At 35.4% G+C, this 144,179-nt stretch overlaps 1 protein-coding gene and 1 pseudogene across 2 annotated transcripts; one reads left to right on the top strand and one right to left on the bottom strand.

Annotated features, from left to right (window-relative positions):
* The first annotated feature begins 44,455 nt into the window (after window positions 1-44,455).
* On the top strand, window positions 44,456-117,308 carry LOC149546290 (uncharacterized). Of its 2 annotated transcripts, none has more exons than XM_089791138.1 (3): window positions 44,456-44,647; window positions 44,731-45,066; window positions 115,999-117,308. In XM_089791138.1, exons 2-3 carry the CDS (start codon window positions 44,899-44,901, stop codon window positions 116,839-116,841), a joined length of 1,011 nt encoding a protein of 336 aa, XP_089647264.1. In that variant the 5' UTR covers window positions 44,456-44,647; window positions 44,731-44,898; the 3' UTR covers window positions 116,842-117,308. The 2 variants fall into 2 exon arrangements, with proteins under 2 accessions (XP_089647264.1, XP_089647265.1); XM_089791139.1 differs by having other exon boundaries at window positions 44,473-44,632.
* On the bottom strand, window positions 98,881-99,366 carry LOC149546291 (histone H3.3-like; annotated as a pseudogene).
* Window positions 117,309-144,179: the final 26,871 nt, after the last annotated feature.

Below are 144,179 nucleotides of genomic sequence, written 5' to 3'. Positions count from 1 at the left end.
CAAGCTTCCTCAAGCAATCTCTAAAGGCAAGAGAAAGATAGAAAAGCTGAAAGCTGATACTGGATCTCTTATGCTTACCGAGGGCAATGGTGAGGATGAAGAAAAGGAAGAAGAAGAAGAGGAGCTAGAAAAGGAAGAAGAGCCAGCAAAGAAAAAGGGTAGGGTAATCATTACCAAACCTCAGGCGGTGTTCACAAGGAGAACCAGGAGAGGCAAGAAAGAAGTTGTGTTCAGCAAACCTCCTCTAACATTTGAAGAAAGGATGAAACAACTAAGGATTGGTGCAGGAATCAACAATTTCAAGGCATTGAAATATGAAACCAGAACTCGTGCTGAGCAAAAAGAAATTGAAGATCTGATAATGGAGAAGTTGGGAACCTGGAAATTCTCCCCAGACCAATTTGTTTCCCAAATTCCTGCTGAACAGTTTGATAAAATAAAGGTGAGATGGGAGAACACCGAGCAAACAGTTAAAGACATTTTTGAGCAAAGATTAAGAGAACTGATCCCCAGCCTAACAGATGCAGAAATCAAAAGGGCATTGAAGGATCATGAAGGCAGAATGAATATGAGATTTAATACATGTCTCATATTGCTAAAAAGCATTGAGCCAGTTGTTAAAAACGCAACTGATGTATGGAGTGATTCATATAAACTACATAAGACAATTGAGGAACCCATAGAGATCAAGGATGATGATGACAATGGTGATGATGAAGAGGATATGGATGGTGGCAACACCATTTCCATGGAAGTAACTGATGAAGACCTTGAACAGGTAATGAAAAAGAAGGAAGAAGAAGAAAAGGAGGAAGAAAATGTTAAGGAAGAGGATGATGCAGTCAAAATTGCAGCAGTTGTCATTGCCTCCCTTCCTCACTCTCCACCAAAGACTGTAAAATCTACTATGGAGATAGGATCTTCAAGAAAGATTGTGAGCACAACAGAGACATCCATTGCTCAATTTCCTCCAGTCTCCTCTCAGCTCCAGGTTTCTGCAATGCAAGTGCCAAGCACTTCATCTACCGAGCTAGCAGTCACTTCTTCAGTTACTGAGCTTCAAAGCACATCATCAGCCACCGAGTCATCCACTACAGCAGTTACTTCACCGAGTATATCTCTTCCACCTGCAGCTTGTACAGTAAGTCTTCCAAGTTTCTTATCAATTTTGTCTTCCTCAGCCACATTGGCCCCAATTTTTGCTCCAGTCAGTTCTCCAATTGAAAATATACTAGTATGTACATCATTTTTGAGTAGTACATCACTTTTGGGAATTATATCAAGTTTTGATACAACCAGCACTTCTCTTAGTTTACCTTTAGTTGGTCCCATTCCAGTCTTGACAACTAGTCCTGCATCATCAACCATTGTATCTACTTCAAAAGGAAAAGAGGTAAGTACTACAGATAAACCAAAGACACCATTGAAACTGCTACTTATAGGAAAATTATTAGATGGAGATATAGATTTGGATGAAGAAATTGTCATTCCAAAGATAAATCTAGAAACTGCTATAGTTAATGAACTAAGATTGGCTAGTCAGCGTCTAGAGAAAAAGGCACAGCAAATGCAGCTAAGGAATGAAAGGGATAGAGAATTCAACATAATTGAGAGTGCTAAAAACATAATAACTGAGGCTATAAGTGTTGATGTGGATTCATCTCAACACATTTTGTTGCAGCTAGAAGAAGTGGTGAATAAATTTAATGAGGATATCTTAGGACAAGAAAAGTTAATGGAGAAAGCAGAAAGGAAATTTGAAAATAAGATGCTTGAGCACATTGCTCAGCACTTAGCAATAAAACAGGATGAATTAACCTCAATTTTTTCTAACATTGAAAATTCTTTTAATAACGTAACCTCACTTTTTGCAAAACTTTGTGATGTTACCGAGTATACAAAGGAAATAAGAGAAAAGTTAAATAAGATAGAGAAGGATCTGAAGATAAGTGCCCAATCGATGAAGCTTGACCCCAGCTCAAGCTCATCTCATCACCTCAGGATCAAATTTTTGGCAGAGAAGCAAGCAGAGCTACTCAAAGAGGAAGGAAGGATAAGGTCTACACTGCTGGAAATCCAGAACATGATCCTTCCCATCATGAACACAATGAAGAAACACATTGCATATTCAAAAACATTGATCCATGACAATAACTTCTCTGTTGCAGACCATGTGATTGAACTTTCTGCAAAAGTTCAAGTAGCTCTCTCCACATGTAAAATCCTACAAGACAATTGGGATAAAACTCTGCAACTAATTCTTCAGGTACATTCTGAGTTTATCACACATTTTGGTGTCTCCGTGTAAATACATTCTTTATTCTTTGGCATTATTGTCAAAAAGGGGGAGAAAGTAATATATAGAGGAGAATCAGACACGGAAGGGGAGAAGGTAATAAAGTAATAAATAAATAATGATAGTGGTGATAATATGATTAAAGACATATAACTCATGTAAAAACCTTGTGTATAATGTATGGGGGAGTTATATGTAAGGTAGCCCATGTATATTCAGTACAGCAAAATCAACTCAGTTTTGTCAGATCTTGTATATAAATTTTGGCTCATAAGTGTTTTTGTCACTAATGCCAAAGGGGGAGATTGTTGGAATAATGATACATTTGTCATTAGTTACAACACTTATTCAATTCTGAATGCTTACCGAGTTCATCACTCAGTTTACAGTTCATACCGAGCATTCATTGGTTACCAAGTATGTTCAGTAGTGTTTACCGAGTCAAGAAGGTAAACAAAGGATTTAGTGTTTACCGAGTCAGGAAGGTAAACGAAGGATTTAGTGTTTACCGAGTCAGGAAGGTAAATGAAGGATTTAGTATTTACCGAGTCAGGAAGGTAAACGAAGGATCTAGTGTTTACCGAGTCAGGAAGGTAAATGAAGGTTTCAGTGATTACCAAGACAAAAAGGTAAAAGAAGTACTTAGTGCTTACCAAGTGAATCGAAGGAGTTACTTTCTACCGAGTGACACAATGTTTACTGAGTCACCAGTGCTTACCAAGTTCCAAGCTACTCAGAGTGATTAGTATGGACCAAGTCCCTATCTCTACCGAGTGCATGACGATGTCGTGTAATATAGTGGATGCCGAGTGTCAGAAGGTCACCGAGTGAGTTTGAGGAACCTAAGTTTTCTACTATTTGGCTGACTCAGTAATGTTTTGTCCACTTGTGTTCAGCCGACCTTATTGCTGTAAATATTGGAATGGTATATATGTAATGTATTGTGCCATTTGCAATAGAGAGAAGTAAGAATGTAATTGAGCGAATTGAAAGAGAATCAGCAGCAGAGTATTCACCAAGGTTATCAAGGACTAGAAAAGATATATCCATCACATCAAGTGATCAGTACATAAGATCTAATCAGCAAACTAGTTGCAAGCAGATCCACTGCTTCATCTTAACAGGTGAATCAGTTTGTAAATCCTTTAACAAGGTAGACTTAAAAGTCTTTTGTAAATCTCCTAACAGAGTGCATACTTCATTGTATGTTTGTAAATCCTCTAACAAGGTGGATCTAGCAATCCTACTTGCTCCTAACAGGGCAGATCACCAAAAGTGATCATTGTAAGCCTTAACCGGCCAACTTTACACTGCAATATTGAAGTTTCGTGGGCATCATCCCCACCCCAATTTTACTTTCAAATTGAAAGGTTTCTGGGTCACCAAATCAGTGTGTTAATCTTTTCATGCATATAGTAAAGTAGATGAATGAATGGTGAATTTGTTATTATGTTGAATTGGTTTAAATTTTTTAAAGTTTACTGATTCACCCCTCCCCTCTCAGTAACCTTATTAGTCCTGAATATTTCCAACACTCCCTAATTTTGGGAATTATAAATTTATGCCCTCTCTCCATGTGGTAGAGAGATATGTATTCTCCTCCTCTTTGGGAGTAATATCATCATTTAATGACAATTTTGATGTCACATCATACTCCTCTCTCCTATGATGATTTGTATATCCCACATATTTTGGGAATTATAAATTTATGCCCTCTCTCCATGTGGTAGAGAGATATGTATTCTCCTCCTCTTTGGGAGTAATATCATCATTTAATGACAAATTTGATGTCACATCATACTCCTCTCTCCTATGATGATTTGTATATCCCACCTATTTTGTGGGTCATTTTTTCTTTATATAGCCCTTCTTTGACCATTATACACTCATTGAACATCATGGACACCAACAATAGAAAAAAATGGGTAATCAGTTGTTGTAATGTTGTGGAAGGATCTCAGAAAGGAGACTAAGGTTGACGTCATATGACTACTCTTCCCATAGCTTGGTAGTGTATGTTGTGAGGAAAATTATGGGTAATGACCTCTCTACTAGAAAAGAAGCCTAAATCCAACATAGAGATCATTGCAACATTCGTATCCACCATCTTGCATGCTAGTGGGGACAAATGGGTGATACTTGAATTGTGTCACAACCTCTTTAAGGCATATTTGGTGGTCAAGCCTGGTGTAATCCTAGATAACATTTATGCGAACCTTTTCATTTTGAATCATAGTAATTTTGGTGTGGTGGATAAGATAGTAGAAGTTAAATGTATCCTTATTATCAATAATGAAGCAAAAATTAACTTGAGGATTCCCTCCATCTATTTAAACTGGTGGTTTCTCTTGGATACAATGAACATTTGTAACCCTCTAGAGTGGCATGGTATTTTGTGCTTCCTACTTAAGGACCATGTGGATGATCTAGTGAATTTGAGCTAGACTCTTCTTCTATCAAAGAGTAATGGGGATTGGTCAGTAGTTTTAAGCTCTTTTGGTTTCTTACTCTTGTTATATTAGTAAAATCTCATTTATTTTGTGGTGCTCTAATACTTTTTACAAGCCTATATATATGGGATCCTAAAAACTATTTTTACTTTTGATAGTTGCTCTAGTTCAACATCTCATGTCTTATTTATTTTGAGAAATTATTATGATGGATTATCTATTTAATTCTAACGGTAATGACTATTTCTAGCTACTATCTGGTTTTAGAACCTTAGTATTAACAAGGGTTGAAGAACTTGCACTAACTATTTGGTTACACTATGTGGGGAAAAGTAATTTGTTGTTTTGTTTATTTCATTCTAGTGATAATTGGAAACCCATTTTATCTCATCCCTACCCTTGTTAGAATAATTTGTATATGCTCAATGTTTATCCACCTACAGGTTGGCCTTATAGAAGAGGACTTTTGGAAGTTTTATAGAAGTCTTGGAGAGGTTGGGTTTATCTTACTATTTTACTATTATTTTTACTCTCACAAAGGACACCCAGATGCCCCATTAATGCAAGATTAAATGGGAAGAGGTTGGTTACATATATTCATGGTTCTAGATACCAATGGACATGTTTAAACTATCTGATATTTTGATGGTTTCTTTAGATTAGCATGAAGATTTTCTTTGAATATCATGTGGCTTACTTTTCCTGAAAGCATGTTTTAAATGGTTTTATAGGTTATTTGCTTTAAGCTATTAAGGTTAGTATGACCCCTCTAGGAAGGTTGGTTTCCTCTCAAGTTATATGATAAACTTGGTATCTTGAGTTGGACTTATTTATTTACTCAAATGATTATGCCCACCTATGGATGCACCTAATGTGATTTGATCATTTAGCTCTATATGTGGGTTGATTTTATTTTAAAGGTTACAATCTACTTCATGTTGGATCTCTTCTTACCTCAGATGGAAAAACATTATCTTGAAATGGAATTGTTTAGCTTTAGTGGGTTTACTTAAAATATAAGTTCAAGATTATAATTTTTTTTGTTCTTAGTTTACATCTCTTTAGGTTATTTGAGTGGCCTTTGTAACACTACATGAATATCTCTAGGTGGATCTTCACTCCTACTATCTATAACTTTTATGCATGAGGACTTCTTCCCATATCCTACCCCACTCCCTTACCATTGTATTGTACCTGCATGCTTCTAACTCTCAGCTACCTTCAGGATGTAGCTCTTTCCCAACCAAATATAAGAGGATATTAAGCATGTGTGGGGTGATGTTAATGTAGCTGTCAAAAGTTGACTACAAAGGAAAAGGATGGAACTTCAAGTGCCCTTCCTTGCATTGGACAATGAGCAACACTAAATGTACCTACCCAATTCTTATTGACTATAAAAAAAGCAATAAAATTTATCTACTTGAGGAACTCTGGTGGAGACATTTATTATATTCATGTATGAGGGCTATGATATCACATCAATGTATCATACCCCCATGTTTCTAGTGATTATATAGAGAAAAAGTTGTAATAATGGATAGGTGTGAATTAACAAAGAGCTTACAACCCCATATAAACTCAAATTCAATATGGTAAAGCTCCTCAATATATATAATAAAATCTTACCTTCGTATAGCCCACCTAGAATAATCACATACTTTTGATTCTTTTGGGATTTTTTCTAGTGTTAGGCCCCATTTTCATTATATAAGGCAATAATTCAATGATCATCCTATAGTTGATTATCTCTCTATCTTCACATGGTTACTTGATCCTTTTTGTTTAGTCAATTTTCTCCCTTCAACATGTTTTAATGTATCCTCAATTGAGTGGGTGAATGTTGGAAAGCGTGGTAAATCTTATCCCAGTTTGGCACTAACATGGTATTAATGGCACTTAATGGATTTCTGAATGTTTTAAAATTTACTACTATTTTCTTGCAATTATATTATAGAAATCTCATTTTAGCTTCGGTTGGTGACTCCTAATATCACCACCCAATAATTGACTCTTTTATATGGTTTTCTTCTAATTTTATGTCCTTTCCTAGTAGAGTTGTTTTTTAATAACAAGGTCTCCTTCATGTCCCCTACATCTTTTCTAAGCTCAGCTATTGTAAACTCTTGCTTTCGCAACTTTCCCTTTGTAGACGTGGGTATGCCTACCCAAAGCCCTCCATGGAGGCAAATATAACAAGTGGAGTGATACCTTAGCCACATGTTGTGGCTCTTGTAAATTGAGGGTACGCCCTCTTGATTATGTATTGGAGGCTTTTCTTCCTCCCCCCTCCTTATATGTAGGACTTCAGTCCAAGGCTACACCAAGGGTTTTCTTTCCCTATTCTTTTTTCCTTGTGCATGCACTTTAAACGAGGTAAAAAATGTAAAAAATTATAAATATTTATATAAATTAATAAAAAAAGGCTTATACATTTTACTGATAAAAAAATATAAAAATAGATAATCTATCATTAGTATCCTATAAGTTGTTATTAAAATAATTTATAAGACATATAGATGTTAAGAATGTATACTTGTTGTTCCCCAATCCATCCATATATGAATTAATACAAAACTTAAACAAAATGAAAGTTGTGATCATTGGAAGGGTTCCTTTGAAAACTATGTATTATTTTAATATTGAAAATAAATGGGATATATTAGGAGAATGACATGGAATAAAATACTTTATATTGGAGATCCAAATCAATATCATACATATAGTAATCTAAATGGGAAAATATATCCATCAATTCATGAAAAGAATAAATGTTAATGTAGTGTTGGAAATGTAAATCAAGGATATAGAACTTACGTTTATCACATAACCACACTCACATAACATAAAATAGGGATGGAAGTCAAGGATATGAGTCCTTTCAATCTCAATTCTAAATAACTAGGTCTAGAGAGATTGGTGCTAACCAAACAAGTAAGGAGCACTAATGCAAATTGAAATAACAAATAAGGTACAGAATACACCTTTAGAGTATATTTGTATGCTTATTGTATTGATCGAAATGGATAGAAATTGTTAGATGTAGGCCTAAAACAGTGCAATGGACAAACCCCCAAAATCATTTAGCGATCTATTAGGGGTGAACTAGATGATCAGGAGCGATGTGGTTAGCCCTAATGAAATGTGTGCAATGCTGATTTGGATGTCATAGTTCCAAAGAAAGTTAAGGGGTACTCAAATCTACTACCTATTTGTCAATTTGATATTCACACCCTATAATAAAAAAAGGTTTTTTTTGTTGATGGAGGTTTGCCTTGGTCAAACCCCATTTTTTGAATTAACCTTGAATTGAATCAATTTAAATGTCATGAATGTAAAGTAAATGTATGAGTTCATCTTATAATAGTCATATCTATCAAATAGAATGCAATTTTCTAACTTTACCAATTGATTTGGATCAAGAAGATGAAGATGAATGAATGTAGAAGATGAAACAAAGGACTTCAAATAGATTGAAGAATATCTTTAAGATAAACTCCTTTAATTTCTTGAATTCTTTACCTTCAATAGAGGAATTCTTGAATGAATGCTTGAAGACTTGAAAACTTGAGTGCTTGAACTTGTGTGTAATCTTGGATTGCTTGATATGATATGAGATGATATATGAAATGGAGAAAATAAAAGGGTTTATATAAAGTTCAAAAATAACTAACTCCCGTAGGTTGACTTTCCTAGAAATTAACACCATGAAGACATTTGGACACGAGACCCAAATAGAGGGCCCAAATAGGGACATACTACAAATCTAATTAGACCATCAATGATGCACTAAAACCCTAACAACTAGGAGATGTAACCTCCAAGATCCCTTTGGGATCCCAAAATAGGTTCTAGATCCTAGAAATCAAATACAAAGTTTGAGATATAGCCATTTCGATTTAGAGAACGAATTTCAAGTGGATAGATGTGTTGGTGTCTGAAAATGTTACCTATTTCCAAATACCCTGATGAAAACAAAACGTATCTAGGGGCAGCTAACTCCCATTATTAACACATCCATTCAGACACCAGGCCAACTATAAGGCATGACCATTCTTCTTCTTCAGGCTCTGCAAAACCTAGGCGAGTGAACCTCTTTAGATCTGACCATGTGACCAGTGTAATAACCATATTCAAGATCTATAAAAGCAGATGAAACCCCTAATTCTTTTATTCTTAACTAGGAGATCACAAGCATGAAATAGCTAAGGACGTGACTAATGAAATTGGAAAGCTAAGTGCGGGTTATACTTTGAATCTCTTTCAACATAAAAGGGAAAATTGACTTAATTATTGAGGAAAGATAGCATATTCAATATGCAGCAAAACTTTAATGATCCTACAAGCGACCAGTGCCTTATCTATTAGGGCAACCCTACACTCCAGAATTATGCATCCTTGAACATCAATCAACATATTACATATGTTAATACATTCATTTTCAGTCTATTCACCTTATGAATTAGACAACAATATCCAATATAACCCATACTTTCTCGCATTCTTTTTAATTGAATCTGCAACCTTGTCTAAAATCACAAGCACTTATATGACTCCTTGAGTCAAAGGCAAGCAAACGTCAAACATACAATCGGGCAATTGCAAATAGGTTCAAGATCTTTGTTCTTGAACATATAATATTACAAACTCAATAAGAAAGGAAATGGAATTATATTGAAATTCAAAAGAACTTCTGCACATTGTATTTATCTCCTTGGAATAAGTACATTAGGAATGCATAAAACAAGATACAAGATCACACTAGTGTATCAGAACTATCTATGAAATCCATATGATGTTCATACAAGACATGCTAGGTACGTGGTTTTCATAGCCTGAGCAGAGCTCCAAGAGCTAAAAAACTTTGGAAAACCAACCAATAACCCCCCTCCTCCTCCTCTAGCCTTGGGATCTCACTTAAATACTGTGAGATGCAACAAGCTTCAGGCATAGAGAACTGACAAGTGTCCCTTACAAAAGATATCTTAAGTTTGTAACGGCAGAAAGAAGAAAAAATGATTAACAAAACATTATGTAGATCAAATATTCTCCTGTAAGCTCCTTTTCTGTTACCACCTTTTGTTGATTCGGCTTTACCACTGATTTGTTGTATGCGCAAATGCTAAGACCGCCCTATTAATGACAAAATCAACTTTGAAGAATATGCACCAACCTAGGCCCGTGGGTTTTGTCACGATGACTACTGAATGAGAGTCATCTTTACTTCCCACTCTTTACTGATCATGCCAGGCTTCAGAAATAACAGAATCATTGCTTAGCATGTTGTACAGAAGCTGGAAAACAATGTGGTTATAAAAAATAACAAAATAGGGATGCTCTGATCCCCAGCCACGTTTGTTTCCTTAACCAATTTTTTGCCAAAATCTGCCATCTACTGACACAAAAAGGGGAAACAAGCACAAAGAATGAAGAAGACTATACCCAAAGGTATAAATTCTTCCTCACCCTCTTCCAAAACTATGCACAGGGTCCCAAATATTTCTGCTACCCTGGCATCAAACTAAGATACTTTGAAAATTTGTTTAAAAGATGATGTTTCTACTGAAAAGGTTGTTAGCTTACAAAGTCTATTCATTTTTCTTCTTACCACCTTGGTGTCTTGACTACGACACCTGATTACTGGCTTTCCTCTATCAAAAAACCATACACAGGCATATGAAGCTAACCGTTTTCCTTTTCTGAACCATCCTCTAAAAATAAATAAATCATTTGTCAAAGTATCAGTGTCCCAAAACCAACTGCTCCCAACGAACAATCCTTCCACTATCCATACCCTCAGACTTAGTGAAATCTTTAGAAACATCTTTTGAAAAACAAACAATAGGACTGAGAAATGTAGAGACTATGGTATACAATTTTACCTGAAGCCTTTCCTTTTATCTCTGTAACTTCTGCATTTTATCCTTGAGCCAACTACTTGACACTCGTGCCAAATCTACCTCAATCTCAGCAGTAACCTTTTTTGTTCAGAGATGACTCACGAATTTCTACTCGCACAAGTTGATATTGGGCAAATCTCACTTGTTACACCCTGTCCTTTACTTTCACACGTGAAGGTTTTCATGTCTCATTAATATGCATGATAATACCACCTCCAATAGTAAAATATGCACCGTCGATCTTGAAAATCGTATTAGTTGATACTGTGAGCATGACGGCTTCGAAATCCACTAGCCAAGTTGGTCCAGAAAAAACCCAATCAAAATTAGCCATGTGTGCAACTTATCTTTTAGTGGGCACTTCACACGAGAATCATAGATCTGAATTGAATCAACGACCTAAGTCCGCCCCACATGTCACTTATGCGCTTGCCCGCATTTTGTAAGCTCCTCGCATTTTGAAAATGCGGGCCAGCACCCTCTGTTGATCTAAAGAAGATCAATGGTTGATGAAGAAAATCCTGAACAACCATTGCATTGTGTCTTTTTCACAAAACACGTGATATTTCAAAAATGGCATGATTTGGTTAATTGCGATACGGTCCACAATCCTTTCACCCGCATTATAAAATCATACGAAAATAAAACAATGCGGGCAAACGCTAGCCATTGATGCTGGCTTAAATCGACGGTGATTCAGAATTTCAATAATAGGCGGCCCATCACAATGATCTTGACCAATGAGAAAATACCTTTTATTGCACATGTTCTGACAAAACTGACCGCGGCACTCAAAACTTCGGCGCCTATGAGATCGTTACTTCTTCGCACTTTGGTCCTACTGTGCCACACGTCACAAAGTGGCATGCCTGCAATATTTATCTGCCTCTCATCTTGAAAAGGCGGGTATGCCTCATTCGTCGATCTCACATAGATCGACGATGTTCATAACTTGTCCTCTTTGCTCGTACGAAAACTCCTTGCATCTTCATAAGGGACAGACGTCGCTTATGCGCTTGCTCGCATTTTGTAAGTTCCTCGCATTTTGAAAATGCGGGAATGCATGGTCTGTCGATCTGAACAAGATCTACGATCACCGAGACTTGCATGGTAAGTTTGAACAACAACCTTTTGGATTTAAAAAGGTGTAGACCCTGATTACCTTAAACTTAAAGCAGATTTAATCTAAACATTATTTCAAGTTTGCCTAAGGTTTAAAAGGCATGCCCTGAGCAAGAAAATGAGAAAGGGCTAAAGGATTTTGAAGGATGTGGTGGATTTGTATACTGTAATAGGTTCTTGACTGAGTTCTCATATTAAATGGGGTAGAAAGCAGATTTAGGATCTTAAGGATCCTAAAAGGATAGCCGAGTGCACATTCAATTATGGGCATTCATAGGGCTTAACTTTCTCAAAATTTCAAATGGATGCTCAAAATGGGAATGCAATTTTGAGTGCCAACAGTGGCTCTGTCTGGGGAAACATGTCCCTTGCAGGCATGGTAAGGTTTCAGATCTCTGGGAGAAGTAGACCACATACCTGAAACAACAAAACTTCTCTCGAACAACTTATTGAAAGCAAGGAAACAACTACTTCTACTATTTACAAATGATGACCCTGGGTCACCGAACTTCGACAAAATTGTTTACCTCTATCATAAACATGATTCTCATCTGAACTTTCATGAGGTAAACTGAAATTTCTTCTCCTATCAGCTTCATCAATCATATTATCATTATATAACAGATCACTTGGCAAAACAAAATCATCACTCTTATTTTCATAATGCATGTAAAAACTTATTTCATCTTCAACCGTTAACTCATTATGAAGATACTGATTAGCATGCTTAAACATATCAAATTGAAACTGAAAACTTTCTTCATTTAAAGGCTCATGCATGCTATCATTCTTGAATATGAAGGCTTCATATTCAACTTGGGGAAAAAGACCACTCATACCTTCAAAATGTGTATCCCTTTGCATAACCGGATAGGAATCAAATGAACATTCTGACTGATATTCACATATGTCATCCACGTCATAATCTAAAACTAATCCATAATCTTCAAATGGTTCTTCACAATCAGCAAATAGATTAGTCTTCACATCAGGGAGTTCCTCATAAATCTCATTGCAAGGTGCACACTGATTTTCAAAAACAACTTCATCAAACATCTTGTCATTTATCTCCTCAGATGTAACATAATCATTAGCTTCACTATCAAACTTAGAAGCAGAACATTCTAATTTCCTATAGCAGTAAGACAAGGTATCATCATCAAACTCATTCTCAACTAAATCTGAATTTTCCATGTGTTCTTCAAAAAGAGGATTGATAATTCCATGCAAAGCGCCTTTGTAGACATTAGGACAAGTGATGTGCTGATCAACATCAAACTCCTCACCATATAACGGATTAGTGAAAACTTTAAAACCATTTCTAACATTACTGTCATGGACACTTTCAGCATATGAAGAAGAAAGATCAGAATCATATGAAGACTCAACATCAACTCCATCAACGAAGCAAGTAGAATACAGATCAAAGTTACTTTCATTGTCTCTATATAGGTGATTCAAATGTCTTGCAAGAAAATCATCATTTATCTTACCAAAAGGTGATGATACATTAATCTCAGGATCAATCACGTACTGATCATCACTGAACTCATCCTCAAGACACTCTTCTACACAATTAGGTAATATGTCTTTATGGATAACCTCTTTGTCTTCATATTGTGTAGACACATTTTCTTCATAACTTTTAATCTCAAACTGATTTACACAATTCTGAAATGGAAATTCACTTTCAGATTTAAGAAAAGAATTCATACCTTTACTGACATAGGAGCACTCACTTTCATCATTACTTTCTTCTTCTCAATCAGCATCTAATTCACATGAAGACAAACACACACTAGCACTATCCTCTTCTTGACTTGAGTAATGACTCTCATCATCAGCTTCATATGACACCTCTTGATAATATATTGGATCAGCAACTTCATTATCACTTGAAAGACGACTTTCATCTTTATCATACTCACATTGATATGACTGTCTTTCAACTTCAGGTTTAATAACATTCTCAACATGATGCAATCTCTCAATGAGATAATTCATTTCTAGCCTATCCTGTTGGCCAAGAGAATGTGTCTCAACCGCTAAAATATTATCAACATATGAGCTTAGTTCTTCTAAATGTGACTAAGATACATATGATTTACATTCTTTATATTGTGTCATCTTGCCATGGCATGTCGGATCAGCAATTTCACCTCTATCACTTGATATATCACTTTTGGTTTCTTCCTCCTCATACTGAGATGAATATCCTTCAACTTCAAAGTTTACAACATTCTCAACCAAAGGCATATTATCAATAGGAGGAGAAACAATTGAATTTATTTCTCGCATGTACAATTCGTCAAGTGAACTATCTTTATGTTCTAATTTTGTAATACCACAAACATGTGCATTTAATTCAGCAATAATGGAATCATTTCTTCTTTGCAACAGAGAGATTTCATGTTCACATGTTTTTATTTCTGAATCTTCAAACAAAACTATTTATAATAGTAGGAATTCTTATTTGCTGATCTGAAATTAAAGATTCTATATGACATTGATTTGTTCTTTGCACCTCATCTTGCTGGCAAACATTTCTAGAGAATTAACTCCGAGTTAGGCCATATTTTATGTTATTCTCAATCTCTATAGCTGTCATGAATGCCTGATGCAAAGTCTTGGGTTCTTTATCTCTCAACAGATAGTTCATCTTCCTATCAAATGCACCGAGATAAACCACTAAGCACATTTTATCATCCGGCTTGTAACTTTCAGGAAATTCACTCAAAATCTTTGCAAATCTGATATTAAATTCAGGAACTAACTCACCATTCCTGATTTCAATTTTCAAAAACTTATCAAAATATTCAGACATGCTTACTCTTTCCCCGAACTGCATCATGAAGGCTGATATTAATTCATCACAGGATGAAATTGAACATGCTGGTAAAAATGAAAACCAGTCCCTAGCATCATCCTCTAAAGTCTGAACAAACAATTTCATCTGAATGTCTTCATGAGCAATTTCAAAATCACCAACCAAGTCACTAAACAACTGAACATGATGACTGGTTGAATTTTCATGGTTTCCACCAAAATTAGGCAAATACTATCTGAGGTTACAAGGCACAGTATTCAGGAAACCATGGATACCATTAAAATTCAATGGCATATACCTCTTGGTAGAGATGGATCTAGGAATTTCACTAACAGGCTGCATACTAGATGAGATAAAACTCGACATTCTTCAACTCAAGACTCATTCATCATTAAATACTTTCAGAATTCATAATTTGCAGCAGATCTTCACTACCCTTTACCAAACGAATGCTTCAAATACACTTCACAACTTTAAAACAACAATTGAAACCAAATCCAACGAAATGTATAAAACATAAAACTATTCTCCTCTTCTTAGTGCTTGAACTTCACTTGATGGAGAATACATATGTAGAACTAACTTTCATGGGAAAGAACATTGCATGAAAGTATAAAAAACCTCAAGTGTTGCTGTATGAAACCACTGATCTGCTGATTGGCCTGGTGCTAACATGAATTCCTCACACCACTGATCATAACCTTACAGAGTCGCAATCTTATTGAAGAGAGAAATGAAATCACAGTTGTGATTCATCTTTATCATTAAAATTCTTGTGACAATAGATCAAACAACACTTCCAGACTTATTTTTCAGAAACTTATACTAGATCTCTCTTCTTGCTTGCTAATTCATCTAACTTTCAGATCTGCTTGATTCCCATGAAAACTCTTGAAAACAATTTATACATCACTGATCTACAATGATTCAGAGATCCTTTAGATAGAGTTGCCACTCACTATTGTGAGAAAGATTTTTAAAATGATTCATAACACTACAGATCTGAATCGAAAATTCAACTTGAAAACTTTGCAAAACTTTTAACAACATTTAAAAGAGAGAAAACATCTTTCACCAATTCTGACTCTGAATTACAACAGTATTCTGAAAACAACAATCGGTTGACATGACTGAAGATGAATGCTCTTAGCAACACAATCTGTATTCAACCTTGAAAAATACTGCTGCAAATGGATAAAAAATTACTGAGGTGCATTATTTGGAGTAAGAAAATTTGAAAAGAACATCAGAGAACTTACTACTGAAACCTTTTAATGCACTTCTCCTGCTGTATTGAATCTCTTCTTTTCAAATTATACAGGTTTGTCTTAAATCTGATTCAATACAGTCCCTAGCAGAGTCGCCATTTTGTTGGTGTCTAAAAATGTTACCTATTTCCAAATACCCTGATGAAAACAAAACGTATCTAGGGGCAGCTAACTCCCATTATTAACACATCCATTCAGACACCAGCCAACTATAAGGCATGACCCTTCTTCTTCTTCAGGCTCTGCAAAACCTAGGCAGGTGAACCTCTTTAGATCTGACCATGTGACCAGTGTAATAACCATATTCAAGATCTATAAAAGCAAATGAAACCCCTAATTCTTCTATGCTTAACCAGGAGATCACAAGCATGAAATAGCTAAGGACGTGACTAATGAAATTGGAAAGCTAAGTGCGGGTTATACTTTGAATATCTTTCAACATAAAAGGGAAAATTGACTTAATTATTGAGGAAAGACAGCATATTCAATATGCAACAAAACTTTAATGATCCTACAAGCGACTAGTGCCTTATCCATTAGGGCAACCCTATACTCCAGAATTATGCATCCTTGAACATCAATCAACATATAACATATGTTAAGACATTCATGTTCAGTCTATTCACCTTATGAATTAGACAACAATATCCAATATAACCCATACTTTCTCACATTCTTTTTAATTGAATCTGCAACCTTGTCTAAAATCACAAGCACTTATATGACTCCTTGAGTCAAAGGCAAGCAAACGTCAAACATACAATCGGGCAATTGCAAATAGGTTCAAGATCTTTGTTCTTGAACATATAACATTACAAACTCAATAAGAAAGGAAACAGAATTATATTGAAATTCAAAAGAACTTCTGCACATTGTATTTATCTCCTTGAAATAAGTACATTAGGAATGCATAAAATAAGATACAAGATCACACTAGTGTATTAGAACTATCTATGAAATCCATATGCCGTTCATACAAGACATGCTAGGTACGTGGTTTTCACAGCCTAAGCAGAGCTCCAAGAGCTAAAAAACTTTGGAAAACCAACCAATAACCCCCCTCCTCCTCCTCTAGCCTTGGGATCTCACTTAAATACTATGAGATGCAACAAGCTTCAGGCATAGAGAACTGACAAGTGTCCCTTACAAAAGATATCTTAAGTTTGTAACGGCAGAAAGAAGAAAAAATGATTGACAGAACATTATGTAGATCAAATATTCTCCTGTAAGCTCCTTTTCTATTACCACCTTTTGCTGATTCGACTTTACCACTGATTTGTTGTATGCGCAAATGCTAAGACCGCCCTATTAATGACAAAATCAACTTTGAAGAATATGCACCAACCTAGGCCCGTGGGTTTTGTCATGATGACTACTGAATGAGAGTCATCTTTACTTCCCACTCTTTACTGATCATGCCAGGCTTCAGAAATAACAGAATCATTGCTTAGCATGCAGTACAAAAGCTGGAAAATAATGTGGTTATAAAAAATAACAAAATAGGGATGCTCTGATCCCCAGCCACATCTGTTTCCTTAACCAACTTTTTTCCAAAATCTGCCATCTACCGACACAAAAAGGGGAAACAAGCACAAAGAATGAAGAAGACTATACCCAAAGGTATAAAATCTTCCTCACCCTCTTCCAAAACTATGCACAAGGTCCCAAATATTTCTGCTACCCTGGCATCAAACTAAGATACTTTGAAAATTTGTTTAAAAGATGATGTTTCTGCTGAAAAGGTTGTTAGCTTACAAAGTCTATTCCTTTTTCTTCTTACCACCTTGGTGTCTTGACTACGACACCTGATTACTGGCTTTCCTCTATCAAAAAACCATATACAGGCATATGAAGCTAACCATTTTCCTTTTCTGAACCATCCTCTAAAAATAAATAAATCATTTGTCAAAGTATCAGTGTCCCAAAACCAACTGCTCCCAATGAACAATCCTTCCACTATCCATACCCTCAGACTTAGTGAAATCTTTAGAAACATCTTTTGAAAAACAAACAACAGGACTGAGAAATGTAGAGACTATGGTATACAATTTTACCTGAAGCCTTTCCTTTTATCTCTGTAACTTTTGCATTTTATCCTTGAGCCAACTACTTGACACTCGTGCCAAATCTACCTCAATCTCAGCAGTAACTTTTTTCGTTCAGAGATGACTCACGAATTTCTACTTGCACAAGTTGATATTGGGAAAATCTCACTTGTTACACCCTGTTCTTTACTTTCACACGTGAAGGTTTTCATGTCTCATTAATATGCATGATAATACCACCTTCAATAGTAAAATATGCACCGTCGATCTTGAAAATCGTATTAGTTGATACTGTGAGCATGACGGCTTCGAAATCCACTAGGCAAGCTGGTCCAGAAAAAACCCAATCAAAATTAGCCATGTGTGCAATTTATCTATTAGTGGGCACTTCACACGAGAACCGCAGATCTGAATTGAATCAACAACCTAAGTCCGCCCCACATGTCACTTATGCACTTGCCCGCATTTTGTAAGCTCCTCGCATTTTGAAAATGTGGGCCAACGCCCTCCGTTGATCTAAAGAAGATCAACGGTTGATGAAGAAAATCTTGAACAACCATTGCACTGTGTCTTTTTCACAAAACACGTGATATTTCAAAAATGGCATGATTTGGTTAATTGCGATACGGTCCACAATCCTTTCACCCGCATTATAAAATCATACGAAAATAAAACAATGCGGGCAAATGCTAGCCATTGATGTTGGCTTAGATCGACGGTAATTTAGAATTTCAATAATAGGCGGCCCATCACAATGATCCTGACCAATGAGAAAATATCTTTTATTGCACATGTTCTGACAAAACTGACTGCGGCACTCAAAACTTCGGTGCCTATGAGATCGTTACTTCTTCGCAATATATCATCAATGTCTTTATTGGTCTTAGTGTTCCTTTAATACACCTAATAACTCAACCTTTCTATAGATTCTCTTATTATCCTTTATTCTCAAATTCTCTTCATCAATCAAACAAATGATAGCATTCAAACCAAAGTAAGTAATTGTCTCACCAAAAAGTAGTAGGTTTGATGAAGCTACATCTAGGAGGTCTTGGAGATTATGTACAGTCAACTATCACCACTGAGCATGTTGATGCTAGTGGAGCCCCAACTATTGATCAATTGAAACAGAAGAAAGAACACAATCAGGCAATGTAAAAGATTGCATCTATCCTAAGCTACTCAGTGTTTGATGACATCAAAGAATGTGATTCTGCAAAGAAGATGTGGGATGCCCTAAAAAAGATCTATGGAGGAGACAAGAATGTGATGAGAGCTTAATCTAAAAGCTTTAGAGTAAAGTTTGATGAAATGAGAATGCAAGATGGTCATGCTATAGTCCAATATTATGCAAGAATCAGAGATATTGTTAATGTTATTCAAGGATCTGATGGACAGATTGAAGATGAGACTGTGATCAAAAAAGTAATGAGAACCCTATTGCCTATCTATGCTATTAGAGTCTCTATTATAAAAGAATTGATGTATTACCCTGGTAGAAATATGACCCTTGAAGGACTGGTTGGTAGACTCACTGCTTTTGAACTTTCAAATTTTGATAATTTCATGTCTAAAAATGTTGAATCTACTTTCAAAGCTAACTTGACACTTAAAGAGCCTAAAGATAAGAAAAAGAAAAAGGTCAAACCTACTGCTAGTGATAGTGATACAAATAATGAAGAGCTAGAAGAACTATAAGCACTGCTAGCTAAGAATTTTCATAGAGGCAAAGGAGAATACAAAGGTAAGTTACCTATCATATTCTTTAATCATCATGAGGTTGGTCATATTGCAGCAAGATGTCCTGACAAGTCAAATAACAAGAATGAAGACAAATTCAGAGGTAGAAAAGATGACAATAAAAAAGGCTACAAGGACAAGGGAAAGAAAGCTTGTTACATTGTTGAAGAAGAACCCAATGATGAATCTGAAGATCATAATGATGAAGTTTTCTATGTTGCTATGAAGGATGATTCTGATGAAGATGAGGCAATTGCATTGATATCTTATGTGAATAAAAGTGACAGATGGATCATTGATAGTAGATGTTCACATCACATGACGGGAGACAAAAGTAAGCTCAATACCCTTGACTATTACAATGGAAATAGTGTTAGATTTAGTAATGATGCTCCATTTCTGATTAAAGGAAAAGGATCAATAAGATTGATAGATAAGATCATGTTTGACAATGCTTACTATGTGGAAGGATTTAACTATAATCTATTGAGTGTTTCACAATTGAATAGTTTAGGTTGCAAAGTTGAACTTGATAACAGAAAAGCTAAGATCTATGAAACTGATAGAAAACTAATTAGAAGTGGAGATCAGACTAGAGGTAATCTATTTTATGTTTATATGAATGATGCTACTTGTCTTGTTGTACAATTTTATGATGTGTGGCTATGGCACCAGAGGTTATGTCATGTAAATATTGACAATTTGGTCAGTATCAATAAGATGAAAAGAGTTAGAGGTTTGCCAAAACTGAAGAAACCTGATAATGTGATTTGCAAACAATGTCAGTTAGGCAAGATGACAAAGTCTAGTTTTAAAAGTAAGACTCATACTTCAAAAGAAATTCTTGAATTAGTTCATATTATTTTATGTGGACCAATTTATGTGCAAAGCTACAAAAGTGACAAGTACATTATCCTATTTGTTGATGATTACTCAGAATGATGACGGTAATATTTTTAAAAGAAAATCCTAATGCTTTTCAAATGTTGAAGTGGTATGTGGCAAGAGTTGAAAAGGAAATTGGCAAGAGCTTGAAATGTCTAATATCTAACAGAGGTGGAGAGTTTACATCAAATGAGTTTGAAAACTTATGTAATGATAGAGCAATCAAGAGACAAACTTATGCACCTAGTACCCCTCCACAAAATGGTATTGTTGAAAGGAGGAACATGTCTGAAATGGATTGTACTAGAACACTAATGATGGAGAAGAATTTTTCTTTGAAATACTAGAGAGAAGTTGTTAGTACAACTGCCTATACCTTAAACTGAGTGCAAGTCAAGAAAGGTACAAATTCCACACCTTTTGAATTATGGTATGGATACTCACCCAATGTCAAATATTTAAAGGTATTTGGAAGCAAGTGTTACACTCTTAAGGACAATAGAAATGGTAAACTTGATGCTAAAATTGGAGAAAGTATATTCCTAGGCTATTCCACAAGAAGCAAAGATTATAAGTGTTTAAGTGCTAACACTAAAAAAGTTGTGGAAAGTGAAAATGTAAAGTTCGATGAATATAAAGAAGTGCATGAAGATGAACCAAAGAAGGAACCTAAAAACTAGATAACCTTTATCTACTACTATGAAGACATGTCTATCAATTATGATAATTTTGCAAATCAAGTTGTTAATTAATAGGAATTAGTGACTATTGAGTCACATACAATGGATGTCGAGTTACATTCAAGAACTAAGTTGCATTCAAAAGCCAAGTTGAAATCAGAAGATGAGGTACATTCTAATACTAAGATCACTATATATGAAAGGAATGTCGAGTTACCTAATAGAGAAGTGCACAGTGAATCTAAAATTGAAAGACCCATTGTAGAAAGAAGAGCTAAACGAAGGTTGTCAAAGTATGTCAAAAGACATCACCCTGTTGGACAAATTATTAGAGATAAAGAAGATAGACCAATGACAAGGAATAGGTTGAGAAATGACACATGTTTGTTAAGCATGCATGAACCTAAGTTAGTGAAGGGTGCATTAGAGAATGAAGACTGGAGTAAAGCCATGAAATAAGATATTGATCAAATTAAGAAGAACAAAACATGGACTCTAGTACCCAGACCAGAGAACAAGAATGTGATTGAAACCAAATGGGTGTACAGAAACAAATTGGATGAGAATGGTGAAGTCATAAGGAATAAGGAAAGATTAGTTTGAAAAGGGTATGCACAAGAAGAAGGAATTGACTATGGAAGAGAAATTTTCCCTAGTTGCAAGATTGGAAGGAGTAAGAACTCTACTTGCTTACTGTACATACAAAGGTTTTAAAGTTTATCAAATGGATGTAAAGTTAGCATTTTTGAATGGTATACCACAAGAGGAGGTTTACATAGAACAACCAAAATGATTTGTTGATCCAAACAACAAGAACATGGTGTGTAGATTACACAAAGATTTATATGGTTTCAATCAAGCTCCCAGAGAATAGTATGAAAGGCTTCATGACTATCTTGCAAAGATTGGTTTTGAGAAGATTGACAACAACATCAATCTGTACTTGAAGAAAAGGGAGGTAAAGGAATTTTACTAGCTGAAATGTTTGTTGATGATATCATATTTGGAAGACAAAATGCATTATGTAAGACATTTGCAAATGAAATGAAGAAAGAGTTTGAGATGTCTATGTTTGGAGAGATAAATTTCTTTATTGGACTGCAAGTATATCAGATGAAATATGGTATTTACATCACTCAATCCAAATATGTGAAGGAAATATTGAAATTTTTTGGTATGGATGATTCAAAACCTATTAGTACTCTTATGGTGACATGACACAAACTATCCAAAATTGATGATTCTTCTGAAGTAAATCAAATATTGTACAAGTCTATGATTGGCAAATTTAAATATATAGTTCATAGAAGACCTAACACTGCATTAGTTGTTGGGATTTTTGCAAGGTTTTTTGCAAATCCTAAGGAGAATATTTAAATGGTTGTTAAAAGGATCATGAGATGTTTGAAAGGAACAAAATACTATGTTCTATACTACAAGAAAAATGACAAGTTTGAATTGAGAACCTATACAGATGTTGATTGGGCTGGAAATATTGATGACATAAAGAGTACAAGTGGAGGAGCATTTTTCTTAGGAAAGAGATTGGTCACTTGGACCAGCAAGAAACCAAATTGTATATCACAATCTACTATTGAAGCTAAATATGTGGCTATTGTAGTGAATTGCATCAATGTGGTATGGATCAAAAAGTTACTCAAAGGAATGAAGGAGGAAATTATTGATCCTGTGGTACTCTACTATGACAATACAAGTGCTATAAACATATTAAAGAACCTTGTGATGCATACAAAGACAAAACACATTGCAATCAAGTATCATTACTTGAGAGAGTTAGTTCAAGACAAAGAAGTGGGAATAGAATATGTGAATATAAAAGAGAAAATAGCTGATATATTCACAAAGGATTTACCTAAGGATGCACATGAATATCTTATAGGTAAACTAGGGGATAACCCTATCCAAAGATAATTAGGAAGCAAGAGTAGTGCCCTGTATCAACTAAGTTGAATGACATATTTTACAAATTGATGCAGTGGATCTTACTTTAGGACTTGCCTAAAGTAAGGAATGAGCTGAAATAGAAGATTTATAGTCACATACAAGGTGACAGAGGGAGAACCTAAATTGATTATATCTGCATGTATAGATGACAAGTCTTTGGCATTGTTGTCAAAGAGGGAGATATAAGGCAAAGGGAGATATAAGAGAAAGAGGGAGGGAGAATATAACAGAGAGCTTACTGAGAATATATTGATATCAGAGGGACAAGATTAGAGGAAGGCACTCATATTGATAGAGGGAGAGATTTCAACACAAGGTATAAAGTTTCTTTTTGGTATTATTGTTGGTATTGGTTTGCCATCAATGCGAAAGAGGAAATTGTTGAAATGAGATTGTTTAAGTGAAGAAGATTGATGAAACCTATCATGGAATAATTTTTATTTTGTCACTGATGTCAAACCTACTACTTGTTGGTGAGACAATTCTTTATTTTGGTCTAAATGTTATCATTTGTTTGATTGATGAAGTGGATTTGGAAAGAAAGGATAACAAGAGAATCTAGAGAAAGGTTGAGTTATTTGGTGTATTAAAGGAGCACTAAGACCAAGAAAGAAATTGATAATATAGTGTATTGTTTATCTACTTAAGGCTATAATGAAAGTATACTTGAGCAAAAAGTAGAAAAAGGCTAAGTAAAGAAAAGAGTCTACCAAGCCTAACTGAGCAAACAGTGCAAGCCGAGAAAATTTAGTATAGGCTTAGCAGAAAATAGTTGAAGTTGAGTGAAGAAAATTAGTATGAGTCAAGAAAATTAGTATGAGTCGAGCAAGTGAAATCTAGTTGGTGCTGAGTGAAAAAAGTCCAGTATGTGCCAAACACCAGTAAAGACCTAGTGGATGTCGAGAAACTCGGTGTTGGCTGAGCATCAGAACACAATGTTTGTCAAGCAAACAAAGTTATTGCCAGGTGCCAGTCAAATATGTTAGATCCAAGATTCAATGAATCTAAGTCAACTAAGATGATTTCTTGAATTGTGTGAAGCATGTGGAAGATTTCTATGATGAGCTTGTGGCATAGAGTTCAAGATAAATCATTTTGAGGAAAACTCAAAGAGGATTGTAGAGGAAGTTTCTATAAGGAAATAAAATGAAAAAGTGGGTAGACTCATTGAATCTTACCTAACCCTAGAATGGACAATTGTGGTTAAGTGGTGAAAGACCTAAATTATCTATTTATAGAGATAGTAGGTAAAATGTGCAAGAACCTAAGGAAGACAAGAATTCTAGGTATTGCTTCATATGGTGGCCAAATAGAAGAGTTTGTAATTGGCATGCAAAGAATGAAGACTTAAGAGGATGGATGCTTGAAGGTTGAACAAGCTGTCAGAGATGAAGAGGATCAATGCCAAACAGAATGGAGGATTGAATGTGAGATCTATAATCTGTATGTGAGTTATTATTGTTATCATATCAAGTCCTATTGTTACTCTCTAGCAATTGTATCAATTTGGATAAATCCTTTGGATTAAGATTGACCTAATAGTCATTGGTAAATCATTTAATAGGGTGACATTCAAATGGAATGTTCTATTGTCTTCTAACAAGGCTCACTCCTAATAGGGTGATTGAAATTGTAATGCCCCGCTTGAAGATCCTTGGAACACAAGGATAAAATAAGTATTGAATTTTTTTATTTTTTTAAGATAAGTTACTTAGAAACAACAAAAGTAACCAAATGCAATAATGAAACACCTGTAGACACTTAGAATTGTCCTAAACATTTTATTAATTCATTTCATATTTCCTTTGACATTATAATTATTTATTAATTAATTAATTATAATTGTCATATTCTTCTACTTATTTAATTAAATAGGTTCACTTTCCTAATGTATTTAAATTTAGTTTGAATACTACCCACCTAATGTGTTAAATTTATTTAATGAATAGTGTTCCATAAATCCTCTTTTAAATAAATTTCATTTATTTAATTCCCTCCATTTCATTAAATTTTTTAATCCTATGATTAAGTTAAAACTTATTTAATTTAATCCTAAACCTTTCCTAGAACTTACTCTACACCCATCACTCTCATCCTTCTAAGCCTACCCACTACTTAATCTCACTTATTTATCCTAAACACCTTGCTAAAACCTCTTTTAGCTCCTAAGTGTGTGCTCACACATGTGTGAGAAACCCTTCACACTTCTCACACCTCTCACACCTTCCACACTTCTTACACTTTTGTCCCCGCACTCCTTCCTTTAAGTTTGCTCACACATGTGTGAGCAAACTTTGAATGTTGACCTTTGCATGGCTTGTCTCCTTAGCCCATGTGACACCTATGTAAATTTCACATGGATGCCACCTCCCCAAGGCCTCTTTCAAACCTATAAATATAGCTCTTGTCTCAAGCATTGGACCATCTCCCTCATTTGCATTGTTATCATGCTAGTGTGATTCTAGAGCTTTTTAGAGATTTGTATTCTTAGAACTAACCTTTGGTAGTTGTTTGCATTACTTAGATTTCTAGTTTGCATTAGCTTTCATGGTAGTATGATGTTGTAGGTTTCTTTCTTGCATTGCGTTTCCATCTCACTTCTATAATTCTTTGAGAATTGGCTCACTCATAGTCATTTCTTGAAGGTATTCTCCATTCATTTAATCTTAGATTCATTCATCTCATTTTGTATATCATTTATCATTCAAGGGATTCAATAGTTGTGTTTGGGAGAGCACATCTACATCCCTCACACTTGAGCACACCAACAATGCCTCTTATGGGCACCCTTGTTGAGCTGCTTTGAGGTTATGTGAGGACTTTTATTTTTGGTTGCATAAGTTGTTAAACTCAAGTAGATTTTAGTTGTATTTCCTTTGGTTTCTAATCTTCTATATGCACATGTTACAACTAACATTTGTTTGTTTACACGTGCTCCCGATAGGTTAGGTTTTCCCATATACATTTTAGCACGGCCGGTGGGACCCACATCCCTTTTCTCATTTTAAAAATCAGTCAAAAAATGCAAATTTTTGGGTTAAAAACTGTGCACTGTCATCTCTGTTAAGACATAGTGTCGTCTGTGCAAACGTTTTGTCATCTCTGCAGACTGTCGTCTCTTTAGATTGGCATCGTTGCCTGTTTTAAAATTGTAAAAAAAAAAATTGTTCAGTCATCTCCATAGTTTAGCTGTATTCGAGTTGTAATCAGTCATCTCCCTAGTTTTTAGACTTTGTTGTTTGCATTGTAGGCAGCCCAAAATCAGTCTTTTTTATAAACTATCATCTCTATTGTTGAACTAGCATCTGTGCTAATAAACTGGCATCTTTGCCTCTAAACTAACATCTTCGTTCTAGACTGTTGTCTGCATTTTCCTGACAACCCATTGTTTTGGCATCTACAATTTTTTGGCGACTCTTAATTTTATCATCTGCAAATTTTGTCATCTTTGAGTTCTATTGTTTGTGTGTTTTGGCATCTCTGCTTTGCTATTGTTGTCTGTGATCAACCAGAGTAAGTATAAGGTATTAACTATTTCATCTTTTATCATCTCTAAAGTTCTGTCATCTCTAAAGTTTGTCATCTGCGCTTGCATTCTGTCGTGTGCATTTTATTTATTTTTAAATATAAAACAAAATTTGACTTTTTATGGTTCCGTGGAATTAGAGTCACTCTAAGCTTATTTATGTATAGAAAAAACAACAAAAAAAGTTTTTTAAAAAAATTCCCATACTTTACTTTCATTTTTTTTATTTGTTGGAGCTAATCAAGTGGGTTATTGCAGCATTGCAGATGACAGCATTTTAAACACCTAACCATGTTTTCTTGCAGGTTTTTCTTAAAGTTTTATTGCTCTTGGGAATGAACTTGAATGCTTAAACACTTATCTTTTAATGAATGTTGCACTTAATGGGATAAATCAAACACACTCTTCAATGACTAAAACTTAAAACAAGCAAATCCAATCTTGAATGCATAATCAATTGAACAAAATTTTTCATTTGGATGAATGTTGTTAAAACACAGCCTTGAATGCCTTAAGAAAATTCACAAACATTTTTTGGAATGAATTCTTAGAAGTCAAATACACTCTTGAATGCATAAAGGTCAAAGAACAATGCTATGATACATATTTCAATTTGGATTTAAAATGGATCTCATCAAATCTTGAATGCTTAAGGATCAAAGAACATTGTAATGAACATTTGGATTTGGTGGTTAAAACAAACACTCACTCAATCTTGAATGCATAAAGGAATTGACTCTTTCCTTATCAAATTTCTTATGTTGATGACACTCTATTTTCTTATGTTGGTAAACTCTTAATTTTTATTATGTTGATGATTTTGTCAAGTTGGAAAGAACATTGTATGCTATAAACACGAGTGTCTTCAAGAATAGCTTACAAAACCTAAAGCTCAATCGAAAAAGAACAAGTGTCTTTTAAACCCAAGACCACTTGCATATTCACTCCTCTCACGCCTTCGGGTGATCTTGAGTGCACAAGAAATAAGTGGCCTTGTTTTACACTTTTTAGGAGGTCTACTTGGGGATTTCATCACCCCTTGGGACAACCTCAACTCTAGCATTCTGGAAAAGTATAAATATTAGGAGGTGAATTGAAAGACACCTCTCTTAGAAGTAAAATCTTGTCACTCTTGGCTAAGCCCCAAAGAACTTTATACCTTTGGGAAGTGAAGGTGGAGATTTGGGTTACCGTCTCCTCCGAGTTGTGTGGCATTATTTTCTTTCATCTATAGATTTGGGCCTCACATACCTTGTGTATATTGAGGACACCCCTAGCTGAGCTTGTATATCCTAGTCAAAACCTTATAGGATTGTTGGCATATTTGAAGTGCTAAGTGTTCAAAAACCTCCCCATTTGAAGGGGACACACCGTCTAATATTTTTCTTGTATATATATTTCATTGTATGCTTTGCATGTTATGTTTCAAAAAAATCCAAAAACATCATAAAAGTTCAAAATCCCAAAACATTTCAAAAACAACAAAAAGAATCTCCAGTTTTCCACACCACTTCTTCTATCCATCAAATTCATCACCATCGTGCTTCTCTTGTCTTAATCATTCAAATCATTCCTCAAAATCTTAATCTTCTCTAATCATCTGAATCATTTCCTCATATTTTTAATCATTCAATCAAATTCCTAATCATCATCCTAATCATAATTCATAATCCACATCAAGATCTAATTCCCTCATTCAATGATTCATCCTCGTGATTCTTAATCCAATCCCTTGTCAAATTCATTTCTTTTCTAATCAATTCCTAAGTCAATCCATTTGCATTTCCATCCAAAATCAATCACTCTTTCTTCATCTATTCAAATCTTCTTCTAATTCAATTTTTCATAAAATATTCTACTTTGGACTTAGGAGCACCATCATAATCCTTGGACTTTAATCTTAGTTATCTTGAATGACCTAGATCTTATCAAGGTTATCTCAAACCTTCATCCAAATATAAAATCAAATCAAATCAAATCAAATCCAATCAATATCAAGTCAAATCCAATTCAAATCAAGTCAAAAAAAATTCTAAAATTGCTCCTAGTCCCAAGTTCATATTCCATCCATCATCAAATCTTTTAGTGCTCTTCATCTAAGATCCATGGATAAGAATTGGCTTAATCAAATGGTTGAAGATCTTCAAAGGCAATCTGGAGTTATACCTCCCTTTCAACCTACGTATCAAATCAATCCTCAAAACTTCATATCTAATTCTAATCTATCTTATGTTCATTATTATTCTACCTCTGACAAGGGAAATCTACCTCATTATCCTTCAAACACATACTATTTTGTTCATAGCCCACACAATTCATCAAACAGAAATATCATTGCCAAAGAAATTGAGGAACTGAAGAATTCTATCTTGAGCCTAGCTAATCAAAAGCAAAAATCCACCTTCCATGACATATGTCCTCTTCCCCTATGTTTTGCAGACCATAGTCCTCATGTCCCATCCAACCCAAATCCTCCATGTAATTCCCCATACTTTGACCTTAATGTCAAAAACCATCATCCCAATCCCCTACCCATACCTCTACCTTCACACAATCCTAATCCTCCAAAATCAACATCATCCCCACTGTGTAATAGGTTTATCTCACTAGAAACCTTTTCTAAGTACAAAAATAAAAATAAAGTGATCATGTCACCCAAAGTCATACACCCAATTCCATCTCAAGACCTTCCTCCAAAGCATGTCATTATAGATTCCTCTTCTCCTCTAGATCTGAGCATTTCTCCATCCCATCATTCCCTTATCCTTCAAGATCCATTTATTCCTCTTAGTCCATCTCATGATCCCCTTCCTAATCAAGATCAAGACATTCCATGTATCGCGCACATTACTAATTTCATTCCATCTCAAGAGTTAGCATCCATAGATCCTCCACTTCATGAAGAGGTTCCTTCCACTCCATCCACTAATATTCGTCCATGTCAAGATCAAATCACTCCATCTCATGGTTCCATTCCCTCCACTCCATTATATGATTCTATTCCATCTCATGATCCACTCATTCCACTACATGATCCTCTTTTAAGTCAAGATCAAAGTACCCCTTTATTTGCCTTTCATGATCCCACTCCATCTTGAGATCCTATTATCCCTCATAATCCCCCTTATGATCCTAATCCTCCACATGATCCTATCACACCTATCCAATCCACTCATGAACCCCATATACATGGACTCACATCTTGTATTGAAAATGATAAGTATCCCATTGAAGAAATAATGTCTCAAGATGTTGGTACACCTTCCACTCCTTTCAAATCCAAAATTCCTCCATCCAAACCCAAATGTTCCCAACATCCATATTCCAAGTCCATTTTGGGACCTTATATCCATCATTTTCTTCCTTCCTCACTTCCATCCATTTTGGGTCCTTATGTTCCAAAACCGAACCCTTCATCCCTTCCATCCATTTTGGGTCCTTACATACATCCATACACCATATCCAATTCTTCCACATCATCTTGTCATGCTCCTAGTAAAGATCAACAAAGGCACACATACTTGAAATTGTTCACATGTTCACCATCCATAATTTCACCAATAAGCTCTCCATACCATTTATCCTCATACACTCATACCATGGCCAATGGAAGCAAGTTGGATGCTAAAGATAAAGTGAATCAAGCCACAAATCTGCAAAAGTCCAAGGATCAACATGTCCCCTCTAAAAGACATGTCCAAGAAAAGAAAAATATGATCCAAAACAAAACTAGAAGGCCACAAAGGCTAAAAATGAAAAATGCAAAAATTCTGTGGATTCCAAAGCTACTTGATGAAGCAATGAATCTCAAGAAAGATTTAAAATGATATCCAATTTTGCTAATCCAAAGGCTTCCCTCATTCATAAATCACCCAAGCTTCCATTTTCCAAATCCATTTTGGGTTCTTATATACCCAAATCCACCATCCTAAATCCATCATCTCCTTCATCCATTTTGGGTCCCTATATCCCAAAAATCAAAATTTCTCCTACATATCCTCCGAAATTTCCTCCTTTCCATCACCCTTCAAGGTGTGTGTCAATGAAGATCTTTCCACCTCCTTCATCCACCCATTCACAAGTCTTCCAACCTAGCATCCATCAACCATGTCTTCCTCCCAACCACTCCTCCTCCTTAATCCAAACTTTTTCATAAGTCATTGTCCTTCATTCACTATCCTACAAACATCTATGAGAAAATAGTCAAAATAACAAAGAAAAAAGAAAAAGATATCAAGGGATCCCATCCATGTGACTAGATGTTTGAGTCCTTTATTTTTTTCCTTATCATGTATCTATTATCTTCCAATTCCACTTATACATCCATACACTTTTCCTCTTCCACTTGCACTCTACAATGGGGGCAAGCTCCAACCATACCACGCTATCTTGCATATCGTCCATACTTCCATCTTTTGGCCATCATCCTTTTCCATCTTTGATCTTGACTATCATTTTCCTTTCATCCACTTCATATGCCACATTTCATCCATACTCTTCATATCATTATCCCTTTTTCATACCCTCCCTCTCATATCCCTTATTCATTCTACTTTCATGCCCATGCTCATGATCAATACTAGACAATAACAAAATGTTCATAAATGCTTTGGAAGAACACATGCCTTCCCGTCCTCCATACAATACCCTTAACACCATTTTTCATCCATTATTTCTCATAACATGTCCTTCCATTTTCATATCCTTGGAATGGGACATTGTTGGTCACTCCTTTGAAACATGGTCCTCAACTCCACATTGTCCTATACCAAATCCTTCGATCCCCCATATTATTCCTCCATTTAGATATCCCCAACCTTCTCATCCATTTTCCATTCCTTGGTTCTCCCTTGTCATTGGTCTCCATCTATTATATCATGCCTCCTTTCATATCAAATTCAATCCAAGTCTTCCAATCCATTCAATCAATTAATTTATCCTCTCTAATCAAATTCCCTTCTTCTGATCATTTCCTACAAATCAATTTACATCTTATCTAAGTCTCTTTTTTCTTCTCATCAACATCATTCATCTCATTCAATTAAGTTCTTCAATTATCTTATCATATCTTATCCAAATTTTGCTATTTATCTCATGACACTGAGCTTCAACCCATCAAATTGAGCTTATCAAATAGTGATTGCAAACAAACTTACACAAATTTACATTGAGACTATATGATTTGAGAACATCATTCCTTTCTCTGTCATTTCTAGCAAACAATCACAAATATTTCAATATAATTCAATCAAACGATCAATTTTTGCCTTACAGGATGAATCCTTCCCATATGGGCTTTACAAATTCACCATCTAAATAAAGTTCATGGCAAGAATTGTCAACTGAATAACTACTTGGTCATAAGGTCTTTTTGTTGATTTTATCTTTGTGTGTCAGCGATCGCCTTCCTAAGTGTGCCTCGATCTTTAATATCTTGGTATCATTTGAATGGTTTAACCTGATTACACGTGTCATTTTGTGATATGATCTATTTTCATGATTCTTTAGCACATCTCTACCAATTTTTGAGTTATGGTTATGCATTTCTCACTGGAGGCAATAGGTTAGCATACTTTCCACCAAGATCCCTAACAAGACTTTAGGTGTGCCTAGACGTCTCTAGTATGTATATGTCATTTGTTCCATCATGAATTTGAAACCTACATCTATTGTGTTGAGAGTCTAGTCCATGCAAAGGAATCTTGTCATCTATGCTACTATAGCATTTGATGCATAACTCCTCTTGCAATATCAAACTAGGATGTGCACTCCCATATGAACACAACTGAATCCCTTGCATTCATGTAGTTAAGATGCATTTAGATTAATCATTATCCAATTCACCCTACTTCATTCCACTCTTACCAACAAGTCATGCAAAGCCTTTCTTTAAGCCTTTTTCCTCCCCTTTTCCTTCCTGTGTCTATTTTTGAGAAAATGGAAAAAATTATATTCATTTTTCACCCCATTTCCTCAAGGGGGCACCCTTCTCCCCTGTTGTCACTTTGACACAACTCTTAGGACTCCTATCCTCTCTGGGGCAACCTATATTTTCTTTTCTTTGATATAATGTTGTTTCGACATCACATCAAAGAGGGGCAAAATGTAGACACTTAAAATTGTCCTAAGCACTATATTAATTCATTTAATATTTTCTTTGAAATTATAAATTTTTATTTAATTAATTAATTATATTTATCATACTCTTCTAATTATTTAATTAAATTTATTTAATTAAATAGGTTCACTTTCCTAATGTATTTAAATTTACTTTAAATACTACCCCCCTAATGTGTTAAATTTATTTAATGCATAGTGTTCCATAAATCCCCTTTTAAATAAATTTCATTTATTTAAATCCCTCCATTCCATTAAATTCTTTAATCTATGATTAAGTTAAAACTTATTTAATTTAATCTTAAACCTTTCCTAAAACCTAGTTTACACCCATCACTCTCATCCTTCTAAGCCTACCCACTACTTAATCCCATTTATTTATCCTAAACACCTTGCTAAACCCCTTTTAGTTCCTAAGTGTGTGCTCACACATGTGTGAGAAACCTTCACACTTCTCACACCTCTCACACCTTCCACACTTCTTACACCTTTGTCCCCCCACTCCTTCCTTTAAGTTTGCTCACACATGTGTGAGCAAACTTTGAATGTTGACCTTTGCATGGCTTGTCTCCTTAGCCCATGTGGCACCTATGTGGATGCCACATGGATGCCACCTCCTGAAGGCCTCTCTCAAACCTATAAATAGAGCCCTTGTCTCAAGCATTGGACCATCTCCCTCATTTGCATTGTTATCATGCTAGTGTGTTTCTAGAGCTTTTTAGAGATTTGTATTCTTAGAACTAACCTTTGGTAGTTTTTTGCATTACTTAGATTTCTAGTTTGCATTAGCTTTCATGGTAGTATGATGTTGTAGGTTTCTTTCTTGCATTGCATTTCCATCTCACTTCTAGAATTGTTTGAGGATTGGCTCACTCATAGCCATTTCTTGAAGGTATTCTCCATTAATTTAGTCTTAGATTCATTCATCTCATTTTGCATATCATTTATTATTCAAGGGATTCAATAGTTGTGTTTGGGAGAGCACATCTACATCCCTCAACTTGAGCACACCAACAAGGCCTCTTATGGGCGCCCTTGTTGAGTTGCTTTGAGGTCATGTGAGGACTTTTATTTATGGTTGCATAAGTTGTTAAACTCAAGTAGATTTTAGTTTTATTTCCTTTGGTTTCTAATCTTCTATATGCACATGTTACAACTAACATTTGCTTATTTATGCGTGCTCTCGACAGGTTAGGTTTTCCCATATACAACACCAAGACAAGGTGATGAGAACAAGGAACATGGAAAGACTCACACATTCACCTACACCAATGGAAGTCTTACAACTACTTCCAAAAATCTTCAAGCTCAAAACCACAATTCCCAAACCAAAGATCACACAAATCACAAGAATGTACTAAGGGGACATTCTCTTTCAAACCCAAAGTAGAAGCTCCTAGCATGGTAAGACATACAAGTCCATATCTACAAAATGTATCATAATCATGACTCTTAAGTAGAGACCAAAAACAAGAATGCATAAGACAAGGGCTCAAAGTTATAACCACTCATCTCCTAAACACCATGCCAAAAGTTAAATGTTGACTCCTATAATTTGGCTAAGTTTGAAATCTTGAAGCCTTGAAATTTGGCTAAGTTTAAATTATTGAAGCCCTAAAATATCTTAGAATATTTATCTTAACTCAGAGAGGTTTGGAACCTATCTCAAATAAATCATCACATATATTAAAATATATCAACTCATATTATATATAAGGAATTAAATATACGTCAACTTATACTTAAATGATATATTTTAAACCCCATAGAAAAATATATTGAACTAGGAAGGAGTGCAACCCTAAAGGGTACCCAAAACACCAATCAACTCTTAACCAATAAGTCTAGAGATACTTGTTGTTTTCCCAAGTAGGTTTTTGTAAGAAACTAAGTGACACTTTACAATAGCCAGGCGATATTTCTCACTATAGTCAGGCAATAATTTTTGCCTAGACAATACTTTTCACTATATCCAGGAGATACTTCTCAGTATAGCCATGTGATAATTCTTAGTATGGCTAGGTGATACTTTACTAGTGTTGTACAATATTTCACACAAATATGGCGTGATACTTTCCCGTATCGTACGATCTTTCTCCTTAAGGTATGTGATACTCTTTCAGTATCGCCCAATGCTGAACCACTATCACCCAAGATTGAAAAGAAACAACTCGACGAACAATCAAAAGGGAAAAAGAGTCAAGATCTCCACACCGAGGAGTACCGAATCCACAATAATTGAGGCTTGGACACTCAAACACATTAAGTACAAAAAACCATGCAACAAGGAGTAGAAAACAACTATCCATCTAATCCATAACAACATATGAAGGAATGCATGGGAAGAAACATCACAATGTACATGCATGGTTCATAAACCAAACATCATTTAAAGTAAAACATAAACATCTAAGCACCAACATAACTAAAACTTGTGCGTTATTCCTCCCAACCATAATAGCATCATGAAACCTCAAAGGCCCTAGCCATCCCCTGCGCGTAACATCCAAAACTTCCAACTAGATAGTCAGAGCTGTCTTATGAGGGAGTTACTACTACAAATGTAACTAACATCATAAGAATGCTAATCCATCAAAGCATAGACACTCCAACTAGTAGTGAAGCAAATCATCTATCCATATGCCATAAAATCATAATAAAGTAATGCATCAAATGAAGCTAACATCATCTAAACATGATATCCATACATTCCAATGAAAGCATAATTCACAAGGAAACATACTTCAAAAACCTAGATAAACCAAGTGAACATCAAGCAACAGTCACACAGGAATAAATGGATTGTCTCTTTACTCTGATCCCCAGTAGTGGTATAGGTAGCTATGCCTCCCAACCACATGGAACTCGTAGGTCCACTCCCACCATGCTGATGGAGATAAGGATCCAACCACAAAAACACATAAAGAAAACTTCCATGGCTAACACTCATGCTAACTAGTAAAGAGGACTACAACCAAGATCATGAGACAATGCAAATGGATCAGGTCCTAGTCAGACACTCAATGGGTCAACTATGTAGGGACTCGTTGGAGGATACATTGCTTGGCATCGGGTAGCCCAAGTTAGTATCATGCAGCATCAACTTCCCAATAGAAGGCACACACATTGTGTCCTTGGACTAACACAGGGTGCTCACATATCCTTTTATTATCTTAAATTGATTACCTAGTAATTTATTTAGTTATCACTTAATTGAGCCTTCTTCATGCCAACCTAGGAAATAGTCACCAAGGTTGTAGTAGAAGCCCCTCCGTAGTGCTACCCTACCCTACCCACACTCATCCAACGATGAGTGCCCATAGGCATGCATATTCCTAACCCAACCCCAAATGAACATAACTCCACCAAAATGCAACCGTGAGTTTAGGCCTCACAAGTCACTCGAAAAATGCATGCACACGTACTCATGTGTGGGTGCACCACCATCATGAAGATCATAAAACATGGGTTGGATGACAACACAAGCAAAATAACACTCAACTAAATACAAGATCGGGAGTATAGATTCCACTTGAATCCTAATGAACAATAAAACCAAACATCATGAACTCACTCTACTGACCTCAATCCGAGAGTATGGATTCTACACAAATCCAGTAATTCAACCAAACCAAACATCATGAACTCACTAGACCGGTCTTAAACCAAGAGTATGGATTCTACATGAATCCTAGCATCCATGAAATAACAATAAGGGTTTGACTATAAACAAAAAAATTAGGTATAAAATAACTCAACCAAATAAAAAATTGGGAGTACAGATGTGACACACATCCCAATGAAAACATAAAGATGCAAAAATGGTCGGATTGACATCACCCACTCACTTTAACATAAAACATCAAAAAGAAAGAATGAAGTAAATAACCATAGCATTAAATCCAACATATAAACGTACTCAGAGGATATGTCCAAATACTAGATCACCATATATCATCATAAAACATATTGTCATCTCAAAAAAGGCATTATCATGCAGATATGATCAACTGAACATCATAGTAATCTAACATGGACAATTCACTTTTAATTATTTAAGCATTTAATAATAGTTGTTTAAACAACATTAAAAGACACTTAAAACACATAAGTGAACATAGTCAAATGCATGACTAGGCACTACTACAGGAACCTAGTCCAGTGTACCAAGATAATAATACATATTGCAATCACTACACACATCCCAAGGTAATCATGAAACAACCTCATGATACCACATCAATCCTAGTAGCCATTGGCACAAACCTCAACAAAACCATCTAACACATCATATTCTCATAAATTAGTCATAAGCATAATCAAAGAAACTGATATAGTAACATAAATCAAATTGCCTCAAGGGTGTAGACCACTCGTGGTCCCAATCACAATCACTTCACAACAAAAGATCAATAAGGTCGCATCCATTGAGATGACTTACAAAAATCAAATGGGAGAGACACTACATTAAGTAACTTATCTTAAGAAAAAAAGTTATGTGCATGTTTTATCCTTGTGTTCCAAGGATCTCCGGGTGGGGCATTACATAATTCTTTTAACCAAGTCACATTTAATAGTGTGCATTGGAACCTTTAACATGGTTGGCTCCTCACATAGCTCACTTTAGAAGAGTGAAAATTGGTAGCATGTTGCTAGTGGTTTTTTCCAAATTGGATTTTCAGGTAAAATCCTTGTGTCAAAATGTGCGATTGATTTTGTGATTTTGCAAATTTATTTTGACATAAGACAACAATATGCATATGTTTAAGATATTGAATGTTCAATGTATGCATAAGGATAAGTTGCAGTACTGAAAATTTGTATTTATACATTTGGACCTTGGATAACTAATTCACCCCCCTCTCAGTTATTCTAAAGTATTCCAATAGTCACAAGAGGAGGAGCAATAAGAGGCTAAGAGGTAGGAGGAGGAACCACACTAGGAAGAGGGTCCTCACTAGGAGAAGGATCCACACTAGAAGAAGAAACCACACTAGGGGGAAAACCATACTAGGAGGATTAGTAGGTGCAAGAGGTGGTTGACCATTAGAGATAGAAGAATCGAAAGAAATAGGAGTAGAAGGTGTAGGTAAAACACCATGGGAAATATCCCTAGGCACACTTAACTCAAAAATATTTCAATACTTATGAGCTTGATAAGTGCAAATAATATAGTTTGGACGAGTAGGGGGTGTAGTAGGAATAGAAGGCCAGAATAAATCAATAGTAGTACAATGTTAAGGTTTAGAAGGGTGATAACTTAGACTACGATTGATTGTCTTAATCTCACCATCATAAGGAAATCTAATTCACTAATGAATAGGGGAAGCAATGACTTGTATAGAAGTCAACCAAGGTAAACCATGCTTCACTTGGTACTGATCTAAAGTACAAACCTCTGAGGAATGAAATAAGCTCACATTGGTTTCCATTCTAAGACTGAAGCTAAAAGAGGTTAAACAAAGTCAGGGCAACATAAGCAACAAGTACTAAGACATCAATAAATAGAAAACTAATAGACTTCGAGGAAGGATCCAAAAGAGCCTAGATTGCTTGATGTCATTTGTTGATGCCAGCTAAATGAAACTGAATAAATCTGATATAAGATGAAACCTAGTGTCATGCAATGATGAGAAGTTTAGGGAAATAATAAAGTAGTAAAACATAATTGAAGTAACAAAATAAAATTCCAAAAACACAGCCAAGAAAAAGATTAGAACTAGGAGTACAAACTAATAGGATTCAATAATATGTACCCAAATAGACTTACTAATTTTCTAATTCTTACACTGATTTCCTTTCATATATGGAAGTACTATTGTCTAACTATTTTTATTTTTAAATTAAAAACCTTTTATTATTATTATTTTTTAAAATTGCATTTTTGAATCTTTCAAAGTCTTGATTATTAACTATAAATTCTTCTCCCACTACCCTTTTGTTTGCTACAAGGGGCAAATGCTCCAAAGTTCATATATACTGACATTCACATAGATATATAGATTTTTATGTGTGTGTGTGTGTGTGTGTGTGTGTACAAGAATGTTTGCATATATATACATAGATATCTAAAACTTATGAAGAATACACACACACACACACACACACACACACACACACACACACACACACACACACACACACACAAGAATGTTTACATATATATACATAGATATCTAAAAGTTATGAAGATGTTATATTTGTTAGTGTCCTTATTCTCTGACTTATCCATCAGAGCTAATTTTACTAGTAAGAATGAGAGTTACATTATCCAGTTTTGGTTAAGACAACTGTTCAATTTCTGATTAAATTACTTATAATTATAGATTAAGATATTTTCACTATCAGCACCCTTATTTGCTAGTTGATCTACCTCTTTATTACCTTCCCAAAAAAATGTAGAATCTGAATATCTTTGAAGAGATCCAGGAGATTTAGAACTTCTTCTAGTTTAGAATTTAAAACCCAATTTGGTGTCTCCCTTTTTCTAATGACATTTAGGACAATCTGTGAATCTCCTTTAATAATAAGTTTTGAGATACCTAGATTCAAGAAAATTTGGAGACCTTCTTGAAGGGCTTCTAGTTCAGCGAGGTTGTTAGTAGTTGATCCTAAAGATTTAGCCCTTTTAGTGATCCAATTGTCAGAGTCATTATTAATGATGCATCCTATTCCACTAGTACCAGAATTACCTCTTGAGGCTCCATCAAAATTTAATTTGGTCCAACCACTAGGTGGTGGAATCCATCTACATTTATCCCTTGCCTCTTTATTATTTTTTTTATACATAAGTGAGGGACTATTTAGGTTTTTCCACTTTTTCACTAGACCATCTCACTCTAAAAACGATCTATCCTCTTTCTGGATTTTCCTAAGGTGAGAGTTTAAGGTTTCAACAATACATGCCTCAATTTTATTAGTAATCTCACTTGTAATCATAGCTTGATCATGAAATATTCTTTTGTTCCTTTCTTTCCATACTTCCCAAACAAGGATAGATGGGCAAATATTCTATAGTTTGCTATATATATAGCTTCTACTATCAGTTGACCAACCCCTAAGAAGATCATGCAAAGATTCTGGCAAAGGAGCAGTCTGGCCCAACATATGTCAGAGCCAATCCCAACAATATTGTGTATATGGACATTTATATAAGAGATGATCAATATTTTCACTATCATGCTTAAACACACATCTTGATGGTCCCTCAATGTCCATCTTTCTAAGTCTATTAGTAGTTAAAATCCTATTATGGGAGGCAATCCACAGAAAGAAGCCTGCCTTTGGTAGATAGGAAGAGTCCCAACAAAGTTCAAGGAGGGTATTCACTTCTTCCCAGCTTTGGGAATGAGTGATTACTTTATATCCATTTTTAATGTTATACCTACCATCTTTTGATGTTGCCCATATGAGTTTGTCATTTCTCTCTAACTACTTTTTTTCCTCTTATGAATGATTTTTTTGTAAACCTTTTTTACTACTGGTTCCAAGTCAATATTATCCAAAGATTTCCATTCCTAGCTTATACTGCCATTAATATACTTTTTAGTTTTATAATTGCTGACCTTGCACCCCCAAAGTTTGACTAATTACTCTTTAAGGATAGTTGGGATACCCATGCTATCTACTGGGGGATGACCATCCCACGAATCCTCCTAGAAGAGAGATTCATCACCATTACCAACATCCCACATGAGATATTTGCTAATCAAGGCTCTTCTTTTTACCATAAAATTCCAACTTTCAGATCCTTTAGGAAGGGTCTTCATTCTAAACAAGGAGTAGGGATCGACTGCATTTAGGTACTTTTAATATAGAATTTTAGCCCATTTTTGTTCTCTTTCTAAAAAAAGTCACCATGTCAGTTTAGCCCCTAATGATTCATTTTTCCAACTTAAGTTTTTGATATCTAGGCCTCCTACTTCCTTTGGTTTACATACGTTTTCCCATTTTATAAGAGCCAGTTTTTTCTATTCATCAGTGTCATTCCAAAGGAAGCTTCTGAGTTTTGCCTCAAGCTTCTTATTGATACTTTTAGATAGAGGTAAGAAGGAAAGGGGGTATGTTGGGAGGGTAGATAAAACTACTTTGATCTTAGTAACTTTACCCACTTTTGTAAGCCATTTATCTTTCCAACCTCCTGTCCTTTTATCCATTCTATCAAGGATACTATGCCATCCTTTGTTAGTTTTACTGCCTTTTTCTAACTCTATTCCTAAGTATTTACATAGAAATGTGCCTCTTTTATATCCCATAATATTACATATCTAATTTTCTATTTTAGGTTTTGTGTTAATGAATTATTTTTTCTGATTTTTTAGTATTCACTCTTTGACCTGGAGCTTCCATATATTGTTAAATGATCATCTTGAGGTTTAGGGACTCATTTATTGTACTTTCTCCTAGTAAAATGGTATCATCTGCATATTGTTGGTGGGTTATATTAGAGACATTCTCGGTTACAGTAATTCCCCTTATTTTGTCATCAGAGTGCGCTTTGGTAATTGCTCTACTGAAGGCTTCTACCATGATAATGTATAGAAAATGAGATAGGGGATCTCCTTGTCTTATACCTCTTGATGTGTCAAAGAAGCCTTCAGGGGTCCCATTAATAAGAATTGAAATTTTAGTTGTTGAAATGCATTGATAGATAAGATTAATCCATTGGTGAAGGAATCCAAATGCTTCTAAGGTTTTGCATAAAAACCTCCAATCAATAATATCATATGCTTTCCGAATATCCAATTTCATGAACATGCTTGCCATTTTATTTTTGGTGGCAAAGTGTAATGTTTCTTGTATAATGAGTATCCCATCTAGAATCGATCTTCTTGGTACAAAACCTATTTGTTCCTTTGATATAAGTATGGAAGAAACACTTTCTTTAGGTTAGCTAAATTTTTTGAAATGATTTTATAAATGGTGTTGCAAAGAGCTATAGGTCTAAAATCCCCTAGGTTTTTAGGATCATCTTTTTTGGGTATTAAAGTAAGAAAGGTATTATTAATTTTTGATAGTAATGACCCACCCTTTCTGGATGCTTCAATGGCTTTCCAAAGATCAATTTTGATAATATCCCAACATTTTTGGGAGAAGAAAGTTTGGAATCCATCTAGACCTAGAGAACTATCAGGGTTCATGTTGAATAACATAGATCTAACTTCTTCCAGGGATATGAGTGAATTTAATGCTTTATTATCTTCTATAGAAACCACTTTTGGAACAGCTGCAAGCATTTTTGCTTGAGCTATCATATTCAAACTCTCAAAATTATTTAATAAATTATTGAAATGACCTACAAAAATCTTCGATATATTATGAGGGATCTCAGTGATAGAGCTTGACGAGTCTTTAATTTTAATACTTTTGCTTTTAGCTTTGTTATATAAAGTGCTATTATGAATTTTTTTTGTATTATAGTCTCCCTCTTCTAGCCATTTTTCTCTTGATTTTTGCCTCCAAAAGACTTCTTCCTTTGCTAGAATGTTTTCCTATCTGGCAAGGAGTTCTTTTTTCTAGAAAGAAGTTCTCATTATTCATACCTTCTTTAATTACTTCTATGTTTAATTTTTTAAAGCTTTCTTCGATGTCTTTTTTTTCTTTAAATATATTGTTGAAATGCTCTTTATTCCACTTCAATATATTTTCTTTATTTTCTTTAATCTTTTTCATGTTAGAGACAAATATATTTTGGAGCCTTTAAAATTGCCTTGATTCCACCATTCTCTAATGAGCTCCATAATTTTTTTTGTCTAAAAACCACATTTTTTCACATTTAAAAGGACTTCTGATAGGTTTTGTAGGTTCAAAAAATTCAATCCTAACATGATAGTGGTTTGATCCTTCTATATGTAGGATTGAGGCTTGAATATCTAAATCTAGACCACTTAGTTCTCTTTTGAGCAAGAACCTGTCCAATTTCTTAGCAATAAAGGAAAAGTTTTTCCTTCTATTATTCCAAGTGAACTTACCATTATTAATAGGAATATCAAATAGGTTGTTAAGGTCTATCCATTTTTTTAATTCCAAAGATGCTTGAGAAATTTGCTAGATGCCTCCAAAATTTTCATCTATATTCATGATAGTATTAAAATCTCCACCTACAAGAATGAGTTCATTGCTATGATTTTTAATAAATAGACTTATTTCTTCCCATAATAGTTTTTTATCTATGTTATGGATCGGGCCATAGATGTTTATTAGAATTAGCTGTAAGTTAGTCTTTATACTTTTAATTTTGCTACTCATCCATGAATTATTTGATTTTAGTATATTTAGAGTTACTTTCCTAGGATTCTTAATCATTCCTAATCCCCCTAAGGCTCCTCTAGATTCATGTAAGTTAATGTTCCAGCTACCTAATTTCTTTTCTAGCTTAATTCCTTCTTCCTTATTCAGTTTTGTTTCTAGTAACATAATAATTTCAGAATCAAATTGTTTTAAATTATGTTTTAGTAAGCGTTTCTTGCTAGGTGCTTTTAAGCCCCTAGCATTCCAAGTATTGATCTTGATGCTGCTATGGGAAGGTTCTTCCCCTTCCCAGGATTAAATAATTGACTTATCTTTTGTTGTTCTTTTGCATGTCCATCTGCTTCTCTGAGTTTTTTAAGAGACTTCCTTCCTCTCTTAGCTTTCCATCTGCCATATTTGGGAGTACTCATTCCTTCTTGATTCATCAGAATACCTAATTGCTCTATGTTCTCCTATACATTTACTGCAGTTTCAGATTGCTTACCTTCTTTCACCTCTTTTTCTTCGTTTTCTAATTCTTTCATTATCTAATTTGCAAGAGTTATCTAAGCACCTATATGTATATTATCTGCTAAATCTGGTGTACTCCATGTTCTGCCCAAATCAGTAACATCTCCTTGTCCTGTAATTGTTTTATCTTCGATTGTCTATACAACTTTACTTCTTTTATCTTCATCCTCAATGATTAACAAATCTCTTCTTAAATCTTCAAAGGTGTATTTATCTCCACCTAGTTTCAGAACTTGTTGCATTAGTTCCTCTTTTTGTAATTCATTACTTTTATCAATATTGTCGAGGTTCAAAATTTGGATCAGTTCATCTGTTAGAAGTTCCAGGTTCTCTTTCTCAGCCTCATTTGAAATTAACATTTCCAGATCAAAGTATAATTAAGTTATTATACATATGTTTTAAGTATGATCATGAAATGTCTTTCACAAAAAAATAGATATAATTAATTAAAATATAATTATTTATTATTTAAAGTTGCTATACACATGTTTTAAATATATGTATCTATATATTGTTTACATTAAAATTGTATTAAAACTATACTTTTTTAAAAAACTAATGCATGAAGACATTTATTTTAAATAAGTAAAATATTAAAAATATTAAATAAATAATTTTTAAATAGACAAATACATAAACTAAGAAAACAATTTTTAGATTACCTAAAATTTAAGAATTTTTTTAATTACATAGATACAATACTTTAATAATAATAGATCACCATATTTTTCTTCAAGCTCATTCCCAACAAATTAATTTTAATCCAAATAATAACCCCAAAAAATAAAACAAAACAATGAAATATTTGAAAATAACATTCCATTGTTTTTATTTTTAAAAACATAAAACTTAATATGCCCATAAAACTATGTCCACAAGGCGTCGAGGAATGTAGATATGAACTAGGTTTTGGCGTATGTATCAAGGATATGCATAGCTCACCTCGCGAGCTTAACTTATTAGATGTCGTCGCTTGATGATATTTCAGAACATTACAAGCTTAGTACCCACTAAAATACATGGTAGCGTTTCGCTAAGTTGGTGGCTTGATTGGTATGGGTGGGCGAGGTGGGAGTTTTCGAGGACTGCTATATTCATTTTCATTTTGAAAGGTTACCCATTCTTTAAACTATTATTTTTCCTCAATGCAGGGCGAAGAATACGAGTCTTACCGCCACCAGAATGAATATCGGCGTCATGACCTCCACCAGAATGAATATCGGCGTTCTGTGCACATTGTAATGACATTCAACAAAGTGGATGGTGTAAACAGTATGATGAAGAATTACTAGTGATTGATTGATTGCAGGAACAGAGCAATGGCCGTCTACAAGACAAGAACTCCATCATACTTACTTATTCTCATGCTTTTGGCGTTTGCTCTGGTCAGCTTTGTAAGCTTTCAGAAGATGAGGGATTTGCGCCTGGCGAATGATTTGATAGGAAATAAAGAAGCAAAAATTGAGAGCCTACGGGAAGATTTACAGGTACCTATATCTTGTCTTTTTTAGGTCTAGCTTGTTAATGGAAGGCACGGTAGCTGTGGGAAGAAATGCTGGTAGATCATGACCGTACAGTGAATCGTGCATCAATGTATTTTTGGAGATTTCAAGAAACAGGGAAGCCACCTTCAAAATTTATTCTTGATACCTTAGGGCTGATTACTTTTTTGAAATATAGTGAAACATACTTAATCCAGTTTTCATTGAGTTTGGCTAAATATAGCCCACCTTCAAAATCCAACCTTGAAATCTGCGGGTTGTATTTTTTTTAAATTTCAGATGTCTCAGTACGTTTCTAGGCATATACAAGGTGTTTTTTTTTCTCGGATAACTCACGGTATTACCGTCAAGCGAGAGCTGTCAGAGAACGGAACCCTTTTTCTTGAATTTAATCTTTTCTCGGGAGGGGTCTAGATGGTGTCTTCAGGGATTACAAGAATCCTCTCAACGTCTATCTTCATATAATTCATTTGATCTACCATTTCAAGATGGTAGATTGTTTAAATGTAAACTGTTAAAGAATCACACCGTCTAGGTAGGGCACCATCAAGCTCAGGATACTTCTAAGATGACAATCCTTGTCTTAGGGTTATTCATTTCTATTCCATCAAAAATCTGTCAGGAACTCACTCAGGTTAAGTGGTTTTTGATTAGTAAAATGGTAAAGGCTCCAATCTTCTAGGGAGGGTTTTATCAAGTTTGGGTACTCTTTGGATGATAATCTTTGTGCTATTCATATCATTTCTCCTAAAATATGACCGGGGCATATACCAAGTTCAGTCTCATTTGGTTTTTTGCCCCTTGTTAATAGTGGTGGCATATACCGAGTGGAGCTCCAGCCGTGGTCATGATCATGACATTCTTCATTTTACCACTCGACCATGGCTGCTCGACTTCAAAGTGTTAATTTACCCTGCTTAGGATCTGATACCCGAGACATCAGTTCCGTCTTATTGTTATTGGGTGGTGACTGTACTTTAGATTGAATAGTTACAGCTTACAACATACAGTTGCACCCCCTTTTGATATATACCACAATCTTCAAAACATGTTCTGAAGATTATGGGCCGCTGTTCTTGTCGAATGGGGATTCAAAACTTACTAGTCTTATTTTTTTTCTTATGTGTGCCATGTGGAGCAATTATAAAGCATTGCACATTTCTAGTTACAAACTTTCACAAGGTGTTGTGAATCAAAAAGCTAACTACACACTGTCAAGCGATTTGCAAAATGCAATGCAATATTGCCACAATTATGTGTATTTCCAAGATTTTAATACATAATCACAAAGTATGTGACTTTGCATAAAAGTTGACAATGCAGTAAATTGAAAAGAAATGCTTGCTGCAACCTTCCGATGGGTCAAATGTGTTCATAGATCAATCGTTTGATACTTATGCTAAATTTTCTTATTTAAAAGTAATGTTCCTGTTTTTGCATTATTGTGCTTCCACTTTCTCCCACAAAATGGGTCTTCATGGAATATTCTTCTAAAGAAGCAGGCCAGCTTGTGCAGTGATGTTCTTTTTTTTTTTTGGAGGGTTCAGACCTGCGAGCTACCAAGCAGTGAAGACCACCACATAAATGTTTTAGCAATCCAATACAGGCACACTTGTGCCAGAAACCTCTTCTGCTAAGAGCCAAGAACTGTGGGGTATCTCATCGCTTATGATGGCGGAGCCTTGCACTCAACAAGACCTGATCCCTGGTGGGCTCATTGAGAACCATTCAACTTCACTAGTAGACCATAGGCCCATTGACGAAATTCAAATTGTGAAGGAGTGTCATGTCCCTTATTGGAACTATACTTGATTTATCCTAAATTTCCCATCTTATTTAATGTCAATCATGAGTCACTATACTTGATTATCCTAAATTTCCTATCTTATTTAATGTTTAATCATGAGTTAATAAAGTTATAATTTACCTTGCTTTTGCATCTAGGTTGTACTAAGTACGTCTAATGTAAATTTAAAAAAAATAAAATATTTTTTTTTATTGTATTGACTTTATATCCAACCGTGTTACTTTCTTGTACAATCCTAGTCAGGATGTTACAAGGAATGCTGCCAATTCCCATTAATTAACATATGTCACTTTGCATTTAACTCAGATTAAATGAAGAAACATTTAATAGTTGATAATAATTTTGGCAGTTAACATACTAAAGCCCTAATTCTTTACTTCTCTCCTAATCATCAACCTTAAGGAAGATGGTAGAATTATTGTGCTAGGGCACATGAAACAGCCTACAAGAGGGCTCCTTCAGGGTTCTTATGCATCTTGGAACCTACCCATCATGTGACCCAATTGCTTAGCCTCTCCGTACCACAAAGCCCCTATTCGCTTAGTGGTCTTTGCTGTTTAAGAAATTGGCTAAGTACATAATAAAATATAACACGATATTATGAATCTATGTAAGTACATAATAAAATATAATGCAATAGACACACACACATAAATTTAATAACTTATATAATCTCTAATCAACCTATTGCTGCTTGATCCGTCCTAGAAATATTTTAGAGAGATCAGTAATAGACTCAACCTATGTTGTGAAGAGAAGTATATAGACTAATGCTTGAAGCATACATGATTCACTATTCCCTATGTTATTGCATGAATTAACTACATAAAATTCATGATCAATAATTAAAGGTATAATCATAAAATACTTGTGGGTATGCCAAAGACTTGTCAAAGGTCAATTATGAGTGGGTTTAACTATGGAGGAAACTTTGTAGTTAACTGTGCTCAAGCTGGAGTAGTACTGGGTTGGGTGACCTTTTGGGAAGTCCCAATGCTTCATCTCTGCGAGCATCAGCTAGATCTATGAGTGTTAAGTGTTGATTCATTTTCATGAAAGATGGGTTCTGTGAACCACTACTCATGAAACATGGATTAATTAGTTTGACTCGAAAGACTACATAGTTGAATTCTAATAGCAATATCACAATTTGACTTGCTGATAAAGCGATCTCCTACGTATCAAATCCTTAAAAATGGGCAATTGAATATCTAGAAGAGATTGATTTTATAAGATTGCCAATGAAATCAAACGCATACGAATTAAATATCAGGGGTGCAAGTTAAGCATTCATAGCCACAAATTTGATTAGAGGCTTCAAGCTCAATGAAAACAGGTGGTTTAAATTTAAATTTTTAACTCCCCAAGCCAAGTCGGCCCTATTTGGAGACATGTGACCCTTAGCATCAACAGACATATTAGTTGGTTGTTGAATCCAGTTCAACACTTAAAATAATTATTCCTAAGTACAGATGAATATTAGGAGTGCAAGTTCCCCCTATATTAGAATCTTGTTCAAATCTTCACTACTATTCTTGTAATTTTGTCAATTTTGTCAAACATTTAATAGCAATGAGGGTTTCTTGAATGTAGAGATGTGTTTCAGACTTGTAAGGACTTGAGGTTGTTTTGCCGGTTATCATACAAGTTAACCACTTACGAAACAGCAATGGACAATTGATAGATTCATTCAAATTGGGATTAAGGCTGAAATAAAATGAATGATACGGCAAACAATAAAATTCTAACTTGACTGCAGTGCTCAGTTACAATAGAAGTAGCTCATTCTTATGGACAGCAACAGAACATTGCACATCTCTGAATTCATTTGTAATCCTACTCCCTTGAACTTATATCAGATTCCCTTTTCAACATTCACCTGTTTGATAGCACTGTTGTGGAAATACCCAGAACCTGTAACATTCCGTAGACTGGCACATGTTAGTTGAAAGCTCAAAACTCCAGCAAAAACTTGGAAACTCAGGATTTACTGCACCAGGAACGATGAAGAAATTATCGTTACAAAAATAACGCACTCGTTTGCAAACTGAGCATTTGCCAGAAATGAAAAGTAATATTTTTATTGTTCCATCGAACCACCTATATTCCATTGCATATACAAGGGATGCTAACAGAGGTGCTTAATAGAATGTAAGCAGTTCAATGCCGAGTTGTGACCGGATTAGGAAAGCTTTGCCTAGATAAGTAATATGGTAGAAAAAGTGTCCACATTTTCCAACATTGTATTCCCCCAAACAGGTCCCGAATGATTAATGGACTCAAATGAATTGTCTGTCAGCTCAGCAAGAGAAAAGCTTCAAACATTGTTCGCCCTCTTAGTCGCAGAACTTCCAGCTTGCCAGCTTGATAGGTTATGAAGCTCCATAAGATTCAATTCATTCTCTCTATGATCAAATCTGTGCAAATTAATGTATCCATGACAGTCCTCAGTTTGGCATCTTCATTCACAAGCTCCTTGCTATATCAGTTCCAAGTATTGATGGCTCCTAAATGTTTAATGCTTGTGGCACAAAATCATTTATGACACTTCAATACCAAATATAATCTTCAGCAAATATGTATAGGCCTGATAAAATAATTAATTTAATCAAACTTTGCCTATGCACATTAGAAGCCTAAAAATTTATAATTCCCATGACTCCAAACGTAATAGAGACGTCTTTCGTTTATACGCGGCCAATATTCAATGAAACATATAAATATTAATCCTTCAAGCAATTTTGATATTGCCGCTTAGTTTTCCCTTAATTTTTGGACTACAGTGTGAACAAATGTTGATGTTTGGTAGCATTTGTCAGATAAACCTATATATAATTATATGAGATATAATTTATATATATAAAAGATTATTGTTATATATATATATATATCATTGATTAAATTTTATTATATTAACTATCTAATTGATGAATAGACATGTCCCATTCATGGGACATGCCTCTTCATGGCTTATTCTCAATTTAAATAAGAGGTCGCTGCCATTTGGAAACCACATACTGGATACAATGGCAGTGCTTAGTACATCTGCGGTGATCCTCAAAAAACACGGTATCAGAGCCGACTGCAAATGTAAGAAGAAGTTTATAACATCGGCCGATGAATGAAAGGTGTGAGAAGACAGTATTAAATAATGTGCATCCCTTATGAATGCTTGCTAAGTGGAACACACAGGAGACTTAACAATCTGCCAAATTCACAGATGTTTTTATTTGATAATGAGACCAGATTCAACTAGACAAGCGAACAAACTAATCCACTGTTTCAGACATCTGATAATTAATAGAGATAAAATAAAAAAATGAAAGAATAGGAGGAAGATTAGAAGACAATGATCTTGACACGATGATCTTTGGAGGATTCTAATTAGAAGCTAATATGATCCAATCAACATCGAGTCTGAAACATGTTTTAACTCAGTCAGTGATAAATGGAGGAAATATAATCACTTTGTATAGAATATTGGTCGGCAGATACTGAGTGATAATAAGTGCATAGATAGACAAAGAGAACCACTGGAATCTGCAGAATATAGAGGAAAATTGAATCAGAGAGCACCAGCAATAGAGGGTGGTTAATACAGAGGACATGTAGTAAGAGTATTGTTTCAGACTAGAATACATCCACCCTACATAGAAGCATTGTTCTTTGATATAGAAAGCATATTCTACATACACACAACACATAGCTCTTACTTTCCACAGAGTGTCACATGATTGAAAGAAGAAACTATGAATCTTATGAAGGTTCATACTACTCACTATCACTGTTGTTCGGTGGATCACAAGCACGTAGAAAACTATAATTTGGACCATATCTCGAGAATAAGCCTTTCATATATCTCTAAAAGATATTAACCAATACTAACCAAGGAGTGACTTGAATGCATCATAAACTTTGAGTATCTCAATATATCCCGCAATCTGCAAAGAGAATGAAAATGTTTAATCAAGGATCTCTAAAAGAAGAGGGATAAGCTTGTGAAATGGTGGCTTTACAAAGATAAATGGTGAAGAAGCATTTAGATGCATATCATCAAATTTGCATCCTATGCATAAGACAGGACAAAAATTTGGTATTTTTAAATTATTTTTTGTCTTGGCACAAAATAAATATCGTGACACATCCATTGACATTTGTTACCAATGAATGACGATATTGAGGACCCATTGAAACTATTAGTGTCATTATTAATGTCGTCACAAGACTCTCCTTGACTAGTTCATGTCTCACGTGGGCAATAGTGTACCCACCACTAATGCAAATGAAATAGGAAAGGGAGTGTCAACATTATTACCCTATGACAAGTAATGTAAATGGGTTATCCTGTTAGCGTATTGTTCACCCTATACAAGGAGGAAGGTTAAAGCCTTGTTGCCACTCATCAAAATGTATCAGGGACTGAACCTTATAAGGAGGGGTCCGTCGCCTTAGAAAATAATATAAAGACAATAAGGGGTAATAATAAATGAGAATTCTTGTTGTAGACCTTAGTTTGAAAATGCATTGTCAGCGATGACTATGAGGGACGAAATAATATAAAAATGACAATGACCCATCATTAAGGGTAAGTATACATACTTCATTCTTATGATCTCATTTGAATATGTTGACTATGAAATATTTTGAGGTGAATATATATCTAAGATTCTTTTATATTAATAAATCAATATATATATATATATATATATATATATATATATATATATATATATATAGTTGTTAGTGAACAGATTGTCCTTCAAGAGAACGTGTGGAAATCCGACCTTGAATGCCCAAATGAAAGGACAAACTAGCACCAACAGTTGGATAGGTTATTATCAGATTAATAACCTTCCTCTGAATTTTATCGAGTACAGCTCCCTGTGCAAGATTTACAATGAATTAATCATAGGTACTTTTAACCGGAAAGCACGAAAGGATACCAAGCATCTATCCGTAAACACAGAGTAGACGCGAAACCTAAGAATTGAAAAGAAAGGAAACAGAATGCAACAGATTACACAAAGTTAATTTGTTGTATAGGATAAAGGTCAAAAGAACAATTTCCATTCTCCTGAGAAAAGATGAATCAAAGCTTCCAGAAGATCCTGATATCAAATGCGTTTATAAAATAGCACATCTGATGCACTTAAAGAAAACTGGAAGTTACAGCAACATAACCATCAGTGGAAAGAAAACTACATAGACTCAAAGTTCTAATTTGCAGATATCTTTCAAACCTCCCTTCTTTAAGATGTAAAAGACTACACAGATCCTATTACACATGCATCAGAAAATGAAAACCATCTCTCCTACATTACATTTCAAAATCAAAATCCTCTTTAATCACTAACACAAAGTCTAGCAAATAAAGCTCTGTTCTGCTACAGCTCCAAAGTCTGTATTCTTTCCCTCGGAACTAAAAAATCTCCCCCTGCTGACAGCACACAGTCTGTAGCTACCGGAAGAAAAAGTGGAACCCTTTTTTTCACTTGTTGTTGCTTATTTATTCCTTCTCTGTCAATTGTGAAAGTTGTTTCCTTCCCCCCCCTCCCGTTATGAAAACTGATTCTTTTATTTACCATTCTTTCCTCATAAATTCCTTAGGAAATAAGCAAATGTAACTGATAACACTCGCCCCCCCTTCCGTTATGAAAACTGATTCTTTTATTTACCATTCTTTCCTCATAAATTCCTTAGGAAATAAGTAAATGTAACTGATAACACTTGCCACATGGCAATTCTTTATGACTTCCCGCAGATATACGTTATCTTTATTTCCCCATATTACATGCACAACATATTACATTATGAGCCCGGGTATCCTTATGACATGCTGCGGACAGGTGGCATCTAACTGTCGTGTTTGCAAGGTTCTCATAACTGATATTGAGTATCAATATCCATTAATCTTATATATGTTTAAGATACTCAAATTTTGGCCTAAGAGAAATCAATGCGGGTTCCACACTATAACATGCCTCTATCTTTCCCGGATAATCAACATTGTTGATTGCAGATATCACAGTCAATAACTTGATATGGTTTAAGGTAGAGTCTCCATTCTGTCATGTTCAAAACCGCCGGTCATGATTCAATACATTTTTCGTTTGGAGGATCGAATATATCATTTGAAGCAATTCAGAAGATGAGGGACCGAAGGCCTGCACAAGGGTAGGAATATGTTAATGGACTGCCTATCTCACAGCCATTTGGTGCATGTTCGTATATAATAAAAATCATATGGAGAAATCCATGCTTCTTTGAATCAAGGAGAAGAGTACAGTAGCATGCAACATTGCGCTTCTGCCATAGATACTGTAGATGTTTGTCAAGAAACCTGTTGGGAATTGTTTTCGGCGATGCCTTATACACTAAAACTTTATGCTTCTGTTATGAGAGAGAGAGTGTGGGTTTCATGATCAGAACACATTTGAGACCATGTCAGTATCTTTTAATCAGCCTTTTGGGTTATCTATCACGGGTCCAATACATATTTCCACGTTGATTTCCCTCATATGAATTGCTATGATAACTATCTTCAGTACTTGAGCATAAACTTGGCTTATTTGAAATCAAATGTTATTTTCCTTCCTTTCCCTCCTTTTGCCCGTAGCAACACTAGTAGTGCATCTGTGGTAAAGAAGAGCAGTCCTGGCATATCGAATATAACACGTTTCAAAATCTTATTTTCATTGTTTTGCACACTATGATGGAATACAAAGACCACATAGTGAACTCCATTCACTCTCAGCTTCAATATAAATAAGTCAGTTCTGATAAGAGCATTTCATCCCCTCTTAGAATTCGGGGTTTGATCTCTCATTCTATTTCATAGTCGTATCATAGAAACTGATCTTTGCATTCACGATTGCTGTCTGGCCTATCTTAGTATTCCTACTCAAATACTTTATATGTATCCTTAACAACACATATGCTGTTGATTCTTCACTCTGGGATTATGCCCAAGTTTTATCCGAATTCTGCTATGTATTGAATTTGAACGATGCATATTGTCATTAATATCAGTTAGCTCGAATAGGGAATGATATAAATTCCGCCCGAAGCACCTGCCAAGTCAAAATCCCATCATCTCTTCGACTTGAAGGTCTTCTTCACATCCGACACTATATCCAATGGCTGCCAACTGTCTGCGAGGAATAACTCGTGTGTCATTTTCATAGCTCACTGCTAACTGCTTACATCTGCACCATATCAGTTGCTATCTGCATGTCTAGCACAATTTGTATCAATGTTTCAACCACATGTTTGCATTTCCCAAATGTGTAATCATGCTTCATGGCATTTAAAACCGAATCACTCCCTCATTGCACTGGCACATGAAGGAAAAAAAAAAAAAAAAAAGATGGGTGCCATAATATTTCGGCAATTCTTCCAAGTGTTCAAGAATAGGAGGGGGATTTGTCATGCCAATTCAAAGTATTGTACCCCTATCAGAAAGAAGCTCGGTCACCGATCATATCAAAATGATTATTTCTTTCATTTGTGATTCTCCTCGTAATCGGACACTCCTTTGTGGCCATCTTCAATTGTTTTGCCAAACTATTAAAATGTGTATTTAAATATGAATGCCACGACCTTCATTCTAGACTATGCTATATAGAATGAATTATATTATTGTCGCTCTCAATTTCGGATGCTGCGAGTTCTAAATCCCTTCTCAAATTATTCTTGTAGACTAGAACTAGATCACTAGTTGAATTCAAGATTTCTGGCTGCCTCATATTTGTGATTCTCTGTACCAGAGGAACCCGAGTCTGCACATAAAGAGTGTTTCTTGGGTTTTCAAATTGGACAAATTCAAGCCCGAGCTTGTATATTGGTAAGGAGAGGGATTGGAAACACCATTATGTATGCATTGACGCCTTGCCTCTTACTTATCTCGATCCATTTATGACTGGAATGCCGAGTCCCATGTTTGATTCTTCGAACATTGAAATTTGAATTGAAGCGCTCAAAATGAACTTGCTAAATTTGGCAAAGCTTCCAGTGAAGTCTACACTTGAACTCTCTATACCTCTGCACTAGATCACCAAACTTGAAGATATTGAGCCCGAATCTTGTCTCTAAATCTGCATGTCAAAACACTGAACCACTTCAAACTTTTGAATTGAGGAACCTTGAAGATTTACCATGATGACATTCTGTCCTTTGACTAGGATGCCTCCCCAAGCTGATTCATATCTTCAAATTCTAGCTTGAACATTTGGATGGTGAAGACTCTGAAGTCCGAACTTGAACTTGTGACTTCAAATAAACTAAACCATTTTAAACCACTGAGAAGAATTCTGAGGATCCACTATGTTGGCATTTTATTCTCTGGTTGAGGAGTGCCTTTGAACCATGACCTTTGAACTCTTGCACTGAATCATTTGGGCTATTGGACCATTTGAACTGCTTTGAACTGTCGAACTACTTTGAACTACTTCGAACTTCAGTTCGAAGTGGTTCAAAGAGGTTCAAGCTCTGAGACTGAAAGTTTTAAAACTGTGACCACCTTGGGTACTAACAATAGTGTGATTATACATGAAGTCAAATTTTTTTTTATAAAGAATATAAGTGAAACTTGTCACTATAGATTATAATATGTGGCATTAATAAGAAAACAATATGCTGAAAACATAGATTTAAGTTAGATCTATATTATTGAAATGATCTTATTATGCAGATCTATTATCCTTGGGTATTACAATAGTATCTTTCTTATTTCTATACGAGCTATATACCTTGATCTTTTCCTCCGAGAATGTTCTTGTAGAAAAAAGAGGGAGATTGAGATTCAAAGGGAGGCTGACATTTCAGACAACCTTGAATAAGAGGGAGCAAATAGAGGATATGATTTAGTCATCATTCGGTAATCTCAACCATATTGATTCAGAGGGAGTAAACCATGTTGAGATGGATTCTTTGGTAATCAATAAATTGTAGCAGACAATAGGATCATGATTCATGAATATACCTCACGACTGTGATTTTAATGGGTCTATCCCCCATGTACATCATGAGGAAGTGACAACTTCCAAATGATGTCACTTGTATTTGTAGAAGTTATTGAAAGGTGAGGATCTTACAATAACTTATTTTTCTATTATGATGGATATCTTACGATGTCTATGCAAATCATAATAGATTATACTTTGCGTGGTGGATGTTTATATGGTAATCATTTTGAGAATGTCTGTGCACATACCTTATAAATGTTTTTTGAGTACATGGGAAATGTTATGCATATTGATATTCTGGAAGGCCATTGCATAGAGTACTTGGTGAATATCACGTGACTTGATCTTTTGGAAGGCCATTACTCACAGTTGTTGGTGAATATCTTTCATCTCAACATTCTGGAAGGCCATTGCTCAAAGAGTATTTGGTGAATATTATTAATATTTTGGAAGGCCAATACTTATGATATCAGATGTGATATCAAACATTTTTGAGTACTTGGTGAATATCATGTATTCTGGGAGACCAATACTCATGATATCAGATGTGATATCAAACCTTATTGAGTATTTGGTGAATATCATATGTTGATATTCTAGGAGACCGATACTCTTGATAGCAAATGTGATATAAAAATGATGGACTTCTTTTAATCAAATATCTTTAATCTTGCTAATTTGATATTACTTGTTGAATTTGTAGCATCTGTCGAATATGTAATATCAAATTGTTTCTCAGAAAAAAATTCACATACATGTGTATACACACACATATTTGTGTATATTGAAATCTTATAGTTGACTATACAAATGATTCGATCTGGTTGAATCTCCATTATAATGCAACGATCCTATTGTGATAACATCACAATCTATATGAATCAAAAGAGATGATTTTGTTCTCACAAATCGTGAGTCATCATATTGTCACTGTTTCATATTGCAGATTAAGTGTAAAAGAAATTGCAAGTGCCTATCATAATCGGGCTCCTCAAATGCATTATCACTGTTTGTAATTAACAACAATGAAACATAACTAATGATGATTACAGGTTGTGTCTTGTGTAGAGACGTAGGGTCACATCACTACACAAGACACAACTGTCCATACTCATATATTTGGAATGTCATGATTGCTTGGAAACACATTCAACAACTCATGTTATTATCTTCGGTCTGATATATCTGCATTCACTTGCTACAAAGAATAGCAATCAGTATTATTTACTTGAAGTTTCAGAACAATACTATTTGATTGAAAATTCAGAATCAAAGCCAACCTTGAGATCAAGAAGACATATATATATATATTTCAGGATTGATAATAAAAGAAGATTTCATTGCTCTACCTCAGATCTAATTTCCTTTGACATGGTATCAGAGCCTTGTAGGGAGAACAAGCCTTTGAACCAACTATGATTTTATTTGCTTCAAAATATTGAAATACCTCTTTACTAAGTCAATCAAGGTGAACAATATCAGAGTTGAGGATAGACTAGAATGTGCCTCCAACTTCATTTCATGGAAAATTCAAATCACAACAATACACCAAGAACTTGAATTGGAGTCATTTATAGAAGAAAACAAGGAATTACCCAAAGATGAAACATAATTAATAAATTGGAAAAGACCGAATAATAAGGCCAAGAAAATTATCATTGATGGAGTTAAAGATCATATTCTTTGATCAATAGCAAAACTTACAAATGCTTATCATGTGTCAAAAACTATTCAAGACACATTTGAGATAAACAATGCAAGTAGATTGTTTACATTAAAACAACAACTTCTATACATCATGATGGACAAAGGAGATACAATCACCTCCTACTTCTCCAAAATCTCTGAATTAAGGGATCAACTCTGTACCATTGGAAACAATGTTGAAGATGTCGGATTATCTCTAATAGCGCTTAGAGGATTACCAATATCATGGGAATCATTTATTTAGTGCATCAGCCGACCGTCTATATCCAAATTTGATATACTCAAAAATGAATGTACCCAAGAAGAGGCTCGATTAATCTCAAGATGTATCATCTCTAACAAAGAGGAAGAGATTCAAGCGTTGCATATAAATTCAAGCAATAAAAAGGGAAAATTAAAAAGGAAGAGAGGGAAGAAAACCTATAAGAAAAGAGACATGTCAAAAGTTCAATGTTATAAATGTGACAAATTTGGACATACTCAAATGTATTGTCTAGAAAGGAAGAAAAACCTTGTCAACATGGCCGAAGTCAAGGACGTAGAAGACAAGAATGAAAAATACTCATTATTCTACCTTGCTGTATTTAGTGAGATAAACTCCAATTAAAACACCTGGATAGTTGACATTGGAGCTTCTAGACATATAACTGAATTCAGAGATAAATTTGGGACTCTTGAAGAATATTCCATTGGAGAAGTGACAATAGGTGACAACTCCACTTATCTTGTGAAAGGAATTGGGACTTGTTCAATACTTCTAAGTACCAGAGTTAACTTACACCTAAGGGTTCTTTTGGCAGCGGGAATATGAGTGGAATAGGCATATGTAAATTCTTAAAATTTCAAATTCTCCGTTTGGGTGCACCAAATCAGAATTGTGAATAGGACTACGTATTCCAGTTTTGGCCCAAAAATGAACATTTGCAATTCTACCTAAATAGGTGGATTGGAATACGTATTCCTATTCCAGTTTTATTTATTTTAGAAAACAATTTTTTTTGTGTCCATGAATTCCCCATCAAATTCCGACTGAACTAAACAAGAATAGGAATGCATATTCTTATTTTTTATTCTAGAATAACAATTGCAAAATATGTATTCCTATTCTCATATTCTTATTCCCGTAGGCAAATGGACCCTAAAAGTTGTCCTATTTGTTCCAGAAATCAAAAGAAACCTTATCCCTATATCAAGTCTAGCAAATCAAGGATATTGAATTGCTTTTCAAGAAAATAAAGTATTGTGCTGGGTGAAGAATTCAAACTTTAAAAATGCTATTTCTATTGGAATTAGAGAAGGAAGTTTATACAAACTTTGTAATTCCACAATCCTGGCACTAAATCATGAAACTCAAAAGACAAATAAAATTTGGTATAGGAGACTAGGACATCTAAACTTTAGAGCATTACCTTCTGTAGAGAAAATTGTAAAAGGTGTACCCAACCTCAAATCTGAACATGAAGGGATATGTAAAGGATGTGCATTAGGAAAGAATCCTAAAACTCCATTCCTTTCTAGTGGACATAAATCTAAAAGCATTCTTGAACTCATTCATACTGACCTGTGTGGACCCATGTCATTACCTTCATTTGGAGGATTTTCATACTACATCATCTTTGTAGATGACTATTCTAGGGAAACTTGGATATACTTTCTTAAATTAAAAGACTTGAATGAAGTCCTACTCGAATTTAAAGAATTCAAAGCTTTAGTTGAAAACAAAATTGGGAAGAAGATAAAAATCTTAAGAGCTGATAATGGAGGAGAATATATGTCCGAGAATTTCAAAGATTTTTGTATATCTGTTGGGATTAAGAGGGAGTATATTGTATCATATAACCTTCAATAGAATAGAGTAGCAGAAAGAAAAAATAGAACTATCATTGAAGCAACTAAAGCAATGATATACGATCAAAATCTACATGCATCATTCTGGGCCGAAGCATCTAATACTGCTATATATATTCAAAACAGATGTCCTCATGCAATTCTAGAAAACATAACTCTTGAAGAAGTTTTCTCAAGAAACAAACTTGACCTAAGCCATCTTCGAATTTTTGGTTGTCTAGTACATATTCATATTCTTAAGGAGAAAAGAACTAAACTGGAGCCATCAGAGAAGAAAGGCATATTTGTTGGCTATAGTGATTCTTATAAAGCCTATAGGGTATATGTGCGAAGATCAAGAACAATTGAAATCATTAGAGATGTCAAGTTTGACAAAGATGTTGCATTCAAAACTTCTAAAGATATAGAAAAACCTAATGATGATTCCATTCTTGAAAATGATGAAAGTTCTATGATTGAGAGGGAGAGTGACATAGAAGATAATGGACCCATTGCATCAAATCCTGAAGAAAATTCAAATCCACTCAACAAGAAAAGGACTTTATGGGTAAGAAAAATGATTGAAGAAAACAATGTGGTACCTGATGAAGTGCTTAGAGAAACCAAGAGGAAAAGGAATCATTCATGCTATGTTAGTCATACAAACGAATTCACTAAGTTTGAACCTTCTGATGTTGAAGAAGCTCTAAAATCTCAAGCCTAGAGAGATGCCATGATTGAGGAATATCAATTTATAATAAAAAACAATGTTTGGGATGTGTTGCCAAGACCCAAAGACAAATCTGCTGTCTTGTCAAGATGGCTATTCAAAATCAAGTAGGCACTTGATGGAAGTATTGAGAAACACAAAGCCAGATTTGTGGCCAGAGGACTCTCACAGAAGGAAGGGATTGATTATGATGAAACTTTTGCTCCAGTTGCTCGGTACACATATGTCAGAACTATACTAGCGATAGCTACATAAAGAGGTTGGAAGGTACATCAAATGGATGTAAAAATGACATTTCTAAATGGAGTAATCAACGAAGAAGTATACATGGAGCAACCAAAAGGGTTTATTATCCACAAGAAAGAGTCACATATATGCAAATTGAAGAAAACTCTTTACGGTCTTAAACAAGCTCCTAGGGCATGGTATGAGAGAATAGATAGCTACCTTACCAAATTAGGGTACTCAAGAAATGAAGCAGATCCTAACATATACTTCAAGAAATCAGAGGGAGATATTTTAATACTAGTTCTCTATGTTGATGATCTTCTGATTACAAGTGAAGACCATCTTATTATTAAATGTAAGAAATACCTCATAGCTGAATTTGAAACGAAAGACTTAGGGCTTCTACACTACTTCTTGGGATTAGAAGTAAGAGAAAAAGGAGAATACATTTTCCTAAATCAAGGAAAATATACCATAGACATATTGAATAGATTTGGCATGATGGACTACAAACCACTATCCATACCTATCGAGACAAATCTCCATAAACTCAAAACTGAGGTATATGAGTCTGAGGACATTGATCCTACATATTATAGACAGATAATTAGATCATTAATGTACTTAGTGAACACTCGTCCTGATATTTGTTATGCCACAAATGCACTAAGTCAGTTTATGTGTGAACCCAAAAAGATTCACCTCGTGGTAGCAAAACACATTTTGAGGTACTTACGAGGCACTATTGGACTTGGGTTAAAATACAAAAAAATTGAGTTACAGCTTCATGGATATTCTAATTCTGATTGGGCCGGATGTTCTACTGATCGAAAAAGCACTACAGGATGTTGTTCTAGTCTTGAATTTGCGATGATATCCTGGTTTAGTAAGAAGCAATCCTCTGTTTCTCTAAGTTCCACCGAAGCATCTATACATAGTTGCATCCATGGGAGCACGGGAAGCAGTATGGTTAAGGAAGTTGCTGGTTGGGCTGTTTGGGAAACCTCTAAAACTTACAGTTATTTATTGTGATAATCAGAGTTGTATCAAATTCTCTGTGAATCTAGTCTTCCATAACAGGTCAAAGCATATAGAGATACCTGTTCACTACATCAGAGATATGGTAGATAGACGTGTCATCAAGTTAGAATACATCAACACTGAAGAGCAGTCTGCTGACATATTCACCAAACCTTTTGCAAAGTTAAATGTTGAATACTTCAGAGGAAAACTTGGTATGACAAAACTATAATTGTAACTCTTGAGATAAACTCTCAGTCTTGTGTATATATATATTTGTTTTTTTAAAGAGTTACTTTTGTGCACGTGTTTTTTATGAAAGATAAAGATCTTTCACTCTATGAGATGTTAGGTCTCTATTGTGAGGGTGACGATCTTAGCAATAGATTAACCTGTTATCATAGACTTCATTAAATTGTTGTCCTCGGATGTGCGAGATAGTATGATAACAAAAGTATCATGATTGGCTTCTAGTATTATCTCGGAATGAGCTGGAAGTCATGATACTACTTGTGTTGATTTTTGAGTTTCTTGATCCATTGTTCTTATGGTCCATGCCAAATTTCTTGACAATGAAATGAATAATGATAGAGTACTCTAGTCTTGGAATGAAACGAAGATCATAATTCTATGTTATCGTAAGATCAAGATGGACATCTGATAAGACTCTACCCAGTAATTGTCCCAGAATGTGCGGGAGATCAGATATCTACTATCCTTCTAGGATATATGTGTTGATGAGCATTTTTAATCTAAGATTGATAAAGCTGGATCATCATTTTGTGAGATAGTCATATCTTGGTTGAATTTGTAGCATCTGTTGGATATGTAATATTAGATTGTTGCTCAAAAATAAATTCACATACATGTGTGTACACACACACATATTTGTGTATATTGAAAACTCATAGTTGACTATTGAAATCTCATAGTTGACTATTCAAATGATTCGATCTAGTTGAATCTCTATTATAATGCAGCCATCCTACTGTGATAACATCACAGTCTATATGAATCAAAGGAGATGATTCTGTTCTCACAAATCGTGAGTCATCATACTGTCACTGTTTCATATTGCAGATTAAGTGTAAACGAAATAGCATGCGCCAATCATGATTGGGCTCCTCAAATGCATTATCACCAGGTGTAATTAGCAATAATAGAACATAATCAATGATGATTACGGGTTGCATCTTGTGTACAGAGATGACCCTATGGGCCCAAAGGGCATGTAGGGTTACATCTCTACACAAGACACAACCGTACATACTCATATATATTTAGAATGTCATGATTGCTTGGAAACACATTCAGCAACTCATGTAATTACCCTCGGTCTGATATATCTGCATTCACCTGCTACAAAGAATAGCAATCAATATTATTTACTTGAAGTTTCAAAAACAATACTATTTGGTTGAAAACTCAGAATCAAAGCCAACCTTGAGATCAAGAATATATATATACACACACATATCTCAGCATCGATAAAAAAAAGATTTCATTGCTCTACCTCAGATCTAATTTCTTATAACATTACTTTGAGGTAATATGTATGTGTTTATCCTCCCTAGCTAAGAGGGAGTGTTGGTGTTTGGTAGCTTTTGTCAGATAAACCTATATATATATATATATATAAGTTTATTATTATTTATATATATATATTTATTGTAATATGAGAGAAATTTATATATATATATATATATATATTATTATAAACAATGATTAAATATTTATTATATTAATTATCTAATTAACGAATAGACATGTGAATGGGACATGCCTCTTCATTGCTTATTCTCAATTTGAATAAGAGGTTGCTGCCATTTGGAAAACACATACCAGATACAATGGCAGTGCTTAGTACATCTGCAGTGATCCTCAGAAGACAACAACAAATATATGCATTCCAAAATAAGAAAAACTATAATATGAAAGGAAAGTTTTTTAAACACTTTCAACATCATGTAATATAAAATTCTTTTGGAACTATGTATATATTTTATTTCAGCATTTCCTTGAAATATCTTTATACGGCAAATTCAATCAAATACCTCTGCAATCTTCGAAATAGATTACTGTAAGTAACCCAGTGACTGCATCCAAAGTTTTCACCTCATTGCACTGCATTTCACAAACTCCATTAATTCTTTATCTGAAGAATCTGAGATAATTCTTCCAGGACCAGTTAGGGTAGATCTTTGACCATTGAAAGCAGTATTTCCTAGGCATCAATTCCCTAGAACAATTTGAGAGATCTTCTCAAATCAATAAAATAAATTCTCCAAGTCATATGCTGCACTCTTCTCGAGACTGTTATATAACCAATGCTTTCGGTTACATTCTCGTAATTAACCTCCAAAGTTTTAAAGGATTTTATAATATTTATCATTTATTTGATAAAAATATTAAGTAATCAAATATAGTGTATTTAAATTTTCGAAATTAATTAACCTTTCCAGCCTTTTCAAATAGGGAGATTACAAGGAGCAGACCAAGCATTACAAGTAGGTCCATTTCATTTTACAGCAACGACATGAACTTGGATAAGACTTTTGCAGGTCATTCGAATTGTGTAAGAGATCTTCTGGAAGCCGATTCAAACAGTGCAGATTGAAATTACAGAAGTGGATCAAATTTACCTTCAGAAGTTTGAACCTGCTTTAGCAGCCAACGAATTCCATTTGCTATGTGAATATTGGAGTATATGTCATTGATGTTTGGAAGCAAATTTGAAATCTGGCCGATTTGAAGACATCTACATTAGATCCAGCCAAGAATCAGGCTTGTAAAACTTCGAGTTACTTAAGAGATCTGAGTCTTTTAGATCCAGAGTTTTTTTATCAGCAACAAGGAATATCGATTTGTTATGATGTTTTCACAGGATTTCCAACTAAAAATCAAAGGGGCAATGGAATGATCTGAATTTGAACATTACTATCACTTGATCACAATAGGACCCTCGGAAGTTGAAATTCATTAACACATCTCAGACTGTGGAAGTTTGTTTAAGCTGTGGTTCACAAGAGATGTTGCTATCAACCATTTCATTGATTTGAAATCTTTTCAAAATACAATGTTTAATGGATGGTATTATGTGGCAGGTTAGATATGGCAAGGGCTAGGGATGGCAAAATTCAAGGTCTAAGGCCAGAGGAGCTAAGGATGGAGAACAAGGAACCAAGAATGGATAAGGACGAAATCATTACAAAATTGAATTCCCTTCGAGAATCCAACTTCAATCGGATTGATCTAGCTTCGCCACTCCTGTAAGTGCCAGTTTAAGGTCTAGACATCAAGATGACACTGAGAATTCAAGAGCATGCAAATTCAAGCTATGTCAATAAGGAGATTTCAAGGTGAAGGATTTCAAAGGATATAAAAGAATGCACGGAGATGAAACAATTTGACATTATGAGCCATCACAACTGTAGGCTTGATAATTTTGATTTTCAAGAGATATGTTCTCATCATCAAAAGGTATTTATAAAGTCTATAAGATAAAGCATGCTAAGGCGGTGCATCCTTATTTTCAACCACTCATAAAGCTCTAGTTGCACATATCCAAACATTTTTAATTAGATCATGCCAAGCGTATATATGGAGTTCACATAAGTTTTCATATTGGTCAATCAATGCAATGTAGTTTTCCTACTAGGCCATGGATTGGTACGTTTTTCTCTAAGATGCTCCTTAACCTATGCTCTTGGCAACCCATAAATGCACTGTGATTTTTGTTACACAGGTAAATGGTACTTATCAATTTTATTACACGATTAATTCCCCGAGAGAAGATCAAGCTATGAAGTAAGTCTTTAATAAGTAAAAGGGAGATATTGATATTATAATCCCTTGGTTTAAAGAAATAATAATAAAGGACATAAATGAAAAAACTTTCTTAAAATAGAGTTATAATCATAGTTATGAAAGGATAGATAAAGATGACCTTTTCGAAAGGGTGTAATGGTTTGGAAACCACCCATTAAGAGGAGATATAATTCCTTGATGTGAGACTTGTAAGAGGGGATATCACTCATGGAAGGAAAAGAAGAGAAAGAATAAGACAAGGAAGAAGGTAAGAAGAAGGTGGTGACTTGGTGGGCTATGAGGCATTTGGAGAACTAACACATAGTGCATGTCCAACTTGGGGTACGATGTACATCCGAGAGTATCCTAGCCAGGACTGTGTTATTTATGTTGTTAAGACAGGTTTTATTCTATTTGAGAACCGATTTGTTTTGTTTAAGAATTGGTTTCCTCTTGGGGTACTATGACCATAAAAGACCCAAGGCCACTAAAATCTTTTGAGAGTGAGAATCGACCATTCCAAATGTTCTAGATTAAGATAAGTATTGAAAACCCTTGTGATATTAATATATTTTGGTGTGATGTGATTGAGTTATGTGGTTGTAGTTTATTTAGTTAGAAAATGACCTTATAATTCTTGTTAGGTTATTATGTCTTAGTTAATTTGATTATTTACATCTGATTTAATCTTACCATGTAGTATAATTGATCTCAACATTAATATTAAATCTCTTAATTCTTCTATTAAATACTTAATTAACTCTAGAGAAAAGTGTCATTAGACTCATTACAAATTTTCATGTACCATGCCCAAGGAGCTTGTTTGAGGTCATAATGTGCTTTCACCTGTTTGAGTACTTGTTGTTCTTTATTGACAACCTTGAATTGAGAAGGCCTATAAATCACCATTTGTGAAGGCACTTTTGACATCCATTTGATGGACCTTTTAGTGGTATTGAACTGCCATGGTAGGACTAATCTAATGGTGCTTATCTTTGCTTTCGAAGCAAAGGTTCACTCATAATCAATCCCTTTATGCTGAGAGAAGCCTTTGGCAATGAGACAAGCTTTGTACTTATGCAAAGTACTATCAACCTTGTAGTTGACTTTGTAGACCTATTTGCATCCAATGGGTTTCTTTCCTGAAGGAAGGTCTAACATTACCCATTTGTTATTTTTCAAGAGACTATGATGCTTAATTTTCATATTTTCTTCCCACTCAAGTATCCCTTTCACCATTGCATATGTTTGAGGCTCATACACACTATGGATGTTGGCCATGAGATCAAAAATTACAAAATTAGAAGGTTTGCTCTTCTTTCAAGTAGTGTCTACCCTCAATGAGCTCATCATCATGAAGATCGCCAATCATCTTAGCCCGCCCTTTAGGCCGAAGAGTAGAAGTGTCAACATTAGAAGTAGGAGGTGCAATGGGATCATCATCATCATTATCAAATTGAAGATCTATTGAATCTTGAGGAAAATCAGGTGGTGTAGCTGCATGTCTGGGTAAGCTTACAGGAGAAGGAATCAGGGGAGTGGTAGTTTCAGGAATAGTTGGAACCTTCTCAATTGAAGCCCTTCATGACTGAAGATGAGATGGTTAGTCTTAATGTCAACCAGTCAGTAGGCTTTGTGATTATCCCTATAGTTGGTTAGCATGAGGTTTTGGCCTTGGGCATCTAACTTAGTGCATTTAGCATCAACAATCTAGACAAAAGTAGTGGAGCCAAAATCTTTGAGATTATTGATTTTGGGCTTATAGTTTGACCAGGCCTTTGTGGAGTTTGCTTCTTGGCAACCATTGTAGGAGAGTGGTTGAGAAGATAGACAATAGTGTGGATTGCTTCAATCCAAAATTTATTTGGAATGGCTCAATGACATTGTTTTGTTGAGGGTTGTAGGATTGTGTTAATTGGCGCTTTATGCCATGTTCACAAGAATGGGAGAAATAAGAGGAACACAATGCTCCCCCATTGTTAGTTCTAAGTGAGGATGTCGTTTCGGGTTCGGGTTTGAAGAATTGGTTGTCCGGTACAACAAATTTTTGAAAAGGTGTTTGGGTTCGCTAATACAAATAAATAAATAAATAAATAAATAAATACATACATACATACATACATAAGCATGTGTCAAGGTTAGAATGTCACAGTGTCATAAAAACATTAAAACAATAAAACTCCATAAACTTTTAACCATAGTATCATGAATCATGATCATACCATCATAGCATCATATATCTCAAGTTCAACATCAAAGATTCAAAATATTAAAGTGTCAAGTGATAAATCATAACATCAAGTTCAAGTATCATTGTTTCAAGTTCAACTAATGGGTTAAGAATTTATTAATATTCTTCTTCTTCTACATCGGCATTAGTTGACTCACAGACAAAGCTAAGGCCAATGAGATCAGCTGCACCAATAACATTATTGGTGTCAAAATCTTCCAATTCATCAAGTGCAAGCTGAGAAGTGGAGAATCCAATTCCACAAGCTCTGCATTTATATCCCACCTCTTTGTATTCTTAATTCTTGCGTGAGTTGAGACACAAGTTGTAATGCGCATTTACCAAGTTCGCTACTCTTTTTTATCACAACCTATTGCGCATTTACTGAATGGATGAAATAATATATGCTCTAATTTTTTCTTGATGTAGATGAAGTATGAAGACAAGAAAGTAAACAATACAAAATAAAAATTAATAGCTGGTACCTTGATCATCGTCAAGAAAGAGTGTTTCAAATGCTGCCTTGTACCCATCAGTCACTTCTAAATCTCTATATGGTGATGACCTTCCTTGTAGATCAGTATATTGGGTGCCAATGTATAGACAAACAGATGTCATGCTTGCAGTTGTTTGATGAAGAAGGTCTCCTTGGGATCGTTCTTTTTTCATTTACTATTTGCTTCATCTTCTCAAGCATTGAGACTATGGGCAATCATAGATCTCTCCAAGGCAAGGCCTTTCCATGTCATTGTAGTCATAATGGGCTTGGTGAACAAAATGAGATTCTCCACACATTGCCACCATGAGTCATCTAATATCCTTTGCTTTATTTTGGTTTTCCTCTTAGTAATGTTTTGTCTTCATATAGATTTTGCCTTCATATAGATCAATTATTTCTGATTACCATATTGCAAAGTGCCACGTTCGCTTGCACAAGTTGTCTCAAGACAACTAAGTTTGATGCAAAACGGCTCTCAACAACCTGTAACATAAATTAGAGCAAAAAGACAATTATTAGAGAGTTAAAAAAAATACACATTACACAATCAAATTATGAAAATCGGAAATTGTAAAATACTAATTTTATTTTTTAAAATTAAATTGAGTTCAAGTTCACTTACCTTCATAAGCTCCAAATGTGTGAATAATCTGAATAGTCCTTGAGTCATGTGGTGGTTTGTGGCAAACATTTGGATGTCTTTAACCTCTTCATACACCTCTTTGGTCTACCTAATTTGTTCCTAATCTTTTGTAGCATAAGATTGAGTGAATGGACCACACAAGGTGTCCAAAAGACATGCTGATATCACTCTTCAACTAAGTTACCAGGGTTCACCCCTGGACCCCCCGGACCAGCCAAGGTTTGAACTGGTCCGTGGTTTTGGTTCAGTTTGCTGGGTGGTCTGGGCAAGGTTCAATTTTTTCCCTGCTGGTTCAAACTGCTTGGAACCCAGTTTGAACCTGGGCAGACCAATGCAAAAACCAGAGAACCAAGTTAGAACTGCATGAATTTTGGGCCCTGCGGGTGGCAATGTTTTTTTTTTTCACCAAACTTAATAACTTTTTGGCATCCAATACCATTGTTACTGCTGCTGATCCCATTGTCGTTAGCTCTATTTCTGAGTCAACTAATGCCGAAGAAGAAGATGATGATGAAGAATAAGAAGATGAATATGAAGAAGAAGATGAAGGTTGAAGAACTTAGAATATTAGTAGATTTTTATTCCATTGGTTGAACAATGAATGCGAGACAATGATACTTGAACTTGATGCTATGATTTATTTCTAATGTTTTGAATTCTTGATGTTGAAGTTGCTACTTGAACTATATGATGACATGATCACTATGATTTACAAGTTTATGGTGTTTTTGTTGTTTAAATGTGTTTATGCTACTATGCTACATTCTAATTTTAACTCATGCTTATATATATAATTATAATTATAATTTTTACATGTTTTTGCACAAACAAACCCAAACAAACCCAAACCCCTTTCCAAAATTTTGACAAACTTGCAAACTGGTTCTCGAACTTCAAACTTGGAATTGAACTCGAACCGGTAACACAAATCAACAACTCTACAATTCTTTGCATTGTTCATTATGTCTTGGACAATGTTTCTAGCTCCCGCTTGTTCAATGACAACAATAAATGACCCATCTTTTACTTGCCCCTCACAATCCACAGATTTTAAAAATATTGTCTCTTTAGGTGACACCTCCATGACATTGATCAAGAGATGATTTTTTGCATCATTCCATCCATCTGAAACTATTGATACCTCTGTCTCAACCCATGAATCCCTTATGGTTTTGCATGCATCATCAATCCCCTTGACCTCCCTATCCAACAAGGCAGTTTGTATTCTGTCATAACCGAGGCCCTTATACCATCTTGGAGCTTCATTGGCACTTTTTAACATCTTTCAATATGGAGAGTGAACAACACTAAAGGCAACCCATTTGCATATAAGAATCCTACCACATCAATCTCAGCAATTTCTCGACTCTCATTTTGAAATGCAGTTTCCAATGGTCCCTTCTTTTGTGTGTAATGAGTGCTTCAGTTTCAGTATCAGGGCCAGTTGAGGTAGTGTAAAAGGGGTGACCTTCTATCAGCATTTATAGAGCGGGGTTACATTCCCTTTTCTTTTTTTAAGTTTTATTGCTAATGGTTGTATTTTGTCTATGTACTTTTCTCTTTCTTCTGCCACTTCCTGATCCACAATATATCTTAATATCATTTCATTGGTATAAGTGAATTATTTTTCCTAGGCATTTCGTGACTCCTCTTCTAGGGATTCCACGCAAAAGACCTACCATTTGATAATATGAACTATTCCTTTCTACATCACAACCCCAACATTTCCAATGGAAAGCACCATCTCTTGGAAGGGCTCTTACAATATCGACATACTTCCTCAAAAGAGAATCAGAATGGGGTTCTATTCTTTGTTCACTATTGTAGTGGAAGAGGTAGATGCCATTGTAATTCCTTTTCCTATGACAAAGAATTTTATATATATCCAATATAAAAACAAGAGAATGAAAAAATCTTTAAAAAAATAGGGAGATCTTATGGACAATGAAAGAAAAATGGAAAAATATTTAAAAACAAAATCGAATGGAAAAATAAGTTAACTTTTTCACTCATTATAAGCTTGCAAAGGTGTAGGAATGAGGAACAAACACTTGACGAAGATCTACAAATCAATCCTATAACTCCTTGTACAATCAAACCCTTTTTTAATCACCTATTTGCTTCACCTCAAGGGAGAATAACCAATTTGCACACCACAAATGAGAGTTAGAAACCAACATATGCCTTTAGAATCTACTTTTATGGGTTGTGGATGTCAAAAAAAATCAGATTTGCAACAAAAATCAACTTGGACTCTTAACTTTGACCATCCGTGGGGCCAAGTTTGCCAGCTGTTCAATCATGGTTCACTATTTTTCCTCTTTGCTCCCCTGGGTCTAAACTGGGTGCAGTCTGGTTTCAACCACCCCCTGTTGGTCGTACCCAGTTTGATTCCATAGGGAGACTAGACCAGAACCACATATCAGTTTGTACTGTGGCTGGTGCTTGTCAAATTGATCTAATCAGTAACTAGGATAATATAACTATTACTTATTGATTGGACACCCACAAAGCAGCTACTAATTTGACCCATAGGCTAATTTATCTTGTCAACCTAGGGATGTGGACTTGAAATGGTGTACCAAAGTGTTTGCACTAAGTTAAAACAATTGTTACCACTATTCTACGAAAAGCAAACATTGCATTATTGAAAGAAGATTATGGAAAGCAACTTGTCTAAACAAGACTGAAAAGCTTCAATTGATCTACTCAACAAAATTCAGTAATCAAACAGATTTGTGCTCTGTCTGCCTTTGCTGCAGGAACAATCACAGGTTCTTCTACCCAGTGGCTGCAAAAACAACAAAGAACTAAATCATCTCTAAAAAGGTAAGAAGTGGGAAAGTTTCACTTACCAAGTGGGCCCCATTGAGTGAGTGAATGAAAACAACTCAATACAGGCTAGTTGAATGAAAACATTTCCACTATATCCATAACTGAAAACTGATTATAAACTGTATAACTATGCTTGCCTGCAAATTATAGTAAGGACGTCTCTTCTTATTCTTACTGTAACTAACTTGAGAAGTCTGCATGCAACTTATTTATAACAAAAGACTTCCTTAACTAATCCCTAAACTGTTCACCATCTCACTATCAACCATCTCAGTCGTATAGACTACAACAATTCTACTTCATTACAAACAGGTTTGTGATATCCTCTCAACTGACAAAATAACTTTTCTTCACTAAATGACCAGCAGAAATATAGGTACCTCTTTCTAGATTTGCTCCTTAGTGTAATGGTCCTTAGTTGACTTGCTCAATGTTAGCCTGTTGCATTTCTAGCGATTGATAATCCACTCTTGGTAGTTGTTGAACTGGTCTGAAATCCTTTGTGGTGGCAGGTACCTTTATGCTTTGAATGACTGAGTCCTGCAGACAAAGGTTAGTAGCATACACCACATTTATAACACATGATTAGGAAATTCTAGTCCCACATGTTTCAATTATGATATGCGAAGTGTATAATTTTTGCATTGGCTATCAAAATCATTATAATTTCTCCTTGGCATAGTGTCTTCATGTAATTGTTTGAGCAGGTGGCAACCCTGATTAGGGTTTATAGGGAATAAATCTTGGCCCTCAATCTTGAATTATTCTTGTCCCTTCATTGTAATTGAATACTATAAAAGGCTAGGGCCTTATCATTTGTAAGTGGTTAGACACTAGAGATTGGGAGACTAGAGGGAAGTTAGCTAGCTAGTAGTAGAGTAGAGTAGGAGACTTGATCAAATTGTTGCTATAATGCTATATAAGCAATTGTTGTCGGTAAAGTTATAAAATAGCCGACGGGTAGATTAGCATGTAGTTGGTAATTATTATGTGGCTGACGAGTAGAATTAATTATTTCTGAATGGGCATGACGGTTGAGTCACCCCTTTGGAATGGTATATGTACACCGTTTGAAATGGACTTTAGAGGATTGTTGTAATCATCATTGGAAGCACTATGTAATCTCTTCGGCATATATGCGAATAATGAAAAGGAGTACTGCTGTTCTTGTCTATTCCCTGTATGCATTAAACTATTTGCCCCATATGGTAAACATTTGGCACCGTTGCCCAATGGACTTGGAACGAAGGCAGAGGAATGAAGACTAATGCCGAATCAGCTTAACAAGGATAAAAATAAGATATAGGGAAAAGATGAAATACGCACCGCACAAGGGAATTTAATTTTGGCACAACAGGCCGAATGTAGATGGAGGTTTTAGTAGATTGCCGATGGACACCGAAGCACCGAGGAATTGTTGGAAGAGACTCGACAGTGGTCGAATTTGGTGGAAGAAACAAGGGAGGAATTTCTTAACCTGTATACGCCAAGGGAAGAGAATCCAGACGGAAGGGAATTAACTCGCACAACTTGGAGTGCCGAGGGAGCATGAGCGTGAAGTGAACTCTTCGTCCGTGATACACTTCTGGAATGGACAACTTCGCTTGAGGAAAACTTTTTTCACCAAGTAAAGCGGTTGTTGGAAATAAGATGATTGTTTGAAACAGCGCGAGTGTTCAGAACAACGCGGGTGTTTAGAACAATGCAGGTGTGCAGGATAACGTGGGCATACAGAATAGTGTGGGTGTACAAAACATCGCGGGTGCGCAAAACAGTGTGGGTGTGCAAAACAGCGTGGGTACACAAGAAGTACCTCCAATTCGAATAGTAATGGTTGGACCAAGGGAAAAATTGCCAAAGTTTGATAGTGATGGAATGATCGATCCAATTAGACATTGGAGGATTGTTGTAATAATTATTGGAAGCACTATGTAATCTCTTCGACATATATGCGAATAATAAAAATGAGTACTGTTGTTCTTGTCTATTGTTTGTATGCATTAAACTATTTACCCCATATGATAAACATTTGGCGCTGTTGCCCAGTGTACCTGGAATGAAGGCAGAGGAATGAAGACTAATGCCAAATTAGCTTAACAAAGATAGAAATAAGATAAAGGAAAAAGATGAAATACGCACCGCACAAGGGAATTTAATTTTGGCACAACAGGCCGAACGCAGATAGGGGTTTCAGCAAATTGCTGATGGACATCGAAGCATCGAGGAATTGTTGAAAGAGACTGGACAGCAGTTGAATTTGGTGGAAGAAACGAGGGAGGAATTTCTTAACTTGTATACGTCGAAGGAAGAGAATCTAGATGGAAGGGAATTAACTCGCATGGCTTAGAGTATCGAGGGAGCACGAGCGTGGAGTGAACTCTTCGTCCATGATACACTTCCGGAACGGACAACTTCGCTTGAAGAAAACCCTTTTTCAGCAAGTAACATAGCTGTTAGAAATAAGACGACTGTCCGAAATAGCGTGGGTGTGCAGGATAGCGCGAGCGTACAGAACAGTGCGGGTGTGTGGAACAACGCGGGTGTACAGAACAACACGGGTGTGCAGAACAGTGCGGGTGTGCAAAATAGCGTGGGTAGACAAGTACCTCCAACTCGAATAGTAATGGCTGGACCAAAGAAAAAATTGCCAAAGTTTGATGGTGATGGAACGGCCGATCCAATTAGACATTGTAAGACATGCGAAACAATTTGGATGGCGAATGGCGTAATCGACACAGATGAGTGGGTCCAACAATTTACAACAACCCTAAGGGGTATAACAGTTGATTGGTTTGCCGACATCGATCCCCAAAAATTAACTACATGGGCGAGAGTTAAAAAGGAGTTTATCACCGAATTCCAATTGTTGCGAGATGACAATGAGATTGTAGTAGAAATTTACACCACGAATCAAGGGAAAAATGAAACAGTCCATGTAAATGCCAGAAAACTAAAAGAATTAATAAATAAAATGGAAAGTAAGCTGACAGATGGGCTGAAAAAGCGATGGTTCTTTGAAAGACTACGCCTAGAGTTAAGGAAGAAAATGAAGATTGTGCCGCCATCATCATACACCGAAGCATACAATCGGGCGATGGACTTAGAGAGTGAACAAAAAATGAAAAAGAAGAAGAAAAGTAGCTCATTTGACTCAGATGACTCGTCTTTGGAAGGAGATAGCAGTGGTAATGAAAAGGACAGTAAGAAGGTCCGAGCCGTCCAGAAGGATATGATTAGAATGATGAAGGAATTTAAGAATATGTAGAAAGAGACAAAGGGAAATGAGCTATGGTGCACAGAATGTAAGATAGAAAGTCACACAAAAGGATCCTGTTCGAAAAACCAGTTCTGCGATATCTGTCAAATTATGGAACATTCCACAAAAAAATGCCCCTTCAATATGAAAACAAAAGGGCATCAACAAGTGCTCCTAACACAAGAGACTTCCATGTCGGGAGGAAGTGGAAACACCAGCAATGATGGTGCCACTTCGGGTGGGTACATAAATAATAGAAGAGGGCAAAACAACAATACCAAGAACAATACCAACAACAATAATGAGGGCCGCAGTCAAATTCAGTACGATGCGAATGACTACCTGATGGTTCAATGTCGAGCATGCAATTTGTGGGGCCACTTTGCACGGAATTGTACATCAACAAACGCACCAAAGTTGTTATGCAGATGGTGTAGTCCTGGAGATCATGAAGATGCCAAGTGCTTGAAATTACGAGTGAATTTGATCAGCATATGTACAGATGAAGAAGTCTTGGCAATCACTCGCAAACGAGCAAAATTGTACCCCGACCCGACGGAAGAAAAGAAGAGATTGGAAGAGGTGCAGGTGGAAATTGCGAAAGCAACGCAGGCAGAGAAATCACAATTGAAGGACACTACCGATACCTCAACAAGGAACTGCGCAGAACAAAACATCATAAGGCAGATATTACAAACTGAAATACCAATCAAGTTAAATGATCTGATCCTCACAATGCCTCAACTACGGACAACACATACGAACATAGCCCCGACTGTTAAACTACCAGGAGAACATGGAAGGGAAAAGGAAAGTGGAGCAAGTGCAACGGACCCAATGCTGCTAGCCCTCACATCCGGACGGCATTCGGCGGTTGCAAAGATGGGTATATTAGAAACGGTCCTTTTAGACACTATTGTGGATAGAGGTTCAAGGGTAAACATCCTACCAGAAGATACTTGGAAGAAGTTGGGACAGCCGACGTTGTGGCCACCTACGTTCCAATTACTAACGATGGACCAACACGGCATTAAATCTCTTTGGGTCCTAATGGCAGAATCAGTGACTATTGGAACACAACCGTTTCTACTCGATTTCGTTGTCATCCCGTTGAAGAGGAGAGGATATGACGCTATTCTGGGCTGAGGATGGCTTGTACAAGCAAGGGTTAAGCATGATTGGAAGAAGAATACCCTATCAATGGAGCGCGGAGGAAGAAAATTCATAATTGACCTGCACACACAAATGGTAGGTGAGGAGGCAGCATCGTCGGATTCTGAAGGTGAAAGTGGAGGGGATGACAAGGGGAAGAAGAGAATGGAACTTGATGAACAGGGAGTATTGAGATTGGAAGAAGGGTCGAATGAGGACGACCTAGACTCGTTGAATGGCCTTTTCCATTGGCAGATGGAGGATTACGAGCTCTTTCCGAGTTGTAATATGTTAAGGGTTGCCGAAAAGGGAGAGGAAAATGACTATTCGAAGGAATATAGAGAAGTGGAAGAAGTAAAGGCGATTATGGTTGAAGCTAAAGGCGGCAAAAGGAAAGATTCCACCGTATGGTACATGGGGAACGGACCGCGTGGAAAGAAAAGGTTACACCACACCACGAAATTAGTAGAAAGGTGCCGAAAGCAAGGAAAACACATCGTACAATTTGCACAGGAAATAAAGAGGAAGGGCTTAATAAAAACTTTAGCAGTACAGAGTGAAGGTTCTAAAATCAAAAATACAGTTATTGACAGCACGGAGTGGCAACCGACGAAATTCATGATACTGAGTTTTGGGAACAAATTGGGCGATATGGAAAACCTGAGGGAGAGATCGTGTAACTTAAATAAACTTGATGAGCGACGATTGTAGGCACAATGGGCCACGGAGGTGACACAGAATAGGCGCAGAGCATGGCATGATAAACACCTAAAATTAAATAAGTTTCAACCGGGCCAGTTAGTGTTGAAGTATAACGAGTGAAATGAAATCAAACCTGGAAAGTTCAGAGTCAAATGGGTAGGACTATACAAGATACCGAAAGTTGGTGATAATGGGGTGATGAAGTTATGGATGTTTGACAGGAAGGAAGTACCGGACACAGTGAATGGGTCAAAGTTAAAAATCTATCATGAAGGGAATAGTCCCCCGTCGATGAACAATTGATTAAAAAAAGAAAAGAAAAAAAAAAGAAAGAAAGAGTAAAAAAATAAATTAAAAATAAAAATAAAAATAAAAAATAAAGAAGTTATAACCATCGTATGGTCCTTGTACTACCCTCATTGTATGGCAACTTCAACGAGTTGATCACTGTACAACATCAAGCAAAGGACCACCATACAACAACCCTCAGACACAAGGCCGTACGACTCAGGCACCATTCTGTGACCACCGTACGAACCTCTCAGCACTCTGGCAAATCCTTACGGGCACCTGGCAAATCCGCATTGGCATCTGGCAAACCAAATGGGCACTTAGCTAATTGTATGAACTTTCACCTCCTCGTACGATGCACAAGTAAGGGGAAATTTATGATTTGTTTTACCGTACACAATGTCGGAGGCAGGGAAAGGGCAAACCGTACGGACATTCAAACTGTATCATAAGACCATACAGCAACATAGAAGACCATATGCTGCGTGAGCAATTTGTAGATAGGAGATCGTACGGAAGGATAGAAAGCAGATAGGCATGTTAAAAATATAGTACGACTAGGACCAGCCAGTGACCGTACGGACATCAAGCAAATTAAAAGGTGACATTTCAAGCAGTGTGGTTAATACCTAGGAACTGATACCGTACGACAAGTTTAGGAGAGACTAGGCGGCAATAAGTCACAGATGAGACCTGGAGCTGTTGTACGCATGGAGTGTCTGTGTACTAGAGGTGGAGAGAACAACAGAGCAAGCCTTTTGAGAGGGATGATATGCTTTGAGGCACTTGGAGTAGGTGTTGGACATGAAGCTATCTTGGTGGATGCATGTAGAGCTCAGGAGGAGCTGATCATCCAGTTGAAGGCAGTACAGTGACATTGGCTCAGTGTACCCAGGAGTTGGAAGCAGAGAAAGCGGCACAAGTGGATATTTTGTAATTGTTGTCCGCAGACGACTTTTCTTTTTGGGGGGATGATGTTGTCGGTAAAGTTATAAAATAGCCGATGAGTAGATTAGCATGTAGTTGGTAATTATTATGTAGTTGACAAGTAGAATTAATTATTTCCGAATGGCGTGATGGTTGAGTCACCCCTTTGGAATGGTATATGTATACCGTCCGAAATGGACTTTGGAGGATTGTTGTAATCATCATCGGAAGCACTATGTAATCTCTTTGACATATATGCGAATAATAAAAAGGAGTATTGCTGTTCTTGTCTATTGTTTGTATGCATTAAACTATTTACCCCATACGGTAAACAACAATTGATGATCCATTGTTGGTCATCATGGTGGATTACTTAATGTTGCTTTCAAGTGTTGCATGGTTTCTTCAAATCCTCATTTTGGATTTTATTTCATGTTAAGTAGAATTTGATTGGATGGAAGATATTGTTGAATGGTGGTCAATGGTAAAGCTAGCGCCCATACTTTTTCTTACTTGTTGATTGTAAGTAAAGGTGTAAGGCTAATGTGGGCCTAAATTTGAAGTGTTTAATTATATTGGAGATTGTGATCACCTAGATCCAATGAGTGCTAAGTGTTCCACTTATTCTCATGAGATGGATTCATGTTGAATCTCTACTCATGAAACATGGGTCAATGAGTTTGACTCAAAATCATACAGCTAAATCCTGATAGCAATATCACAATTTGACTTGCTGTGGAAATTATCTCCTACTTATATATTGGAGATGTTCATTTAGATTGTGCCTTCATAGGGTATTTCGATCAGCATTGACAATGTGAAAATCATTCATGCATGCATAGAAGATAACACACTCATATGCCTAGTTGATTTGGCAAAACAAGGATGGGTTAGAGCCTCACCCCATCATCAACATTATCTTTCATTCTTAGACTTAGATTAGATTCCCTCTCCTTGTAGTTATTTGGTTGGAAGTGGTTTGAAGTTGTAAAAGACAAGTTGATATCCATTGAATGAATAACGTAAGTCCCTTTGTGATAAACGATATATCACATCATTAACACTGAGTGAAAGTTCACAATTAAGAAGGAACCTTGAAGTCATTCCATAATCTTACTTTGCAAGCTTAGCATGAGAAGTGATCTTATTCAAGAGATGATTGAGTATTTCATGTTTTACTTCGAAACTTTGAGTGTTTGATTCTATGTGTTGTAGCGGAATAAAACTCACATCAACACTACCACAATTCAAGATATTACTAGGAATGGAGAGATTGTTTGTGATTTGAGATAGGCTTGGGAAGAAAAAATCAAATGATCCCAAGCAAGATACATGTGTTCAATAGCAAGGAAAGGATTAGCCGACTCTGTTTCTTCTCTCTGTGAGCATATTTGGGGAATTCTTATACAACTTCTTGGTAGATTTGGGAGCAACAAAAAATGTGATGCCATTGAATAAATGCAAGAGATCAGGTTTGATCCTCAGTAGCAAAACAAGGAAGTCACTCAATTGGACAAGACCGAGCTCTTCATAATTGGAGAGTTGAATAATATTAACATGTAGTTGGTGGCTGAAGCAAGAAATGAACAATTCATTGACATTTTTGTGGTGGACATCCTAGATGTTATGCTTCTGGGAAGGGATTGGATGAGAAAATTGAATGGATACATGACTACAAACTTCTCACACATGTGGTTGCCTTGAACAAGACTTCTAAATCATATCAGAGTAAATAGCACGCCAAGATTAAAATTGATGATTACAGAATATGGTAAAAACAATAACATTTTATTCGTAGAAACAGATCTTGGTCTGTATTGGGTAAAGATAGAAGAGTTTTGATGTTGCATTGCCCATTTCTGGAGTGAGCAAGACTACATTTGAAGTCTTCAAGATTTTTTTTCCGTCAATGGATTAAAGCAGGGAATTGAATTGGGAGATTGCACCTTGGTTCAAAATTTGTTTCTCAGCTAGTGCAAAGATGCAAAGTGAAAGTTCAAAGAACATAAGGATTCAAAGATTGTCAGGGACTTGAGGATAGCTAATGTGATTCCAAATGATATGCAAAAAGAAGAACAAGATGAAAATGATGAACTTGAGTCACATCAAGATCCAATTTCACAAGAAGGATATAGTGATCAAGGACAACTTCAAATGATTCAAGAGGGTGAACAAACATGTGTTACTAGCTAAGATATTTGTAACAGAACAAAGAAAAAATGAAACTATGCATGCTCAATTAAAAGAAAAACTAAGAGTACCTTCCACAAAGATATTGGTCGATGCACTGCAAACAAGAGATTACATGTTTAAGGACATAAAAAGGCTTCAATAAGAAAAGGAGTTGTCACTAGTTCGACACTCAAAGTGGGTTGGTAGTTAGGATGCTCATCAAGAGAATCGTGCCTTACTACTTGACTTGGTGATTGAGATAGAACTCCTAGCTAAGGATGAATGAGACTATACTAGTATGATCAATCCATTTACTTTGGTGCGACACAAGTACCTTCTAAGAAAGCTTTTGGAAGAAGATGTTATCACCATCTTTAAGTATCCTTGTGTGTTGATGAATGATGGTGATCCTTTTCTTTGCGATATCCTCGTCAATATTAGCAACATATAATATAGATTATATTATTATTCATTGATGATATAATTATGATTTATTATTATCATGCTATAATGTTGCATAATATATTACTACCAAAATATGAGAATTAAATATAACATAATATTTAGATTAATAATATATATAGTAATTTCTACTAATATAATTTTTATATTTATTAAAAATAATAGTATTAAAATTAACAAGAAATATAACAGATATAATCTATATTAGTAATATAATATATTTTATTATTGATATAATTACATAATCAATATAATAGAAATAATGAAAAGACATGACTTTTAGAATATATATATATATATATATATATATATATATATATATATATATATAGAGGGAGAGAGAGAGAGAGAGAGAGAGAGAGAGAGAGAATCCTACAGGAAGCAAATAGAGAGAAATATTAAGTCCCAGCAGGGAATATTACAATTGGTATTAGAGCTGACTTTCTTACGAGCTTGTGAAATTTTATCAGAAATAAATTGTAAAAGATTTATCGGTAGAGGTTAAATATTGATAGCTGTCCCAAATATTTCAATCAGGAATGAAGATTATTTAATTTTGGGAACGTAGTGCATTCAGACCTAAAGAAAGGGGAATAATTTATACCATCTCATATTTTAAAATGACAAGAATCTAATTTATATCGTGCCTTTGGACTATTATATTTGCGAGAATTTATTTACTTTTGAAGCCCAAGTTATTGCTAAAAAAGAATATGATGTGACATGTATAATGTTTGATTGGGCCATTTAATTTATTTGTGTTTGGAATAGACTATATTGGGATGTATTTTTTTCATTCCTATAGTTTGAACCAAATTCCATTTTTGTGAGCCTTTCTATTGATTGACCCCTTGTGCATCTCATCCTTGCCAGTTCAGAACTATTCTACAGGACTTCCTTGGTATGAAGGGGATATGTTTGAAAAACATTTGAAGACATCAGGGTCCAATATGTTTTAAACAGAGTTGAAGTTTGAAGTTCTCAGTTCTCAAAGAAAGAAAATGGATGACATGAAGACAATATCATGAGTGGAATAAACAACTTGAAGTCAAACAGAATGACACTATAATACTGTGCGGTGACAGTTACAGGAAGGAACAGTTCATCTTGAGAAAAAAATACAAGGCCTCTACTTGAAAGGACTGAAACATAGTAAATACAATCAGAAAGATCCGAAGCAGCTTCCGATAGTTTATAACAGACAAACTAGAAATGAAAAGAACATCAACTAGTACTCAATTTGTTATGCAATTTAAATAGAAGCAAATGATGGTCAAATGATGTTGGTGATTAAGAAAAATATTACCTTTGAATGCATGCATATAGATTCGTTAGTAATACACATGAAGACAACAATATGTGTAGAACCCAAATCAACGATTATATACAATTACTTAAATTATGGGCTCCAACACATTCTCTTGATCAACAATGGAGTATAGATATATATTAAAATACCAAAGTGCATGGCAAATATATACATGGTATTTTTGTGCTGGAAGCCATTCCACCTCAGCATGGACCTTGTGTTGAGAAGAATCTTGAATTTGCCATTTGATGTCTTCTTGATTGGGAACAATTAGAACGTGATTTTGCAATTCTAAGAGTGGCATACACAAATTGAGAATTGTTTGAGGATTGGAGGAAATATATGATGGAGCTTGGTCATAAAGCGCTAACTGTTCTCTACATAGAAACGATTGATAAGGCAACAAGAACTATACCTCTTGAATTTATTTGAAGCGCTACATATAACATTTGATTAGAGAATATCATTAATATTATAGGATATAAGGGAATAGAAGACTATAAAATACAATTAAGCCTATGAGTTTGGTATATAAATAATCATATATATATATATATATATATATATATATATATATATATATATATATATATATATATATATATATATATATTCTATTCAATAAGGTAGGATGGATATAATATAGAAAGAATGAACAGTTGATACATCATTGGGTACATTGACAGATAAGAAAGAAGATTACTGAAGAAGGGAAAGCCGACATGTATGTGCAATAGAAATAAATTTGATGAAACAATACAAGCATATTAGCACCATTATCTGGGTACTAGGAACATACTAGAATAATCTTTCATAGGCTGACAAAGAAAATTGGAGTCGGCGTTTTTGAGAATAAGTTTGAGGATTTAAATACTCTCTGCAAAACAATTCATCAAGACAATGAGTAGAGTAGAGAAATAATTGTTGAAAGAGAATAATAAGTTCCAGTCAGAGCAATTGTTCATGATATACTTCTCAAAAGGTTATACAACAGTTTGCTTTCAGTGGATCATCTCTCCTTCAGAATTTATATATTGCAGTACAAAAGACTATCTGGCTAAAGACTCTTGTATAATTTGACATCAGTTTCTCAAATTCATACCTATGGAATTTGTGTGAGAAAAGTTTAGATTTGTTGAAGTTGATGAAGATCAACCCCACAACTCCCAAGAATCACCTGCATGCAGGCACCTGTCACAGAAAGAGAGAAGCAAAAAGCTATGGAGGTTGGAATTCCCAGATCCACAGATGAGACATTTTTGATGAACATAAAGAGAAATTGCTGTAATCAACAGTGAATGAATTAGTTACAAAAAAAATAATTTATAAAAGGAGATCAAGACCCTAAAAGGAATCTAATTAGGTTGAATGATAATAATTAATAAAAGAATTAATTAATATATGACTTTACGTAAACTAGAGATAGGAATTGACTTAATAATTAAATCAATATGATTTAGCAAATAAGAAAATACTTTATTACTCTAACAACCGCCCTTAAGATAAACTTAAGGAGTAGCTAAAAACCTAGAAACTACTACTAAAAGTAAATTTGGGTCCCGAGAACAAGGTGTGATGAGGGACCCAAGCACAACCAAATCTTTGAAAAAGAGGAGAAATAGAGAAAACCACATGGGAGAAACCGTACTTCAAAAAGAGATGAAAAAAATGTTCTAGAAGATAGGAACAAAAAGATGATTATGAAGAACACCACTCAAGCATGAAGCTGCAAACATTGCCAAAATGTTGATTTGAAGAACATCCACTGTATAGAAGATGACCAGGTAGAGAAGACTAAGTTTGAAGAGTTGATCAATCGAAGATGGAAGGTATCTTCATGGCCTCCAAAAAAAGGAATGAAAGAATGTCTATATGGTAAATGATCCATCTTATTGAAATGCATAGGTATCCAGCCACTGCAATTTCCTAGTACATAGGATCAAATACTGAATGCATAGCTCACTTCATCGAACCAAGAAAGAAATAGAACCAACATAACCTCCCTATAATGTTGAGAGGTAAGACATGAACATTGAAACTGAATGCAATATCTCCTGCAGAAAAAAGAACCAAGAACATCGAGAGTGCAAAAGAAGTACAAACACCTAAAATGGCACGTGTCATTGACACATCATGAGGCTAATGTCATGGAAGAAACATTCACTTGACAAAGGAAGATGGTGATACGGCCAACATGAAACCCCCCAAGGCACTTTATAATGTAGTGCGAGTACAACAAAACACAATGCTTCACCCCTGTGAGCATCACCTAGATCCAATGAGTGCTAACTGTTCCATTTATTCTCATGAGAGATGGATTCATGTTGAATCACTACTCATATAACATGGGTCAATGAGTTTGACTCAAAAATCACACAGTTAAATCCTGATAGCAATATCATAAAACACAAAGATGTTCGAGATTCGGAAATGCAATTGAGTGGCACTTTATCTCAGTGCGTTTGCAAAAATACTACAAAAGGGTGTCAACAAAAATCAAAAGAGACATAAGATTGATACAATAGATAGAACAACCCATGAAAAATCATCTGAAGCAACAAAATTGATCACCGGACCTGAAACAACCAAGCTATCCACTAGGATGCAAAAAAAAAAAAAAAAAAAAAAAAAAAATTAAATGAGATGCGCTTGGAGCAGAATTTGGAAAATAGAATGTCTCAAGATATGTCTCCCGGAATGCCAAATAGAACCTTTGACTGTAACTGCATAAGTTGGCAACCAAACAACATTAGAAGTCCAAATAAATTGCACCATCATGACAGGCTTGGAATCAGCTTTTTGACGGTATCTCATTTGCGAAAAATGGAGTCCAGATGAGCATGTTATGATAAAAAACCATAGGTAGGTCAAAAAACTGCTAGAAAGGCAAAAAAATCATTGTCTTGGGATCTGTGCCAGATACTTCGAGGAGCGTACTTGAGAACACCAACATTTTCCTTAGGATTGATGCCAAATGTATTAATTTCCATACCAAAGAGCCTCAATTTGTGTGCCAAAATTCTCGATGTTCGTGCCAAAAACTCTTGATTTGCATGTCAAAAATATTGATTTTCATGTCAAAATATCAATTTTTGTGCAAAAAATTTGAAAAATCGTTGGCTCGAGAAACATGCCAAATTTGGGAGCAATATTTTTTGCCTCAAATTCCAACTGTGTCCAAATTGTACAAATTTTATATGAAAGTAGGGGTTTGTTGGGCACTTGAGTTCAATGGTGAGGTCCGTTTGGGCTCAAAGTGACCCAAAAATCAGTGACGCCCCAAAACCAAAAAAATCGTTTTGAAAAATGAAACCCTTTGAAAGAAAAAACACAGGTTTGAAAGCCAAGCTAAAGATCATAAATAGAACAGGGGCATGAAGATTTGGAGCTTTGGTACCATGTTGAAGTTGATGAAAGATGAACCCCATAGCTCCCAAGAATCACCTGCATACAAACACTTGTCACAGAAAGAGAAAAGCAAAAATGTAGGCTGGAATCCCTAGATCCACATATGAGACATTCTTGATGAGCAAAAAGAGAAATTGCTATAATCAAAATTGAATGAATTAGTTACAAAGAGATCAATCTTTATAAAAAGAGATCAAAACCCTAAAAAGAATCTAACCTAGGTTGCATTATAATAATTAGTAAAATAATTAATCATTGTATGTCCAAAGTTTAGCTTAAGTAATCTAGGGATAATAAGTGAATAATTAAATCAATATGATTTAATTAATAAGAAAATATTTTATTGCTCTAACAAGATTGAGATTGAGCTACTTTTATTGTAGTAGGGTTGTACCTCTTTTCGTTAAGTTGGTACTTGAAGTTTGAAAGAGTTGCTGCTCTTAAGAAGTGGTTGAAGATTTACATTGTTATTTATGACTTTATATTATTGAAACATAAAACTAGTCATTGCATCCATATCTCAAAAGTTAGTAAATATAAATGAAAATCTCAATAAAAAATATTGTCAGTGAAAATACAAAACAATGACTGTTTATAAAAATGGATTAAGAGGAACCAAAGTACGTATGACACATATAAGCCTAAACATCATATATAACCGGCATACATCTTATTGCACACCATACTTGGGGGAGGGTAAAAACAAATAAGGATTGTTCCACAATTTACCTCTGATACAGTCAGGCTTAAAATACATAAACAACAGAGAAGGAAGGATTCTGTTAAGACATATGCATCTTGAGGTAAGCATGTTATTTATCAATTTATTTAAATAATATCCATACTCAGTCCCATTATAAAATCTAGGCTAGAAGGGACAGATAGGGATACAATATGGTGAAAGGTTGAATAAATTTAGCCAACATATCATTCTGAGATGGGTAAGGACCAACATCCTTGTAAAATGCCTTGACAATTAACCGAGAGGGGATCAAGTTTCCTTGAGGCTATTCCAAGATGGTATTACGGGCTCAGATCCACGAAAACCTTGAAGAATTTGGTGTCAAAGCAACCTATTGCATCTTAGCATTCCTTCTAGACCAGAGTTATAATTAGAATAATATGACCTTTTTAATTCACTTGTAGTTTATTACTTACCTATAAAGGTAGCTTCAGGAGAGAGAACAAAGGTGTATTTAGGCTACTCCAACCATTTGGTTATTCCGAGATGGGTAGATCAACGTCCCTATAGTTGGAGGTTTGACCAAGATGGGATCAAGTTGCGTTGAGGTCATTCCAAGATGGGATCATGGGCTTGTATCCACAAAAACCTTGAGGAAGACCATTGAGTTTGGTGCCTAGGAAATCTGTCTACATCCTAAGTGTTCTTCTCAACTAAAGAACGATAATAAGTGCAATACAAAACAAGAAGCACCCTAAGTAAGCCACCTCATGTGGAAGTATGGGATTGGCTTGGAATAAACTATCTTGACTCTTTTCTCAAAACTTATACATACACATATATACTAATGATTACTTGTGGTTAAAGATTCTATTGAAGAAGAAAAATTTATCATCTTTTTGACTCTAGTGAATTGTAAGGCATTAATCAAGAATGCTTGTACTATTTGTCGACATCGTTTTTGCTTAATGTTTTCATGCATTCGTATGTCTACTTCGTGTATGCATTGTGTTTTCATGCATTATGACGTATACTAAAATCCTCTTCCATCTAACTATAATGTCGTATGATGGTTCTACAAGAAATGTTATGTTTAAATGATTTTCTTGATGACAAGCAAAATCTAAGAGGGGAGGACTGTGAAATCCCGTCAATATTAGAGTACCATATAATGTAGATAAATAATAAATCAATAAAATAATAATAATATAATTATGATTTATTGTAATCTTGCTATAATGTTGCATAATATATTAGTACTAATATATGAGAATTAGATATAACCTAATATTTAGATTAATAATATATAAAGTAAATATATTATCTAATAAAAATATTGTTAATATTAAAAATAATATTATTAATACTAATAAGAAATATAACTGATATAATCTATATTATTATTATATTATAATATATGTAATTATTAATATAATTATATAGTCAATATAATATAATTACTATGAAAAGACTTGCATTTTAGAATGGATATATATATATATATATAGAGAGAGAGAGAGAGAGAGAGAGAGAGAGAGAGAGAGAGAGAGAGATTTTTGAGAAAACATCATATTAAGAGAAGGAGAAATACAAAGAATAGAGGAAATAATCCTACAAGAAGCAAATAGAGAAGTATTAAATTTTAAGTCCTAGCACGGGAAATTATATGCTTTCTCTTGACTTTTCTAATTTGGGCAAGTGAAATTGGCATATCTTTGAAATTGCTAAATGTCATAAAAGATTAAGAAACATTTCAAAGGTATAAGGCAATGATCAAGACACAAAAATCCCTCCTTTGGACTTAGCGGTCATCCTATTGTAGAAGGTGTATGACATGCTTGGAAGGGTATGAAGGATTGTTGCCAAAGTAGACCATAACTGGAGGCAAAGCACGATCTTGATCAAGGCAAAGAAACGATGTGTTATTGACCTAAGGAACTAGGTGGTAAGAAAAGAGTTGACATGTCTGAGTCAAAGTTGGAAGATGTAGAGTTAGGAATGGATGAAAAATGAGGATGCATGAAACCAAATGATAAGGTGGTGCTTGATTTGGAGAGTTCTTCTAAAGATGAGGTTAGTTCTTTGAATGGGCTGTTTCATTTGTAGATGGAAGATTGTGAATTCTTTCACCACAAATGCAAAATGCTACAAATTGGGAAAACAAAGAAAAGGTGACCAAGTAATGACGAGTAACACATTTCCTTTAGAGTACAAGGAGAGAGTAGCATGGGTAGGTGATAGACCATCTTATCACTTCAGAAGAGGCACGATAATAAAATACAAAGAGTTGAGTGTGAAGAAGGTAAGTGATGAAGACAACTTAAAAGTCATCTTGGTTGGTGACAAATGAGACCCCACACCAAAGGCAACTACATTCAAGATATTTGTGGAGTGCAAAGACACCTTGACCTAAACATATAAAGACCTAAAGAGTATACCATTGAACTATGTGCGCAAAAAATCCTCCTCGTACCTAGTATGGCAAGTAATACATTTCCTTCAGAGTACAAGGAGAGAGTAGCATGGGTGGGTGATAGACCATCTTATCATTTCAGAAGAGGCATGATAATAAAATACAAAGAGTTGAGTGTGAAGAAGGTAAGTGACGAAGACAACTTAAAAATCATTTTGGTTGGTGACTAATGAGACCCCACATTGAGGGCAACTGCATTCAAGATATTTGTGGAGTGTAAAGACACCTTGACCAAGACATACATGAAGCTTAAGAGTATACCATTGAACTATGTGTACATAATATCCCCCTCGTACCTAGTGCACAAACATTACAAAACCCTATAGGATGAATAAGAATTATGTTGCTAAGGTACACAAAGAAATTGAGAAGATGTTGGATACATGCATAATTTTTCAAGTAGAAATAGGTGAGTTCATTTCACCAATTATGACTTCATTAAAAGAGGAGGCAAACTAGATTAGAATGTGTGGACAACTGTTAAAGACCCATTCTCGACTCCATTTACAAACTTGATCTTGGAAGAAGTGGTTGGCCATGAAATGTATTTCATGGATGAATTCCTGAGGTACAACCCAATAAGTATTGCCAGAGAAGATAACCCAATGATGATATTCTTGATTGATATTCCATTTACAAACTTGATCTTGGAAGAAGTGGTTGGCGATGAAATGTATTTCATGGATGAATTCTTGGGGTACAACTCGATAAATATTGCCAAAGAAGATAACCCAAGGACGATATTCTTGGTTGAAGATGGTGTATACACATTCAACCTAATATTGTCAAGTCCATGTAATGCCCCAACAACATATAGAAGAGCATGAAAATTGTCAAAAGCAGAAAAGAACTATAGCACAACCAAGAGGGAGGCACTTGGATGGTATACTTGGCACAAAAAAAATTAGATAATACTTGTTAGTGACACCATTTATATTTATGTGGACCACATGAAATGTTCGCTTTCATTACATATTGTTGTATGAAGCAATTTTTGAGGAATTTTGCAATGTAGATGATTAACTTGGGTTGCCGTGACACGGGAATGAAATAGAAGGAATGTGATCTTACGAGAGGCCATTAAATCTCACTTTTCTTTCATTTTTGCTGATAATGACAAGATTGGTTTTTCTCTTATTACTTGGATATCTAATTCATTGTTGCTTGCTCATTTTCTCCAACTATTGGTGTATGTGCATGAAGTTTGGGTAAGTTCATCAATCTTTTAACTTTTATATCTCCTTAGAGAGCTCTTGTTCTATATATATTTGATTCCAAGGGAGGAGAATCTTCTCTCCACTTATAGCTCTAGTCCTTTTTAAAAAATATTTATTGTTCTTTGTAATGTCCCCTTCTTCAAATATGATTAAATAATAAACAATAATAATTAAATTAAAAAAATAAAAGAATAAAACTAAAAATTAAGTGAAATTTAATTGAGTTAAACAAATGGTTAGCAAGCATGAATGGAAAAGTTGTCTACCTCAAGTATGAGGTACAAAAAGGAGAGAATAGAACATTTGAGGGGGAAAGGGAGGGAAGAAGAAGAGGGAGTAAAAGAGTTACGGAAAGATTAGGCCAAGAAGGAAGAAAAGGGAAGAAAATAAGGAAGTGACACTTTTGAAAGATGAAGGGTTATGACTCTTTCAAAAGGTAGTGATTGTGAAAGGGTGTGGCCATTCAAAAGGGAAGACATGGTGAAGAGTTGTGACCTTTCCTCACATAAGATATAAAGGGAAGAAGGATAAAATGGAATGGAGAAAAGTTATGTATCTTTCAAAAGGTGGTGATTGTGGAAGGGTGTGACCATTCGAAAGGGAAGACATGGTGAAGAGTTCTGACCTTTCCTTACAAAAGATGTAAAGGGGAAGGAGGATCAAATGGGATGGAGAAAATGGAGCAGAAAGATCTAGAGAAGATTTAGAGCACAAGTATAAGGAGGGATCTGAAATAAAATTTGAGAAGGAAGGAAGAAGATAAGATATGTAGATCTAGAAGAAAAGGATATGCACAGATTTGAAAAGCAGTAAAGATAGATTTGAGAAGTCAGAGATAGGTGAACATTGAACAAGAAGTGAAAGGGATGGCAGTTGTTGTCAAACAGATGTATCTTTTCATAACCAAAGGGTGTGACTCTAAAATAAGGGCATTAACAAATGGAAGCTTGTGACTCCCTGCACTCAATAGAGATACTAAAGAGGAGGTGGTTCCTTATGAAGAAGAGGTCAAAAGGGGACATCGATTGGAAGAATAATATATTATTTTGAAAGGCAACAATGAAACATGGTGACATAATCAAGCAATTTATGAAGCAAAGGAAAGATTATAAAGGGAAGGGTCTAAAGCAAAGGGAAGATCATTCCAAACAAACATCAATGTATTATCATTCATCAGTGCTACACAATCAAGCAATCTATGAATTAGCAAAAGGCGGAATAAAACAATCTATCAATTATCAAAGATCAATTTCACAAGTTGAAAACAATTAAATCATCATCAGTCAGTTTACATCTTGGAATAAAAACCAAATCATCTAATGTCTATCAAATGAATAAATTCATCATTTGAACATCAATCATTTAAGTGTCACCCTTTCAAACCATATTCATTCATTCAATTGTTGAATGAAGAAAGGAAATCAAACCATTAAGAGAAACATAAATACTCGCAATCACAGATCAGATACTGTGGTATGGGTTCCCATATGTAGAATCTGTGTATATCTGCATTCTGTCTGACCCATTGATGATTTATTTACATCAAGTCTTTAAGATATAATATGCTGTGCACGTATACTGACTGTTTATATTAATTTCATAGAAGATAATTAAATTTGATCTGTATACCTCTTGAATTACAGCATACAATTGTCTGACTGTTGACTTTTGATTTTATGACATAACAAGCAATCTCCTTTATATGTATATTGCTGATGCTGAAGTTGGTTTAAGGTATAAATGTATATATGATATTATCATTATGCATATTTATACTGTCTGATTGCTGTTCGGTTATGATAGAGGGACTGAAGGGAGTGGTGTTTGGGTCGCTTCCTAATGTAAGAACCCCTGCTGGTTCTAACTTCAACAAACATCAATTTTCCTTACTATTTAGATGTTTGACATTTCATCAAACAGTTTGCAAGCAAGCTCTAATACCACTGTAAGAGCCCTGCTGGCTTACGCTAAGAAATGCTGGAGAATGTTGCTTCTTTTGTTTGGTTTTAACAATTTTGTTGTTTTTGAAATATATGATTTTTCTGATTTTTTTAACATATAAATGCATAGCATGAAATGTAACAACTGGTATGGTTGCCAATCTAAAATTCTAATTGAAATTTCAATAGAGACAATTATTACATACAATATTAAAGACAAGTGAATAAATTATGTAACTTGGATATGTGTTGGCTTTTAATAAAATTTATGGCAGCCGCCTAGAATGCACATGCTCACGTCTTTCACCCCCAGCTTAAGATAATGTTGGCAGCAGATAATAAATGCTGCCTTGCGTTGACCAAATGCTACTATTTAAACAGGAAATGACAGACTTGAAGGATGCCCAACTGTGGCATCTAATAGTTTGCAGCCAATCACCTTTGTCATGCACAAACTCTGGCTGCCCAAGGTAGAGTAAATGCAGGCTCTCAAACGCCCAGTTTGCAGCAGGAAAATATGGCCTTCAAGCAACAGTAAATACAGTAGAAGGCAAGCTCAAAACAATGCCAAACCTGATATAAATTGCAGCTCCACCTAATCTCCAAAAACAGCTAGCAATGGCATTCCCAATCAGCTACAAACTCATGCCAAGAAGAGGAAATGGTTGGCGTCTAAACTTAGATTAATCTTCAGCAAGAACTTAATAATTTTGGTATTAAACAGCACCAAAATTACTATCAATACAGTCAGAATTAAATCCCAGATAATCAGAGCACAATTCACCAATCTTTCAGTCATTCAAAGTACAAACAAAGAGGAATCAGCCCTCACAAAACCCTTGTTGGAACCCTTCAACGAATTCCCAAAGTAATAAAATCAATAGACGAGAGAATGATCAATCTTCATAAGGAAGTCCTTTTTATAACATTAGATAAGTGTGGTTTCATCTACACACCAAACGCCCAAGAGCATTACAAAGACACTTTTCACTTAAATCCCCTTTACTTTATACTTAGGCACATATTTGAATAATATAATTTATTAACTCCCTTTGGTTATGAAAATGACATTTTCATCAATATCATGATATTTTGACACACAATGTCATTGTTTCTTGTGCCCAAGATTAAAAAATTTCCAATTTGGTTCTAACGAGCAATGACACTAAGGTGGCCAATATACAATACCAACACAAATAGAAACCGTATTTAATTAAATAATAATTATAATTCACCCGTTTTGCGAAAATGACTGAAGAAGTATCAGAATCAAGATTTGACTACACAAGTGATCTTGATGAAGAAAGATGATGAATGAACTTGACATGATCTAAAATACACGCTCCCTCGAAGATTCTTGAAACCGAAACCATAAGCCAAAAAATAAAAACTAAGAGCATCACTCAACTCCATTAACTCATTTGAGATAATCAAAACCAATTGTTGACTTACTATAAAGAGTAAGTCCCTCAAAATAGAGCCAAAACTCATCACTGGCCAATGGAGAACCTAATAAGTCCACAACAAGGTCCTCTGAACACCAGTATCAACCTACAAGAACCTATGATAGATTGAATCCTTCAACTTGCAAACTAAAAAATTGGGTACGTTACACCTAAGCATGCCACCTCATGGTATAGACTAAGGAGTCCCATGAGGACAAAGGGGGACAAAGGGGACTGCTTTTGGGCCTAGGAGAATAAACTTTTTTGGGCACTGTACTTTGAATGTCCCCCATGATCTCTATCATGGATAGCAAAATATATTAAGGATATTCAATCATGGAGAGTAGGATTATAGTTGGAAAAGTTGGGCTCACCTCATATTTCAGAGACCAAAATATTGGACTTGGACTTGAACTCAAAAAAGGACTCAACAAAAGACAGAAATTGTAGTTTTACCAAAAAAGAAAGAAAATAAATTAATGCATTTAGAGAACAATAAGAGTCATAATTTATAAATTACACATCATATGAATCCCAAACACTCAATATTTAAAATTTCATCATAGTTAAAAACTTTAAATGTATAACAACATAAGTTTATAAATGTTTACAAAATTAGATATAAAGATATGCCCAAATGAGATAAACAACAAACTGAAGACTACATCTTTCTATTCCCTCTCTTAATATAGCTCAAAGTTTTGGGCCTTGAGCTAATAGGTTTTGAGGCATCTAAATTAGGAGTTAATTCTTCTTCTTCAAGATCAAATTCCTTATCTTCATCATCCTCCATCTTATCAGAATCATTCAATGTTGCCGCTTCTTTCGTTGTTGATCCTCTCTGTAATTCAACAAGATCTTTTTAAGCAAGGAGGACATCATCACCATCACTTTCTTAATTGACAGTCCAATCACCATATGGATAAATTTCGTCCAAGCCAATGGATTTATGTAAAACACCCTCCACCTTTCTAGTGAGAAGGCAAAGGTTGTACCTAATGAAGGCAAGATCCTTGAGTCTCTTTTGGGTCAACCTATTTGTCTTCTTGATGTGAATGTTCTCAAATGATTCCATTCACACCTAGAGGCAATGCTACATGGCTGGGACAAAATATAGATGGCTATCTTTTGAAGACCAAGTGTGCTAGCACCATGATTCTTCCACCATAAATCTATACAAAAAGATTTAGAAATACTAAAAAAGTTAGAATTTGAGTAAAAAATGTAAGTTTGTAACAAATTAACAATCATTATCAAGTTTCTAAGTTTTTCTTCTAGTATTGAACAAAGTGTTTTACATGGTGATTATTTCTCTCTTGTCAATTGCTTGTTGTGAAGATAAGAGTCTCCGCTTTTGCCCCTTGTGACTTACAAGCAATGAACATTTCCAAATTCATAAATAAGAATTCTCAAAGACTCGAACTCAACAATGAACATTTCCAAATTCATGAATCTAAAATAAGATATAGCAAAAGTCAAGTCTCACCTCCAACTCATCAAGAACCTTGTCTCTCAAGTCACAATCAAGACCCATCTTATCACTGCACATAATATCATCTATCATGACCACCTCATTAACCCTAAATGAATCTGAGAAGTAGAATTTCGGGTTCAAGTAGTATGTCAAGGCACGTATCCTTTGTTGGAGTCAGTTTGTCCACCTACAATCAATGATGTGCCAAAGGATTTCATATTTTCCTGAATTTCTTCCATAGTATCGTGAAATGACATCTTTGGTCTAATCAGTGATCTCATAAATGAAATCCACTAGCATACCCTCTCCATCCCCCATGCAAAGAACCCTTGTCAAAGGTTTTGTCACCAGAAAATTGAAAACAAATTTTAAATTATTACAAAATTAACCCCTAAAAAAGAAAAAAACAAGTAGATTATCTTGTATAAAGTATTATGGTAAAATAATGAATGTGTTATTAAACAAAGATCATAAATGATATATATATATATATATATATATATATAGATATACACAAGAATGTTTCTATAACGAACAAAGGGAGATAAATAAAAACATTCTTAAGAGAGAAAAAGAAAGTTTCCATATTGAATAGAGAGAATATGGAAACATAGAAGAGGAGTGACCATTAGAAATAGAAGAAAATCTATGAAAGAGAGAAACAAAAATAGAAGACTGGACTCCAATACCATCCTTTAATGGTCAATCATGTTAAAAGTAGTAGGAAAAGAAAAATAAAATCTGCACAAGTTATCCTAGGAAAAACCCTCTTCATAGAGGGAAACAATCTAGCCCCAACAAATCTGAGCTTCTATTGAAGAATTCAAAATGATTTACAATAACAAATTAGAGTGATATGAATATCATTGATAATAAAGAGAGAAGCCTTTAGAGATATTGATTGAGAACATCTATCAATCGATATACATGAGAAGAAGCAGAAATACAATCGTATGAATTCCAATCACTTGAATGATGCCAAAGAGAATCGAATTCATGCACAAAGAGGATGATGTATCACTGAACACTGATATCCAGAAGCTCTCGAACACACAAATCTGGAAAGCAAATGAACTTTTGAAACAAACGCAAGAAGTGAATACGTTCTCCTTGCCCAACAGGGATCCACATATATGAAAGAAGTTTCTTTTTAATCAACAGTAAAAAATGATGGACTTGCCACAACAACGTCCTTCTTCCATGATGACAAGGATGAAGAAAATGATCAATCATTGTTCTTGCTTGAACATACACCATTCGTAATGAAAGCTGTCTTGTCCTTAACGTTAGAATGACTTGAACATTAGCCACGTTGTAGATTAACGCATCCAACAAGCACATGTAATGATGAATATATGATGATACCTATTTCACGCGCTGAAGCAAAGTTGTTGACTACAAAAGCATCTCCAAATCATTGCCGCAGTTACAAAAGAGTAATTAGCTAAAGTGCAATAACTCATTGTTGGGCCCGTTAGGAGACATAGCCAAGCAGTGGTGATGAAGATATCTATGAGAGTCAAGTTGACACGTTGACACTTGCTTATGAGAATGTTTATTTGGAATGAAGCCAACTTAAACACATAGTTCTAGATCAATTAGATGTTAGTGCAAATACTCAAATTATGAATTGTAGTAACAAAGTGAGCAAACTCAATCACACAAATTTTCATATGAGGCTATTAACATTAATATATCAAACTTCGAAACAAAAAAATTGCAGGCGAACCCTCAAAAGGCATAAAAGGCAGACTCAAGTAGACCACTGAGCTCTGCATGCCTTGCAATATTGCCCTATGGCTGAGATCCTCTCTGCTTCCACTATTCAGAAGAAAGGCGAGTCCTGCAATCTTAGATCACATGACCAACTTTGTGGCAATAGTTGCACCGTAATTGCTTCCTATTGGAGCTATCCTGAGATTGAGTGGATGACTGAAATGGGAATTTATCCATTTAAAAGGATTGGGTTGAAAATGCTTGTTTAGTGGAGGATGAAGGAGCACTGCTACCAAACTATTGTTTCAAATGGTCTTGCTGCAGAATTTTGGTGCACCAATCTAGAAATTTGAGGTCAACATTAGTTGCAATAATGTTTAGTTTCTCAATAAAGTGGTTGTTAGAAATGGAAAAAGAAATCTGTAAATAAGCAAAACCAGGAAAGAATCTAAGTGAGTAAATGCATGAAAAGATATTACCATAAAATAGGAGAGAGAAAGCTTCAAACTCCAACACCATGAGACAAGATATTTGGAAAGGGGAAAGCAAAGAAAACCCCTTGTGATATTATGAATGAGGCATGAAAAGCCTAAGAAGGAAGAGAGAGAGAGAGAGAGAGCAATGCTCATACAATAATTGAGAAGAGGAAGAAACCTCATTGTTGTTGAATGAGAGAAGAGGGTCATCTCTTAAATAGAGATGAGAGAGAGGAGTTAGAATGTAACTCCCATGTCTATGAATGCCACCATTCATAAGTGTGTGAGGCCAAGTGTGAGATTCCTCTTAAGGAGGAATAATCTAAAATTAGAAATTACAATAAGTATTTGTCCTCACATATTCTACTAGATGACAAAATAAGATGTAGTGGAAAAAGGACAAAAAGGAATATATTAGGATACCTTGGCTTATATCCTAATATATTACAACAATAAATAAAGAAGGTCTAACCTTGGTTTATAAATACACCAAGGAAAGATTACAACTTCTAACACCCCCCTTTAATCTTTACTTGGGGTAATTACATCAAAGGGTATTAAACCCATAATTTTTACAAAAATCTGCAACTTAATCTTCAATATGAAGTAATTTGATTGTCTTCAAGCCATATGGTACATTTGTAGATCCAAGAGAAGCACATGAGTCCTTTGAATGAGGAAGGATAGACACATCTTCATATGTGAAAAATCGAGAAGGTTCCTTGATGGATCACCTGAAAAAAAAGAGAACAACAAGACAAATATCCACAAGTAGAATGCCATCATATATGCAAATTCAAAATCCTTTTGAATAAGGATAATAAAATTCTCATAGAGAAACAATGAGTAAAACATGTTACCACAAAACAATGGAGATAACCTGATATCAAGATAAAGTATATGCTCAAAAAATTGTCAACAAGGACAGATTGAGTAAAAAGCTTGATCAATGCTCTCATGAAAAGAATATTATACTAATGCACAAATGACCACAGACAAGGCCAACTAATGATACTTGCATCAATCTTGCATCAATCACGTGGATATAGACAGTCCACTTAATGAATCATCCCACTGCAAGTTAATGGGCTGCAGCACCATAACTTACATGACTCACGATCTAAGCAATGAAGTATGCAAATCATTATCACATTAATATATGAAAATAACATAAAGGAGAGACATGCTGATCAAATTAGAATGATCATGATTTTGTTAGGATAATCAAAAGAATGGATTATGAGGATATAACAACATAGTGCCTTCAAATTGGATCAAATCATCTGAATTTGGAGAGAAAACTCCAATAATAACATCCTCTTTATTGAGGAACAAGAATGGAACAACATGGAGGGAAACTCCATAAAAATATTATCCTATCAAAATGGCAGATAGGATCAAATGGAGAGAAACTCCATATGAGTGCATACCAATATAGGATGGAGGAATACTCCATGGGCCAGATAAGGAAACTATGTATCAGTTAGACTGAGGGGACCTACATAGTTAACCTTGAAAAAATATTAAGCTCCCTATGCAACTCAAAAAATATATCATAAAAATCATGTATAGCAATGGTATAAAACCATAAATTGCCAACATGGGCATAGAATAATGCTATAAAAGCATAAAAGTGCAACTATGTGCACATCAGAATGTCAAAATGAAGGCAAATGTGTAAGATTACTCATAATCCAATCAGCATTAAGTAAAATGATTTAAGGAAGATCAACTAAATATAGATATCAGGTATAAAACTCCATTAAGGGTAAACATGGATATGAAAATTATAATAGCTGGTATATTTATCTTGGTATATATGTGTGCACCCATATATACTTGAATAAATATACTTAAAATATCATAGTATGAAATCATACAATTACAATTATTAAATGATAGCTTGGTGCTAAAAAAAATGATTTCCCCTTCTGTTTTTTTATGTAAAATTTGTTAGAACTAACCCTGCAAAAAAGGTTAGTAAATAATGATAGAGTTCAGAGTAAGAGTATACTAAAGAAAGTTAAAAACTTTTCTAAAAAAAGTTTGAATAAAAGCTTGTAATGTGTAAGAGAATATTACACTTGTCTGACAAGGAATTATTACATGCTAAAAATAGGTTGACAAGAGGTAATGAGAAAGTAAATGATGCTCCTGTCAAGAGCTTAAAAAAAAGAATCTTGCATGCTAAAAAAGTTTTGTTTGCATGCTAAAAAAAGTTTTGACAGCCCATGCAAGGATTTGTGATGGACGAGATTAATCATAGCTTAGCAAGCATAGAGGAATAACACGAAAACGGAAACAAACTCACAAGCAAGTTTCAAACTCTATTAAATTCAAATCTTTTGCAATACATCCTTTGAAGGGATTTGAGGGTACTTACCTTAATACTGGCCTCTCTCTATTCTTCAGCCTCTTGGAGTGCCAGGACAGTATGGCTCTGGAAACGCAAGTCAGTCGTGAAGTCCTGAGCAATTTCTCTCACAAGCCTCTGGAAAGGCAACTTTCGTATGAGGAGTTCAGTACTCTTCTGGTACTTTCGGATCTCACGTAGAGCAACAGTATCTGTGAGGCTTCTTCACACCTCCGGTCGTAGGTGCCGACTTACGGGCAGCCTTAGTTGCAAGTTGTTTCCTTGGAGCCGTCCCTCCTGTAGACTTATGCTCAGTTTGCTTGGTACGAGCCATTTTTCAATTAAGGCCAATATCACAAAACCTGAAATTCTTTCACTGAAGAAGTTTATCACCGGACGGTAAACAGACGATATAAGCGATCGCAGAACAAAAAAAATAAAACTCCCGCTAGATTCAGCGCCAAAGGATTTAAATGGAGTAATCATGCGCTGGCTATATATGTATATACCGGTCACACATCTCAGCCGACCTAACTCTTTTAACTCTTGTCTTTTTACAATCGACTAGAATAAAATGTAGATTTTACAAATTAATCCCAAAGAAATGAACTGGCCTAAGCCCTTTCACCACGAATTCGTCTAGCAAGCTGGATATCCTTTGGTATTATTGTAACCCTCTTAGCATGACTGGCACACAAATTAGTATCTTCAAACAAACCCACTAGATAGGCCTCTGCAAGCACACATCCTTAAAATATGAGAAATTCTGAAATGGGGCAACGCAATACATATAAGTTTGCAAGCAAGAAACCCGCGGCAATAAGTTTGATTCGCATGCTATATTTATAGGCGATTGTGGGTTCGTGTCCCACCGGGTGTGCCAGAGGTTTTGGGTTCAAGTCCAAAGAGCTTATAGCATCCACTACTTGGAAAAGGCGTGACAACAGAAGATGAGCAATCATTCCTCCTGCTTTTTCTTGTGGGTAATGTATCAAAACATCCAAACATGCCACAGTATGATACTTCCCATCCAAGGACTCCAAGTCCTTAGTCTCAAATACTGGTTTCACCAATGTGGGACCCGAAGAAGAGGGCGTCAGTACTTCAGTAGCCTTCCTTTCTGCCTCTGCTACCATGGAAGATGAAATGTCACTTGCATAGACAATGGCCCCTTCCATTGCCAAAGGAATAGACAGGCTACCAATTCCACAGCCACTTCTTTTTCATCTCCGCTCGTTTCGGCTGCTTGCTGCTTCCTTCTTTTCTCTGGGTCTGCAAAAGAGAGGGCAGCTGCAAGAGCGGCTATGGCTCCTCCTCCAAGTAACGCAAACGCTGTTTCGTCCAAACCACTGGACAGTGCCTGGGTAGTTTCTGTTACTACTTCTGAAGACGAGGCTAACATTATGGTGTTCCATTTTTTGCTCCTCAATGAAAATACTACATTGGACGTGTATCATTCAAAGCCCAATTCGTACAGAAACTTTGATAGCATATAAGAAGGCCAGACAGCTTACACATGCTACTTCAAGCACCTTCATATACAGTGCATTATTACTGGAGAAAATTTGATGATTCATTTGGGCGTCCTATGTTTGGGGGCCGGGGATTTGTTCCCTTTGTACCTGGTTCTCCATCAGGTACTCAAGATAATGATGCATGGAAGGTATAATCTAATAGTCCATGCTGATACACAAGCTTATGGCTGGGGTTGTAAGAGTTGATGACAATGGCTAGACTTTTTCATTGTATCTTCCAAAAGAGTTTGGACAAGATTACAATCATGCAGCCATTTTATATATGCTAGATAATGTGGCTACGTGCAGGGTTGGACATATAAATTATTTATTCTTGACTGCTTTCTCTACTAGGAGAGCAAAATTTCTCCATCCCGCTGAGATGGAAATGGGATCTGCCGCAATGGTTGACAGTTTGGTTGCTGATCAAACATCACAGAAATATCCGCAAACAAAGCATACAGAATATGAGCCGTTTGGCGATAGAGACCAGAGAAACGCGAGAAGAATTGAAAGGGATAGCTCCAGGCGGCAAAGATAAAAAAAACCGATGGTCTTACATGAGAAAGAAGGGGGATTTCAATGCCAAGAGCCCTTAGTGAATCATTCTTAAAAGTTTTTTTTTTTTTAAAAAAATGGAAAATTAATCACAATTTTTAACAAACAGTGATATCAAAATAGAAAAACCCTTTGGCGGCAAGCCTTCCAAAGGGAGTTAGATGAAAAACTAATAGAAAATAAAGAGTAATCTGCACAAATTAAAGCACACAAAAGTTAATCGGATTTGGCGGTAAACCAGCCAAATCTAAAAAAAATTCAATTTCTTCCATCTTAAAAAGATTAAAGAAGAAATTAGTGAAATCTCTCTCAAGAGTCTCCTTCGAATCGTACCTTCATGCAAACACTCAAAACAAAGATTAAACTGCTCTGATACCATGTTAGAAATGGAAAAAGAAATCTGTAAATAAGCAAAACCAGGAAAGAATCTAAGTGAGTAAATGCATGAAAAGATATTACCATAAAATAGGAGAGAGAAAGCTTCAAACTCCAACACCATGAGACAAGATATTTGGAAAGGGGAAAGCAAAGAAAACCCCTTGTGATATTATGAATGAGGCATGAAAAGCCTAAGAAGGAAGAGAGAGAGAGAGAGAGCAATGCTCATACAATAATTGAGAAGAGGAAGAAACCTCATTGTTGTTGAATGAGAGAAGAGGGTCATCTCTTAAATAGAGATGAGAGAGAGGAGTTAGAATGTAACTCCCATGTCTATGAATGCCACCATTCATAAGTGTGTGAGGCCAAGTGTGAGATTCCTCTTAAGGAGGAATAATCTAAAATTAGAAATTACAATAAGTATTTGTCCTCACATATTCCACTAGATGACAAAATAAGATGTAGTGGAAAAAGGACAAAAAGGAATATATTAGGATACCTTGGCTTATATCCTAATATATTACAACAATAAATAAAGAAGGTCTAACCTTGGTTTATAAATACACCAAGGAAAGATTACAACTTCTAACAGTGGTCATAGGATGGTGGTTGACTTTTTAGAGTAATAACCACCATATCCTCTTCTTTCATTGTACAACCAGTGGCCTCAAATTAATCTCTGACATCCTTAATCTTTAGAAGATGTGGACACATGCTCATCCATAATAATAGAGTATAGCCGATTCTTAAGAAAGAAAGCTTTGATTTTGTCTGATGTCTCGTGGAGATCCTTTAGTCTTTTACAGATTGCTGCAGCTGTCTTGTCGAATGACACTCGAGGCAATTGATCACCTTCACCAGTAACCAAAATCTTAGTAAGCATAACTGGTTCATGATTATGCTCATCAAACTTCTCTTGAGTATCCTCAACTGTAGTAGGCTGAGTCTCGGTACCCATAACAAGCACCTCAAAGCGACGATACTTGAAGATCATCATCATTCTCCGCTTCCAGGTGTTGTAGTTCTTTTGTTGAATTGTTGACTGCCTTCCAAGAGAAGATTGGTGAGAGATGCCATGACACATTTTTGATAAAAAAAATGTGAATATCTGAAAAGGCACAAACTTTGAGGTAGATGGATGGAAGATTCGGAAAAAAATGCAACGACACCCAAAATCTGAAATTAGATTTTGAATCTGCTGGCTCAAAAATTGAGCCACGAAAAATGTACACAAGAAAAACAAAGACCGACCTAGTTGAGATTTGCAAAAACCCATTAAGAATAGACAAACTTCTAAAAATAACATAGGAAAGAGAGTTTTGAAAAAAGTCCTAGCTGTATTTGAATTTTTTTAAAAAAAATGGCAAATTTGACTATGAAAATGGTGGAAAATGAAACTGTTCCAGCCAAAAGTCAATGATAGATGGTTGTAAGAAAACCTAGATGACTTTGAAAACAATGGACAAAGCTTGAAATGCCCCCAAAACCAACCGCAATTTACTAGAAAAAATACAGGTCATTTTTTATACCGTGATCCGAAGTAAAAAAGGGGTTGGGTTGCAGAAGATGTGCAGAAAAATACAAGTCGCATACAAATCTCCCCTTTCCCATGTTGCTTGCCCACAAGCAGTTGTAAATTAGGAATGTTGTAGCACATGCATACCTTACCAGATAACATCATTGGCAAATTCTTCCATTGAATGTTCTTTCTATTTCATCTTTGAGCTTTGGCTTTGCACCTTCCTCTAGTTCAAAGTTTTCATCTGGTGGTACTCTTGGAAGTATTCCACTTGCAACATCACCATGGCAGAAAATAGCTTCCGTTCTGTTAGCAGTCACGATCTTAGGTGCACCATTTGACATTCCCATGAGAATCACTTTTTCCTGTTAACCTTGAAAGAAAACTCTGCGTTTGAAACTCTGAGAATATTTATCCAAAGTTTCCATCCATTGAATTCCCAAAATAATAATAGTGTTAACCAAATCAACCACTTAGAAGACATCTGTTATTGTATAATAACCAAGATCAATACTTAATTGTGGAACCTTACGAGTGATGACTAAATTAGTACCACCTGTAACTTCAACATCAAATCCTTCATGTTTTACTCTATGTAAACCACGTTTCTTAACAAGTGCAGTTTCTTTGAAATTATAAGTAGATCTCCTATCCATCATAACAATAACTCGTTAACCTTGTAAATCTCTTCTTACTCTGAAAATTTTATAATGTGGAGTTCTTGTCATAGATGCTATTACTACCTTTCTTTGTCTATTTTCTTGAACTTGCCTTGTGGCCTTTTGACTATCTATGTTTTGGGTTTTGGTCTATATTTTCCTCATCTCCATTATCCGATACTACCTCAATATAATGAATTTTCTCCTTTCCCAAACATCTATATCGTGGTGCCTATGCCTCTACACAATTGAAACATAACTTTTTCCTTCTAAGTTCGTCTCGCTCGTGTTTATCCAACTTGTTTTTAGGTGTATCTTCCATTGATGGCTTTTTTTCATTATCTGGTTTTGATGGCGGTGCTTTATTATAAGTTTTCCCCTTTGAAGAAGGTTCCGATTCTCTAGCCCTTTTGATGTTTGTCTGTAATGAAGGAGGACTTAAAGATTTGACCCATCCTTTGAGTGCATCAGATAACCCATCAATGGATAGAGCAATTTTTTGACTCTTAGTAATCTTAGTAACTAGGACTGCTAACTTTTTAAATTCATAAATATATTGTTCCACTACTCCCGTTTGTTTAAGCTGAGTTAAATCCTTAAGATGGAGTTTAGGATCCTTAGAGTCAAACCTGTCAATGAGTCTCTCAGTGAAGTCAACATATGTGCTAATTTGATCGTGACCCAAAGTAATTTGCCCATGGTGCCAACACTCATGTGCCACCCCTTCTAAATGTAAAGCTGCATATTTGATTGCTTCATCTTCCATCATAGGGTTTAATTGAAAATAAGTGTTAAGTTTTTGCACCCAAGCTCTGGCAGTTGTCTTCCCTTACCCGTCAAAATTAGTAATAGACATCTTACCAATTTTCCTTTGTAATTCATTGTTGTAACCCCGTTGTCCTTTAGACCTATGCTTCATCTTGACATCCAAGTATTCTCTAAAGGTCATCAACGATCTAAATTCATCCCGCAACTACAACCAATCCTGGTATATTTCTTGTAATTATCTATTAGGAGTTTCCGTCTCCAGTTATGGGTTCGTAGGAGTAAATGTTGGCATGGGAGGCCTTGTCGCTGTGGATCTCTCAGGTTGATTATTGACCGAATGATCTTCCCGACCATCATTTTCTCTGCGTTATTCTGATTTTGGTTTAAAGTGAGTCATAAACTAGGTCATCAAATCAGTCATGCGGTTTACATTGTCTTGCATATATGTTTGGCTCTTGATTAATGCTTTTATGAGATTCCTATTATCATTTTCTTTCCCCATACTATTATCTCGTTTAAAGATTATTTCTATGTCTGTTTCTGTATGACTATCTTCAATATCAACTTGTATGGATGAACTAGATGACTCTACTGGAATGTTAGGATCCCTGTTTTGCCTGGCTTGGGTATTATGGAAATTGTAGCACGGTTGTTGCAATTTCTGATCTATGAATATTTCAGGCTAACAGGAAGAAAAACTCTCAGACCACCATAAGATTCCAGGTAATCTCTAATCTTTCTAGACAATATGACTAACAAGAGTGAAATGATTGATTTCATTTGCAGTCTAATCTAATAGTATATATATTGATTTGCTTACTGGAAATAAAGATCTGACTGGAATGATATAGAATGTATAGCAGATTCATTGACAATAATCTGATTGGAAACAATATTAATTATTTCTTCACAATGATACAAGAAAATGAGAGATGGAAGATACAATTTGAGCCTCTGTATAATGAATTATACTGATGCAACTGACTTACAAACTCTTTACTGCTCCAGATGACAGATTCCTGTGTTGTCTTATTGATGACATTTGCAAACATATCAATCTGCCCAATTAGTACTGGCGTTCTCCATTAAGACTTATGTCTTTGATTGTGTTGGTAAGGAAACTCGGATGACTGTGCTGACATAATAAGATAACCAATAGAAATTGTACCCAACTTGTGGCAACCGAATTGCACTTGTTCACATATATCTCTGTTGTATTCTTGCCCAATGATTTCCTTTGTCCACCCTAAAGTCAAACTCTTTATTACGTTGGCAAGATAAATTCCTGTGATTGTGTTGGCACGATAGATATGTGCAAATAGGGATACCACAATTGAATTCTAAAAGGAACAAATCCTCCGTTTTACCACTCATGACTTTCTGTTTGGTGTCTTCCACTAAACAAATTACCAGATGTTATCTCCAGTCGAAGATTGGCTAATTAAATATATTTGCCATTATCTCCAAGTGATATCTATCAACACCTGCAAATGCCGATGTATAAGAATGCTTCCACTAGTTTAGGAATAATCTCTGACGTAAGGTATCTATCTATATATATATTTTATATTGTCTTTTAAAAAGACAAACTAGGAGAAACTAGAGCGACATTACACAGAAGTAAGTCTACAAACAAAAATAGAGATTAATATAAAGTTTATATTTGGGTTTGTTACTTAACTTCATCATCTTGTCTCCACTTTTCCTGAGCCGGTCATAAAGATCAACACTTACTATCTTCTCCTCCCTGGGATTTTTTGGACTATGCAAACTGCAGCCAAGCATTAGACACACCCGTTTGCTTAAAATAAGGAATGGAATCAAGAATGCTTTGCAATGTGTGGAAATGGCTAGCAAATCGTGTGACCCCTAGTGGCACAAGGTCTGACATTTGTGTGTTTTCTCATCAGAAAGAGGACCCAAGTATGCTTGTAGATGAATTTGGTGACACTTTTAGCATCTTCAACCACCCTTTTCACTTAGCTAATCTTTCAGTGTACTCTAACAAGTCCAAGCAATGTGAATTACACATACTCCATTTAATTGTGGGATGCCTTTCTATAAGAATTCTACCTGCATCTACATATGCAATTGCCTTGTCCAATGCAAATTGTACAGTATTCTCAACTCCAACTTGTTGGATCACCCCATCTAACAAATTGCACAAAGTCAGAACATGGTTAATTTCATTTGAGGCATCTATAGACTTGACTTCCATTGCACCATTAGAAGTCACCAAGAAGTTGAGGAGAGTCCTATTTGTTCCATGTATCCACCCATTAGATAAGAATCAAGATGCTGTGTCTTTTTTTTTGGATCATCAACCACAACATGTGTAATTTTCACTGCTTTCTCTAGCAATGGTCCCACTTAAGGCATAAGTTGTTGGCACGTTAAACCCCTTGCCTGCAACTGTAAATGTGGTAACCAAACCTTCCCAACATTGAAAGGTAAATTGTTGTAGTGCCAAAAATTTCTTGTTACTATCATTGCCTTATAATGCTTTTCTTTATTTCGGACCGTCAAGTGAAGGTTGTCCTCTTGGAACATTACTTGGAGTAAAAATATTTGGGTCTAATGAAAGGGGATTTGGAGTCTCAGTAACCTTGTCCTTATTGTCAACAATAGATAAATTAGTTGATATTGATAGAAGGGTGCACTTTTGCGAGTGCGACCAAGGGCAGCTGAAGTGGATGCATTGCAGCTATCATGGCTTTTTTTGTTTTTCCCCTCTTCTTTTTGCAATATATATAGTAGGAAGGGCATTCATGCCTAATGTTTTGTTCTTCCTGATTTTTGGGCTGCGTTGCCCTTGCCGTTGCCCTTTCTAGTTGAAGTTGACATAGTGTTATAACATGAAGAAATTAAAAAATCAATAGGGTTTATGGAAAAACAACCAAAGTCGATAATGAATCATTTGATAAAAATAGTAGTAAAAAACAAGATTAAAAAACAAGGAAATAAGCTAATGAGGGGGAAAAAATTGCCAGCATTTCCCCATGTTTTCCAAGATTTTCTTGATTCATTATAGATGAAAATGAAAAAAAAAGAACCTTGATCTCTTTTGCTGGTTTGGTTTTGTTTTGTCAAGTTTTCCAATGCAATGCCTTGCTAGGGAACTCCGAAGGATAAGACAAACTGATACGAAGTTTGGTGAACAATTTTTCGTTTTGAATGGCTTTCACTTTATCTTATATGTAATGGTCCTAACAATTTCCTTGATGACATCTTTAAACACCACTTAAATTTTCTTTCTAACAGTTTATCCTTACTCCTTAAGTTAAACAATCTATTAGTTTCATTTGCACTTATGATTTGTTACATTATCCATTCTAATATCCATTTAGAAATAAGGAAATAATGCCCAATCCTTATAATCAAATATATCTACTTAATATGCAATAAAGATACATGAGATAGATTTAAACCATCAACCACACATGTAAACCAAATCATAGATTGTTCATTTGATAACATAATAAAGAGTACACAGCTCTAAACCAAATCATACATCCATCTAATTACAAATAAATATACAATTCATGGCATCATCATAACTTCATTCAATTTGTTGAAATAATACAATATATTCTCATTTCCCTTTATCCTCTTTACCCTTTTTACATACCTTTTTATTTCATGATACATAAATATGAGCTTAGTACTTTATTTACGAGTTTACGTTACAATATTACATAAATTTCTTTGAAGAAAATGCACCATATAAACTTCAAGAAATGATCTTCAACTGCCACTCAACAATGATCCATATAAAGCCATCCATGAGCACTCGAATAGTACTTTAAAATATTTTGCCACTCAACCATGTGGAGCCATAAATGGTCCACTCCCTCGAGCTAGGAGATAAGACCATGATACATAAGTTCTAAGGTAATCTAAGGCTTATACCCCAAAATCAAAGTGCCACATAAAAGAACAATGCTCAAATTGAAATCACAAAGCAAATGGACAACTAGAGGCAAAAACACAGTGAAGGGTTCAATTGCATCTAGGTGAGTGTCATTGTACATTCCTATAGTGTTGGGATCCTTCTCTTGAGCCAAACACCATCCTGTTGCACATAATGTCTTCTCCCCGAGTACTCTAACAAGATATGTATGGTTTTGTACTGTTCGGGATCATTCCCTTACGTCATAGATTTCCCTACTACATAGAAATTCTTCTCGTAGAGTACTCCAGCAATACATCCTTATTATCTTAATTAATGTGAATTCCCAAAACCCCAAAATCCATAAGTTTAATTAATGTTATTAACCAACTCACATGTGCAGCCAGCCTTCACAAGGCTCCTGTCTCTAACACATAGGATCCTCTTGTAGCCACTTCCGGACCCCGACACCTATGGCGAGCGAGTCACCTAGGGTCTCTACCCTACTCATCAAAAGAATCCAAAAGCACAAAGCGTTATAGGGCATAATAAGCTAGGGTCCCATACCCCTAGTCAAAAACCGTAACTCATACATCAAAGTATATTCACATGAAACAGCATTTTAAATAATGTAGGAAACTTTCTCTTCCAACAAGCTACAAAATCCATAAGCATCTGGTGACCAAAATAAATTCAATTCAAAATCCTATTCAACCATTCACTGGTTTAGGGCACATTTCTAGGGTCTCATACCCGTAGGTCAATCCACTAAACCCTAATTCATCGCATAAGCAATAAGATGTAATAAGCACATAGAAAACACTTTACAAGAATGAATAACACATCTCTACGAGTTAATGCTTCATAAGTAGATACAAGGTCACAAAACATAAAAATGACAAGCTGAATTGCTGATTCCCTATGAGGCTGAAACCTATCTCAAAAGGTGAAAGGAAGTATAAGAAAGAAAAATTATGCCACTTAAATGTTCTTTTTATGTTATACCTTGGTGCTGAAAACTGACTCGAGGTCAAAATTGCCAAGTTTCACTACAGCAACACATCCATCTAATGCACTTGCACTTTTGTTTCACATTCCTGCACATTCATTCATTATTGCTAAACTTCCATGTAGTATACCAACGCATCCATTCAAATAGTTGCACTTTTGTTCATTTTGCTAAAACTGCGCATATATTCATTGTTGTTGCGCTTCTGTTTGATATAATTGCACTTTTGTTTCATATAGCTATGCTTTTGTTTTCTATTGTTGTGCTTCTGTTTCTTATAGCTGCGCTTTTGTTTTTCTAGAGTTGCACTTTTGTTTAATGTGACAGATAAACTAGGAACATGCAGAACTGCGCATATGTGCAGTATTCATGTGCATTTGTTCCAAAGAATACAAAAACAATATACATAATGTAAGGAATCAAATTTCTAGATTGTCTTGAGCAAATTGCCTTATGTCTTGGGAATCCAATTCATTACATTCCCAAAATAGTACACTAAGATTATCCCCTTATGGATTTCTATAAGGAATACAATGATTATACAAAAGAGGAATTTCATAAGCACAACTAGAACACTAAATTTCAGACATAAGCTTTCTGTTAATTAATCAGACAAAATTTCATTAATCATACACCATGCATTTCTTATGATTCATAATGTAAATTTTTTCCTTAGTTTAAATTGAGTCTTTTGAGAAATAGGTGAAAAGAAAGAAGCCTACATGGTTTCTTGAGATGGGTTGCAAGTGAAGCCTGTGTGTGTTTCTCAAGCTTCCTGGTCTCCCATGGCTCCAAGCTGGTATAGTTTCCCTCCCTCCTAGATACCTCTAGATTCTCCTTGTGCAGGTTTCCTTCCCAATAATTTTCACTATTGTTTTGTCTTTAATTCTTCTACAATTTTTGTCAAATATTTTCTTATCTCTCATTCCTAGGAAGGCTTCTAATTTATAGGAGCAGGATGTTGTTTCAAATTGGTTGCATTCGTTGGAAGCAACATCTTCCTATGGTTTGATTAATTAAATCAAACCATTTATTATTATTATATTTTTCTTATAATTTGTAACTACTTAATAGGTTTTCTAGGCTATTGGGGATTCCCTTTCTCAAAGATATCCTATAACACAATGGTCAGGTCTCTACAATCTCACTTAAGAGATGAAGGGTTCAACTCCCACGCCCTTTTACCACTTCATATATGTCATCTAATTTCTTATTTAACAACTTACAATTTATTTTTCTTGCTAAGGTTCTTAAAGAGTATGAGTGGTGAGCTAGTGGATAGAGGGTTTAGTGGTTCGAAGGTCAAGTGTTCGAGTCACCAAAAAGTGTTACAATGTGTTCCTCTTTTATATTTTCCAATCACTTTTGGTCTATTTATTTTGCTTTCTCTATTTACAATATTAGTTAGCTAAGATTCACCAAAAAGTGTGTTTGAACTAATGCCACACATATACTAACTATAAATGTATATTTAGCATATATTTGTGCACCCATATATACTTGGATAGAATTACTTGATTAACCTATTCAAACATTAGGAGATCAAGATCACCCAAAAATCACAAATAAAGGCTCCTAGTATATAGGAGTAGGATGTTGTTTCCAATTGGTTGCATACTTTGGAAGGGACATCTTCCTATGGTTTGATTAATTAAATCAAACCATATTTTATTATTATATTTTTGTTATAATTTGTAACTACTTAATAGGTTTTCTAGGCTATTGGGGATTCCCTTCTCAAAGATATCCTATAACGCAATGGTTTGGTCTCCACAATCTCACTTAAGAGATGAATGGTTCAATTCCCATGCCCTTTTATTACTTCCTATATGTCATCTAATCTCTTATTTAACAACTTACAATTTTTTTTTCTTGCTAAGGTTCTTATAGAGTACGAGTGGTGAGATGGTGGATAGAGGGTTTAGTAGTTCAAAGGTCAAGTGTTCAAGTCTCCAAAAAGGCTTACAATGTGTTCCTCTTTTATTTTTTTAAATCACTTTTGGTCTATTTATTTTGCTTTCTCTATTTACAACATTAGTTAACTAAGATTCACCAAAAAGAGTATTTGAACTAATGCCACACATATACTAACTGTAAATGTATATTTATTCAGGCATATATCTGTGCACCCATATATACTTGGATAGATTTACTTGATTAACCTATTCAAACATCATGAGATCAATATCAACCAAAAATCACAAATAAAATATTAAAGTATCAAAGTGCTATCTCAAGATCAAAATCAAATATAAAACTACTGATGTAAAATTTGACTGTCGTAGTAACCAAAGGCAAGAATCCCAAAAGATCCCCTAATGGTAGACAACTCTCCCATCAGGATTTCTATGCTGAGGGTTCCTATATGGGTCATGGTTCCATCACCCTTTTTAACAATAACTAGTTCAAGTGTTTTAAGGCATGCTTAGATGCGTGTAGCCAGGTAGGGTCAATCCCTAGTACCTGCACACACCCGCATCACCAATTGACAAGATACAATACATATGCATATATATGCAAACAATGTCAGGCAAGAAAGGAGTGCAACATTGTGTAGATCTCCAAAATAAGTGACTACGACTACCTCCCCTCATCCTAAAGACACGTCAAGCAGTGTAAACACACACACATATGAGGCACTATGAGTTAGTTCAGTTAGTTTGAAACCAAATGATCAAAATATTATAAACAAGGTAGCGAAAGCATAATAACAAATTTAGAATAGCATACAAAGCATTATACAAATCAACCATGTACCCAATCTCCTAAAGGCATTAGATAGAGCACGATCAGGTATCAAATGCAAAGCAATATCTAACATCATAAGCAAGAAGAGATGCATATGAGAAGTATAGAAATGTTTCTAAACATATAATAACATAGGTACCTAGTTCATTACCAATTTCAGAGTAGATAGGTAACATTCTTGTTAAGAATGTTTGATGTTATCTTATAGTTTCACCTATGCATGAATTTGTCAAGTTGTTAAATCAATCAGTGCCAAAAACAACCTTATCTCCCAACCTAGTCCGAGTGTACTTATATGATCTTCAAAACCCTACTAAAGTTACGATAAGAGGGGTATTGCATCCAAACCCAAATGCCATGTTCTTCACAAAAACAAACAACAAATGAATGAAAAGGTAAAAATAAAATGACTTTAAAATATGACTGGGCATCGTTTCTGGGTGGCGCGAGTCCTTCCTCTAGTCTTGTGAGTTCCGATAGTTGATTTGAGCAAGTCCATTAAAAAAACTCCCTAGTCCAATGGGAGTGACTCACCTAGATTTGACTCTTGATTCCATGACGAGTCGACTTGGTTAGCCATTGGGCTTGTGAGTCCAGCAGAGTCCAAGGTGAGTCGGTAGATTTTTTAAAATATAAGTAGGATAGAAGTGGCAAGGTTGAGGAAAACATTGACAGGACATTACTCTAGGTGCACCACCTTATATGTATGGGAAGGGCCACATGCAGTCAAGAGGTATGGGATATCCATTCTTGGGCCTAGGTTAGGGGGTTTCTCAGGAACCTAATCAAATCATCCTATACTACTGTTCCCTTGTTTGAGACAACCTAAATCTGATTCAAACAATCCATTTATTTAAAGTGCTTTTCTAATATATGTCTATTCCTAACTCAAGAATGTCTTTATTAATTAAGTTTATAAATGATTGCTAACTTGCTTCCAAGATTCTCAATCAAAGAAAAAAGATATCTCTAAACCCTACCTTTTTTCATAGAAATCATTATCTAGGGCAAAAATTGGGTTCTCCTAATATAGGGACACTACATTTTTGTTGGAAGTAGAGTGAGGGGATCTCTGTTTAAAGTCACATAAATCTAATCATAAATTTCTACCATTGACACGACAAGGCAATAAATTTCATAAACAAATCACAGAGATGGTGTGAAGAAAAGTCTATAGTAATGGCAAAATAGTTCACCATTGAAGTAATTCCATAGGAAGTCTTTGGTATAAACTATTTGAAATGTGAGCTCAGAATGTTCATTCAAACAGCCAACTATCATATGGGCCTGTAGCAATAGAAAATTGGTATGTGCATGCTGGATATTCATCCTAGATGGAAATCAGTAGTGGGCAATGAACTCTCAATGTTTGGGGCCTTTTATTATTGAAAAAAAAAAGAATTTGTTCATATAGGATCCTTACATGTCTGGAGAGTCTCTCCTAGGTGACTGGAATTTTCTCTAAACAAATGCATATTTACTATACAGGTCACAAATTAATTCAAATTGTGATCAAGACTAGAGCAATGCACAAATGGTAATATATAACCAGCAAGGTCATGTGAGGTGTATTTACAAATAAGTATGCTTAAGTTTCAGTTTAACAACATGCCATGGCCTAGTGTGGATAGGTTATCTCATGGACCATTATCTCCGAGATCAAATTGCAGTATTGTTAATATCCAAGCATTAAATAATGATATCAACACACAGACAATCGGAATTCTTTAGAATAATTGAGAGGGGGGTGAATCAGTTATCCAAGGTCTAGATGTACAATTAAAACTTTTCAATGCTTAGTTGACCCTTACCCATAAAACCTTATTATGCATGCATCCATTAGATCATACAATACTTGAACTTTGTAGGTTGCTGTCCTAGGTCAAAACAACTTTGCAGAAATGTAAATATGAAACATAACAGATTCAATAACATAGTTGACACAAAGATTTTACGTGGAAATCCAATTTGGGAAAAACCACCAGTAACGTGCTACACGCCTAATGAAAAGCCAACCCTGTTAAAGGTTACAATACACACTGTTAAAATGTGACCTAGGGAGAGGGTTTCAATCGGCCTGTTAGGAGTGAGCCTTGTTAGAGGACTTTAGACCATTCACTTGGAATGTCACCTGGTTAAAGGATTTACAAATGACTGTTAGGTAAACCTTAATCCAAAGGATTTACCCTAGATTGATACAATGATTAGAAAGTAACAATAAGGCTTGATCTGATAACAAATTACAACTCACTTGTAGATTACAGATCTCTGTTTTAGTCTTCCATTCTACTTGGCTTTCACACACTTAAGCTCTGATAGCTTGTTCACCCTTCAAGCATTCATACTCTAGAGATGTGGAGGGTTTGATACTCTTCCTTAGGTTCTTGCACATGACAACCTTTGCATCCGAATAGCTCTCTCTATAAATAGAGAATTAAAGATCTTTTGCCGCTTAATCACAATCGTCCATTTTAGGGTTAGGTAGGATACAATCAATCTAACCCACTTTTCCATTTGGTTCCTCTAGAAACTTCTACAATGTTCCTTGAATTCGCCACAAAACAATTTACCTTGAATTTTGTGCCGCCAGCTCATAGTTATCTTCGACATGCTTCACACAATTCAAAAAAACAAAATAGTCGGCTTAGATTTGTCAAATCTTTGATTTAATATGAATACTGGACTAAGCAACAATATGTTGTCACTTGGCTTCTATATTGTTCTTCCACTCGGTCAACACTAGTTTATTCGGTGAACACTAAAGTTTACTGATGCTCGGCATCAACTAAACCTTACTCGGCATATACTTACAATCACTCGGCTTGCACTAATTTTCATCTTTGCTTGGCACCTCTTGTTTTCACTTGGCATCCATTGATTTCTGCTCGGCTTGCACTGACTACTCGTCAAGGCTTGGCAGACACTTCTCATACTTAATCTTCTTCCAATTTTATCTTGAGTAATCTTTCATTTCAGACTTTAAGTAGATAAACAATTCAATATAGTATCAACCTCTTACTTGGTCTTAGTGCTTCTTTTACATACCAAAAAACTAGACCTCTCTCTAGGTGCTATTGTTATTTCCTCTTTTCAAATCCTCTTCATCAATCAACTAAATGATAGCTTTCAGACCAAAAATCATCTCACCAGCAAGTAGCAGGTTTGACATCATTGGCAAAATAATAATTGTTCCATTATAGGTTATTCACTTCAAAACAATCTTATATCAACATAGACTTATGAATTTTTTTTATTTGGCTTTATGCCGATAGATTCATGGGCTGGGATAGCAATTTGTTTTCGAGGCATTCATCCTACTATTGTTAAATTTGGTTGGTATCTTTACCGAATGTTCTCGTAATATAGTTATGGTCTCCTATTAACTTTTTCTAGGCTGACGGAGGTTGCAGTTTAGAGTTAAGCTGCAGAAGGTTTGATCATTTAGGATTTCAAATTATACCAAGGGCATTTAATATGTGAAACTTCCTTTGGCATAGGTCCCGAGTTTAAAGGGTATTCATTCTATCAAATTTGCCTTCGACTTGCACCTGGCCTTATCCTATTCATTCACATGCTATTTTTCATTTGTGTGCATTTTGACAAGAAAAGGGGACACTGCAGTTCCAGTCTACGCCAAAATCACTAGTGAATCATTGCCTTTGTTGGATGCATGGAAGTCATTTATTTGGTGACTTAAATGGGCCTTCTTCAGAGAGTATGAGACACAATGCATTCCATGTTTAGTTTTTACATTAAGAAATGGATGCTGCTTCTTTTAAGTTACTTAAGCAGATATAATTTTGTATTTAAAAAGGATATAATTGAAAGATGGAGAGGAAGTAAAAATGAAACTCTAACAAAGGGATACATTTATCAGGAGTTAGTCCATTGATATGTAGTTATGGTGATCACGCTATTTTGCTGCTTTAGCTTTTTGGTTATTGGTTCTGTGACATTGTATTGGTGGTTCATAGCTTTTTAGTTGTTAATTTACATATCTTTCAATCTCTGTGAGAACTTGAAGCAGGTTTTTGGGTATCATTAGTCATATTGCACATTTTTATTATAGACATTGCATTACTCATAAGTTTCTTTCGTGGTACCTGTTTTGTGTTTATATCCAGAGAGAGAGAGAAGCATCAGATCAACTGCGTGACAAGCTTAAAGAACTCCGCACACACACTGATATATTGAGAAGTGAGAAGGCCACCTTGAGCAGACAGCTAACTGAAATGGAGATAATGAAAAATTCCATTGAAGAAGGGAAAAACAGATTGCTATCATTTCTTCAGAATAAAGAGGATCAGATAAGTCAGCTGAAGGAGCACGAGAGTAAGGCTTTTGAGCAGAAAAATGAATTACAAGCTTTAAATGAGCTCTTAGATAAAAAGGAGCATGAGATTAATGATATGAAATCTCGACTTGCTGAGTTTGAAGAGGTAGCTGGAAAATTAGAGAGCAATACAGTAGAGAAGAAGGAAACTGAAAAATCAATGAACAACACACCAGAGAAGATAGAACCTCGGAAGCCTGATGATGATGGGAAGCCTCTGTTTGTAAATACTTTTGGCAATATGAGTTCTGAAGATAATTATACATATGCAGCTACAGAAGGTAGATTTGATAGGGCAAGAGAAGGAAACAGAGAGGATGACTTTTTTGAAGGAAGGGCCATGGAGAGTGTTGAGAAATCTGCATTGGGAGATGGGGTGGGAACTACAATTAATGGAAGTGAGTCACATGATGTGCAGTCTAAGCAGTTATCTGAATTACATGATAGAAGGACCAGAAATGAAGAGGATGATGATAAGGACAATTTAGAAGAAGAGATGGAGGCTGGAATTGATAATTCAGATGAAATGAAAGAGCTAGATGACCTTGAAGATAATAATGATGATAAGGACCCAGAAGACGAGCAAGGTGAGGAGAATGATAAGGTTAATGAAGAAGAAGAAATAGACATTTAGTTGATGAGAAGAAGTGCATAACTAAAGTAAAATTCTCCAAGGAATGCACTGTAACACTGAAGGCACATTTTTCCTTTCATAAAGGAAGACGGCTGGGTTATTCCATGAAGCATTTGCAGTTCTTATTCCCCACATAGATAACTGTCACTTACAAGAAACCCTCCACATCTCTAGATATGTGCTGTGCAGAGTTTGATACCTTAAGTGAACTCATTGGGGTATCTTCATAATAAAAACACTTTTGTTTTGAGTATGATCCTGTATCCCAAATTTATATTGTGGTGCAGGTAAAGTCTTGAGCATTGACGGTGTAAAAGTTGTGTGTAACCATGCAAGTTCTGTACTCTGATTTTCTATAGTTTGTAGGGATGCTCATTGTACTGTTTTTACATTCATCAATGTGGTCAATATGTGTACATATCTGTTCCAGGTAGAAAAATTGAGAACTGAGGACAGAGTTTTATTTACAGGTATGTTTCATTTTTATGGAAATGTACGCTCTAGTAATTATGTACAACACAATGCTATTAAGTAATTTCACTGAGAGATGACAAAATGTGTTCATAATGCTAATAAGTAAATTTACTGAGAGATGACAAATGCCTCCATTAAAATATTTTCTGGATTGTGCAATGACAAGGAAATTAAAGGAAAATATGAAATAATACATTATAAAATAAATAAAAGTCACTATCAAGTGTATTGGCTAATTTAGAATAAATTTGTGAGGATGTAAATGTATCTAGACACAAGAGAAACTCATTCAGGTGATTAAAATGCATCTCTAAATTCACATAGTAGCTTCTGCATCAATTGATGCCAAAAATAGATACACAATCAAAATCCAGAAGCTACTAAGTGAATTGAAACAGATTATGGAAATTCGAGAACATTCATCTGTAATTTGCTTCACATTGTATTGGCAATTGAGATTCCCTCCTGTTTCGCATGTAGAGTTCCTGTTTATGCTAACGTTGAGTTATTGATGCTGTCATGTAGACACGGGGAAAGCGCCAGTTTATATTACTTAAGTTCGACGTGCACATAGAATTTATTCTCTCATAGTTTGACTTTTTTGCAGCTCTTGCTCTCTTATCCTGATGATGAATCACGTAGTGTGATTCAAAACGTTGATTGTAAAAATTCCAACACAATCTAATCCAGAAGCAATAACAAACAATCTCTTGTACTTGCTAACACAAACTATTTCCAAACTGACACTGACACTGTACTTCAATGGACAAAATTCTAAATTGCGCTCTGCAAGTTGCATTGCTCGGCTGCTATCTTCAACTATTTCTACAACTTGTTGCTGATTGGTAAACATAGGTATCAAAATTCAGAATTGTTTTTTAATTAAGTCATAATTATCAGTTTGATACATGCACAGATAAATCCTGGTTCATAATCTGGGTGATGAGAAGGCATAAAATATAAATTGTGAACTCAGAAACTTTATCCTGCCCTTGCCCTCAAACGATGATCACTAGTTATTGTAGATGAGGTGAAGTTGGCAACTTTCCAACTGCACTTTGATAAGGCTCCAAGCTCAGATGGTTTTACGGCACTTGTATCCAAACCTGTTGGGAGTTAATGGGAAAATGATACAGTGGAAGAATCAAGGAAGAACGGTCTGATTTTGAAAGAACTAAACAATACAAATATCACTTTAAATACCGAAGGAACAATGTTAAACTAAAGTAGATTTCCGCTCAATTTCATTCTGCAACACCATACATAAGATAATAACACAAGTCATGGCTAATTGACTTGAGCAAATCTTTCCGAGGAGCAAGGTGGCTTCATTCTCATTAATAATAATTAAGATGACATAATCACAGCACGAAGTTTTTCATTTTATAAGTAGATCCTATGTAAGGTACAACATTTAAGCATGATGTGAGAAACGCTTACGATTGGTTGTGGTTTGTTCCCAAAATCACAAATTGAAATTTTACGAGTCTTGTCGACTTGATGCTGGCATATCCAATTGGTTATGGTCAACTTGATGGAACTGAATGATACAATCTAAGTTCCGTGCACTTCTGGTTCTCTAAGGCCAAACTGAATGTACTTGATCTTGGACAAAACACTTAGATCCAAGATCCTTATAGCAGATTGGTCAGAATACGAGTATAAGAAAAGCTTCCAAAATGACAAGAATTATAGACAGTTTTTAACTTCAAATTATGAATTGACAATGATAAAATGAATTTATGAATGTTTTTAAAATAATAATAAATAAATGCAACAAATGTATATATTAATTTTTCAAAGGAAATAAATGAAACAATTGCCAGTAACATAACGACCAGTGCTTAATTGAATGGGCAAGTCGAGTCAATATTATAAGTTGAAACGTACAAATTTATAAAGTTCAATGTATTTAAACTATAAAAAAGATTAATAATTCAGATGCGATAGATCAATTATACAAATGAAATTTTAAACTAGTGTAGAATGCATTTTAAGTCCCGTGAATGGAGACAACCTAGACATAAATACAAAAACAATTTAATATTTCACAAATATTTCATAATGTTTATCAAGTTTAAAATAGAATAACGATCCAATCCACTTATCTGAGCATTAAAATAGTTATAGAAATTAATACAAATGTTTTTATAGGACACAACTTCATAATAATTTGAATTCTAATGCATATAATAAAATAGATAGATCATGCCGAAAATAAAATTGCATTAGAGATGCTCTTTACAGATGATCTATCCAATGCAGTTTGACTCCAGAATCGCATATAAATATAGAGTCACTAGATTAGTGCCAACCGATGTGACTTTCCCAAACTAATCACATAGCTCCCATAAAACGCAACTTATTTGAGCCAACAATTCCAGACTACTTCCATAAGTAAACCATGGATTATAAATATAAATATTAATGAATCCTCAGGAAATGTACTTTGGGTCAATTTTCTTTCTCCAAATTGGAGAGTGTTAACTTCGAATTAAAACCCCTTCTGGTCGTTCTCTGTCTCATGATATAGATGACAATGTGGTTCACAATTCGACTCCATATTCGAGGGCCTCCAGTTAAAAATTCTTACGGTTCTCATCCGCATGTGTCTGTTCATACCGGCCTCCACCTGTTTAGTATATTTGGGCCTCCATTTCTGACAGCTCCTAGTAATGAAGGTGGTCTCACGAATGTTTCAGTTTTCGATTTGAAAATATTTGCATCTTCTCTAACCACCAAAGCCGCTTGCAGCCATGCCGTATTGAGGCAGGGATTAATTATCTGAAAGTCGATATCACCCTCGAGTGTAAGTAATATCTTTGATTTTCCATGTGTTTTGTGTTTAACATTATTCTGCTTGTCATTACTGAGATTCTTTATATGTTCTTATTCGGGGCAAATATGATTCAGTGTTAGCTCGCTCTCTTAGTTGATGCCTCATTCTTTATATATCTGCACAAGCCATTTGGCAGTAAACATCACTTTCTCCTACAGACAGAGGAAACATTATCTTTGATATATTCCTTCGTAATTTGGTTAACTTTGTGGGATCATCAAGTAGGGAGAATCATCCATCTTCGAAGTCTACTCTTTCTATAGGAGGAAACAGCGAGGACTTTGTTTCAAATGACCATAAGTTGCTACATGAGGATCTAGTCAACCTCATCTGCAGAACAACATATAATCTGAATAGTGTAATCACAGAAAGCTGATACCATTACATTTAACTCATACAAAAAATGCTATGAAGTCATTTAAAATGAGACATCAGGACAAAGGAAAAGATTATCATAATTAATCAAATATGAAGATTAGTCCTAGTGGCAGCATGTTAATGATCGAAAAGATAACGCTGATAAAGAATAGAGATAAATAATGGAGGTCTTAATTTTGTAAAAATTAGAGCTCCATCAGGTACAATGGTATTTTTTGATGAAATTCTTGAGAGGTATGGATTTTGTGGGAAATGGATTGAATGGGTGTTATGCTCTTTTTCCTCCCTTAGAGACCCCGTTTGGATTAATGGTACACCTTGTGGAATTTTTAATGATGCACGTTACCATAGACAAGATGATCCATTGAATCTCTTTTGGTTTGTTCAAAAGCCAAATGCTCTTAGTAGAAGAATCCCGTTCCTTGCACAAAATGGTGTCCGGAAGGGTATCAGAGAAAATCAGCAACTTCATCCACAAGCTTTTTGTTGATGACACCTTATTATACATGGAATACTCTCTCGAAGCTGTTAACATTAAAAAATACTTTGGAGTAATAGGTCCATAAGTCAACAAGGAGAAATCAACATTTTATATTTTTTATACAGCTAAGCCACTCAAAGACATATAGCCACTCTCCTCAGTTTCACTTCTGATAGACTCAACACCACGGACTTTGGGCATTCCTATTTAAATGGTGCATTAAGAAACAGATTATGGTCTTAGACAATATAAAAGTGCAAAAAGAAATCAGATGAGAAAGGATGATGGCTGTGAATGGTTGGTAGATTAACAATGATAAAATCAATTTTAGCATCAATCCCAATTTATATGTTTTCCTGCATCGAAAGGACTAAAGACACGACACAAAAATTGCAAATCAACACAAAATAATTCTAGTGGGTTGGCATCATGGGACGTGGTAAAGAAGTCAAAGATGGCTAGTGGAGTAGGGATCAAAGATGATATCCAAATTCATAATCAAACACCGGGGGCAAAATTGGTTTTGCCGGATGTATAGAGATCCTAATGCTTTTTGGGGCAGTTCTTTAGAGTAAATGCCTAGATGACCACTCGATTGAAATAATTCTAATTATTGTGAACTACCCGATGGATCCTCAATTTGGAATTTTAAACTTTTTGATTAAGCGTGCTTTAGCTGAAATAGTATTGGGATGAGTGATCTTCTAACAAGCATCACTTGGATGTAGTAAGTGCTAAGTGTTACATTTATTCTCATAAGAGATGGGTTCTTGTGAATCATTATTGATGAAATATAGGTCAACAAGTTTGACACAAAACTACATAGTTGAATCTTGATTGCAATATCACAATTTAACAAGCTATGGAAAGTATCTCCTAATGATTTGGGATAACAGGGTGGCCAAGATAGAATGGAAGACTCTTGAAATTTTGAGCACTGGATGTAGACAATGGTTAATGAATCAACTAAATTTGATTAAGACAAAATCATATGGTGCTCGACTAAATTTGGGAATTGTCTACTAAGTTGGATTATGAGTTGGCCTTATGGAAGTTGATATTTGTTTTGATGTGTTGACTTGTGTAGGCATTCAAACATTTTCCTCAAAGTTAGGATTTTTCAAAGACCAACCTTATGCAATAAATTGCTGAATGAATGATGAAACTTGGGTTTGGCAATCGGGTTAGGTGCAATATTTATAATAAACATGGAAAAAATCTAGGCCATCTCCTTGTATAGTGTAAAAGATCACATGGCTATTAGAGACATTTCCTTAGTAGGTTTGGTTGGCATGGTCCTCTTCCAAATACTGTATAAGAAATTGTCTCTAGTTGGTTGATACAAAACAAGGGCTTACTATGTGTTGGGCTATGGCTTACCATTCCTGTGATGGTCATTTTGTACATCTAGAAAGAAAGAAACATAAGGTTTTTTAAGGGCTTAGAATCCTTAGTCAACTCACCTATGAATACAATTGAGATTGAAATATGTGAACATTAAAACATGAAGGTGGTTATTAGGAAATGCAAGTACTATTCATCTTGGGATGACCAAATGCTAAGACTTCGAACCATCTTATTCCCCCAAAAGGGTTCTTTATCGAAACTAAGAGCCATTGTGCTTTTGGCTTTTTGGTTACTCCTTCCCAAGTTAGATCTAAACTAAATATTGATGGGTTTCTAGGAGGACACCCTAATCCTTCAAGTTTGGGCTTCATCAATCAAAATGATGATGGAAAGTTTTGTTTGGAGTGGTCCATTAGACTCTCCAATGACCCCAATAAAGATGTCGAATGTTGCACTCCATGCTCATCTATCATTATGGAGGGAGAAACAAATTTACATCAAAGGGGATCATTTGAATGCTATCAAATTCTTAACTTCAATCAAGCCTCTAGCTTGATGTCCAAGATGTGGATCGATGGAACTTTTGTTTTATTAGACATAATAGAAGAATCTACCCTTAAGCACATCTTCCAAGAAGCAAATGTAGAGGCAGATCTTCTATCCAACCATGAAATTGACCTACTTGAAAAATCTATCATATCAAATGTTGTGTCCTATTGACAACATTTAATTTTTTGCTAGTGATGGTTAATCATATTGGAAATGCCACCATAAATCTACATGATTCTCAATGTGGTCAATGATATTGCAACCTTTAGAAGGTCATGTGAACATATTAGTATCTCTTGATTGAGGCAACCTATGATCAAGACTCTTAGAAATAGGAAGGGCAAACCAAACCATTGAGGGATCTGATTGACGAAGCTAAATGCATGCAAGACTATGAGAAACAAGAAGGCCAAACCAAACCATTGAGGGGTCTGATTGATGTTGCTAAATGTGTGGAAGCAATTTATGACTAATAAAAGTGAAGGAGATTGTTGTTATTGTGAAAGAGGCGCTATCTAAAAATGCTATGAATACACATGCTTATTTTGTTAAATTTCATAAGAACTTATTAACCATTGCTTAAATTGAGTGTCTACAATAGGTCATCAAGGCTATTATGGTCTTAATTCACACTATGCATATTTTAAACTAATGTACCATTTTCTGATGTTAATGCAATGCGAGCTAACCCATCTAGTAACAATTTATCATTATTAATATTATGATAGTTTAAAAGATCTTATACATATCCAATCTAATCCTTCATGAGGATTTATATTTGTCTATTGTCTTATAATATCATCACTAATATCAACTGTACATACATTTACAAAATTAGGTATTGCCTATATTTAGTTTGATTCGTGTTACATTACATTACATTTTAAGTCAGATACACATAGTAGCCACAAAAACTATCTTTTCGACCATCACACTATCCTTCAAGTCTCTGGCATTATAGCTATATTATGCTTGATCACCTTCAACTGTACCACTCAAAGGAACACCAACAATAGAGTTGCTAGCAACATTTGACAAAGACCAAGAGTCAGGATTTTCTAGTTCCCTAACCCTAACATTGTCTTATTCCACATGAATCTTGAGATCCTTTATAAACTAGTTCAAAGCATCAATTTATTTTGAATCCAAAGTGTCTACATGTTTATTAAAGTACTGGACATATTGGATATCAACCTTGTGGGTCTAAATTGTACCTTTTTGAACTAAGATCTTTAATCTATCTTTTGAAATCTCTAACTCCACAGAAACCTGTGACATAATATAATAATGTATGAGTTTAATGTTAAACTAAGTAAGTTGCCTTCTCTTGTTTTGAAGCACTTCTTCATTCCTTTCCTTCCAAAGGAACCATAAGATTTCATAAGACAAAACAAGCCAAAATTGATTCAATTTAAAATAAGATGAATCCACAAAGTCAATAAGAATATCACTCCAAGAAGGCTTGGACGAAAATTCCATACAATGGGTGAGCGAAAGAAAATAGACAACACATGACAAGAAAAATCACACTAAAAAATAGGTGTTCAAAGGACTCAAGAGTAAAAACACATCACATTTAATAGGCTCAAGATCCATAGAAAACACGACATAACTCACATCTAATTTCTTAAGAAGCAAAAGCCAGTGAAAACAAGATTTTTTTGGTTCTATAGGTGGTGCTAGATAAGATGAGATAATATTAATGTCCAACAAGAGACCACAACACGGGTCTATGGGATTGGGAGCTTATAACCAACAAAATAGCATCAAATAGAACACCAAATAGTGCCGACAAAAGAGCAAGCACAAACCTAAAATAGAAGATGAAGAGAGTAAGAGTCACCCTGAACATGATTAGGGTTTAAGGATCCTTCCTCAAAGGGAAGAAGGACAATAATGAATGAGATGGATGGGGGCAACTAGGGGCTCTGTTATGTCACTGAGTGCTACGGGAGTAGTGTTACTGGCGAAGAGAAACACTACAAGGTTTCATTGATCTTGAGTGGTTGGTGTTAGGGAAACTATATGGTCGCTTCATACCCCGAGCATGAGATAAGTGCGACAAGAAGGTTGTGATAAGTTGTACCTAGGTCTGACCCTTGGGGAAAGATACTTGCAAAGTGTGGTTGCAAAGCTATATGGATTCATGAAGATAGAGCGCAAGGAAACACTGACCTGTGTACCTAAAGAAGTCCAAGAGGGATTTTCACTCTCTAAACAAACAATAGAATCTCCCTCTGATCTCGTAGTATATGGGGCATCTAAAAAGGGAATGAGTTTTAAATTCTACCTTTGCCATGGTACAAAGTCTACAGACCTGATCCTCTCTATCGATATGGTGGTCGATCTGAATCCGAAATTGGTGAGAGCCCACCCTAAAGGAGCCAAGGGAAATATGTAGGGTATGGGTCCACTATTTATATAAGTAGTCCAGGCGCCAAATGATCTTGTCTCGAATATCCAAGAAGTGTTCGGAATAGAATGCCATCCTCGGGCGTAAACCCCTCGAAGGATCAAACCAGGTCCAGATAATATACTATATGTAGATGTCTAGTTTGACGTATTTGTTCAACTCGTGTCGAGTGGGGAGGAGGTGAGTTGGAGTGTTTAGTGAAAACTAGTAGGAGGGAGACAATTGATGTCTTTCCCGACTGATCTCAATAGAATAGTAGCCTGAGTGTACCAATAGCGGGCCCTAGAGACTGGATCAGAGTTTGTAATAAAAATTGAAGAGTAGTATACCAAGTGAAGGTATCTGTGTCGGCCTTCAACATAGTCCACAAAGCCATGAAGGCGGCGGAGGAACCAAATCAGGTCAAAAATGGCTGCTAGTCTGTAAGGGTGGGCACCAAACTCAACCAAAATAATACTATAGGAGGTGGATCTTTAACATCTTAATAATTTGACGGAGGAGAAAAATTTGGATACGCTCGATCAAGGCCCAATTTGAGTCTAAATGGAAGGCCCCCATACCACCAAACCATAGAGCATTGTGGGTCTAACTAAGGAATCCAGGAGGGATAACTTAGTCGAGATGTCTTAGAAATTATGTGTAAAGAATTGTCTCTAAAGCATGGCAAGGGAACCAATACTTTGCAAATTCAAAGCTGAATGGCTAGTCACAAGCTGAAATGGGGGCTAAAAAACTTAATGTGTAAGATGAAGCAATCTCAACTTCTTGACCCTAGAAGTGGAAATGGAGATGTGAGGTCTTCAGACCGTTGAAGACCATAACACATGTCTTCTCAAGGTTCACAACCAATTGTCTCAAGTCACAAAAAGATGCAAGTCTATCATAGAGCCTTTGAAGCACCTCAGGAGAAGAAGCAAAAGAGCTACATCATCAACAAAAAGGAGGATGGAGATTAGTATATGGTGTAGATGACAATCATCACTCAAGGAAGATGAGTCACTGAGAAAGGTCTCGAGCTTGTCAATGTAGATCTCGAACAAGGTGGGTGGGAGTGAAAAACCTTGCTTCACTCCAATGGCAGAGAGGCCCTCAGGGGTCCTGAGTCTACCAACCACCTTCTCATATAACCTCATGATCGCTATCAATAAGATCTCAGAAATACCAATATCTCTAAGCCTCTAAAAAGGGCCACATGAGGGATGGAGTCAAAAGCCTTACAAAAGTCCACAAAATAATAGTAGACTTTCGTCTTACGGTGGTGGACCTCCTTGATAATAGCTCATAGTGTGAAAATATGGTCCATGGTCTAGTAGTCTGCTCGAAAAACTGATTGACCCTTGTCCCTATACCCTCTCATGTCAAACTCTCTAGATAAAATGGTATTCAAAGTTGAGGCATAGAGTTTGAAAAAGGTATGCACAATCGTGATGGTCCTATAGTTGTCGAGGTTTGAAACCAACCCAAACTTATGGATCAAGGGGATAGTGTGCATCAACCAAGAGTTTGGAAACCGAGTACAAACTATTGTATTAACGTGTGTAGAGAGGAAAGGACCCAGGAGTGAGGTACCTAGCTTGAAGAGATTATCTTGAAAACCCTCCTCATCAGCCGCCCTACTGCATCTCATAAGTCTAATGGCCTCATAAATGCTGGAGGTGGAAAACATGTGACAATGGGGAGGCGGCATGGGACAGGGAGCAAGTTGACCAGGGATGTCATAAAGCATGGAAGTGTGGGAGGCAAGGGAGTGAAGGTGTGGGGTGGATGGGGGTTGGAAGTGACGGGGGAACATGATGCACCAAAACAACTTGAGACAATGAGTAAGTGTGTCACAAAAGGACCTACACTACGAGGCAATAAATAACTGCTTCTTATGGCAAAGAAGAAATAGTAAGAGAGGTGTAAGTCCGTGAAAGTAGGGGAATGAGTATTAAATGCCAAGCGCAAGGGGTGGTGGAAAGTTTTATAAGTATCATCATACCATTGGTTCATGGGACAAGTATTCTACCATGTAGATCTTGGGGTGCGAGGAGAGGGGCAGTGGGGGATAGAGAGGAGAGTAGACTCCCATATCACAGAGGCAAGAAGGTGGAACATTGTGGACACTTGGCTGTGATCAGTAAAGTTATCAGAGTAGAGAAATCTTCTCAGATGGAGGATGAAAAGGTCTTGGTCACTATCATAGAAGTAGAAATGAGTAGGGGGGTGAAGCAAAGCATGGGGGGGTGAGAGATGGGAGGTAGAGCATGGGAAGAAGAAGAGACATGAACTGTAAGGCTGAGGAGAGTGTGATTGGCCAAGGGGAGGTGAGAAATGGTAAAGTTATGGATGAGGGGGATGAAGGAAGAAAAACTAAGGATGCAGTCAACCACGCTCGCACCCCCACTATGAGGCCAATAGGTAAAAGTCTTAGAGCTTGGGAAACAAGAGAGGTCATTCAGGATCACTAGGTTAGATGACTCAAAAAGATGGAGAAGGTGGCAACCATAGATAGAAAGAGGCCCACTGTGATCCTTAGATAAATATTGGAGCCCCACAATGGTAAGATCTCTCTTTGAAGTACAAGTTAAGTTGGAATTGTGGTCGTGCTGAGGAGTCTGAAGATCTCTAGTCCATGCATTGAAGTCCCCTAAGATGATGATGTCACCTATAGCCCCGAACTTGGAGATGTAGTCATATAAGCCAATAAAAGGGTCGCCATCCTCTACACTGTGCAAGGCGTAAGGCGAGGAAACTGGTGGAAAGTAACAAGCAACAATGAAGATATCTCATTGATAGTGGTTGGTGTGACCAATGCGAATCCACATAAATCTACCATAAGTGTTAGAATGAACCACCAATGTAGCGTTGAACAAATCATCTCTAATCAAACATGCAATGCCACTAGAGCCACGTACACCCCCAGATGCTTGAACCTCCTCTCTACAAACTGAAAGCCACTGATAACCAATGTAACCTGGAAGAGGACAAACATGACTCTCATGTGTCTCGGTGACTACTAGGATATCTGCAGAACCAACATCATCATGGAGGAGACTCGGGAGGGACCACAAAGAGCCATTACCGTTTCAGTAGTTGATAAGAAGAGAGTCAGAGGAGGGTCCATCCTTGACCAACTACTTTCGAAAGCATCATGCAACCTTGGGAGCTTGTCTTGATTCCCAACTACTAGGAGAATCCTGAATAACTGCCTTAGAGTTTGGGATTCCAAACTGCTAGAAGAAGTAAAAAAATATCGACACTTATAGTTTGGCCAATCTAAACCCCAACATTGGTTTTCCCAGTTGAGGATAAAGCAACCATCTTTTAATTTATTGTAAATATGCATGGTTGAGACATCCATAAATAAAGAACCATTTGTCCATTTTAGTTGCTTTGGAAAAGAATTAGTATCCAAAAATTTACCTGGGAAGAAACATCCAGTGGTTTTAGCAATTAATGAGTAATTTTTCTTTTGAGGGTTCAGAATCCCATATTTAGAGCTAATCTCAACCCATGACCCCAATCAATTGTAAAACAAGATATCATTGATTAAAAAGATACATTTATTATTTCAAATTTTTGCAGAGCAACTTTGAGTTAGAGCAAGTGGTTTATTATTCATAAACATCCCCCACCAAATAGATATGTTTGTGACAACATAAGAGGGAGAGCCATGTATAGCTCGTTTGGAGGAGAGTAGACACCTTACTTGGGACCATGCCTTCCACAAAGAAGCACATATATTCAAACCAAATATTTTCATATCGAAGTCCCCCATAACAATATTACACAAGGGTATATCCTTCCATTTTTTACCTTTCTTAATGATATATCTTTCAATGTTATTTCTAACTAATACTATTAGTGGCACTATTCTTTTAAAGCTTTGAAAATCCATTTTGAGGCTAAAGAAATGCCATGTGTCCTAATATCTCTGATGCTCAAACCACCCACACTCCTTGGTTTGCAATACCAATCCCATTTTAGACAATCACTTTTGTTATTTTCTAGTCCATCAAACCAAAGGAAGTCTCTCATGATTATGACAATTCTATTAGTCTGATAATTAGCAAAAATCCACGAAGAAGCAAAATATATATGGTGAGAGGAGAGAACCTTCTACGCAATTGGTACTCTCCCAACTAAAAAGAGTAGGTGATCTTACGTCTTTCAAATTTTTCTTGTCAATGTGGGAATTTAACTAAAGCCACATATCTTTAATAGAAGGTTCAATTACAAAAGGATGTCAAAATATCTATCAATTGTGTTCGACCCAACCCACTGTCATCTTTTTGGCACATTATAAGACCACACTAAAACTATAGATTTATAAGGAACAACTTTTTCTTAGGAGACCAAGCAAAAAAGATGCAATGTATCTATAATATTATCAAAATTCTCCCCTATAAACTCAAGGAAGAGTGTAGCATCATCAAAAAACTTGTGCATTAACCATTTCCTCATGCTTAGGAAGAGATATACCTTTGATAGGAGGGCCATGAAAAGAAGATCCCAAGATATAGAAAAGTGCATTGACAACAATGAAAAACATGGACAAGGCCAAAAGACATATCTATCCAATTGATCTCTTAAGGGGGATAGGCTCTGAGATTTCACCATTCACCTCAATGATAGTAGAGGAGTCTTTAAAGAGAATGTTTATCCATTTGAAAAAATAGGGAGGAAAACCAAATTCCCACAACATCCCACTAATAAATGGCTACTCAACTCTATCATATTTTTTTTTTCAAAATCTAGGAGAATCAATACAACATTTGGACCATCTACTTTAGCCCAATGCATGACTTCCCAATCAGTAATCCAATTTTCAAGAATGTATCTGCCTTTGATAAACCTTATTCGAGTAACATATATAAAGTTATTCAATAGACCAATAGTCCTTCCTAACACACTTAGATTTATTGTGTACAATATATTCAACAGAGTAATAGGTCTCCACTTTTGACTAAAGTCTTATCCCCATTCTCAGGAAGAAAAATTGTAACTTGTGAATATTTTTACTAAGGGACCCTTGTTATAAAATATTCTCATACAAGGCCAACAATGCCATGCAAATCCACTCTAAGTGTTGTTTATATAATTCAATAGTTAATCTATCTAATCCTGGGGACTTGCCATTATTTATATGTCTACACTTTTCAACCCTAATTTTTTGGTCTTATGCTAGTTATTTTGGTGGCAACCTCTCTTTTGGGTCAGTCCATGGTGGTCCTCTATGACTGGCATGGCTCTTTTATAGCCACCTATTTTCTTTGGTGGTTTCTTGGCATATTTCTGGCAATTTATCCATTGGTTGCAAAACTTGTTTGGCATTTCTCACTTTGACTTGGAAATTTACCGTTCTTTTCATGCTACATGTGGTTTTGTGGAATTAATGGGCATTTTTCTACCCAAACTTTTCCTTCACCTAACGATTTACCATTTATTGCATGGTAATCTTTGATGGTTTCAACCTTTTTTGATGGCAACACTTTTGGCATTTTTTGGGGCTTCCGATAGATCTATGGCTCCTTTGTTCAGTTTTTGGGGTATTTCCTTGCATTGGCAATATTCCTTATGCATGTGGTTTTGAGTTTTATTAATTTGTTTTGACACGTTTATTTTATGGGCACTGATAAATTTATTTCGGTACCACTCTTTTTTTCCAATGGGCTATTTTTTTCCAACCAACTTGTCATTTTTTGACATCAGTGTTATGTCAACACTACATCATCAACTTGTTTTCCCTTTTGGCTTTGTTTGGGCCTCTCTTCATGTTTTTGCTCATATCTTGAGCATACAATCTCTATTTTCTGCAAATAAGATATCCTCGAAAAGCTAGTTTCAAGTTGCGTTGGTGCATGCATTTTTTTTTGATAGCTTTTTTTCTTTCAAAGTTTAGAGTTCTTTTTTGCACTACGAGAGACATATCTTGAGCACTGATCTTTGATTTGGGAATTATTAATATCATTGGTAAGTCCTTTCAGAGCTCTTTCTAGTGATGGTGTTTATTTTTCCATATTCTTCTCCAAGCACATTTTATTCATTTTTTTGGCATTTTTGCATTTTGGTGGATATCTTGGTTGTTTCAAGTTTGGGGATCGATTTTGTTGCTTCAGATGATTCGCCATGGGTTGTACTATCTATTGTATCAACTTTATGTCTCTTCTAGTATTTGTAGACATCTATTGTACGTATTCTTGTAAATGCACCAAGATAAAGTGTCATATTACATTTGTGTATTAGTTTTAGTTGTTTTGCATTCTGATTCGAGTAGTGTCATCTACAAAAACTTGTACAAATTACTGTATTATAGAAATTCACCATATCTTGTACCTTATTGTACATGCACTACTTTGAGAAAAGTGTCATGAGGGGTTGATGTTTTTCCTTTATTTTCTATCTTCCTTTGTCAATGAGTATTCCATCCATGACATTAGCCTCTTGGCATGTCTGAGATTGATCACCTTAGTACACACATGTATTCTTTTGTGCATCTTGATTATGGTTCCTTGACATACAATTATTTTGGCCCACTTTTTTAGTTTCCTATCACCTCACCATTTTTTGCATTAGAGGGGGTGGGGTGGGTTCTTCTATTGATTCTTATGCTTCCTTGGTTTGATGGAGTGATCTATGCATTTAATATTTGTTCCTATATGCTAGGTGGATATAGTGATTAGGTACCTATGCATTTCAGTGAGATGGGTCATTTACCATATAGACACTCATTTTCATTCCTACTTTGGTTATGACCTTCCATGTTCAATTGATTAGCTCTTTAGGCTTTGGTTTTTTTATGCCATATGTACCTTCAAGTTCAGTTGTTTCCCTTTGTGTCCTGCTGATTTGAGTAGTGTCTTCTGAGAGAGCTCATGCAAATTATAGTCTTCTCTACCTAGCCAAGTTCCATTTTAGTGGAGGTTCTTTAGATCAACAATTACTTTTTGACAGAGCTTTACAACTTCTACATGCTTCAGTAGTGTTCTTTATGAATAAATTTTGTTCCATTCTTCTAGGATATTCTCTAGTTTGGAGGCTTTTGCAATCCTTCACTACTTTCAATATTCTTTCCATCTCTTTTTGGAGTAGGGTTTTTCCCATGTGGTTTTCTGTATTTTTCCTCTTTAAAGATATTTGGTTGTATTTGAGTACCTCATCATGCTTTGCTGCTGGAACCCAAATGTAGTTTCAATAGTAGTTTCTAGGTTTTTAGCTACTCCCTAAGTTAATCTTAAATTGTGGGGGGGTGTGGTGTTAGTAATTAGATATTTTATAATTAATTCTATTTTGCTTAAGCCAAATGTTAGACATATAATAATTAATTCTTTTATTAATTGTTATAATGCAATCTAGGTTTGACTTTTACGTTTTTGATCTCTTTTTGTAATTCATTCATTCAATATTACTCAAAATTCTTTTTTGCTAATCAAGAATGTCTCCTCTGTGGATCTGTGATTTTTTGCCTCCAGATATTTTTCTTTTCTCTTTCTATGATAGGTGTTTGCATGTAAGTGATTCTTGGGAGCTATGGGGTCAATCTTTCATCAACTTCAACAATAGAAATATTTCTCAAATAAGATTTCTTGGACCTTATAGCTTTCACCATATCCTTGTTAGGAGAAAGGGAGGGTTTTCAAACCAAAAGGAAGAGGCTTTCCATTTATACTCTTTTGAGGGGCACTAAATTTTCCAAGGCCAACATCTCCATGTCAATATTTGTTGGTTGTAGAACCTCCCAATCTACTCCTAAAATCTATTTTGATTTCCTAAAGATCCTTTCATTAAAGATAGCAAAGGGCTGACACATGTTAGTAGATTGGTCTAACACCACTGCTTTATAAGAAAGCCTTTCTTGCTTCTCACACAGAAATCCAAAATAGTTATTAATTGTACTCTCCATATTCTCCCCCTTATCCATTATTTCCATACCCACTCTCTATAACTAGGTACAAAAACATTATTACTACCCACTCGTTATTGCACAAGTAAAACTAGGCTAGGGCCAAGACAAGCCTAAACCAAAAGACACAAATAATTTAATAGATATAAAAGAAGGCATACAAAACAATGAACAAAGGAACAAAATAAAGAAGAAATAAACCACAAAAAAAGCATGAAGCAAGATAAAGATTCTAGGATAACTCAAACATACCACACAATGTAAAGAAAGACACCAAAAGAAAGCACATGTGACAACAACCCGAGTATATTCTCTAAGGAAGGCAAGAAGAAACCTTCATTGGAGTCAAGTCGGCCCCTACTATTCTATGGCTAGTGGAGGGTATATTAATTTGTGGGGGCAACCCCGATGATTTGCAGATACCCTTAGATATATAGAGTTTCACTATGAGTGGTAATTTGTGTTAAAAAACCCATAACTCATTCTCACAATGATAAGAGAAAGATTGATGAGGAATTTTGATTAGTTAAATGGTGCAATTAGAGATAGTGATGCATTTGGTTTCCATCGATGGAAACATAGTCACCATCATTAAGAAGGACTAATCAGTGAGGCAAATAAAGTGATCAGTGAGAAGGCTAAGTGACATAACCAATATGCAAGAGTAGCATTAAGATGAATATTTTTGTGGAGAGCATAATGAAATACAAATAAAGTGGAGTGATAATAAGTGGGTACTCTATGATGAGTATGCAAACTCTGTGTGTGATCAAAATGCATAATAATGATTGGTGAGAAAGGTTCTACGTATCAAAAGATGGTTGCAAGAATATGTAACTTATGTTCTTTTGCCATTGATGGTAGATTGCCAATTAGTGATTGGTATGACTGATGTGGTCAGAGTAGAAGGCATGATGATGCAACTTAATTAGTTAGAGAAGTGATGAGTTGATAATTACATGATCAAAGTAAGTATGGTGAGAGGATTCTAGAAGATGCTTGTGGAAGTCAAACATGTTTTGAATGTTCTAGGGAAATGTACAAGAAAAACTAATATTATTCAAGGAGATGATAAAAAATGTGTGTGGGACATATGGATATGTGAATTGAACAAGGCAAGAGAATGAAAAGTTTGTAATTTGAATATATCGTGAAGATTAAGAAACAAAAAAGACTAAGTATCTAAATGATGCTGTTTGAAGAGAAAGGCAATGTGGGATATCAATTTATAGTAAGAGATTTTGTGATTAGAGTGGATGCGATTGAATTGTAAATATAATATTGAGAAGAGAGAATCTAAAAAGTGAACAAAGAAGAAACGATATGACATGCAAGTAGTGTTATTCATAGATCACTCAACTTGTTATTTCCTTATAGTTGTAGGAGGGCAATCCCTTAACCAGGTGTACCTTAATTGATCTCTTTGTGTAAATCATTTAATAGGCTGGAGTCTCAGAAGGAGTTATAAATGCTCTAGTGAGGTAGATCTTAATGAAATTTTTTTGTACTCCTAATAGTGTACAAAGCACTCCCAACAAGGAGAACCCCTAGAAAGGGTACTTGTACCCCATAATACGACAAACCTTTTTACTATAGTGGAAGGATTTTGGGTTTCATCCACTATGGTTTTCATCCTCTAATAAGGTATTCCATGATACAAAATATCTACCTATGTATGATTGCTTTTGTGATTGATCGGTGCACTTGCTTCTATTTCTTCCAGTAGTTATTTGACATGTGCTTTGGAAGTAAGTATTAAAAAATCCAATTGGTAGTTTGAAATTTTGGTTTACTTGTACTAATTCACCTCCCTTCTCAATACAACTTCATACTAATAATTTTTTTTACAACCTAGGTCCTCAAGAAGTCAAGCTTAACATTAGAGGCAAAGATCACTGAAATTAGTATGGATAGATTTAGGTACAAGAAGTGTCTTGAGGAACAAGCTAACATGATCCAAGAATTGCAAAAAAAAGTTAAGGAAATATATTAACATAAGAAGAAAGCTTACTAAAATGGTAAATGAAATTTGGGACAACATAAAATAGTACTTGGAAGGATCCATTTCTAAAGAATTAGAGAAAGCCATTGCAAAACAGATGGATAAAAATGAGAATCTCAAAGAAAAGGTAGAAAATTTGAAGAGAGAACTTGAAGGATACACAATCAACATATGTGAAGGTCTTGAAGCAAAAAGAGTTTTAGAGGATTCAATAAAATATGTTGAAAATAAAAGAAAAGTGGCTAAAGATACACTAAAGGTGAAAGAGGAAGAACTCAACAAGACATGAAAAGAGTTGACATCAGTACATAAATAATTGTAAGATATTGCTGATGAAAACTAGAAAGTTGTGAGTGAGAATGAAAGATTGAGGGAAGAAATTGACAAATTCTAGAAGGAAAAAATGAAAGATTGAAAAGGTACAATGAATGTTAAAATAATCTTGATGAGAAAATAAACATCAAGAGGAGATTCGTAGAAGTAATAGGATTTGGGTACACTACACAAGGCACATTTAATGATGGAGAATCATCAAAGCCTAAGGAGACTCATCCAGAGGTAAAAAAAAGTATTACTGGTAAGAAACCAAACAAACCCACCTATTTGAATTATGGTATGGTTGGTCATAATGTCAATGTTTGTAGGAGTAGACCAGTAATTAGTAAAACTAAAACATTCAATGTTTATTGCTATAATTGTGGGAAGCTTGGTCATTTATCATATGAATATAAATCTAGTATAAGAAGTAGATATAGTGGAATTAGAATTTAGGGCCACTATTATAAACACAACATGTATGGTCATAAAGATGAAGATTACATGTCAAAAGAGTAGGTTCCCCAATCCCTAGTCAAACTAGTGATTACACTTGCAAGGGAATGATAGTTCAATGCCACCTATTCAGTATATAGACATTATGGGCACTTGGATGTCAATTGTAGAATGGGAACACTAAGGGGTAATGCTACTCCTTAGAAGTATGGCATGTTTCATTTGTCACAATATTGGACAACTTACAAGAGACTAGATGTTAAATAATCAGTCTCCCAACTGAGTTGAGAATAATAAAGGAAAGAGAGTTGTTGATGTAGAGGCAATAAAAAGTGAGATGACTATGATGTGGAAAAAGAAATAATGTAGACATGAAAAATTCAAGATAGTAGATCAGGAGCCATAAGCCTCAAGTGTTATGGATTCTTCTTCAAAATAAGTCAATACTTGACTTAGGGGGAGCACTTAAAGGAATGCCATTCACCAATGCTCTAAATGTATAAGAAATCATAAAAATTTGCATAATGAGATGTAGTTTTATGTTTAGATCATAGTGATATGAGTTTTCAAGGTAACAAATGATTGTGAAGTGATAGTATTTAAAGGTTTGCATTTTAACCAATAGACGAAAAGGGTATAATGACTAATAGTAGTAATCAATGAAAAGTATTGTTTACCGTTTGAAGAGGTGCAGCAACGACTTCCATGAGTAAATAAGGGTAAAGACTACCCAAGTAAAGATCAACCAAAGAAGCAAAAGGTCAAGAAATTGGTGAAAACAAGAAAGGATAAGAGCAAAGAATAAGAAAACAAGAGTTATGCATGTTGTAGGAGCATCCTAGGTGTAAGGGCAATCTTCCATCACCCAAAAATATCTCTATTCCAAGCTTTCCAGTTTTTGTGTTTTCAATAAAGGCTATTTCTATACAGAGTTACTATTTTTGGGAGTTTACTAGTTTTAGTAAATTGGTATTATGTGCTCAAATTGTTCTAATCTAATTTATGGATGTTCATCTTTACACATATCAACTTATTGGATGAGTTTTATTGCGATATCATATGTATTGGTGTAATTATTGTAGATTTTTGGTATGAATTTTGGCTATCCAAACTCTAGTTCCAATGATGAAGGCTTAAATGAGTTTGAAATGAGGCAAAACCTCATTTGATGTATGCTTATGCAATTAACTATTGTAGCTCTCTAGCCAAGGATTTTAGAATGGGGTTATAATAGTCCATCGGGTCAACCATTTGCTAGTTATCGTCTCCATAAGTGGACCCATTCAAAAATTTAATTTGTAAATTGTCTTGAGTCGATCATACATAATAAAGTGTAATGAAATGACATAAGATGAGGTTTCTCAACCTCAAGGGTTAAGGCTTAGTGTCTAGAACCTTCTTGGGTGGTAAAAAGTGGAGACACCTAAATTTGATTACACCGCTTCGGTAATCTTATTTAGCTATCTCTAAAGGCATCATTAATTAAATTTCTATTTAATTAATCCTTTGGCCATCCCCTAGCTGATTAATTTAATTAATGATCTATAGTCCTAATTGATAAATCAAATAACCCATTATTTATCAATTAATCCTATTCTCCTATCTAATTCCAAAACCCTCATTTATTAAATAAATCTATTTGATAAATAAAGCCCTCAAATCTAATAGCCCCTAACTTATCCCTAATCCTCCATTTAGCCTAATCCACCCCATCCACCCATACTAACCTAGCTTAGCCGCTGACTCACCCACCCTCATGAATGCCATCCACTTGCATATCTCTAACATTCTTAATCTAATCATAAAACCTAAGCCTAATCCCCCCCCTAACCTTGTCACATTACCTAAACAAGCTTAAGACTTTCCTAAGCCAAGCAAAGTCAACAATCTCAACTCCCTCCAAAATATCCCAACCACTAAGCCTTCAATGCTCTTACAAGGCCATAAAGACTCTTACAAGCCCATTCATTGCTCTTACAAGCCATTTATGAGGGTCTTTAAAGCCTTGAGCCTCCTTTGTTGACTCATCCTTGCCCTTTCCTCCATCCACTCACCCTATTACATGTGTCACTCCCTGATTGGCTGTAAGGAAGCACAATCCATGTGCTCTCCTCTCATGTAATCTGAGCCCTCCATGAGGTTTTTCCCATCCTTGCATCTTGACCTTCCACCCCTCAAGCCCTTAGCCTATATATTGAATCCCCTCCCAAGCCATTTCATCACAACCTTTGAGCTAAAGTTATAATGCCATTTTAAGACCAAGTTTTACAACAAATCCATCATCCACACCCAAATCCAAATCCTCCATTGAAGCCATTTTGAGCATTTGAGCATACATACCAAACCTATCAAATAGACTCATCCCTAAAACAAGAGAACAATCTCATTGAGACAGTCCCTTAATGGCTCACATTCTCATTTGAGTTGTTTCCTCTTTGTCTCACTTTATGTTATGTTTAACATGTTTGTAAATGCTTTTGATTTCTTAGTTTAGTATTTCTTACATGCTTATTTCTCATATACAAAAAGTACCTATATAAGGAAGGCCCATAGGTTCTCTAGGGAAGCTCTAGGTGATAGTCGCAATTCTATCCTGTAGACTATTGTAAGGAAGGTGTCCACATGGGTTTGCATATTGTAATTCTGTAATTCCACATTTGCGGTGATAATAAGAAGCCCATGTTTTGTTTTCTTAATTTGTGTTCTTCTCTATTTCAGTTGTTTGTTGTGGTATTGAGGGGAGCACCCTTCATCAAGTGGTATCAAAGTGGGATTTCCTTAGTGTCTAAAAAGATTACCAATCGGGAGACACTTTGCACCAGGACTGTGGTTTGAGCTAAGCATGTGGACATATCACCAATTGTGAGGCAATTTGCACTAAGGTTTTAGCGGAAGTGCAAAAATGCCTCCATGAAGATAGCATGGTGGAAGAGTTGTAAGTGTTGTGCCTGAGGGTTTTAGAGCCCTCTAAAGATAGATGCACGCATTGAAAGAACAAATGTGAAGAGGAATAAATATTTATATAAGAGATGAAAGTGAGGGTGAAGGAGAAGAAAAAAAAAATGTTGAAGAAGAGGTAGTTTTGAACCCAGAAGAAGAGAGAGTTTTTAGGGCAATTTCGAAGATTGGAAAAAGACCTAAGTTTGAGGTTTCCATTTTTTTTTTGGGAAAACTTAACTCAGAGGAATTGATCGATTGGATCAATGAATTAGATAAGTAGTTTGAATATGAAGATATTGAAGATCCAGATAGGATCAAATTTACAAAGGCCAAACAAAAGGATCATGCAAAGATCTGGTGGCAAGATATTTAGTTGGAATGAAATAGAAGAGGGAAGGACAAAATCAAAAGGTGGGACTAGATGATAGCTAAATTGAAGTGAAAATTAATTCCCATGGATTATGAGCTTGATCTACTGAAGAAAATGCATGGGTTGAAACAAGCAAGAATATCTATTCAAGACTGTACTGAAGGGTTCTCATTAGAACTAGCCACATAGAAGCTTATAAGGATAAAGTTGTCCATTATCTTAATGGGTTGAGGCCAAGCATTCAGGAGGAGTTGAGTCTGGTTTGAATGACTAGTATTGAGGAGGCATACTAGTTTTCCCTAAGAGTTGAGCAAAAGTTGAACAAAAAAGTTTGATAACAAAAATATTGGTAGAGGTTGTGGTGGAAGATATGGAAGACAATCTTAAGGAGGCCAAAATGATGATCAGAAGAATAAGGATGAGGCCAATCGTAGAAGTCAAAACCAAAGGGGGAAAAACTCTAATCATTTCCATATTAGAACAATAGAGATCAGAGAGGAAGATGAAGAGGGAAAGGATCTAGAAGAGGAGGTTTTGTGGAAAATATTTTTACTGCAAAGAAGAAGGGCATAGAGCATTTGAGTGTTCCCAATGTCATAGAAGAGTTGAAGGCCAAGCTATAGTAGCACATGTTGATAAAGATACCAAATCATCACATTCTGAAGATGTTGAAGAGGATAAATCCTAGTTATTAGAAGAGTCTTGTTGAGTGCTGAGAATGAATCTACTCAAAGGAGGAGTTTGTTTTACACAAGGTGTAAATGTGAACATAACTATTGTGATGTGATCATTTATGGTGGAAGTAATGACAATACGGTGTTAGAATAGATGGTCATGAAGTTAAAGCTAAAGAGGCAGAAACACCCGCATCCATACCATATTGCATGGTAGTAGGATGACCACAAGGTCACGGTCAATGACCAGTGCTTAATGAACTTCAAGATTGTAAGCTACCAGGACAAGGTGCTTTGTTATATCATACCTATGGACATATATCATATGTTGCTAGGTAGGCCATGTCAATTTGGAAGACATGTTGTACATGATGAGCGGGCCAATACCTACACTCTGACAAAGGATGGAGTGAAACATAAGCTGAAGCCATTAGAGGAGAAATGAGAAAAGGTATGTAGTGCTACTAGAATATGTTTTGTTAGTAGAAAGAAGTTTGTCAAGGATATGGGGCATGCACATATGTGTTTTGCCGTAATTCTAAAAGATGGTAAAGAATAAGTAAATGGGGTATCTTTAGAAGTTTCAAATTTATCAAAAGAGCTCCTAGATATTGTGTCAGATAATGTTCCTGATGGATAACCCGAGTGAGGAAAATTAGTCACCAGATGGACTTGATTCTAGGAGCTAGTTTTCACAACAAGGCAACATAAAGAATACCACTAACGAAAGGTGAAGAGTTGAACAAAGAAGTTCATAAGTTGTTGTAGAAGGGCTTGATTTGAGAAATTTTGAGTCCATGTATTGTATCAATAGTATTGGTACCTAAGAAGAATGGAGAATGGAGGATGTGTACAGATTCACGAGCTATCAACAAGATCAAAATCAAGTACATATTTCTATTTCTACGGATGGATGATATAATGAATTTTTTAAGTGGAGCTATGTATTTCACAAAGATAGATTTGAAGAGTGGGTACCATCGAATTCACATTAAAGAAGGAGATGAGTGGAAGAATGCCTTCAAGAAAAGGGAAGGATTGTACGGGTGGTTAATCATTCCTTTTGGGATAACCAATACACCAAGCACTTTCATGAGGCTCACGGATGAAGTACTAGAGGAATTTCTCGGTGAGTTTGTCATTATTTACCTAGATGATATTTTGATCTTTAGTAAGGCATTAGAGGATCATTTGATACACATTTGTAAGGTGTTTGAAAAGTTGAGGGAGGAAAAGTTGATAAATTCGAAGAAGTGTAGTTTTGTGAAGGAGGAGTTAGTGTACTTGGGATTTGTAGTATCAATAGAAGGTCTAAAAATGAACCCTGATACAGTGAAGCTTATCCTCAAATGGCCTACTTCAAGGAGTCCAACAGAGGTAAGATCTTTTGATAGACTTGCTAGTTTTTACAGAAATTTTATCAAAGGTTTTAGTAGTATTTCTGGACCTTTGAATAAAACAATGAGAGGAGATAGGAAAGAATTTAAGTGCACTGTAAGAGTAGACAGGGGTCTTAATCTATTGAAATAGAAAGTTATAGAGCAATCCATTTTAGTACTTCTAGATTTTAATAAGGTGTTATAAGTAGACTATGATGCTAGTGGTACTACAATAGGAGCTATTTTGAGTCAAGAAGGTAGAACTACTGCTTATTTCAGTGAGAAATTGAATGACGCCAAAATACAATATTATATTTATGATCAAGAATTTTATGATATAGTCCAAGAATTGAAGAAGTGAAAACACTATCTTCTTCCAAAGGAGTTTTTTTTGTATATTGATCATCAAGCTTTGCAATATTTGATTAGTCAAGGAAAATTGAATCAAGGGCAATTGAAGTGGGTTGAGTTTTTGTAGATTTATACATTTTTTTTGAAACACAAGAGTGGAAAGTCTAACAAAGTTGTAGATTCTCTTAGTAGAAGACAAGTTTTGCTAACAAAAATGTAGATTGTGGTGGTTGGGTTCAAGGAACTCAAGAATTTATATCTAGAGGATCCTAATTTTAGTAAAGCTTGGTGAGATTATAGAGAACCTATTACACTTGACATGACAAAGTGGTTGGATTTCATAATTCAAGATGGTATGTTGTTCAAGGGAAATTAGTTCTGCATCCCCATAAATTCTATGATGGAGAACCTCATTAAGGAAGAGCATAATGGAGGATTGGTGGGACACTTTGATAGAGATAAATACATTTCTTTGGTTCCTGAGAATTATTTTTGGCCACAATTGTAGAAAGATGTGAAGAAGTTTGTGTAGTGTTGCAGAGTATGTTAGATGGTGAAAGGAGTGAAGCAAAATATAGGGTTATATCAACCATTACCTATGCCTAAGAATGAGAAGATGCTAGCATAGATTTTGTTCTTGGTTAATTAATGTCACAACAATGGCATGATTTGATATTTTTGGTGGTTAACAAATTTTCAAAGATGACACATTTCATTCCCTGTAAGAAGACTAGCGATGTTGTTCATGTGGAAAAGTTGTTTTTTAGGGAAGTGGTGAAACTACATGGTCTTCCAAAGAGTATAGTTTCTGATGAAGATTCCAAGTTTTTGGGTATTTGTGGCATACATCGTGGAAGAAATTGAAGATATATTTGAATTCCAGTTCATCCCATCATCCAAAAATTGATGGACAAATAAAATTTGTGAACTAGAGTTTGGGAAATTTGCTGAGATGCTTTGTTGAAGATAAGACAAAAGGTTGGGATCTAATTTTACCATAGGTAGAATTTGCATATAGTAATTCTATCAATAGGAGTATTGGTAAATCACCATTCTAGATTGTATATGGGAGCAGTCCCAAAAATGCTTTTGAATTAAGGTAGTTAGATAAAGGAGAAATAAGTAGTGCTGAAGTAAAAGATTTTGTTGAACATTTGAAGAATGTCCATGTGGAGGTGAGGAAGCACATTACAAAGATGAATACATAGTATATGACTAAGGCATATGTGAAAAAGGAAGCATAAGGAATTTTATATTGGAGATGAAGTCATGGTTCATTTGAGGAAGAAGAGATTTCCAATGTACATATAATAAGCTAAAAATGAAGAAGTTTGGGCCATTCAAGATATTAAAAAGGCATGATTCTAGAAATTAATATGAAGCAGAGTTGCCAACTGAACATAATATTTCACCAATATGTAACATTTTAGATTTGTCAAAATATTATGAAGGAGGAGATGGAGATGAAGTTGCAGAAGCACACTGGAGTATTCTAGCATCTACTTCAACGACACAGGAGATTGAGGAGATATTGGATAGCTGTGAGGGAAGAAGCACAAGGAATATAACATATGAAGATTATCTAGTCAAATGGAAAGGGAGGCCAGTGGAAGATTCATCATGGCTAGAATCGAAGGAGGTTGACCATCTTGATTTTCCTTTGATTACTTGAGCTGTACACAATCACTTCTCAAATTACCCTACGTGTCTAATGCAGGAGCATTCTAGGTGTAAGGGAAATCTTGCATCACACCAAATATTTCTATTTTCAAGTTTCCAGTTTTTGTGTTTTCAATAAAGGTTATTCCTGTATAGAGTTTCTATTTGTGGGAGCTTGCTAGTTTTAGTAAGTTAGTATTATGTTCTCAAATTATTCTAATTTCATATATGGAGGTTCATCTTCGATATATTAACATGCTGGATAAGTTTTATTGTCATATCATATGTATTGGTGTAGTTATTGTAAAGTTTTGGTATGAATATTGGCTATCCAAACTCCAGGTCCAGCAATGAAGGCCTAAATAGCTCCAAAATAAGGTGAAACCTTGGGTGATGAATGCTTGCATAAATATTTGTTGTAGATAACTAGCTAAGGATTCTAGAATGGGGTTATAATAGTCCATCGAGTCAACAGTTCGCTAGTTATGGTCTCCAGAAGTGGACCCATCCGAATATGTAATTTGTAAATTGTCTTGAGTTGATCATATGTAATAAATTTTAATGAAATTCTATAATATGAGGTTCATTTGCCTCAAGGGTTAGGGCTTAATGTCTAGAAAATTCTTGGGTGATAATAAGTGCCTATATAAGGAATGCCTGTAGGTTGTCTAGGGAAACTCTAGGTGATAGTTGCAACTTTTTTTTGTAGACTATTGTAAGGAAGGTGCCCATGTGGGTTTGCATATTATAATTCTACAATTCTGCATTTGTGGCCATAATATGTAGCTCATATTTTGTTCTCTCAATTTGTGTTGTTCTTAGTTTC

This window comes from Cupressus sempervirens, chromosome 7 (genome assembly GCF_028749045.1).
Source record: "Cupressus sempervirens isolate cs-2001-9-10 chromosome 7, ASM2874904v1, whole genome shotgun sequence".
Classification (NCBI taxonomy): domain Eukaryota; kingdom Viridiplantae; phylum Streptophyta; class Pinopsida; order Cupressales; family Cupressaceae; genus Cupressus; species Cupressus sempervirens.
Note: the sequence above shows the minus strand (reverse complement) of the source record. Positions and strands in the feature narration are given on the sequence as shown.

Excerpts from the sequence above, each read along its gene's own strand:
- LOC149546290 (XM_089791138.1), top strand. The coding sequence starts at position 44,899 with ATGGCCGTCTACAAGACAAGAACTCCATCATACTTACTTATTCTCATG. Across the intron at positions 45,067-115,998 it reads GCCTACGGGAAGATTTACAG|AGAGAGAGAGAAGCATCAGA; the intron begins GTACCTATATCT and ends GTTTATATCCAG.